Raw genomic sequence first — 137,226 nt, forward strand, 5'->3', positions numbered from 1 at the left:
GCCCAACCAGGTCTCCGTAATACCCGCCAGGTCCGCCTCCCCCTCCTGAATAAGGTCGTGAATGAGGGGGGCTTTATTAACAACGGACCTGGCGTTGCACAACATCAGCCGGAGGCTCTGGCCCTGAGAATCTGGACAACCTGGGGAACAAGAAAAGCATTGGGGACCGGAATGCGCAATCGCTCTAAGATAGCGAGTGCGCATTCCCCGCACATGATGTGGTCCCCAGCTTCCGCCATATCTGCCCCTCCCACTCACTGTGCTGATGGAACAGCCCTCTTCAAATCGAACTCCAACCCCCTCCCCGACCTCCGGTTCTACGTCCCTAATGTCGCAGCCCTTCGCTAAGGCTGGTCTTGAACCCGGTGGATTTCCCCCAGAACCCACCCTAATCCCCCCCGAACCCCTTAAAATTTTTGTTAAAAACTCACTAAAAAACCCACTTAAAAAACCCCTCAAACTCTTCTTAGCCGCATGCCATCTCTCGGGGCTCCAACGCCCGTCATCAAGATAGGCCCTCGATAACGAAGAGGGCCAGACCTGCGAGAGGGGGGAGTCTCGCAGGGCACGAAGGTCATTCACCGAGTACATCAAACATCAAAGGGAGGTGATAGTCCATGGCCAATAACCAGGGGCCAATTTGATGTTATCACAGTCAGAAGGAGTGAAATGCCAGGCTTCAATAGAGTTCCAATGGAGCATGTGAGACCTCAGTGCCCTCTCACGGCAATGGCGGGAGTAAAATGCTGTTTCGGTCCGGCAAAGGGTGACCCAGCCCTCCTCTCACGGGGGCTGGTCAACCACGATCGTCCAAAAAGCCGGAGAAGAGACAGCAGCTATAGACCCACTCCACCAAGACTTGAATCCCCAGATGTAAACCTCCATTCAACGGAGGGAAAGAATGGGGTCAGGTCAGTCCACATAATCCAGACAGGCTCAGACAGCGGAGATCATAATCGTCATTACCTCCGGGGAGGTCAAGATGGCATCTAGACCCGGAGATGATTGTTCAGCAGGCATACACGGCATGGCATCACCACATTCAGGGGGATGGGGGTGAAAAAGGAGAGCAAAGGCAACAAATGCCATAGGGGGGAAAACCCCTCAGTCATAGTCCAGCTCTCCCCAACCCCTCCCGGATCTTCCTTGGGACCATGCTGCTTGGGACCATGCTGCTTGCCTCGTCCAGCCTCGCCCAGCCTCCATAAATCCTCATGGAGGCCTCTGGGATGACCAAGGGGCCGGATAACGCCCCACGGTCGCCCAGGAGATCCAACAAAGCAAGCCAGCAACTGCCAACCTCTCCGACGCTCCCACGCTCCAAACTGTGGCAGCTTCTTCCTTGACCCGGCAGCCGCCATTTCCACGTCGCCAGCACATAAAGAAAACAATGTACTCAATTTCAATCATACATTCTGTGTCCATTCCATTTTGCAGGAAATCTTTTAAATCCATCTGTATAAATGAGATATGATTTTTAAAATGCAGAAATTCCCAATGTTTCAGTTAAAAGTACAGCTCCAGCCCTGTAGAAAATTCTACTACCAGAGCAGAGAACTGTTCCCACTCTTTTGGCTTTCCAGAAGGATATTAAAAACTAAGTTTTGTCAGTTCGCTTGGGGCCCCCAGTGGAGTGGTTGTTGTGGTAAGAAGACCAGATCCCTGCATTGTCCATTCCTTGGTTTCTGATTTTTGCATATTTAAAATTTTACCTTCTTTTCTATTTAACTTTTTATGATTTGTAAGTTATCCAGGGTCATTTTATCAGGGAAATGGATGACATATCAATTTCATAACTAACTAAATGGCTGACTGACTAACTAATTAACTAACTACCGGTAACTCACCAACTAAATACATACATACATACACACCAGGGGTGGGTTCCACTTACCTTTACTACTGGTTCGCAACGGGAACGGGAAAAAAAAGATTTTTGTATGACTTAGTAGATCTCTTCTTCATAATCTCATATTGGTTAATTATTATATAGCAATAATTATATTTACAGGGGTTTAGCATTTTTTTTTAAAAAAATAACATCATTAGATCATATTGCTTTCCCAAACTAACTGTCCTATGGGACATAAGCTACCTGACTGGAAGAGTTATATTGCCTTACAGAATATGCCAACACAGCATGGAATAAAAATAGCACATAAACCTGTGCTTTATAATGATATTGGCATAATCCATACCAGCTCTTCTTGGGAGTCAGCCAGAATTGCTATCAGAAGTAGGACAATAAAAGAATGGAAAAGTTTAGTCAATTAAAAAAAAAGATAAAAGCAATAAACATATTAGAAATTTATTCAGAGAGGTGAATATGTCAGGAAACAGGATGTATGCAATAGATTTCTTTCTCTAGAGAGAAATAAAATTACCTGGGAATTAATTTGGCACAACATAAAAAGATAACAACTCTCAGGGAACTGTTAAACAGAGAAGAAAAATTGCCAGGGTACCTTTATTAAGGGAGGACCCAAGTCACAAAGGATACATTATGCTGATATTCCATATTGAAAGCAGATCAAAACAAAATACCATGAACTTTTTAGATAAATTATAACACTTTCTTGCTTATTCCTAAATAATGGGTAGTACTTTACATAGTAAAAGATGAAAAGTGACCCACATTCCTGAAACTCAACTAAATACAAAGTTATATAGAACAGGACTTTTTTTTAAAAAAAAATAGCACCTCAGATATTTTTGCAGATATACTTCCCATTTTCCATGAACACAGCTATATTTGGAGCTGTTTGGAATTGAAGGCAATGTTTGGAGGCAGCAAAAAGTGACAAAGTTATTATGATGGTGGATAGAATGTTGGAATGCAAGCTCCGCCTCTTTTTTTGCCAAAATTTGAAGATTTGCCTGTCTCTATTACACACTGCTACCCGTGATCAGGATTTAGCTTTTGCCTCATTTATAAGTTTCTTGTTTTGTTTCGCTTAGGAAGTCACTTATTTTGAAAGAAGCTTTAGTGAGTTTAATGGACTTTATTCCTAGGGAAGTATGTTTAGAATCACAGTCTTTATAGTACAATATTGCACATTATTGACGGTTATGTTGTACATTGTGTTGTGCATTGTAAAATAGCTGCAGCGTTTCCCAGCATCTCATGGCAACATCACATAGTAGCAAGCCCACCATCCCAGGAAAACTGCAGTTGCTTTCAAGAGTTAAACATACAGTACGTGTGTTCTAAATTCACCTTTTGGCTGGTGAATCTGAAGCAATGCCCAGCCCTAATGATCAGCTGGTAGAATCAGTGGAACATATTTCTGAGTAAAATATATAGGATTGAAGGGTTCTTGGTGTTCTCTGACATTTCATTACCCAAACTAGGTAACATCATCAGTGCTAGCTAGCACTGATAATGTTACCTAGTTTGGGTAATGAAATATCTGCAAGAAAACAATCAAGCTCAGAGAACACCAAGGAGCCTTCATTTTCAACCCTGAACTACAAATATTCTACATTATTGGTACAACATATAGGATTTGTGTTGATGTCACAAATATCAAGTGAACATGCTTCATGGGTAACCAAGTTCATTAAATATTCTTTGACTCAGAAAAGTAACATTTGTTTAGATTTAAAGGAAGCAAGGTAAGCACTTTGCTACTGGTATCTGTAATTAATACAAATGTGACATTAATTTAATGATAAAGTTAGTATGTTGACTAGAGAGACAGAATCAAATGTAAATTCATTTAATGAAATTCACACATATTAGCATATCTATACTAGCACATACAAAATGCCTACAAGACATTTCTTGCAATTAATTTGACATTAAATAGCTTGCTGAAATATGACAATGGAATCCCTAATTCATTTGAAAGAGAAATTGGTGATAATACATCCTTTTTCCAAAACTGCCAAACATAATTTTTCAAGAGCTAGCAATGTTAAATGTACATAAATACATTATGTACTCCTTCGGGAGTAGGGCAGTATAGAAATCGAATAAAATAAAATAAATAAAATAAATAAATACAAAAGAGATGACAATACAGTATTTTCTGTTCAAAATAGCTTTTATAATGATTAACTATCTAGATGTAACTTGTCAGAAAATATGTCAATAATTCTCAACACTTTCAGTGCTTAGCACTGTGTTGCAGAGGTTCATATTATTTCCACATGTTGAACATCAATAGCCAATTTTTCTATGGTGGGGCCATCCTTCAGAATAAATTGCCATTGGAGTTAAGGCAGCCCTCCCCTTTCCTCGTTTTACAATTTAGAAGGCAGCTTAAAGCCCACCTTTTATTAAGGCTTTTTAGAAGTTTAACAAAGTTCTTAAATATTCACTCTGAATATGTGTATGTGTGTGTGTTGCTTAGAGCTACTGGAGTAGGCAACATAATTATAAACTGTATTATATAATATATACTAATTATAAATTATAAACAAAGAAACAAATACTGCCTCAGACACAGTAACATGTTTTTGTATATCAGTCTAGCTGGAAAAAAAGGATAAGGAGAAACACATTTTCCTGATATAATTTTCATGGTGGGCTTCTACTGCAAATTCACTATAAAGATCATGGAAGCTGTTACTTTGCAGACCTATGAATAAACCACAAAGGACATCTCAAATGGAAAACCCTTCAAATAAATAGTTGGGGGCAGTGAGAAATTCAATATGGAAAAATAGAACCATTATGAGAGCCAGTTTGGTGTAGTGGTTAAGTTGTTGGCATAGAAACCAGGAGACTGTGAGTTCTAGATTTCTAGATTTCATTAGATATGAAATCCAGTTGGGTATCCCAGAGTTGTTGTTGTGGGGAAATAGGAGGAGGAAGAAGTATTATGTACTTTTAGTGCCTTGGGATACTTATAAAGTAATAAAGACAGGATAGAAAAGTCTAATAAATAAATAAATTGAACCTACAATATAGAATATATTTTTGAGTAATTTAATTTTCAATTCTTGTCCTTTTCCCCAAACCTTACATTTTTAATTGTTCTTATGCATGTCTTTTTTTTATTATTATAACATCCAATAAAAGGTAGCTTAGGTAATGAGCAAATGGAGGTAATGGAAAAAAGTATGATAATTGAATACTATAACACAGATTTGACAAAAATACAAACTAAAGCATACATTTGGAAAAAAATAATAAGTTTTTCATTCATTCGGGTTTTTTTTTTCCAAACCCATCTTTCAATTATTAGTAATTCTACTTTGTTCCTCTAAAGAGCTGAAGGATATGTAAGACATTTTTCTTCCCTACATATAACAAATAACCTTGCACATTAATTATATTGATTCAATTAACATGGTGCTGAATGTGGCCTTTGTCTATAGACTAAATTCCTATTATTATCCAAGCATCTTTTCTCTTGTCTAGTGCACTCATTAAACAGATGTTCCTGAAAATAAATGGGGATTTGGTTTCTCTCTGGGAGATGAAAGGGAGATAAAGAAAATAATCAGAAATGATAGATGTCATCATCATCATCATCATCATCTCTTGTATAGTTTGGGCCACAAGAGAAATATAGGTTTCCTCAACTGAAAATCAATTTACGAATGAAGAGCAAATATACAGTATGTGTCCCAGGATAATGTTACAGGATCCAATCTGGGTCAGTCACCGAGACCAGATGTTTAGTCTTCCAAGCTTTCAGTTTTGTGCTGGAGCCTATCCTTCCTACACTTCTTGCACATCTGAAAGTAAAAATCAACTTCCTGAAAATCAACCCATTTTTTAAAAAAAATATTATTAAAGGTCAGAATCCCAGACTAAATAAAACTGGTCTTTTAATTTGGAGGGGGGGATTAGAAAGGGAGGAAATGCAATTTCAGGGTAAAGGGAATGAAGTGTGAAATATGTACTTATTAAAGCTAAACTGTATTTACTGACTTAATAACATGAAATACATAATGCATTACTCAGCAGGCAGCACATGAAATTACAAATGCTGTGCATTTTGCATTTATTCTAATCATCATTGCAACTATGGTCTGTAGTCTAAATAGAGCTGTAAGCATGTTGGGGAAGAAAAAACACATAAGGGCACCATAGAATAATTCTCGATTTTGGTTCTCATTTCTTTTCTTCCTTAGTCCAACTTGTTTTGTTTTTCATTTTTAAGCTCTCCCTGGAAGGGAAATAAGGTCTAGGTAAGCATGGCCTGATTAAGAAGACAGTGACCATTAGGACCTGGTGAGAGAAAACTCATCCCTGACTACTTTCCAGTTTTCCTATCACTGTCTGTTCTTTACAGTTTTAACTAAAGGATGCTTGTGTATTTCTGCTCAATTAATATGCATGTCTATGTCTACTCAAGCGGGATATGGAACTGGTCCTCCTTCACATCTAAATGTGTATATATTAGAAGGGACAGATTTGATCCCCTGGAATGGAACCATTGAATGGCACACCCCTGGCTTGAAGTTTGGCAAACTAATTATCTGATTTATAAAGATTAGTTGCAGGAACTGGGTATAGCTACTCTAGAGAAAGGAAGTACTAAGAGTGACATGATAGCAGTATTCCAGTATTTGAGGGGCTACCACAAAGAAGAGGGGTCAAGTTATTTTCTAAAGCACCAGCAAGCAAGAAGAAACAATGGATGGAAACTAATCCAGCTGGAGGCTCCAGCTGGTGCAGAATGCGGCTGCGCGGGGGATTATGGGAGCGAGAGGGCGCTCCCATGTGACACCTCTCCTGCATTGGAGCTGCATTGGCTCCCGGTGGACTTCCGGGTACGCTTCAAGGTACTGGTTACCAGCTTTAAAGCGCTCCATGGCATCGGACCTGGGTATTTGCAGGACCGCCTTCTGCCGCCAATAGCCCCCTACCGGCCAGTACGCTCCCACAGAGAGGGACCGCTCAGGGTGCCGTCAGCTAGGCAGTGTCGGCTGGCCTTCTCTGTGGCAGCACCTGCCCTCTGGAACGATTTGCCCCCGGAGATACGGAGGATATCAGATCTCCGGGCTTTTCGCCGCGCCCTAAAAACTTTTCTCTTCCATCAAGCAGGGCTGGCGTGACCCCCCCCCTGTTTTTGAGATATTAGATTTTTAATTGTTTAATGGGTTTTAGTTGTAAGGTTCTTAATTTTCGGCCAGAGGGTATAATTCTTTTAAATTTTTAAATTTTGTATTGAATGTTTTTTACTTGAAAGTGCACCACCCTGAGTCCACCAAGAGAAGGGCGGTATACAAATTTAAATAAAATAAAATAAAATAAAATAAAATAAAATAAAATAAAATAAAATAAAATAAAATAAAATAAAATAAAATAAAATAAAATAAAATAAAATAAAATAAAATAAAATAAAATAAAATAAAATAAAATAAAATAAATAAATAAATAATCAAGGGGAGAAGCAACCTGGAATTAAGAGAAATTTCCTAACAGTGAGAACATTTAACCAGCTTTGCCTTTGCCTTCAGAAGCTGTGGGTGCTTCATCACTGGAGGTTTTTAAAAAGAGACTGGACAGCTACTTGTCACAAATGGCATAGGGTCTATTGCTTGAGGAGGGCTTTGGACTAGAAGATCTCCAAGGTCCCTTCTAGATCTATTCTGATTGAATGATGTGTCAGGCTTTGTTCATATCAACTGTATGGGAGTGGGCGATTTGGTTGCCTTCCTTCCATATATGGATGTTATTATAGACTAGAATATTATTCAGATCTTTAACATTATTGCATCATTCTATAACTTGAACTGGGACTAAACTCATTGACCTTAAAACAAATTAAGTATTACATATATATTCTTTGTCACAAGTGTTTATAAACTTGTTTAAAACATGTAAGAATTGGATGAAATGTATTGTTACTGGTATGTTTGGTGGAGATATATGAAAAAAGAATATTCCTGAAACTATGAATCTTCTAGAACAACTGCAATAATTGATTTAGGAAAGCTAATCTGAACTGCAGTGCTTCTCAAGTGTGAAATAGAAAATGTGTTTGTATGTCAATGGTAGTGTCTACATTACTTTTGCTACAGGACTGGCATCTCTGGGACAAGCTACCCACATAATTTCAGTAGTATCTTGAAGCAGAACGGAACGTTGAGTTATAGTACATATTATAACCAACCACTACAAAATACTTGTGTGTTTTACTTTGGAACTCTTCATAAACTTTTTTCAGTTTTCCTCATTTAATTCATAGCACATCATTTAGACAAGGTCATTTATCATTCCTGTTACATTGTCTATTAATTTCTTGCATAAACAAACAGTATAATGCTTGTCATGTATTCGGCTCACACATTACATGTAGCAGAGAATAAAGTCATTATGAAGATTACTGAAATATCAAAGAGAAAGTCTATGGGGATTCTCAGTCATCCAGATTGTGGTTGTCTCAAAGGTGCTTTTCTTTTTCTTTTTCAAAAAGACAACTGCACTATGTTTTTTTTCTTTGAGGAAAAGATGTTTTGCTTCTCATCCAAAAAGCTTTATCAGTTGTGGCTAGATGAGGGGAGATAGAAGGATTAGTTCTGACAGAATGGTGTATGTGGGAAATGGAACGATTATATTCTTTTGCAGTCATCTGGTCATTAGCACTCTCTCTAAGAGCCTTTGAGGCCACTTGAAGGTTTATTGCAGATAAGTTACAGAAATCACAGAGGTCCCAAGTGGCCTCAATGGCTCTCAGACACAGTGTTAACATCAAGATAATTACAAAGAAATATAATCCTTCAATTCCCCCACCGCCATCACCACCATCTTGTCAGATATAATCTCTCCATCCCCTCCACCATCCAACCAGAACTGATGAAGCTTCTTGGATGAGAAACAAAACGTATTCTTCTTCCTCAAGGAAAAATCATAGTCCAGTTGCCTTTTTGTAAAAAGAAGAAAAAGCATCTTTGAGACAATCAAGGATATTTATTTACAGTTTTCCTATTAGGGGTGACACAACAGGCACTTACTGTTTGTATTAACAAGTTTAAAGATAATCTTTATAGACCTCAATAGGTTTACACTGTATATATTTTTAATTGAGCTAAATTGCATTTTTCAAAGCATGATATCTAAAAACCTGAAAAATACTAGACTTTTGTAACTGGTATAACACTAAGAAAATATTTCTTCATCCAAAAATGCTCCTGGATTTAGGTGCTCGTTGGATACATAATATTGTGTTTCACTTATATAATTATCCACCTCTCCACTTGCCCAATTTAGCCTCAAAGGAATAAGTATTATCAACAACTGTGCTGCAAATTTATCTGCTTTCAAGAAATATGAAAGTCTTTCATCAAAGGAACCTTATGTCAAGAAAATAAGAATGATGCTCCTTTGAAGTGATTCAAATCTTGGATGTAAAACTGATTTCCTGTCATCTGAAAGATATTCTACTAGCTGAAATATGATAAACAGTGATTTGACATTAAAGAGCTGAAATATGGGTTTGTGACAGACATATTAATCATATAATGCTTTGCTAATCTGGGTGCAATGTTTGCTGTGATCACCTGTCATGGAGATAAGTGTTTAGTTACCATGATATTGAGGTTGGTGCTAGTGCAGCATTCAAGCAATATGCAAAGAAAAGTGTACACAGAAGAATAATATAAAGTGACTATTTGTTTTATAATCAAGCCAAAGTTTACTAGTTGGACAATAACATATTATGTGCATTTTACAGTAGCATCATTAAATGGATTGTAGCCAAAATAAAATTGATTTAAAAGCTGTTGTTTTTTTTTAAAGAAAGTGACATGTTTCCAGGAAACTGGAGCAATATTAATCTAAATCTGTCCAAGTAAATTGGGGAAAGTATATTTTAAGTTTCAGTTAATAAATAGAATAGATGAACAAGCCTCTTAACAAGGCTTATGAAAAAACCTAGGTGGAATTGAAAACTAAAAGACCAATTTTCTCAGTAAGAACCAACACCAAGGACTCACTGGGAACTGAACTACAATTCAAATTGAGCTAGTGCTTGTAAAGATGTAAATGTTTATGATTACTATGATTGATTTGATTGATTCCATCAGTCCAGTGTCACCTTTTAGCAACCATGTAGTTTTTGCTCGTGATAATATTTCCATAATCTGGTCCTTCAAGTCTTTCAACAGTGCATCCATTGTGACTCCAACTGAATCCATCCACCTGCTGCTGATTGTCCTCTTCTCTTTCTTTCCATCTTTCCCATCATTAGAGCCTTCTCCATAGAGCTAGGTCTTTGTTATGTTCCCAAAGTAGAATAATTTAAACCTGGCTCTAATCTTCATTAGATGGTTCTAAGCATTATTTTGATAGCATATTAAATTAAGGATACTGCACAATAATTTTCACACTCTGTTAATTCTGCTTTTTAATATTAAAATCTACACTAGAAAATATAGATTGACCTCTTCCATTGTGTTAGCCACTGAGTCATTCCCCAATTTTTCTGGCATAGCTTGGTTAGAACATTTCCTAATTTTTCATCTGTTGCTTTCCATATTCTGTGATATTCTATCAGTTCCTATAATCTTCCAACTTGGTAACAATCAGGAATCCTCCATTCTTTTGGAACTGGTTTACTGATATAGTCTATTACTCTATTTGATAGAGCTGACACTGCCTGTCTTAAAGAAGACAGTGGCATACCATCTCTTGAAATAAACTATGATTCCAACCAGTGGTGGGATTCAAAATTTTTTACTACAGGTTCTGTGGCCGTGGCTTGGTGGGCGTGGCTTGGTGGGCATGGCAGGGGAAGGATACTGTAAAATCTCCATTCCCTCTCCACTCCAGGGGAAGGATACTGCAAAATCCCCATTTCCTCCCAATCAGCTGGGACTCAGGAGGCATAAAATAGATGGGGGTGGGGCCAGTCAGAGGTAGTATTTACCGGTTCTCCGAACTACTCAAAATTTCTGCTACCGGTTCTCCAGAACTGGTCAGAACCTGCTGAATACCACCTCTGATTCCAACCACTCTTTTCAACAGTTATGAGCCTGTGTCATGTTTCCCATTCTTATCCAAGGTGTTTGAAATAATGTTAAAATAAATCCAAACATTTTTGGATTTGGATCTGTTTTAATCTGATTTCAGACTAGGTGATATGTAAAGCATCTGTTAACACCCTTTAGCAGTAATCAGAACTGGAAACTGGAAATTAACAACCAAGTAAGAGTTCTTTCTGGTCTCTGATTAGTCAGATTTACTAGGAAAAAGTGTAAGAATTCCGACAAGTAATTTTGTTTTTAAATATAAATCTTACATACAGACAATTCAAAATAATGAATTACCTGCTTTTGTTTTTTTCTCCTGCACTTTCAGTCATGGGGAGAAAATCTGTTTCTTTTAGGAAGGGAAGCTAGCCTCCACCTGGCTATTTACACAATGGCTATTAGTCCCTTCATCAGTATGGAAATCCGTCTTCACATCATCTCCACCTTCAAGTATCCTTGTGTCTATAAGCCTACGTTCCAAATATAGATATGGTTTCATTGGATTTTATTAGTGACTTGCTTGTTTTTTTGAGAAAACAACATGGGAGGTGGGGGGGGAGAAAGCCTCCTGCCGTTGCTAGGGCACACTGATCTGGCCTTGGTTCTCAGAAGCCTTATCATTGTTATGTCTGGCACATTGGAGGAAAACATATTACATTCCACAAGTCATTCCCCATTCCCCACCATAAGTATGGCAACTAAGAAACAAAGAAAGAAAAATTATGCTTTCACCTAGAGTTGTCTCAAGAGTTGACACCTAAATTATCTGAAGACATTACGCTGGCTTCTGGAACGTGTGTCATCAGAATGCTATTATCAAGAACAGAGTTTCTTTACCATTGAATTTCAAAGAAGTAATTGGTACCATTGAAATTGGCCTATGTTTGACAACGAGCCAAACGACAGCGAATCTGAAATTAACTACACAGGTAACATTGAAAAACAGGAAACTGAACATTGGGACTGAGATATGTCCTTTTTGGAACTGACCTGAAAGAACATTTCATGAGAAGGTCCAGAAAGAGAAGGTTTATATTCTAGGAAATTCTCCTTAATTCTTTTGCTCCATTTTTGATACAAGGTACTTTATCTATTGCGCAAATTTTAATTATTTGATTTTAGTATTATTTTAGTAGAGAGTTTATGTCTTTATTTTATGATTAACTGATTTTTTTGAAAAAAATGTTATCAGGTCAAATATTCATATGAGTAACAAGTGTAAAAATAAATGAATAGACATATTTTATTATATAAATGGCACTTAAGTGCAGATTTATTGTTTTCAGGACCAAAAAAATGATAAGAAATAAAAAATGTGCTGTGAGAAGGCCTATTTTTTTTTTTGCCTCTTCCCTTATTCTTAATACAAGTGAAGATAAAATCTGTACAGTGGAAATCAAGCATGTTTACCCAGATTTTTTTATTTTTTTTTTGGCAGAAAAATGTAATTATTCCAAATTGTAAAACATAATCATTTGTGATGTTTTCCCTTTAGTCATTATTATTGTTAAATGACTGGGATTTACCAGACTTTAAATAGACTGTCTCATACAATAAAGCTCAGTTCTGTTATTTTATTCATGACCAGCCAATTTATGAGAGCCAATTTTAAAATTCTTGCAGTACGCCTGATATTTTGGCCACAGTAAATATTATTGTTAAGGTATTATGCAATGCATTTTCAGTTTAAATAAAAGTTTTACTGGCACCTGATCAAGTGTTGTAGCTCAGTTCCCATTCGTAGACAAATTCAAAGGAGAATACTATTTGATTAGTTTGATTTATTACAATATACTATTCTTTTTGTAATTGAATAAAAAAAATTGAAACTGAAAGAAGTCAGTGTGTTTCACTGACTTTGATCGTGTTTATTACTATGAGAACAAAAGAAAAGAGAAGTGTAGGAAATAATTTAGTTTTTTCACACTCACACACACATATGCATATACACACTCTTCTGAGTTTTGTTCTTGATGTGATATTTGACTTTTCAGATGACATAATGAAGATCAGGGGTGGGTTCTAAAAATTTTTTACTACCAGTTCTGTGGGTGTGGTTTATTTTGTGGGCGTGGTCAATTCTTGACCATTTTGATGGTCAATTCTTTAGGATTTAGCAGAGATACTGGTCTACCAGGCTTTTAACTGCTTGCAGAGCTGTACCAGTCTACCCATTTGTTCTTGGAGCATCCTGGTCTACCCATTTGTTTTTGGATCATCGCAGTTTACCCATTTGTTTTTGGAGCATCCCGGTCTACCCATTTGTTTTTGAAGGCACTGGTCTACCCATTTGTTTTTCGTGCACAGTGGTCTACCACCACACTGCCTTTTAACACTGATCAGCTGTAGGGCGGCCCTTTGAAGCCCCACAGCAAGAGTTTAAATAGGTTTTTCCCTTCTAGCCATCAGCTAGGACTCGGGAGGCAGCGAATAGATTGGAGGCGGGACCAAATAAAAGGTAAGAATAACATGGGTGGGGTGGGAGGTCCCAGCTCCCGAACAAAGAGAACCGGTTTGGTGATGTCATATCATCACCGCTACCGGCTTGGCCGAACTGGGCCAAACCGGGAGGAACCCACCACTGATGAAGATGTTGAAATGGGTAGAAATATTTTCAAGTAGAAACAAAAAAATACAAAGAATTAGTGAATGTGTGTCATTACATGACCAGTAGAAATTAATATAGGATGTTACACAGAGATTCTATTTTTTCCTGAAAATATGACTATACAACTGCAGATAATTCTCAACTCACAACCATTTCATTTAGCAACCATGCAAACATACAATGGGAGAGAAAAAAGTGACTTTACACCTTAGGACTCTAACAGCATCCTCAGTCATGTGATCAAAATTCAGGCCCTGTGCAACCAACATGTACTTATGACAGTTGTAGTATCCTGGGGTCACATGATTACCATCTGCAACCTTCCCAGCTGGCTTCCAATAAGCCAAGTCAAGCAGTGATGCTAGATTTGATTAATGGCCTCATGATTCAGCTTACTCCAGAGATGTGCTTAACAACCATTGCGAAAAATATTATAACATCAGGTGCGATTCACTTAACAACTGCTTTGCTTGGCAATGGGCATTCTGGTCCCAATTGTGATTGTAAATTGATAAGCTAGATTTATAAACAGATGCTGGCTATGTTGGCTCTTTAGAGTTCATGCTAAAGTTGGAGATCTTCCTGGATTCACAGCCCGTGCATGAGAAGCAGATGACAACTGTGGCCAGGAAAGCCTTTAGACAAATTCATTTAGTTTGCTAACTGTGCCCATCCTTAGGCCAAGAGGCCCTTAGAACAGTCATCCATGGTTTAGTTATCTCATGTGTGGACTGTTGCAATATATTCAATTTGGGGCTGCCCTTGAAGATCATTTGGATGTTACAGATGGTCCAGAATGCTCTAGCGTAGACAATAATGGGTATGCAATGGTATGCCCACATAAACCTCTGTTTTGTGAGCTGCACTAGGTTTCTGGGTTCAATTCAAGGGGCTTGTTATTAAGTTTCATGCTGCATATAGCCTGGTTATCTGAGGGACTGATGGTCTTCCACAGTTGCGGCATACCCTACACAACACAACCAGAGTCAGCATGAGTTAAATTCCATCAATTAAACCATATAATCTGATAGGACCAAAGAAGTGGGCTTTCTCTATTATAGTACCTGCTTTCTGGAATGATATCCTGACCTTATTTAAATAAGACCTCAAAATCTAGTTCTTCTTCAAGACCTTGGGCTAGAGTGAGTGGTAGATCCCTGTGTATGATCGTTCAGATAGAGTTTCTTTTTCTAGTCATTTTTTTTGTATAATTTGATATTGCATTGTTTTAGATTGTCTTCATTGTACACTGCCCAGAATTGTCATGTAATTGGGTGATCTATAAGTTAATTAAATGAATAAATAAAGAGAATGGTTCTACAGTCAATTCAGGAAGTACTGAACAGGAGAATCAACATTTGTGGAAAGAATTATGATGTTTTAATGTGGGACATTTCTCACATATAAAAGAAAAATGGGGGGAGGGACCTATTGCTATTTTTTATATTTTCAAAAATGAGGATTTTTTTTTTTCTGGGAAAGTATGAACACTAAATAGAGATTGACTTTCCACCTTCAACCTTCCATGGATCTGTGAGGAGTGAAATAACTAAACTCATTCCTAGAAAAATTATTTTATATCTGAAGAGGCAAACCTTTAAAACTTATATGAAATTATATGAAGTGCATAAAATCTGCAGACTAGAAGCGGCATGTGGCAAAAATATTTAAGTCTAATAAGCCTTCTTAAATATTCCACTAGGGATGTCTGATATTGCCAACATTTAAATGAATGTAATTGTTTTCAATTTGTGCTCTGAATTCTTAAGTATGATCATTAATTTGTTCCAGCTTTTTTCCTGCAAGCATCGAAACAAAGAACACTGCTTTAAGAGCAAACCAAAGTTGTGTTTTTCAGATAATTAAATTAATCAAAGACTTTATAGAAAAATGAGGGCCTACAACCAAGTGCTTAATTGCTCATAAAGGAACATTTTTGTTTATTTGACATGTGCAATTACAATGTGCATTTGCTGCATGCAGATATATTTTTGCTGATAGAAATTGGAAGCTGGGAACAAAATTGTTGCCAACCACAGGCTGCTTCCTTCTAATATTTTTTCAAGCCATTTTAAAAGATTCAAACATTTACCAAGCATGCTAAACAACTGTTAGATTCCTCAACTTTTACTATTAGCAGTGTGATAAAATATGCTAATGAAACAAAGATACAGGTATGAAATATCATTCATTATATCTTACTAGCAATAGTCAAATTTCCACGTTATAGAAAAATCCTGGATAAATTTGTTAAAGCCACTTAAATCCATGTTTAGTAGGCATGTACAAAGCTCAAAATAAAAATTACAGTTTTCTTTTGTAGAAAGTAAGTGGTATTTTTTCTAGAAAGCTCACATTAGAATGCTACTTTGTGATATTCCCTGTATGCAGACTAGATGAGTTGCGATCAAGAAAGTTGTAAACATATCAAATGGGTTCTTTAAAAATCTTGTTTGAAGTAACAAAGTTCTTTTTAACTTCATGCTCAAATATTTTTCTATATTTTTATTTATTTATTTGTCAAGCATATATAAAATAACAGGTAAAAGTATACGCATAATTTGAATACATGAAAAGAGTAAGAGTAAAAAGGAATATTAGGACAGCTGGTGCATTTATGCATGCCCTTTACAGATCTCTTAGGAATGGGGTGAGGTCAACAGTAGACAGTTTAAGGTTAAAGTTAACTTTAACTGTTACGGTTAAAGCTTTGGGAGTTTGGGGAAGAAACTACAGAGTCAGGTATTGCATTTCAGGCATTGACCACTCTGTTACTAAAGTCATATTTTCTGCAATTGAGTTTGTATCTATTATTTGCTCGTATATTGTTCTGGTTAAAGCTGAAGTAGCCATTGACAAGTAGGACAATGTGGCAGATAATTTTATGTACTACACTTAGGTCAGATCGAAGTCAGCATAGTTCTAAGTTGTCTAAGCCCAAAATTTGAAGTCTGGTTGTATAAAGTATTTTATTGTGGGTAGAGGAATGGAGGACTCTTTTCGAAAATATCTCTGGACTCTCTCAATTTTATTTATGTTTTATTTATGTTCGATATGCAGTGCGGGTTCCAGACAGATGAGCTGTATTCGAGAATTGATCTAGCAAATGTTTTGTATGCTCTAGCTAATAGTACAATATTACCAGAGAAGAAGCTATGCAAGATTAGGTTAACAACTCTTAATGCGTTTTTGGCAATGTTGTTACAGTGGGCTTTGGCACCTAGATCTTTAAAAATGAGTACTCCAATGTCTTTGACAGAGTGAAGGTCATCTACAAGGTCATGTCCATCTAATTTGTATTTTATGTTTTGATTTTTTTTTTGCCAATGTGCAAAACAGAACATTTGTTGGTTGAGATTTAAAGTTGCCACTTGTTAGATTAATATGTATTAACTCAATCATGTTCGTGTTTTTTTAAATGGTTTTAGGAAGTGTTCTAAGTTTTAAAGACTTTTTCCTCTAAGTTCAGTTGTATTTTAGCAAACTGTCTGACTATTGCATTGTTCCCTTCAATACTTAAGATTAGAAATAACATTTCAGAAGGATGATGGTTGCCTCTTTATTCTGACTCATGGTGATAAACAGTGGTGGTTTGCTACTGGTTCTTCTAGGTTCTTGTGAACCAGTAGTGGAAATTTTGAGTAGTTCGGAAAACCAGTAAATACCACCTCTGCCTGGCCCGTCCCTCAATCTATTCGCTGCCTCCCGAGTCCCAGCTGATCGGCTAGAAGGAAAAAATCAGGGCTCACTTGACAAAGAAGAGAGAGAGAAAAAAAAACAAGACACCGTAGCTTTAAATTGAGAAGCGAAGAAGCCTCCCAACTGATCGGCTAGAACTGATCCACTCTTTGTAAACCACTCAGTGGTGGTTAATTGTCAATTGAGGCCAAGCTGCCTGAAAGCGGTTTCCTATGCTCTTGGTAGACAGTGCACTCCAAAAACAAATAGGTAGACCGGAATGCTCCAAAAACAAATGGGTAGACCAATGTGCTCCAAAAACAAACGGGTAGACCGGTGCACTCCAAAAACAAATAAGTGGACTGGAATGCTCCAAAAACAAATGGGTAGACCGGTACGGCTCTGCCAGCAGTTAAAAGCCTGGTAGACCAGTATCTCTGCTAAATCCTAAAGAATTGTTTGTCACATGACCATCAAACCATGCCCACAAAACAAGCCATGCCCACAGAACCGGTAGTAAAAAATTTTAGAACCCACCCTTGGTGATAAAGCTCATCAAATATCTCAAGCAACTCTAAATTAAGTTTAATTTTGTATTACAATGTTCCCAGTAATATAAAATTGCAGGAAATAGTGCTAGTTTAAAAACAAGCAAATAAAACTGCAACAAACAGTGTTGGTTTAAAAACAAGCATTCCCTAAACTTATACAAGGTGGCATTCTTTGAACGTTTCAACATTCATTTATGCCAAATATACTTCCACCTTAAATCACTGAAACTAACAGAAAATAATGTTGATTACAGTGTGATTGATCACTCTTGATTACAGTATGACAGCCCACAGGTCTTTTATTATTGACTACATGAACTTTGCTGACAGAATTATTTATATGCAGCTCTGGCCCTACATGAATTCCCCCAAGCATTGAGCCAAGCTGTTGGGTGAACCTGCCTTGGTGTTCCTGGTTGTCATGTTATTAAATTGCTCCAAACACATTGTGTTGTTCTAAATCATTTTTTCCACTTTTGTTGATTTTATTTAATGGACTATTAGCTGCCCAGTGTCATATATCAAGTGGGAAGCTGAGTAAATTAAATAAATAAAGTCTGTATTTTATTGTTACACAGACAAAAAATTTTCCCCGGGGAAAATGAGAAAACCTTAAAACAAGCAAAAGTGAAACAAAGGGATGCTGAATTGTTTTCATACTTATTCTTTGGTTCAAAAATGCAACTTACTCAAGGTGGCAAGTCATGGGAAAATTTAATTTGGAACTAGACAATCCATGCCCAATGGGACCATCATTTCAGAAATATTTCCTTATCTAAACAGAGAAACGGAATGGCCATGAGTGGACAGAAAAGCAGTGGGAGCAGAAATGACTTCTGACTTTCTGCCAGCTTCTCCATTGAGTTGTCTTTGGGGAAGTTGTCAGGATCAGAAATCTTCCTTCCTCCCACCCTCCCTCAATTTCTTGCACTTTTCCATTTATTTTTCTTGTGGAAAGCTTGCAAGGAGTAGTCAATGGGAAAGCCAGTGTGAGCTTGCAAAGCTAAGGCCAGCAGGTAGGAAAGAGGCTGCTGCCAGGTGGGGAGGGTTACACAAGGTTGCAGATCAGGAATGATATGTGGGGGTTGCTGTGTAGGTTGGGAACTCCTAGGGTCTATGAGAAGGTCCTGTACAGCAGGGGTGGGTTTTACTTACCTTTACTACCGGTTTGCATCGGGAGTGCATGCGCGCTTCTGTGCATGTGTGCTTCTGTGCATACGCAGAAGTTTCTGCGCATCCGCAGATCGCCCATTATGATGTCCGAGTGGATGGGCGGAGCCTCCCGCTGCTTTTACTACCAGTTTGGAAGAACTGGACAGAACCAGGAGCAACCTACCACTGCTGTACAGGTCAGGTAGGGTGCATGGGGAATGGTATGGGTCAAAAGAGAGCTGGGGGTAAGAGCAGTGGTGGGAGCAGCCAGTTTGCACCACTTCGGGAGAACCGGTTGTCAACTTTCTGAGCAGTTTGGCAAAGTGGTTGTTGGAAGAAATCATTAGGGAAGAGAACTGGTTGTTAAATTACTTGAATCCCACCACTGGGTAAGAGGTACCATACAGATCAGAGATGATGCCTAAGGACGTGGTGCAAATTGGGAAGGGTATGCAAGGGCGCTGAGGAAGTGCTGCATAGATTGGGGATGGCAGACAGAAGCTGCACAGGTTGGGGACGATGTGTGGTGATGCAGAACAGGTGTCATGTAAGTCAGGTAAGACACATTGAGGGATAGTATAGGTTAGGAAGAGCGCATGGGGGCACATTAGAGGTATTGTGTGGATCAGAGAAGATACTGAAGGTGGGACAGATCAGGACGGATCTGTAGGGATGTGCAAGCGGTGCTCTGTGAGTTGATAGATGCATGCAGGGAGTGGCACAGTTCAGGGACGGCACACAAAAAGGCAACACCCAGACTCTTTGTTAAGATTATGGGTACTAGCTGCCATCTAAGAGAGGTACAATATAGATTCAATGTAATGGGTCTTAGAAATGAGGAATATATATGAAATATTGATTGTTAAAATGACAAAGATTTGGAATGATGTCTATTTGGAAATAATTGTTTAGAATTTAGGGCGACATAGTAGAATGATAAATGTTTAGAACAAGATTTTTTTTCTTTTCTTTTTTTAAGATGTAAATGGATAAAATTTGGAACAAAATTGGTTGAGGGAATGTGAGTAATTTACTCTATACTGGATCAAATCCTTGCTCTAAAAAGGTGTATTTTATGTTTTATGTTTAAAAAAAATTAAAAAAACTTTTCAAAAAAAAAAAAGAAGAAGAAGAAGGCAACACCCAGACAATTGTTTATCAGCCACTTCCCAAAATGAGCTATAAAAAGCTATGCAGCACAACAGGGATAGTAACTAATGAACTTTATGCTTTTGTAAGACATTCCTTTAGTCCAGTGGTTCTCAACCTTCCTAATGCCGCGACCCTTTAATACAGTTCCTCATGTTGTGGTGACCCCCAACCAGGGATGGGTTCTAAATTTTTTTTACTACCTGTTCTGTGGGCGTGGCTTATTTTGTGGGCGTGGCTTGGAGGTCATGTGATTGGGTGGGCATGGCTAGCGGGTCATTTGACCAGGTGGCCATGGCTATGTGTATAGGGTCTACTCAGAGGGCTGAAAAAAGTCATTTCTGACAGGTCCTCGCACTTTTGACTGGTCCTCACACTTATGACCATCCTCACATTTATGCCTGTGCAGCATTCTTAACAACCATGTCACTCATTTCACAACTGCTTCTCTTCAACATGGTATAAAATAGGGCAAAAAACGTAAAATGTGAGGAGAGTCGTAAATTCGAGGACTGGTCAAAAGTGCGAGGACCAGTCAAAAATAACTTTTTCAGGCCTCTGAGTAGTCCCTGTGCACAAAAGGACTACCCAGAGGGCTGAAAAATGTGATTTCTGACAGGTCCTCGCACTTTTGACCGGTCTTCGCACTTATGATTGGTCATCATTTATGCCCATTGTAGCATTCTTAACAACCATGTCACTCATTTCACAACTGCTTCTCTTCACCATGGTGACAAGATAGGGCAAAAACATAAATTGTGAGGACAGTCGTAAGTTCGAGGACTGGTCAAAAGTGCGAGGACCAGTCAAAAATAACTTTTTCAGCCCTCTGAGTAGTCCATATGCATAAAAGGATACAGCAATAGAGAGGGATGAAGGAAGGGAAGGGAAATAAGAGTAGGAGTGAGGGTAAGAAAGGGAGGAAGAGAGGAGGGGAAGGAGAAAGGAAGAGGAAGTAGGGAGAAGAAGAAGAGGGGGAGGAAGAGAAAGTAAGAAGAAAAGAAAAGACAGAGGTGGTAGGTTTGAGGAGAAAGATTGCTATACAATAAAAAAGATTAAAGGGAAGAAAGCCAACCCCAAACAAATATAAAGATATTAAGATAAAGAATGAATTGTTAAACTTTAAAGAATAAAAGAGAACAAATAGCAATAAATAGCAATAATTAGAAACACACATACAAACATTCAACGTATTTTCTTTGAACAGAGTATTTGGCCGGTCCACAAATTTAAACAGTTATAGGAGGTTAGCACCCACCCCTTTCCTAGAAGAATGAAATATTTTGGGAAATATTAAAAAGGCAGAATATTATATTTCCCTGGATGAGAAATGGAGAAGCATATTTTATAGACAAAGCAGTTCCCACCTTCCTGTCCCCCACCCGTTGTTAATGGGCCAGAGGCAGAAAGTCAATCCTTTGTCAAAGGACATTTGCAACACAATAGCAACTGAAACTAACACAATGGGCCCCATCAAGCCATGTGATCCTGTCCACCATTAAACCATCTTTCCAAGCAGTTTCCATGTTTCCAGTGTCTTTTTCCCCACTTGGAGCAGAACCCAGAAGGATACTTCTTCCAACACAGTATTTAGTCATTTCAATTAAATTTACAATTTCTATATTTCCTTTTTACCATATTTATTCCTCATCTATTTTTTAAAAAAACCAATATTACCCTTCATCCTCATCTCTAATCTTAATCAAATTCAATTTTTCCCTTCTATTCTATATTATACCCCTTCGCATTGTCATCTATTTCATATCCATCCTCACATTGGTTAATTATGTAATACAGTTGTTTAATACAAATTCAACATTTTAATATAAATCAATTAGTTATATAACTATCTTTTTTTGTATATTAATCAATATGAACATGAATATTCCAATTATTTCCATGCAATCCAATTTCTTACAAATCAATTAATTATATTTACCAATAATAATAAACCAAATAATTTCCCCCATATATTCCTCCAAACCACAACTTAACTGTTTCTGCTTTCAACACAATATACAATTAATAATATCTCAATTATTACAATTCCCTGTTAAATAGAGCTTTTTTTCTTTTGTGTTTTAAAATCTTGAACCTCTTCTTGCCCTAAATTTCCCATTGTTTGCAGTTTTGTACCTACCTTTTTTGGTGAGGAAAAAGAAAAAGAAATCTCTCTGCCTCATTTTGTCACGTTGCAGCTAAGACCCTGCTTTCGCTTTCTCTTTTCTGCATAGCTAGGAGGAAAAAAACTTGCTCCAGGAATTTACCTCTTTGCAGCTAGCTCTTTGAAGCCCCGTGGCAAGAATTTAAAGTTTTTTTTCCCTCTAGCCATCAGCTGGGACTCCGGAGGCAGCAATAGATTGGGAGTGGGCGGGGTAAGTGAACGGCGACCGGGCAATCCAACAGAGGCAGAGGGTGAGGGTGAGTGAAGGCGTGGGGGGGGCAAGAGAGGGCTTTGGCGACCCCTGTGAAATGGCCATTCGACCCCCAAAGGGGTCGCGACCCCCAGGTTGAGAACCACTGCTTTAGTCCAAAGGAAGGTTATGCTGAAATGGCAACGAATTAAAATGATACTGCAGTGAGGATTCATTTTAAAATGGGCTCATCCTGTGTCTAAAAGGCATGGGAAAGTATTTTCTTATGGGCGATGATCCATATGTGATAAAGCTAAATAACATGTCATATCTAAATCTGAATATAATTTGAAAAATAAATTTCAGATGATTTAGCTTTCAATTTATATTTGAAAGGGATTAGGGAGGGATTAAAATCATTTGCCTTTTGTTGTGAGACAATGAGAATAACAGAAGTTGAACTGAACTGTAGTTGTATAATAATTTACAGGATAATGTTATAAATTTATGTGGGTGTGCCTTCATGCGCACGTGCAGACACACTCACATTGAACTAAAACTATAACCTTGAGGTGCAAGACGAAAAGTGCACTTTCTCTAGGTTGAAAATATTCTGTGCTACTCCTTTGGCTGACAATCAGAACAGAATGTCCTAAAGATATCTTTTCAAGAAGCAACTGGACTTCCTTGTTCTTCTTTGAAGATGTTTCGCTTCTTGGATGAGAAGCAAAATATCTTCAAAGAAAAACAAGAAAGTCCAGTTGCCTCTTGAAAAAGCACCCTTGGGGAAACCATGATCTGGATCAGGGGTCACTAATCTTTTGGATCTCAGGGACCACTAAATTCATAATTTTAAATCTCGCAAACCACTAATATGATCTGCCTAATGACTGGCTGGGTGGGCGTGGCTAGGTGGTCATGTGACTGGGTGTCACTCACGTCAAGGGGTGTCTCGCTGGTCTCTACTCAGCCCTTCCTCCCAGCCACTCCTCGCCTCCCCGCCAGGGCTTCTTAGGGCCCCAAAAGGAAGCAGTTGTTGGAGCTAAGCAGCCATCACGAGAAAGAGTTGGCAAAACAGCTGGCTCAGTTCAAATTGGATCTGACTGAGAAGAAGGCTCAGCAGAAGCACCTCACTGAGGACTACGAGCATAGGCTTTCCAAGCAGAGGGAAGACCTGCGGGAGTGTAAGGCCAGGTACCGGCACCTGGAGGCTCAGCAGGCTGAGATGGTCAGGCAGTTCCAGGCCATGATGCAGTCCCACTGGAACAAGGTCCTGTGGCTCTTCACCACCAGCAGCACTTCCCTCCAGCCTTCACCAAAGCCCCACACCAGGAGGCTGAAGCAGACCCCAAGTTGCAATTTCTGCCCCTCTCCGACCCACAGAAAAAGACCCCAAAGGGAGAAACTCTCTGCAACAACACAACCGTTCATTGCACATTTCCGGCCCATGGGCCGGAAATGTGGACCCCTGATTTACTGCAATATAAAAAATGCAAATAATTTTTCTGCGGACCATCAAAATTTTCTCATGGACCACTAGTGGTCCATAGACCACCAGTTGGCCTGGATGACTGAGAATCTCAGTGGACACCAGGGACTGGTTCCTTGGAGAAAGGCTTTTCCACAGACCGGAGGGGGCGTCATTTTGCATGCTGTCTGCATCCCCTGGATGGGGCTTCACTTGTTTGCGTGGACCGGTTGCTGGCATGCTGCAGACCGGTGCCAGTCCATGGACATGGGTCACCTACCCCTGCCATAGACAATAATAATTTATTGTTCAAAAAGAGGATCTATACAATTGTAGATGAAGGAGTTTTTATCATGATTTAAAGTAATGTCTTGCTGCTTAATATATGAGTAGAACTTGAATATATACAAAGATTACTTTTCATTCTAAAACTTCATAGAAATGGAGAGAAGATTAATTATATGGTTTTGTTTCCCTATTCTAGAGTCAAGAATTTTCATGGTATTATTGTAATGACAGTTAAGAAGTTACAAATAAATTACAACTGCACACACAAACATACAATTAATCTTATTTTATTTATACATCATATTTAGAGACCATTCATCTCACTCACAATGTATATAAAAAGCTTCCAGATATATGAAGCTGCATACTCCATCACTTCCAGTTAAGCCTATTGGTTATGGTGTCTGGGGGAAACTGAGAGTTTCTGCACATTTGGAAGGTACTTATTTAAGGTCATTCTAAATCAATTCAATATGCAAAGTAGGTGATATATATTTAAATATAGTTGTGATACACATTTATCTGCAAATTTTATTGTATTCCTTTTCTAAGAGCAATGTAAAGGTCAAAATTTTCTTCTAAACAAAATGTATTCTAAGAATTTGTATATAGTTTCCTCTGCAGTCTCTAGGAGCCAGACAATCATTGCAACTTCGATTTCTTTCTGTTTCAAAGAAGAAATGCTAACATCCCGTTGCTTTAAAAAATAAATCAACAACATTGTCCATTGTTGTCTCTTTAAAATCTCCAAAAGCTTTAGCCATTTTGTGCAGAAATGTTCTAGGGACCTTATCTAGATTTTCCAGATGGCCACTTGTTAGAAATAAAGAGTTACTGTTTTCTGCATCTTTTTACTGCCATTTAATGGTGCCACAATTTTGGGGATTTGGAGAAATAACTTTGGGATTGATCAAATCTTGCTAATAATTGAATTTGGCGGGGGGGGGTAGAAATACAATAAAGTTTTATGAAGAAATGTTAGAAATAACGACAAAAAACTGTAAGAAGTTGATGGGAATATTTAAATATAAAGATGTGAAAGTAGAGGGCACTCAACAAATGGTGGAAAAAAATGAATATGATACACAGAAGACAGCTGAGAAATTAGAAGGAGTGTTGGAGGAAACAATGTAAAATAAACTACAAAAAGATAAAAAATAAGTTAAAAGCAGAGAAAAATACTGAAAAGACAGCAATGACAAATACTAAAAATCAATTGGGAAAATAGTAGCACATATATAGATATACAGTATAACAGAATTTATTATAAACACAGATATATTAAGATTAGGAAATGGAAGACTAGGACTAGGTATATTTAAAATTATTATAATGAATAATAGGATGGAAAAAATATATTGGAAAATATAGCCTATAAGGACTATGAATCCAGGAGACTACTGATAATTGGTTTTAATGATGTTTATAGAAAGCTGATATATTGAAAATGTGATAGAACACTGAGTGACATCTATAATATCAAAATGTTAGGAGTTAATAAGTATATAAAGGAATACAGTATATTACAATTATAATGAGCACATTAAGGTTAGAAGTTGGAAGATAAAAATTTTGTATATGTAATTGTATTATTACTGTGAACACTGTGTGAAAAATATGTTAACCCAGTTATTACAATGTCCACAAAAAATGTCAGTTGTTAAAGAAAAACTTATACAAATAAAACCTATACAAAAAAAAAAGAAAGAAAAGAAAAGGAAGAAGGGTAAGATAAACTGGAGAAGTACCAGGTCCTAAAAGAGTGTTGCAATATTTTCAGGATCAGACTCAATAATATTAGTAAGAGTTAAAGGTTTAAATATATTTCCTTTTATTTACAATAGGCATTCTATATTCACTGAATATTCACAGATAGAAGCGAGGAAAAGGGTGTAGGTGGCTCCTTATATATACAATGGGTGGAGCTATAAGTGGGAGTGGTGAATTATGAATACATTAAGAAGTGAAGAATAAGTTAACCCCTGATACCCCGTTCATATATTATTTACACATTAGAGAATAAGGCATTTACATCTGACAAATCCCCCTCTAAATGCCGATTCGTTATACAACACCAATTACATTCAGATTCAGGACAATACAATACATATAACTTAGAAGTTAAATATTTGTGTTGCTTAGAAGGTAAAGGCTTTGTCAATATGTCAGCTAATTGTTCTGAGGTATCACAATGCACTGCTTTAATAAATCCATCCTGAGATAATTGTCTCACATGTTTAAATTTTATATCTATATGTCTGGACCTTTGTCCAATGGCATCAGATCTAGATATTTCAATGGCTGCTTTATTATCTTCATGCATAACAAAAGGCAAAACAGGTTTCTTCCAAACATCTGAAATTAAATCATTAAACCATACAAGGTTATTTGCAGCTTTGGATAAACAAACATATTCCGCTTCTGTCGTTGAAGTGGCCACTAGTTCTTGTTTACCAGTGTACCAGTAAACTGGACAGTCATTTAAGAGAAATATATAACCAGATGTACTTTTTCTACATGAGGTGTCTCCAGCCCAGTCTGCATCTGCATAACATGTAAGCTTTGGTTCTTTATTGTCTTTAGGTTCTAATATTAAGCAAAAGTCTAGTGTACTTTTCAGATATCTTAAAATTCTTTTAACAGCTTCCCAGTGATACATTGTTGGTTTGCTGACATGTCTGGATAATAGATTGAGTGGTAAGGCGATATCTGGTCTAGTCCAATTAGATATATAAAGAAGTGAACCTATGATTGATCTATAAAATGTGTTATCCTTGAATTTGGGGGAAGATTCATCAGTATTTCTTAGAAAATCAGTTTGCATAGGAGTATCACAAGGTTTGGCATTGTTTAAATTGCATTTATTTAAAAGTTCTACAATCTTATCTCTCTGAGTAAGTTTGAATCCCCTTCTAGTCTTATTAATTTGGACACCAAGATATTTGTTTACTTTACCTAGAGATTTTAACGAGAAATTTTCATTTAGTTTGGTTACAAAGGTTTCTCTTCTCTCTTTATGTTTTCCTATGTATAAAATGTCATCCACATAAATTAATACAAATTCAATGTAATCATCATCCTTTTTGACAAAAAAGCAGTTATCAGCAGTAGTAGCGTTGAAGTCCATGGTTCTAAGTACTTTCACTAAACAATCATACCATCGTTTACCAGATTGTTTTAACCCGTATAAACTCTTGTTTAACAACCAAATTTCATTTTTGTTTGTGTATTGACTGTGAGGTGCTCTTACGTATATTTCTTTATCTAGTTTAGCGTGTAGATACGCAGTCTGTATGTCGTATTGAAATACATCAAGGTTGAGTGCTGATGCTACCACTAGAGCTGTTTTGACACTCTCTGTTCTTACTGTGGGGGAATACGTGTCAGTATAGTCCTCTGGATATTTCTGTGCATAACCTTGTGCAACTAGTCTAGCTTTGTATAGAGTATTGCCTCCCTCTAAGTTCTTAATTTTATATATCCACCTGGTACCAATAATTGTTTTATCCTTAGGTGCAATTGCAGGTGTAAATACATTTAATCCTTGTAAATTTTCCATCTCTTTTTTCATCGCTAATTCCCATTTTTCCTTTTCTTCATGAGGGAGTTTTAACACTTCCTCATATGTATTGGGTGTTGTTGGCTCACCATCCATATGCATTATGTAATCCTTGTATTTATTTGGCATTTGATTTCTGGTGTTTCTAATGGTTTTTTCAGGTTTACTATCGTTATCATGCAAATATCTTGCTTCCTTTTTTGTTAATGTGTCTGTCTTAATTTTGTGTTGGCTATTTGTCCAAATTTTGGTTTTGTTCTTATTTTTGTTGATATTTTGCTTTCCTATGATCCCTTCTTCATGAGATTTTGTACCTTTATATTTATTTGGAAATATTTCATTAAGATGTAATTTAGACCAGTTAGCCTGTTCATGGAACACAGCTGTTCTGGAGACTATAAATTTGTTATTGTTATCAATGAATCTGTACCCTTTAGTACCGGTTTCATATCCCATAAATCTGAGTCTTCTGGATATGTTTTCTCCCTTTCTTCTTAATTGTTTAGGTATGTGTACGTCTGCAGTGACTCCAAATATATGCATGTGTGCTAATTTTGGTTTTCTATTATACATCACTTCATATGGTGTCTTATTTACAATGCTGGACCATGTTCTATTTTGTGTGTAATTTGAATAATGTAAGGCTTCTGACCAGAATTGTTTGCTTAAGCCAGCATCTTCCAATGTGCATCTAATCATGGTTTGTAATGTGGAATTTTTCCTCTCTGCAATCCCGTTCTGGAACGCAGAAAATGGACTAGATGTGTAATGTAACATTCCTTTGTCTTTTAACCATTGGGAGAATTCTTTAGACATGAATTCGCATCCCCTATCTGTCATGATTTGTTTTATTTTGATGTTGTGTTGTGTTTCTATGCGTTTGTAAAATTCTTTAAATTTTTGAAATGTTTCATCTTTGTCTTTTAATGTATAAACAAACCCATAGCGGCTATAATCGTCCACTATTGTCAGGAAGTAACGTTTTCTATAAGTGATTGATGGAGTTAATGGACCAACTAAGTCCATGTGTACTAAATCAAAAATTTTGTTAGTTGATCTAGTAGATTTTCTTGGCCTGGGGCTAGTTTTTAGTTTTGTAGATTTACATACTGAGCATTCCAAATAGTTTTCACAATTTTTTATTCTAACACCTTCTGCGTGTTCAGTCATTTTTTGTACTACAGGAAAACTGGCATGTCCTAACTTCCTATGTAAGATGTGAGCACACTCATCATGAATTGGCTTACCTATTTTTGGTTTTTTTTCATTGTGTGCATCTTTGTGATCATGAGATGTTTTACACTCATCATTGTCACTATTGCTAATATTTTCATCATCTACTTCAATACAATCTTCCATATTTGAGTCAATGTTATGCAACCATTTTTCCTTAGTTATCAGATAAGGTAGGCCTCCTTTAATCATCACTGTGCCTATATTTATTTTATTCTTCTCCAAAATCGCTTTTCCTTTTGAAAAAACAATGTTAATGTCAGAATCTCTACTTAGTTTTATGGCACTTAGTATGTTATGAGGTATCTCAGGTATTAGCAATACCCCCTCTATTTTTCCTAGACCAGGCAAGGTTACATTCCCTCTACCTAATACTTGCACCTTTTCTTGGTTAGCTACCTTTATTACAAATTTATCTTCTGCAAATGAAGACAATATATTTTTGTTATTAGTGGTGTGATTAGTTGCTCCAGAATCAATAAGCCAATTATTGTTCTCATTTTGCTGTATGTTAGTGTTGTCTTGTTTATTTAGCCCGTTCAGTGAGCCAGATTTTCTATCCTTTGAATTATCTCTGCCCCCTCTATTTTCTTTGTAATTTGGTGGGCTCCTATATCTATGTCTATCTATGGAAGACTGTCTATAATTGTATTTGTTTCTATATTCTGACCTATGCCTTTCTCTTGAAATTTTGGGACAGTCTCTTCTATTGTGTTCCCTGGATCCACAATTGTGGCATTTAAATGTTTCATTATATTTTTCTTGGAAAGCTACTTTCCTATATGGTTTGTGTTCTGTGTGATTGCTAGAACGATTCCTTCTTGAATTGTCTTCTGCTATCAATTTATTGGATAGACTTTCTATGGATAAATATCCTAGATTGATAGTGTCTAAATGTGACATAAAATTGTCCCATGATGAATCAAGTGAGTTGATAATAACACTTTTCATTGTTTGGTCTGAAATCACCTCCCCCCTCAAATGCAGCTCAGCTCTTATTTTGTTTAAATATATTAAATGCTCACTTATGGAAACCCCTGGTTTTACCCTAGATGAAAAGAAATCTTTAGACATCCTTGTGGTGGTAGCTACACTGTCACTGTGAAACAAATTAAACATGCATTGAATGATTTCTGAAACAGTCAGATTTGGCTTAATGCTATGATACATTGCAGGAGACACACTAGATATTATTAAGAAAAATGCTCTATGGTGTAAACAATCTATTTTTAGAGTCCAAGGTTTTTTGGGGGGACTAGTGATAAAAAATAATAAGTTTTCCTTCATAAAGACAACCTGGAGCTGTTGATACCATTCTTGCAAATTAACGCCATCAACCCTTAGCTTTGGGAAGTCACTGGGTAAATTTCCGACATTATTGTGTCCATTACTTACAACCTGAGGTAGTCCGTGGTCTCGCAAGTGTAGAAAATTGCAAAACGGCATGGGGATGCTCGCAACGAGTCTGCATGGTCTCCTCGCCAGTTCATGTCTTCCCGGACCGTCTGCGTAGTTTTGCGCATGCGCGTTGTCCATTTCTTCTTTGGAGTCGTCGTGGAAGGTTCTCTCCATTGTGGCTCGCTCGTTCTGCTCCTCTTCAGATGAATCGGTCTCTGGTTCGATTTTGGGAGTCTTGACGACGGCGGCTGCTCTTCCTCTTCCCCTGAGGGCTTTGGTGCTTACTTCGGTCTGTGGCGTAGGGCGGTACCGGCAGGGCTCTCTGGGTTCGGGCGTCGGCGTTCTCGTAGTCAGGATGGGAGCGGGCAGGTCTTGAAGCATCGGCTTGCTCGCTCGCTTCTTCGGTAGCTGTTTGTTAATTTTTAGTTTTGGCCCAAATGCAGCAAAAAGCATTTTCATTGCTGATTTTATTTGGGAGTTTGTTGAATCATCTTCACTTTCTGATTCTGATTCTTCTGAGGAGTTTGAATCTTCTTTTTCATTTTCGTTGTTTGATAACGTTTTTCGCGCCAGAAATTTTGAATTGAGCATTTTGATTGGCTCTGCTTCGCTCACCCTGGAGGCCTGTTGAAACCAAGATGGCTGCCATTCAAAATTTCGCGCGGGATCACCGTTTTTCTTCTTCGTAATGACTTTCTCTGCAGTCATATCACTCACTATTTTTGGGTCTTTAGACTTTTCATTAGTGATGTTTTTCTCTCTCGCTGCTCCGCTGTTCTTCAGCATATCTTGGAGTTTCGCGATGAGGCTTTCATCATTCTTCTGGCTCTTTAATAGTTTTAATATCTCTGACCTGAGTTCGTTATTCTCTATTTCGATTTCCTTCTGGTCATCAATTTCATCTATTATTTCTTCGTCTTCAGTGGTGTATTCTTCGGATTCTCTCGAAATTGCGTTTGTGGATTCGTTGATTATTTCTTGTTCTGTTTCCATTTCTTTGCTGTAGGCCCTGGTGTTGAGCCTATCTTTCTTAGACATTTTTAAGTTTTTTATTGAGTCAATTAACCATCCTCTGCTACCAGCTTGTTGCAATATTTTCAGGATCAGACTCAATAATATTAGTAAGAGTTAAAGGTTTAAATATATTTCCTTTTATTTACAATAGGCATTCTATATTCACTGAATATTCACAGATAGAAGCGAGGAAAAGGGTGTAGGTGGCTCCTTATATATACAATGGGTGGAGCTATAAGTGGGAGTGGTGAATTATGAATACATTAAGAAGTGAAGAATAAGTTAACCCCTGATACCCCGTTCATATATTATTTACACATTAGAGAATAAGGCATTTACATCTGACAAAGAGGAACTAACATTTCTAAAAATGTTTTTCTCTGATGATTGATTTGCCAGCTTTTTCTTTTTATTCTGAGGAGAGAACAAGCCAATAATGTAGATAAGGAGACTATGATTAACAGAAAAGATTTAAGAAGAAGATGAAAAGGGTTTTTTCCTCAATTATCATTCTGTTGCTACCAAAAATGCTGCATAGTCATAAAATAAATTTCTTGTCACTAGATGGAGCAGATTGTTTTATTTCTCTTTTATTAGGTATTAATACTTTAATAGGCTTTAAAGCTATAACATTATTTTTTAATTTATTCAACAAATGTGACAGCTATAAGCTATTCATTGTTGTCTAAAATGACATTAAAGTGAGGGCCAAGGAAACTATTTTTCAGTATGATAATTACATATTCCCATCAAGTTGTTACTAAGACTTCTCTTATTCTGGTTCTTTCAGTTTAAGCAGTTTTTCTTGAGAATATTCACATTACAGAATTGTTGTATGTGGTATGCATGAGACATGACAGTATATTTTTTTCCAATTTTATATTTCCTTTTTTATCCTTTTGTATCTTGAGCCTGGAGTCTTGGCCAATCCTGCCAACTTGGTGTCATCTGCAAATTTGATAAGAACCTCTTCTATCCCCTAGTCTAAATCATTGATGAGTATATTAAACAGTACAAGGCCTAAGACAGAGCCTTTGGCTCTTCCACTTCATATTTCTCTCCATGAAGATGCAATTGCATTAAGGACTATATATTGAGTGCAGTTGGTCAGCCAGTTATGAATCCATCTGGTGGTAACGCTATCTAACCCACCTTTTCCTATTTTAGCAAGCAGTAAGTTGTGGTCTATTTTATTAAATGCCTTACTGAAGTCCAAATAAATTATATCCACAGTATTTTGCTAGTCCACTAATAAATAATTTGGTCTTTGAATCACTGCTTACCAGCTTTTGATTGTGAACCTTCATTAATATTGTTTTCCATATTCAGTACAAATAATGTATTGTACTCCTTTCAAGGAAAAAATTGCCAACAAGCAAACCATCCAGGCCTTAATTCTAATTCAAACAAGGCCATTTCCATCAGTTAAGGAACATGCTGCAGACTAATCATTCATTAAAAATGCTGAAAATACTCGAGTTAACGCTTTTTTCAGTCCGCATTACTGATTATTTTGGTCATGATGAAGAAACATGTAATTGTCCCTGTTTCCAGAAGGATGTTTCTGTGTGTGTCTGTGACTGTGTGTGTGAAAACCAAAAGCATAATGTGTTCAAAAGCAACAGAAAAGTGTAAGGGTGTTTGGGTGTTGACACCAGGTATAGTTCTAATGTTAAGTATTGCAGTCTTATTCTTATTTATTATGTTATTCGTCCGGTTTGTGAGCTGCAACTGTGTATTTATGATTGCAGTAGGCTGTAAATCTTTTTAATAAGTAAATTATAGATTAATTTTTACAATAATCTTTACAGTCAGGCTATTACTGCTAATATTCAGAGTGGATGCCCTGAGGTTCTTCTAAATTCTCATGTTTAAAGATGTATTTTTAAAATGTGGTATTTGAGAAGAAAACCATGCAGACTGAATACTGCCATATAAGAAAAAATTTCAGCATTTCAAAAGAATAATATGTCCATTTTGTTTTCAATTGGCAAGACTGCTGAGAGGTCACAAAGGACAAGGGAAGCAGAAAAAGATTGCAGAACTTCTGAAATTAAAAAAGAGAAACAGAGAGAGATGTAAGAAAGCTAAAATAATGCCTCATATCCCAGAAGCCAGCTATTTGAGTAATTGTCACCATCAAAGCTATATTACATACTATGCCTGGAGCATCTATTAACAACAAACTCTATTTGTATTCAGAAAAAAAATTAATGTCACTGAATACCTCTAAAGTCAAAAACTTCAAAAGCATAGGTGCCATGATTACCAGTTGCCTCTACCTATCTTAATGTCTCAGTCTTTTTCCATTCTTCTATAACAGTGTTTTTCATCCTTTGCAACTTTAAGACATGTGGATTTCAACTTCCGCAGTTCCACAGGCAGCATAAATTGTCCAGCTAAATTTGGATGAAGGTAGGTAGGTAGGTAGGTAGATAGATAGATGATAGACAGACAGATAGATGGATACAGTGGTGGGATTCAGCCGGTTTGTAGCGGTTCGGGTAAACCGATTGTTAAATTACACCATCTCCCCCTTCTATCAAAGTGGATCCTGGGTGCTGCACTGCACTGCAATGGAGAAATGGGCAATGGAGCGGCCGGCATGAGGGAAGGAGAAGGCTGCTTTCCTCTTTCTTCTCCCTGCTCCTCCTCTTTCCTTCATGCCGGCCATTCCATTTTCCATTTCTCCATTGTAGCGCAGCACCCAGGATCCACTTTGATAGTGGAGGGGGGGCGTAATTTAACAACCGGTTCACCCAGGGTCAGGTTAGTCATCCTGCATGTGCAGTGGAGATGAAGAACAAGGATGGGCCACGCCTCCCACAACTGCCAACCTGACCCTGGGTGAACCAGTTGTTAAACTATTTGAATCCCACCACTGGATGGATGGATGGATGGACGGACGGACGGACAGACAGACAGACAGTAGGAGAGAGAGAGAGATTTCATTCTCAATTCCTGAATTATGAATTGGTCACAGAATTCTATATTACACTGCATAACTGGAAGAAAAAATACTAATAAGATTTTCTGAATATTTTTGTCTGTCACAGTATATATATATATAAAAACCCGTCTCAAGCACACATAGATACATGCAAATTGGAGGGACTTTTTCTTTAGTTTCCTTTATGGTAGTCTTATTTAAAGGCTCTTCTCCATTCCTTTTAATCTTTTTTTCCCGGCTTTTCAAACTAGCTGTAGAACATGGCTGCAATAATGTAATGAAGCCAAAATAGTCTCAGAAGTTGCTACCTTTACTGGTGGTTCAAGATCTGGGACCTTTTATAGATCAGAAATTTTCTTAAAAGACTTTCATTGGTAAAACCACAAAAAACTGACCTGCTCTAGGATGAATCTGTATAGTTTCTTTTGTCTACAATCGCACAGCTTCCTGAAGAAATTATAGTCTTTTTGTCCTCTGTTAGAAATTATCCACTGTCTGTTCTCTAGGAAATTTCTGATCATATCTTCTGCCAATTGGGGACTATCAATTGCACATCCTCTACATTTTTCCTTTTAAATTTAGGGTGCTATTCTATATCATCTCATCTCTTGGTTAATTTTTCTCATTAGTTCCTTACCCCATTTCTCCATATTTGAAATCATCTTGCCTTTCCCATCTGTGTAAATATCTTGGATATGGGATAGACTATGAAAAAAACGATGGAAAAAAAAGTCGAAGAAATTGAGGTTCTTAATGATTTTTTTTAACCATTATATTAAGGCAAAATAAAAGTTCATGATTAATATAGCTTCTCTGGAAAAGCAAAGCTTGGCAGATCACTTTTGCCTTTTGACTAACTGAAGAATTAGTGAGATGGCTAAGCAATTCGTTCATGCCTTGGCTGGCCTGTTGGAGCAATTTGTTGGCAGGCAATATAGGTACTCCTAGACTTATGACCACAATTGATTTATGTTGCTAAGCAAGGCGTTTGCCTCGCTTAATGCCTCGTAAAATGCCTCATTTTACAATCTTTCTTGCCACATTGTTAAGTAAATCACTGCAGTTGTTTATAACATGGTTATTAAGTGTAGCTGCTTTATCCATTGACTTGGCTTTTCAGAAGATCACAAAATGTGATCATATGATCCCGGGACACTGCAAGTATCATAAATGTGAGACAGTTGCCAAGAGTCTGAATTTTGATCACATGACGATGGAGATGCTGCAACAGTCATAAGTATGAAAAATGGTAATTAGTCACTTTTTTCAGTAATGTTGTAACTTTGAATGTTCACTAAATGAACTGTTGCAAGTCGAGGACTACCTATACTCCAGTTAAGAGTCCAGAATTTTTTTCTTTCCACTTACACTTACTTGAACTTAAGGAGTATTGCAATTTCAAGCTGACAGGCTCATTTTCCAGGTTATATGAAGACGCACTCAGTTATTTTAATAAATTAATTACATTCATATTCCTGTATGCTCATCTTCATCCTACAATCCAAGTCAGTTTTCTTTTGCATCAGAATAGACATCTCACATTTTAGAGTCTTTTCTCATCTAGCAGTTATGTTTTGGAATTGACTGTCTCTGAACCACATTTGGGATCCATATTCTGAAACTAAAAATGCTTCTTTTTTTCCAGAAACTTTATGAAACTGGAAAAACTATTCAACTGAAATACTCAATAATTGTTAAATTAGGATATGACTGGAATTTGATAATGTCATCACAAATAAAAATGCTAAAATTCTACTACATGTTAACTTTACATTATATAGGCTAAGCTTGTAGGAATTATTTGCAAGACTAGTATTCCAGAAATTATAATCAAAAACTGAGAGTAAAAGTAAGAACAACAGAATTATATTCTTTGAATTATAAAGATGAAAGCAAGAGTCAGATCCAAAGGATACAAATACAAATCAAAGCTTAAGAAACCACTATCCCTGGACAAAATTTACCTGGAACAAGAACTCTTTCTATATTTATTCTTATCCAAGAACATTTAATGGTCTGCCTGGGTTGATGGAGTTAGACTAAGGTCAAAGACTTAATCATTGTCTAAATAAATAGTGCAATCTCAGGATATTTAGGGCAGCTGCACAAAGATCTCACTATGGAGGTGTTGCAATTCTGACACTACTTGAGCGATATCAGAATCCCATGTAATGCTGAGACGCCAAAAGTTGCTATATGGGTGTGTACCCAATATAAGTATATTGAATAGTTTAAAAGTTAGATTATTAGTTTGAAAATGGAAGTGATTTTCACATCACACAATGCAAGCTCTGCCTCTTTTGTACATGCATTATATGAAAGGCATGGGGCTTGTGTCATGGTGGTACAATGCTACTACTTATATAATCTATATTAAATTCTTGAACCATTTGTTAATACATATCAGATATTTAAAACTATACAGTTTATGAAAAATATTAATTCTTTAATTACCTAGCATTCCACTGGTAGATTGGAAAAGTCATTAAAAAAAATATCCTAGACAGAACACAAATAAGGCAGAAGTAGCATGCTCTCCAGATATTTTAAAGTTCACCTCCTGAAATCTCATCCTGCCTGGCCAATGGATTGTGAGAATGGCAGGCCACAGAATTTTAATGTCATTTGGGTGTTTCCTTCCATGGTGTATATTGTTGTTGATGTTGTTGTACTTACTTTTCTATTTAGTACATACAATAGAATGGCTTTGGCGATCAATTTATCCTTTGAAGTATATACTTAAAGGATACTGGATATCCTTTAAAATTAGTGTACCAATATTTAGATTTCTATCTGATCAAATACTCAGTTCATTTAATTCTGCTTTTGTTTTTATCTCTGAAAAAAAAAAGAAAACAAATCTTGGCATTCATGTGTTAAATGTTATTACAATAACATATGAATCAAGATCCTACTTTAGATCAGAAGAAAATTGACTAAGTGACAGGAAAAGACAGAGCAAGCAAATACAGCAATAAAAAAACAGCTGCTCTAAATTCACAGATTTTCAGACACTATTTCTGAAATTCATTGCTGTATATTTAGCATAGTGACTGCACTGGAATCTTGCAAGCATATTTGTTCACTAAATCACGTCAGTCGGGAAGCAATGAAAATAATGACACATGGTTGCCCCCTTCCCTCCCCTGCTCTTTAGCCAAAGTAATCCATGGCACTATAATTAGTTTTACACAATTATCTACTGTAATTTGAAAGGCAACATTCACAAAATTGTGTGCTTTCTGGATGTGCTAGAGACTTCACCTTTCATAGTTTCAGGAGGCAACATAGCTAAAGACTGAGGCTTCTTTGAGAGACCTTCTTGTGCCTAAGCTCACATAAATAATTCTTTAAGACATACTTCCCTCAAAAAGTGAGGAATGTCATATCAATATCACCACATTAAATTATTTGGAACTTTGGCTTTAATGATGAGGTATGAACCATGCATGTAATCCTGTTAGATTGCATCCTGTTTAAAGCATAATTTCTCCAAAGTCACTTGTAAACTTGGCCAAAATACCACACTTAATTGATAAATTATGTATAATCCTGGTTATTTTGTTTTATTATTTTTGCAGAATTATGAAGTTTAACAGCCTCATGCTAAAAAGAGAGACTTATAAAAACTATAATAAATGATGCCATGCTCCAGAACAATATTTTAGAGGTGGAAATGTAGGTATGAATAATCAATCCCAAACTGTCATTACTGCATACAAAATAATATGAGTGGAAGAAGAGAGAGATTGCAACAAATATTAAAAAATACAAATATATAAAATTAGTAAAATTGCTGGGGTATTAAATAAGAACTTTGATATATTCATGGGAGGACTGAAAAGAAATATGCCTTAAGTATTAAATTATGCATTTGGCTTCCCAGCTGATTGCTCCAGTGGTGGGCTTTTATTATAGAAATGAAATTTTGATTAACTTGGCACCAACACCAGAAGGATATCACTTAGAGTTTTCAATGATAAAGAACTGAAGAAAGTAAATTTAGGGAACCATTTGCAATAAAGATGGCTTTTCGTTCATTTAACTTGTTAACACCCTTAGAGGCCAGTGAGCATATAAATGGAAAGGCAGCTAATTTAAAGAAGAAATGCTATTCCTACATACTTATCAGTCTCTCCCAAAGTATCTCTTTAGCTCATTCAGAATTTCATGATAGACAAACTTTCCCCCACCCCAAGAAACAGTACAATTCTTGGAAAGCATAAGACAGTTGGAATGCCAATTTTTCATTACTGGTACACAATAATTTTTACAGATGTTCCTGTGTATCATTTTGGCAACCATATTACATCATTGTTTATAATCAATTTGTGTGATCTTCTTGCACAAGCTGAGTATATGAGCTGTTTCTTCACTTCTTTGCAAAATCTGTACTTTTGAATCATTTGATGTTCTCTCAATTCTGACCTTGATTGCACTAATTTGAATAACTTGTTCTTGAGCAGTCAAAATCAAGCCTTCAGTTTCTTTTTTTAATGTTCCAGTTGTTCCTTCCATTTTCCCTTCAATCATTCATAGCAATTGTAATGCTTTTTCTTGACTGCATTCTCTTTGCATTTTTATTATACTATTGCAATATTTACATTTATGTTTCCTGTACATTCAATAAGTTTCAACTGCATTCAACTGTAACTTGAATCAATGCTTATTCTTGAATATCATTTCAATCCTTAGCTAATGCTAAGGATTTTCTTCTTTGACAATATGTTTAATTTAAATTATAATTATTATTGATATTGTTATAGTCATCTTAAAAAAGTCCCCAGAATACAAGCAGATGGAACAATTCAAATGTGGAGTGATGGAAATCACCTAGAATGATCACTCTTAGGTTTTCAGTTTCTACAACCAAGATAGCATTGTCTGCATATCTCAGATTCCTTCCACTGATTTTGACACCAGCCTTTTATTTGTTCCAGACCTATGAGACGTATGATGTATCCAGTGTTTAAACTGAAAAGATATAGTAATAGAATGCAGTCCTGACTGATTTTTTTCCTGATAGTGACCATTCACTGTTACCAAATTCTTTTCTCATTGCCATTTGCTCAATTGCTTTGTAGATATTTATTATCAGAAGAATCAGTATGCTCACTCCTTAAGAAATACTTCCAAAATTTTGAATGGTCAACATACTGAGGGCTTTGGAACTGTCTATAAAGCATCTTTTTAATATATATTTTATTGATTTTCTATCACCCACGTAATATTATATTGTTTTATATTTTCGTGTTCTTTCTGGAGTCTGTTTGTTTCATTGCCACATTTTAGGCTGTTGGTTTGTTTGTAGGCTGATGATTTGTGATTTCCGTGCCAGTTGCCTTTAAGAGTAATATATGGATTCCAGTTTGCCAATTGTTTTATAATTCCTCTAACTTCTTCCTTAAACATTACTGGTTCTCTTAAATGCCATCTGACCACATCTTCTTGTATAGATTTCCTGTGCATTCCTTTCCTCTTTTTTCACATTATGTTTCATCATTAATTTATTTCCATGTTTGTCCCTTATGATATTCACATGAGATTGAAAAATTTCTGTGATTCCTGTGATTTTTTTTTAAAAAAATAGTTACTTATTTTGTCCTGTTTATTTGTACTCTGAGTTCAGAGAGATCTATTTAATCTATTCTTTCTTCTTTTGAACAATATATGTTGTTTTCTAATTTTTCCTAAATGTCTTCTAGCTTTTGTCAGCCTTCTTTTCTTAGTTATTTCTATGGAGTTATTTGACACCCAGTGTGATCTTTATTTCCTTCTGATTCTGATTCTTGTTACTATATGTGCTTTCTATCTTTGTCTTTTACAATCATTTATCTTCTTTCTTCTCTGGTCCAGGTGTATGAATGTGTTTCCAACCTCAATATTATATTCTTTTGGAAAGGATTCCAGGTGGATGGGTTTGTATTTTTTCTAGTCTTTTTCAGACTGATGTGTATTTCTGTGATTAGTAGGTGAAGGTCTGATCTGCAGTCAGCACCTGGCAGCATTTTGCAATTCAACATAGAGCTTTCCCATCTGTTCCTACATAATATGTAATCTTTTGAATACAATGTTTTTCATTTCCAGCTATGGAACTGAGTTTTGTTGTGAAACATTAGCCGTGCACAGTCCATTTCCTATGCTGTAGTCTATCTATCATTGCCCTGTTTCACTGTGAGTTCCTAATCCAAATTTTGCGTTTCCAATACAGACTCATGTCCAATGTTTTCATTTATGTCCCCAACAATTATTATAATATACTTCTTTGGTTTTTGATTTATTGCTTGTTGTAATCCTTCATAGAATCTCTCAATTACTTCTTTAGCTTTTATTCACTTGCTGTTAGAATTTTATTCTTGCCTGTATCATTTCTGCTTTAAAATATCCTGCTTTCCTTCATTCCTCCTGCAGATATTCCATATTTCCACTGTGTTTTCAATGAACTCAAAATGTTTATTTTGGTTCTGGATATTTCAGCAACTGAATTTGCTGAAGATTTCAATTCAGTTATGTCATAATGCCTATACATATTTGATAAAGCTCTTGCTGTATTTGGCAGTAGCCAAATAGTTACTTCCTGATATAGTGGTCTTGTTGTTCAATAAAACAATTTTTCTTGAGTTTTTTTCAATGAATTTTCTTGGCAGATGTGAAGAAGTAGATTGCCATTCCTTTCTGGTGCCTCAATAAACAGAATTGCAGCAACTTTACCTGTAACAGTCTGGCCATAGGTTCATACAGAATATCCCCTGTTGTTGCTATGACTGCACCATTGGCAACAGTCATGGGCTGGATTTTAAGGTAGTCTTTGCTCATCCTGTCACCATGCCATGTAGAATTGATTTCTGACCCAACAGTTCACCACATCCTGCTAACAATGCTGCTCAAAGTTTGCGATTGCTTTTCATCCTTGTTTATCTCACTTTTATCACAGCCAACCCTCATAGCTGCAGTCCATCTCACTATCAACCACCTGAGGACACAATCCATTTCTTCACATTGAAGTATCTACTTGGTATTAGTTTGCTTCAGTTGCACTAATTCTTTATACTCTTTGACTTGAAAGTATTGGCATTTACTTGGCATTGAACATGTATTAAAACATCTGCAGTTAATTATATCAGTGCATTGTTTATATAATGAAACAAATTTTTCATCGTAAATATAAGCAACATGCCTGGAGACTCTTATTTCTATACTGTAGTAATTGTGACGCTAAACCTAACAGAAAGGACAAATGTATGCTGTATTAACAGAGGAACATTTATGCACACACACAGTAGTTAAAAGTAGTCCCAAAGATGCTTTTTCAAGAGGCAACTGGATTTTCTTTGTTTTTTCTTGAAGATATTTTGCCTCTCATCCAAGAAACTTCTTCAGAACTTTTCAAGGAAAAACAAAGGAAGTTCAGTTGCCTCTTGAATAAGAACATTTGGGACAACCATGACCTAGGTGACTGAGAATCTCCATAGACGAAAGGTGGAATGATAAGAACAGATCAGGATCAGTCATAAAAATTATCTTGGAGGTGCAAGATAGAATTAAATTGATAATGCTATAAATAAGCAGTTTTTTGTGTTTCTGGTGAGTAGCCATGGGGACTTATTGCAATTTTAAAAAGCTACAAGTTCTGTGGCATGTCTAAAACCAATGAATTAATTACACATTCTGAGAAAGTAGATTAGTGTTGGGAGAGAGAGGAGATAGAAAGGAAGTGGGAAAAGGTTAATGAAAAGCTGAGAGACAGTACTGCATAAAGTGTCAATGAGGTGTAACACACAAATATTCTTGTACTGAATAGGGAATAGCCATGTGTAATTTCATAAGCAGCTTGAGGTCTATATTTAATCTGTGTGAAATGATGTTGACTTTTCTAATGGATATTATCTCATGTTTTTCACAGTCTAATCAGTCTTCATAATTCCTTTTCTCAAATATTTTCACTTTCAGATCAAAGACAGAACGTCTTGGGATTTTGATGTTCCCCCAAAAGCTGTTGGGTTTTGCTATTTCTGATCTCAGATTTTTGTCCATTTCTTCTGTACATACAAATTGACTGATTGGCTAATATAAATTACAGTGACAGACTGCTGATAAATGATGGCACATACCACCTTGGGGGCTCGAGCGACCCTCATGTTTTCTTGAATCTGAGAGATCATATTATTAGGTTTTTAAGTAATGTTGCCAAAGAAACTTGTACAGGATTTTGGTCATGTACCTGTCACATTGCGGCATAGTCTGTTGCCGATTAGTACATTTTTGAGATTAGAAAGTTGCTGGTAAACAATAAAAATCTACCACTTAAGTCACATTTATCTTTTATTTTTAGTTCACAAAACAACACCATCCATCACCTTCATTTTTTTTCTGTAAACTGCAAATGTACATGGTCAGCATTGCCTTTTTTTTAAAAATTTGATTTATATACCGCCCTTCTCCGGAGATTCAGGGCGGCTTACAATGCGTTAAGCAATAGCCTTCATACTTTTGTATATTTTATACAAAGTCAGCTTATTGCCCCCACAATCTGGGTCCTCATTTTACCTACCTTAGAAAGGATGGAAGGCTGAGTCAACCTTGAGCCTTGGAGAGATTTGAACTTGCAGTAATTGCAGGCAGCTGATGTTAATAACAGTGCTTTAGTCTGCTGCGCCACCAGGCATTACTATTTAATGTTATCCTAGAGCAGTGATGGTGAACTTTTTACTTATTGAGTGCTGAACAGGAACGTGCTTTGAGTGCGCTCATGTGCCATCTGTGGTAATGCGCAGCTCCTCCCCATGTGTTGCATGTGCAACTGCACCATCTGTGCATGCGCACAGCTTTCACGCATGCACATTAGCGCATGTTGCATGTGCAATCTTACCATATGTGCATGTGCAAGCTTTCACACACACAATGCACACGTGTGAACGCTGTCTGCGCATGCATGCACAATCTCATGCACATGCACAAACACACACACATGCGCAGGAGAGCTCTGAAGACCAGCTGGGTTTCCTGAATTGCGCGCATGTGCATCAGAGGCCTAAACACAAAATGGGGCATGCGTGCATGCACAGTTTCAGGTGAGCTTGGTGACGGCTCTGCGTGCCACTTCCGGCACGCGTGCCATAAGTTCGCCAACACGGTCCTAGAGATTCTTCACTATTTTCATGATGAGCACTTTTATTTTATTTTTTTATTTTCAGCTAACAAAGCAGTGCTGTCTTCCTATCTCAAACCAACAGTATCTTAGTTTTTTATTTTAATTCAGTTGTCATCTCTACTGGTCCTGAAATTCTTTTATTTACTATACAATTAGACTTGACTCATACCTTTTGATTTATTGAACCATCTGTTTCTTCAGTTTTAGTTCATTGAAAAGATTCTTCAGAGGAATAATCATGAGTTCTGATATACACAATAAATTTAATAGATTCGGTCTATTGGCATGATAGACGCAAGCAGGAATTTTGCTACGGTCAATAGAAGAAAAATATACCTTATTGCTATATACTCTTCTTTTCTCCATAGTCCATTTCATGTTAGCTATTAGTATCCTTCCTCTTTCCCTCTTCTGAAACCTTTTGATTCAGTTAGCATTTTCCTTCTGCTTATGATTGTATTCTTTGCAAGGGCATTTGATCTACTGGGCCTCACTTTTTATTGGCAAATATTCTTGATCATATCTTCTACATGAAAATATTTTTGTCCCTCTATAATCTCATTTGTAAGAGGTTTTAATGTAAACTTTTCACTTTTCCTAAACCTTATTTCCTCTGTTAAACCTCTTCTGTGGATATGCTTAAGTATTCCTGCTTTAGTTATGAATTTTCCTGTGATTACTTTCATTTTCTTTGGCACTCCAAATTTTCTTTTCTCGTTATTTTCCTCTATTTGTTCATATTGATTCTTTTCCTGGTCCTTTACTGTTTGAAGCTGAAAGTTTGTGTACTTTCACTAAAAGTTCTCCAATCTGAAATTCCTCACACTGCAATCTGTTTTTTGCATATAATAACTTTTCTCAGGACTCACCAAGAATACCTTACAATTACCCCACAACAAAGATGTCATATGGGCATCTTCTAGTGCTTAACTAGAGCAAAAGAAAACAGTAAGTACCTTGAATATCCATTAAATCTGATTAATGCTTCCAATGCTTTTGATACTTAAAATGAACTAAGATGTTTCAAGAATAAAACCAAGTCTGGATTTCAAGCCAATAAAACTGCAAAATAGGGTGGCATGAGGCCAAAGGGACATAGATGCTGGGGGAGCTAAAGCAACAATGTGGTTGTAATTGGGAGTGGACTCACATGTGTCCAAATTTTGATCACATGACTGCAGGGTTGTTGAAACAATTATAATTTCAGACACAGGTTGTAATTCCATTTTATCAGCACCAATGTAACTTGGAACCTCTAGGAACTGAGCAGGCTGAGCTGGAAGGTAGGGTTAAATGTGTCATCAGTTTGGAGTAATTGTGCAGCCACAAGCGATCCAAGTCTAACCTCCCATGAATTCCGTTGACTCTTATCTAGCACCAATTTAGCTTGTACCATAAGTTGCTCAGATTCTTGTAATTTCTAGGGCAATAATAAACTTAGTGCTTTGAACTCAACTTCTGTTCCTGGTTATCTGCACCTGATGAAACCCTAACCCTAATGCTGAATACATGGTCAAAAGTCAAGAATTACTTGCAATATTTTGTCTCAAACCATCATCTGTAGTCCTGAGAAAGTAGTTTTGAATAACAATGTTTTTATATAAATTTGATTTATTACTTGTTCTAAAGAGCCAAAATATTTTAGTTTCTATCCCATCCCCAAACCATTCTAGAACAAATATTTGTTGGTAGGCTTTATTATTGTATACATTCTCTCATTTCATAGAGTAAAAGGATACTATTCATATACACTGATTGTATTATTTTTTATGTTGCATTATTCTCTTTCTAATTTCAGCATGTTTTATGTACTGATAATGTTGCCTATCAACTCAGGATGCTTTTCACAATGTGTAGCATATACATTAAGTAGAGCAAAATTAATCTTCTTAAAAGTTAACCACCAAAAGTTAACCATAAAAATATCATCACGACTCTGTGCAAGGTTCTTATTCTCATATGATGAAAAAGCACAAACTCAATAATTGACGTTTTCTGGGCAGACTTTAAGACTTGGCAATCTTTTGTTAAAACAAACCATGTTGCTTATGGCAACTATAGAACATTCAAGCCTTAATTATGTCCTAGAACAAACAAGAGAGAAATCAGGTTTAAGTTCCCTAAGAATTAGATATGAATAAATCAGCCTATATATATGATCTATAAGTGATCATAGTTGTTCTTGTATTGTTCACACCACATCTATCCATCCAATTTTTGCATTAACCTACAAATCCCGAAGTTCTGGATTAAATATATATATATATATGGATGAATGGTGGAGTGGTTAAGACAGCAGAAACAGGGGGACTGAGAATTTTGGTTCTCATGTGGGAGCTATTACTATCTACAAGACTCTTGTGGCTTTCCAATGGACTGTCCTATAAAAACCAGATAACTGAAATAATGCACATTTTGCAAACGATATCAGCACTACTTTCAGAGTCTTCCATTTCCAAGACTGAGAAACAAGTGGCAAGAAGTCCATTATCATGTAATAGCATCTAGGAGTTATTAAAAATAGTTTGCTTGCTTGCTCATCTCCTTTGCTTCTTATATGTGCTTATTCCTAACCATTAGTTCCTGGGTATTATTTCAGTTTCTAGAAACTTATTGCCATACCCTAAAGAATGTCTGCCACTTTCTCTCTTCATTGCCCTGAAAATGATGCCATATTTCAAAACTTTGGTCAAGGAAACATAAATAAGTTGCTTTTTCTTTTAAATTTAATTCAGAAGTTAGCAGTTAGGTGATGATCTTGTACCCACTTTATTGAAAGAAAGACACGATGAATTTTGCTGGATGTCCATGTAAATTGCATACAAATAGGAAGTAAGATGATCATATATTACAATATTATACACTTATGACACATTATGAACTTATTAATCACAATCCATATATCTGATTTTAATTTTGCAAATAATAACAAAGGTTATTCTTTACCAGATAAGTGGGATGGCTAAATATGATCTAGCATAAAAAACAATCACTGGAACTTCTATTAACATTTGAAGGTAGTATATAAATCACCCTGGATTTCAGACCCTCAGTGTATTTTCTTTATGAAATTTTCCACAGAGTTTTGTGACAGCAGATCTGCTAACCTAATTATGTTGTGACAATGATCCAGTATAATTATGCCTTTTGTTGGTTTTTTAAAAATGCATGAAAAAATAGATTAAAAAGTTTTGATCAGGATTAACAAAAATAACAACAAACATCAGAAAGATTTGAATTATTTGAGGAATTTACACTAACAACATATGTAAGGAAAGGCTTAGAGTACATTGGTGTATATTTTCATCTTTATCTTGAGCTTATCTTAATTAACATTATGTGCTATAATATTGCACTACTATAGAAACAGTAAAATGCATTTTACAGATAACTTTTTTCCTACTCTAGCCATACCCTTAACTAAGGGTTAAGAAAATAAGAAAACAATACCATCAACATTGCTTTCACAATATCTTTTAAGCTCTATATGTTTGCAAAGAAACTATGATCACTGCTAAAAAAGCAAAAAATGGGATGCTGCAATTGTGGCTTATATCTATATATATATAAAAGGGAAAATCACTCATGCATTAGTCATGAAATCTCCAGAATCGTAAAGCCTACAAACTTGAAATTTGCCACCTATGTTCTTGTTGGCTTCTAGGTGCTCACTAAGAAAAGATTTTTCGAAATGACCATCAAAGCTTTAGTATTTCCTTTATTATTATTAACAAGCTCTGATGCTAAGGAATCCTACTCCCCCTCCCAACCTCAAAAGAAATCTGTTTCAAATGCAAAACACAAGCAGAGAGGACTTTCAGTTTCAGTTTACTTTCACAGCAGCAAGCAGCTTTACTACAGAACAGTTGACCTAAGCCACACCCAGCCTCCTTCCTGTCTCCTTCTTGTTCACACAGCAAATACTGTTTGAGTTTCCAAACACCCCTCAACTCTCTCACATCCTCTCTGACAGGATGCTAGCCAGATGAATACCGATAGATGCTGTGGGCTGGGACATTCTACTTCCCCAACCCCTGTTCCAACTGCCACTTGCATTATATTAACACATTCTGATGCTACGGAGTTACACATTCTACATTAAGTTTCAGGTAAGTGTCAATTTATCAAGCCAAGCACATAGTTTTGTAGCGAAGCATGAGCGTCGAGCTAGTCTATATCTATCTATCTATATCTCTATCTATATCATCTCTATCTATATCTCTATCTATCTATCTATCTATCTATCTATCTATCTATCTTTATTTATTTGGCATATATATATGCCAGTATTTGGCATATATATATATTTGGCATATATATATGCCAAATACCACTCACTCATCACGAAATCTCCAGAACGGTAAAGCCTACAAACTTGAAATTTGCCACGTATGTTCTTCTTGGCTTCTAGGTGCTTGCTAAGAAAGGATTTTTCGAAATCACCATCAGATCATTATTATTTCATATACAGTATTATATTCACATACTCTGATGCTAAGGAGTTAGACTTCTACTCCCCCACCCCACCTGAAAAGAACTCTGTCCCAACTGCCAGTTGCCTTATATTAACATGCTCTGATGCTACCCCTTTGCTAAACTGGGCGTGGGTATGGCCAGTGCATGACTCATCTGACCTGTGGGCTGGTACATTCTACTTCCCCTCCCCCTCTGTTCCAACTGCCAGTTGCCTTATATTAACATGCTCTGATGTTGTGGAGTTACACATTGTACATTTCAGGCTTTAAGTGTCAATTTATCATGCCCGATCACATAGTTTCGTAGCAAAGCACGGGCGTCCAGCTAGTACATGAATATTCACCACTATAGGTGAAACATGGAAGGTAAATATACCAATGCAGAACTGTAAACCTAACAGCAACATTTTGTTTGTTAGACAGTATGTTTCTTAATGCCAGAGACTAGAAATTTACCAATAAGAGATGGTAATTATCATAATTTTCTACAGTGAATCTGTCTGAGACATCCATCTATCAATACACAGGATTTTATGTTAAATAGACAATTGTTATGACGTGGCAAGTCACTCAAGCCTTGTTTCCCAAAAAAGATACACATTCAAGTGTTAAACATAAATTCTAAAAAGAGAAAAGCAAGATGTATAACTCAAAATAATGCAATTCCTAAACAACAGTGCCACCCAAAGGTTTGTAAATCATTAACACAGAAATATTTGACTAATTATCCTAAAGCATGCCACCTAGGGACCACTACTGATTAGTACACAGATGGTCATGAGATAACTTGATTATTTTAAAAAGTAAATTGTAGGGATTATAAATTCACTAATGTACCATGGTTACACAATCCACATTGTATCATAGTTCTGTTGATACCAAAGTCTTTACAATTGAAACATTCATGCATACATTTTCAGAATTGATGCATAAAATATTGCTTTAAAATGTAAAGGATAGCATACGATGCAGTGGTGAAATCCAATTTTTTTTACTACTGGTTCTGTGGACGTGGCTTGGTGGGTGTGGTGTGGCTTGGTGGGCATGGCAGGGGAGGGATACTGCAAAATCTTCAATCCCAGCCCACTCCAGGGGAAGGATATTGCAAAATCTCCATTCCCACCCCACTCCAGGGGAACGATACTGCAAAATCCCCATTCCCACCCCATTCTGGGGCCAGCCAGAGGTGACATTTGCTGATTCTTTGAACTACTCAAAATTTCTGCTACCGGTTCTCCAGAACCTGTCGGAACCTGCTAGATTTCACCCCTGATATGATGTCACCAAATGCTGTAAAAGCGAAGAATTTAAATTGATAAAAATGATTATGGATCAGATCCAAAGCCAGTTTCTGAAGATAGCATCATACGTGAATGTGATTTTAAAAGAGAGAAATCAGAATAATGTGTGAATGGATCCTAGTGACTCCTAGGATTATTTTTTTAAAAAAACGTTGTAGTCATAGCAGCACTGCAAGAGTGGGAAACCAAGACCTCTTAATTTTATCAATTTGCCTGTCTTAGTAAGGTAGTCTGAACACAATAGTTCCTCAATATCTTGCAGAGATATTGCAACCTCTTGCAGAGGTTCGACTGGAGCGTAAGTGGGCAACGTTGCGTTCAATGGTAAAACCAGTGTAAAGTATAGCACAAGTTGCATTCCCATAACACACTAACATGGGATAGGATACTGCTATCTCGGATACCTAAGTAAATCGTAGTTCAACTGATCATAGTCTGATTCTAATTCCTCCCTTAAATCACGATTTTTCATATAAAAATGATTTCAAACGCGCCCTCTGTACAACATCCCAGGCTAATCCCCATACTACAGGCACGTGACTTTCTTATGTAACCATAAAGATAAAGATAAAGCTAGAGCGTCGCCCGGAAGCCGAGCGGGCGAAAAACAGCGCAGGCGCGCTGTTTCGTTTGCGGTGCTGGGAGGAAGCATGCAGTATAGATAAAGAAGCCGCCCCTCTGGGACCTCGCTGCGTTCTTTCCGGTGGAGAAGACCCTGAAACGGTTATCATGTCAGAGGTTATGAACCTCAACAATGAGGTGAGCCCGTCTGATTGGGATCGTTGCCAGGGAGGTAGCCTCCGTCCGGGATTAGCGTGGCCCTTCGAGTTGGCAGAGAAGGAAATTTCGGATACGAAACGTGGGGGGGGGGGGTGAAGGGGGGAAGAAGGTAAAAGGCGTCTGCTTCTCGGTGGGTCGTTAGGCGGTGGGTGACTTCTCTCCATTGTATGCCCTTCAACTATGGCGCAGGTCTTCCGTCTAAGAATAATGGACACGCTGGCTTGGGGTGGTGGTGAAGTCCCAGAAGGGTGGAAAGGGTCGGAAAGAAGAGCTGGTTTTACAGCAGGGGTCTCCAATCTTGGCCACTTTTAAGCCTGAAGGACTTCAACTCCCAGAATTCCCCAGCCAGCTGGCTGGCTGGGGAATTCTGGGAGTTGAAGTCCTTCAGGCTTAAAAGTGGCCAAGGTTGGAGTTGAAGTCCTCCAGGCTTAAAAGTGGCCAAGGTTGGAGTTGAAGTCCTCCAGGCTTAAAAAGTGGCCAAGGTTGGAGTTGAAGTCCTCCAGGCTTAAAAGTGGCCAAGGTTGGAGTTGAAGTCCTCCAGGCTTAAAAGTGGCCAAGGTTGGAGTTGAAGTCCTCCAGGCTTAAAAGTGGCCAAGGTTGGAGTTGAAGTCCTCCAGGCTTAAAAGTGGCCAAGGTTGGAGTTGAAGTCCTCCAGGCTTAAAAGTGGCCAAGGTTGGAGTTGAAGTCCTCCAGGCTTAAAAGTGGCCAAGGTTGGAGTTGAAGTCCTCCAGGCTTAAAAGTGGCCAAGGTTGGAGTTGAAGTCCTCCAGGCTTAAAAGTGGCCAAGGTTGGAGTTGAAGTCCTGCAGGCTTAAAAAGTGGCCAAGGTTGGAGTTGAAGTCCTCCAGGCTTAAAAGTGGCCAAGGTTGGAGTTGAAGTCCTCCAGGCTTAAAAGTGGCCAAGGTTGGAGTTGAAGTCCTCCAGGCTTAAAAGTGGCCAAGGTTGGAGTTGAAGTCCTCCAGGCTTAAAAAGTGGCCAAGGTTGGAGTTAAAGTCCTCCAGGCTTAAAAGTGGCCAAGGTTGGAGACCCCTGGAAAAAAGGTAGCAGTGGCTGGAAAGGGAAATCCTAAGCGTAGCCCTTCCAAGTGTTTTTAGGTAGGGTCAGTGAGGATGTCTATGAAGATTCTCAGTCATCCAGGTCATGGTTGCCCCAAAGGTGCTTTTTTTCAAGAGGCAACTGGACTTTCTGGTTTTTCTTCGAAGACGTTTCACTTCTCATCCAAGAAGCTTCTTGGATGAAAAGCGAAACGTTTTCGAAGAAAAACCAGAAAGCCCACAGTTGCCTCTTGAAAAAAAAAAGCAGTTTTGGGTTAGTGAGGATGCTGACTCCTGCTGGTCCTGTGTGATAATTAGCCTTCAATGGCTGGAACTGGATTCTGGCCTTGGTTTTGATGAATGCACTATAACAGCATCAGCCCCAGAATGCTCATTTAAAGAAGAATAATGAAGGGTGGGTGGGAAATCTGGAGATTACTGGAGTAGCCAGTACTAAAGTAGAGTAAATAATCACTGTACTGTGCAGGTGGCCACATGTGGGCAATGATACACATTTTACATTTCTATGCTTTTCAGAGAATTGGTTCGCATATGAGTTTATTGGAGTCTACTTTATTAGACTGCAGATAACAGGTGCTTTTTACTGTATTGTTTAATATTTTGTGTTGACGCCTGTCTTTTTTTGTCAGAGTCTGCACAGTGTGACTGCTAGTTTGAGACAACCCAGGAGCAAAATACAGTACAGAGAGGTTTTGTCTTTCAAACGGTTGTTTATCTACAAGTCATAAATATACACATACATGTGCTAAGCAAAACCAGGCAATCAATCAATCTTCAACTGTAATAGGAAGCACACACACACACTGAGAGAAATACACAGAGTGAGAAACTGCCCTCACAGGGCCTCTCTTATACAGACAGCTTCTTAAATCTGATTCATTCTCATTGAATCATCTCCGTTTACAGCTTTACAGCAGCTGGTCAGCTATTAAATCATCATTACCTTAACATTTTTTTCTGAAAAAGATGATTTGCAGGGTGGGAGGGAGGAGGAGTTTCTCCTTATTTTATCTTTCTCTAGCGACAATACTGAGAAATAGCATGAGCTACAGAGATTGCTCCCAAATCATCCAAGGAATTTTGTGGTAAAATGTGGCCTTCAACCTAGTAAAATCTTGCAGAAAATTATGCTTCCATTGTAAAACTGATGCTTTATATGTGAAATGGTCTGTTTAATGCATTCTAGAAGAGTGTAATACATTCTAGAAGAGAGCTGTGGTTGTGCAATGGTTAGAATGCACTACTGCAGGCTACTTCTGCCTGCTGCCTGCCTGCCTGCAATTTGGCAGTTCGAATCTCACCAGGCTCAATGTTGACTCAGCTTGCTGACTCTGTAAACCACTTAAGAGAGGGCTGTAAAGCACTGTGAAGTGGTATATGAGTCTTAAGTGCTATTGCTATTGCTAGAAGCATCTCAAACTTAAAACAGCAGTTCTAAACGCAAGACATTCTTTGAATTTCATAGCATCTCTATAGTGATTAGAACAGCAGTCTCATGAACATCGGTCCCAAAGGTTAAGTTTCTAGACCTTTGGTGAAGAATTACTAGGCTAGCACATATAACATAAGAGGTGAAAAAGAAAATTATTCTCATAAAGTTGGTTCACATAAGGCAAAGGAAGCCTTTATTTGTTTTCCAGTTGGTTCTTCATTCATTCACATTAAATGTACGGACTACCTGGATAGACTAATTATGTATTGATCATTCACTTTTGTATTGATACATTTTTATTCAGCAGAAATTGATTCCTCTAGGAGGAGGGAGAATCTGGGGCCTGAGTGAAAGGGAGGCTCAACCTAGAATCCCTGTGTAGCTGGAAGAGAACTACACTGTGTGCATAATTATTAGGCAAGTGACTATTTTGACCATATCATTATTTTGCATATTTTCCACCTCCAAGCTTTATAAACTTGAATGCTTAGTGTACATAAGTATATCAGGTGATGTGTATTTGTGTAATGAGGGAGGGTGTGTCCTAAGGAGATGAACACCCTATATCAAGGTGTGCATAATTATTCGGCAGCTGCTTTTTCTCAGACAAAATAGGTCAAAAAAGACATTTGACTTTGAAAAGTCAAAAATTTTAAAAAGTCTTTCAGAGGGATGTAGCAATCTTGAAATTTCTAAGATATTGGGGTGTGATCACAGAACCATCAAACGTTTTCTTGCAAATAGTCAACAGGGTAGCAAGAAACATGTTGAGAAAAAAAGACACACATTAATTGCCAAAGATTTGAGAAGAATCAAACATGAATCTATCAGGAACCCATTATCCTCCAGTGCTGTCATATTCTAGAATTGCAATTTACCTGGAGTGCCCAGAAGTACAAGGTGTTCAGTGCTCAGAGACAAGGCCAAGGTAAGGAAGGCTGAAATCCAACCACCACTGAACAAGACATATAAATTGAAATGGCAAGACTGGGCCAAGAAATATCTGAAGACAGATTTTTCAAAGGTTTTATGGACTGATGAGAGTGACTCTTGACAGACCAGTTGGATGGGCCCATGGCTGGATCAGTAACGGGCACAGAGCTTCACTTTGACTCAAGATGCCAGCAAAGTGGAGGTTAGGTACTGGTATGGGCTGGTATTATAAAAGATGAGCTAGTTGGACTTTTCGGGTTGAAGATAGACTCAAAATCAACTCCCAAACCTACTTCCAGTTTTTAGAAGACCGTTTCTTCAAGCAGTGGTACAGGAAAATGTCTGCATCTTTTAAGAAAACCATGATTTTTATGCAGGACAATGCTCCATCGCATGCATCAAAGTACTCCAGTGCGTGGCTAGCCAATAAAGGCCTTAAAGATGAAAGAATAATGACATGGCCCCCTTCCTCACGTGACCTACACCATATTGAGAACTTGTGGGCTCTTCTTAAACAGGAGATTTACAGTGAAGGAAAACAGTGCACCTCTTTGAACTGTGGTTGCTGCTGCACAAAAAGATGATCATCAACAGCAAGAAACTGACAGACTCCATGAATGGAAGGCAAGACTGTTATTGAAAAGAAGGGTGGCTATATTGGTCACTGATATTTTTTTTAAAATGTCAGACATGTTTATTTATACATTTTGAGTTGTTTGTTTGTTCTCATTTTAACAGATGCAAATAAATGAGTGAGTTGGGCAAATTTTCATTTTTCATTTAGTTGCATAATAATTCTGCAGACTAATAGTTGCCTAATAATTGTGTACACATTCTCCTAAGAAAGCTAAAACCTCAGTTTTACTTTCTCAAATATTCACGTTTGAGGTTTATTAACATTTTGGATTGACTGAGAGCACTGTAGTTGTTCAATAATAAAATTTATCCTCCAAAATACTACTTGCCTAATAATTGTGCAGTGTAAGTCTAACCCTCCTTGAGTGCGGTTGACCCTTATCGAAGTCTAAGCAGGTGCCCACCATGAGTTGAGAAGATTCCATAGACTTTTAGCAATAAATAACTTAATAATTGAAACTTCATGTGTGGATCTGGTCTTTCACGCCTTAACAATTCCTCATTCTATCTCTATTTTCCCCTGAGTAAATTTGGAAGTTTGGAAAATTCTTTGGCTACAAAATAAAAGGAATAACAATGAGCTTTGAATTATTTGCAATTAAGAATAGGGTAACTCAAATCTGGCTGCAATTTCTATTTTCTGTATGGCTATGTTTTCAATATTGAATTTAATGATTTTTTTAAAAAAATACACTATAAACTTTAAATAAAGTGTTATTCTGCAGGTATTCTTGCTTCAGTTTTAAAGTTAAAATTAATAACAAGATTTTTTTTTACTTAAGATATCCTTTTGAATATATATGTAAGATTGAACCAAGTGGATACAAATGGACACATTTTAAGAAGCTTTGCCTGTATGAACTCATGTGCAAATATTTCTTGAAAACATTGCTAGGTGGCAGCACAAAATAAGTAATGGATTTCTCCTCTTCTGTTAGTACTTGTATAAGATTTCTTACAAATAAGTTTAACTTTCTAAGGGATTAATATCATTTTTTACAGTTTTCTAAGCAAAATTATGGAGCCTGTTTTAATATGTAGCTTTGTTTACATGAAGTACATATTTGACTTCATTAAGTTTATAGGTTTGTTTGAAATAAAGTAACTTAATTCTTTCCTGTAAATGACAGAATATCATTAAATATCTTAAATATAGAGAAATTATTAGGAACGGAATAAATACTTCAGTTTTGTTTCTTTTATGGATGTTTTCTATAATTTTATCAGAATTGTAAATTGGTATGTGTTGTTCAGTTGGTCTAAACTCTGTATCAACGTATATAACATTCTGTGGACTCAAAGGTTGAGTTTTGATTTAGAATTGCATGTAGAAACCCTCTTCCTAAAAGGTGTATTACTACGATGACAAACTCGACTTGATTTCATTTATGGTGAAGATTCTATCTACTCCATAATGATTACTCTTAAGCACTCTATTTCAGTTTTTTTCTTTCTGACATGTTAAAAATTACTTTGTTGTAATTTCTAGAGATCTTTGAGAATTATACCAAAAGTCTTCAGAAGCCCTGGGCCACATGCAAAATTTTTTAGAATGACAACCTTTGAAAATTTATTTAGTAAATCAGTTTCTAGCCTTTGTAAGTTACATACTTGAATAAGTTAGGCACTTATAGCAAAACCCCCATAAAATCTCACCTTATGATGATTTCATAAATATGTCCATTTGGCAACAGTAAAAAAGTATTTTGTCATTTTTTTCCAGAGCCAAAATTTAAATTAAAAAGACATGGTTAAGAAGTTGATTGAAGGACAAAGTATTTATCAATTTTTTAAAATTAGTATAAATTTAATAATGTTGAATATAAAGCATTTTCCGTGTTGAGTATTGCATCTGAATAGTTAGAAAGCCACATTTTGTATTTTTACAAATGTAGACTTTTGTGTCAGAGTTTAGTCATTATTTGATTATCTGATATCTCATTTTCCTCCAAGGGTTTAAGTCATATTCCATGGAGATTTCTTGTCAATTTATTATTGACAAATATATATATGTGTGTGTGTGTGTGTGTGTGTGTGTGTGTTTGTGTATATATGGAATTTGTTACTAAGTGATGCAGTTATAAAGTGCGAGGTCACATGACTGCATTGTAAAGCAATGACAATTCCAGCATTCCGTTACCACTGTCACTGAATTCCACCAGTTGTTGAACCAATCTCAAGTCTAGCCAAGCCATTTCCTGGCTTGGTTCCTCTCAACCCTCAGCCTCAGTAAGGTAAAGGATTACCTCAAACTCCCCCTCTCCAGACCTATGCCCTGCATTTCTGCTCTTTTGGCTGTACCGCATTTTGCCTTCTTAGATAGAAAGCAGGCCCAAAACTGAGGCTTTAGGGTTGCTTGCCATTCTATGGTTCAGGCTTCTTGATGTTTTGTGATTCTGGTGTTTCAAGAAGCCCTGGAGCCATAGTATGAGACCACAGCCACAGCAGTGTGATGCAAAAAACCTGGAAAGCCTGAGCTCCTAGCCCAGTCCCAGTCAATCATCATCATCTGCATTCTGGGCCCCTGCTGTCCAGCATTTCTCCCAAGGGACTTTCATCCCACTGCTGGTATTAAATATAAATATAAAATATAAGCCAGTTGTTGGCCATGTGAGGCTATCTTCCTCAGGTCTCGTGAGGAAATTGCCATGTGCAACCTTGGAAAGAAAGTTTTGTGCAGCCAGCAGCTGCCTTGCAAAGGCCTTGGTCAGCAGTGGGAGCAACAAAATAGAAAAGGTCAACTAGAACAACAGCGACCACAGACTGCAGGGACCAAAAGAGCATAGATTGAAGGAGGGGGGAGATAAGTGGATGGGTTGGATTTAAAGTTCCTCTCCAGTCAAAAGTGTGAGCCGGCTGCTAAGCACCAGAATTTTTATCATGCGAGGGTGGGGGCACTGCAATGCTTTGATTTTGCAGATGAGTGATAAGTCCCTTTGCTCAATGCCACTGTAATTTCAAATGGTCTCAATGGATAGTTATAACTTGAGAGATATATGTAGGCCATTTCTGGGGTTTAAATCACAAGGCTTTTCCTCACAGTTCATTGAGGTTAACAGACTCTTTGTTTTTCATTCCGCAGCCGTAAGATTGGAGCGTACTTAGTGGTTATAGAACAGCATATTGCATTTTGAGTAGTCCTGATTCCTATCTCACTAGCTTCAGTATGAACTGAATTCTGAAACTTCATAGCTCATGTTATTTGTTTTTACTTCTTGTTATTTCCAAGTCCCGATACGATTTAATTTCCTTGTTCCTCTCTTTGGTACACCACCACTTCCTTACCCGTCTAATCACAGGATCTTTATTCAGAAGCAATATCTTATTTCTTTAACTTGTTAAGTAAATATATTTTTAAAAACACGTCTAAATTATATCCATCTGATGTCACTGTATTTTCATAGTCTATTTTCCTATTGCCAAGAGTACATCAAAATCTACAGAAGAAAAAGATAGAACAAACAATTATAACAAAGTCCAATATTTTGAGGTGTATATTTTTAGGGTTCTGCTGTAGTTCCTAAGGTTATTTGCAACTACAAAGAGACAGTTTGAAGGTTCTTACATGACTTGAAGTTTAAAAAAATACAATCCTGAGTACACAGGTTCTCTAGCCAATACTCATAATTCTTCCTTTTATCCATCAGGATGAAGGCATTCAGCTCAATGGTTTGAGTCTAGGCATCTGTGTACCCCTGTGGTTAAATTTATTTGTAAGGATGTCTTATTCCTTATTATTGCTGCTGTTTTTATGCCTTCACCATATGTACAAGACAAAATAAATGTTGCTAATCAATAAGGGAGTGAAATTAACTGCATTTAACTGTGTTCTGTAACCCTACAATTTTAGTAATTTTATAAAAAGGGCTTTATAATATGGAAGTTGCTCATTTGTGGTCTACATGGTTTGTCTATACTTTTTACAATTGAAGTAAATAGAAACTAAAAGCAAAAACCTAACAACTGTAGATATTATCCATAATTTATGGCTATCACAGCATTTGCTTTTCAGTTCTTGCTGATTGCTACTGATTTGTTGGCTCTCTATAGTTACATTGCCCTCTTATCCTGGCTTTAAATCTGGCAGAAGAAACTTTTGAAAAATTGGAATGTTACTTACCTAATAACTCTGTTCCTTGTATTAATGTCAGGGTAGGCAAGGTCAAGAAACAAGCCTGGCAGGGATTTCAAGAATATTTTTTATACCATGTTTCCCCCAAAATAAGACCCTGACTTATATTTTTTGAACTCCGAAATAAGGGCTTGGCCTTATTATCGGGGTGTATGTGTCTTATTATTTTGGGGGTGCAGGCGGTGGCGAGCGTGGCCACCTCATGGCTGCTGCTTGTCAGCCCCTCAAGCTGCATTTCGTTCAGCTGTTCACTGGGGCAACCAAAGGTGGGAATCTCCCCAGTGTTTTTGGCATTTGCCCGCCTCCCATCCATCCATCCCTCTCGCCTGCAAACTCCTGCCCCGCTCCCGCCTCTTCACCGGGCGACCCCCAGCAGCTCCAGATGCCCAAAACCTGCGCCTGCCCAGCTCTCTTTTCCACAGCACCTGGCTCTTTATGGAGGGGGATAGCATGTGGGGCGGGGGAGAAGCAAGATGCGTGGAGCGTGACGGGGCTCGCTCCTCTTTTTCTCTCCCCCCCCTTGCCAGGGGCCCGGGAGACGTGAAAGGTGCGTCTTACCTGCCTTGCAGCTCTGTCACGTGTCTTGCCGTTGTCTGCAGGCAAACACGTTGTAGGGTAAAATCAAACTTCTCGCGAGTTCAAGAAGTTTGATTGAACTCGCAAGTTTTTTTTTTACCCTACGTGTTTGCCTGAAGACAACGACGAGACACATGGCGGAGCTGCAAAGCAGATAAGTCAGCTCCACACGCCCAATTGTACCGTGTGCTGGAGGCAGCAGCCTGAGCAGCACCCACGAATCAGCTGTGAATGGCGGTCTGAGCGGTTCAGCTGGTCCGATTAAGGGGTCGAGAAGCCCTGAGGTGACCGGGGAACGGAAGGGCTGCCTTCTATGCTGGCCACGCCCACCCCATCACTAGGGCTTATTTTGGGGGGAGGGCGTATATTTCCGCCCACCCCAAAAATCAGGCTTGGCCTTATTTTCGGGACATGTCCTATTTTTGGGGAAACTCGGTATATATAGTTGTAGGGCTTGAACAGCAGAATCTTGGAAGATTTTCTGTCTGCCCCATCTTATACCAAGAAAATTCAAGGTTATTTTGAGTTTCTTTCCTTACATTTTTTTTCTTTCTCACAACCAAGTTATTTTTTCTGAAAGTCTCCCCCCCCCCTTTTTTTTTTTTAATTTTTTAAATGGCTCATTCATTCTTTCACCATTTCCAAGGACAGGTCTACATTATTAATTTAAATACATTAAAGAACTTGAAAGCCAAATGAATTTATAGATTTATAAATAAACAACCTTCGTTCTCTTCCTCCCTGGTTTTAATGGGATTAGCAAACTTTGACATTTCAATAGATTGCCAGATAATCCTGTGAAAATCAATAGGTGTTGTTATCAATAAAGTTAATGTAAACTATATTCCTAGTATGTTGAAATATTTGGAATAATCCTAAATATTGGTTGCCATGCTCCATCTTATCTGAATAAACTCTGAATGGAGACTTGCTAAATGGAATCAGTACAGATCCTTCGTATACTCCAGAGTCAGCTCACACAGCCATCTAAGTCACTCAGTCTTTGGGAAGCAATGGAAAGTTAAAGAGACCTGGAATTCAGTGGATCTTCTGCCTAATCATTATTATGCTTCCTTTAGTATTATCAAAGATTGGGAGTTGGCTGAAATGGCAAAATGGACTATATTGATTAAAGAAAAGAGTATAAGTACTTTTGTTTCCATATGGAGACCGCTTCTGAACTTTGTGCTTCAAGTGGAAAAGAATGAAACTTTGGTTTTGGGTTTTACTGATTAGATTGATAGATCTTTATAGAAATGGCTTGTTTATATTATTATGAAAAAACAAAGTTGTGATTTGACGTTAATGCCTTATTTTACTGTAACAGAGACAGAAGTCAATGTTTCTTTTTTTCCTACCCTTCCTTACTACTCTTCCCCCTCTTCCTCCCCACTGTTCTCCTATTTACTTTTGTATTTTGTATCTTATTTTATCTTATAACTCAATAAATGTTAAACCAAAAAAAAATAAGTAATATCAAAAGATTGGGAGAAGGGAAGGCCTTCAGGCACTATAAGATTGCACCATCTTTAAAAAAATCAGAAATCTTTGCATGAACAATATCTTGAACATGGTAGCTTGCAGTTTTCTGATTACTGAGAGTACAGCAGAGAAACTATTTTTTTTAATTTTAAGAGAAACAAACATTTATACCTTTTTGCTATGTTCTTGTCATCCCAAATCAATTCATTGCAGAATGAAGTTGTTCTCATATTGTGAAGGTAAATGAGTGTAATGTAGGCTGATAGACAGATGTTTTTCAATTTCCAAATCTAGGCAGAGAGTGAATGATTGGCCCAGAAACATTCAGATAGTTTCTCTTCTGGAGTGGGAATTAGAACTTGGATCTCCACTCCTAACCATTACAATACAGTGGCTCTTATGCATAGCTTAAAAGTGTGAACTATTGGAAAGAAACTATTCTGTTGTCTCAGTCCTTTTTTGATTCTTTGGTAATACAAGTAATAAGTTCATAATTATGAATGTAAGTTCATTAGTAAGAATTTTCTGTAATGAACTGAACCATGCTTATTTTTTTTTTTCATTGTCTGTCAAATAATGTCAGTGTTGTAAACAATCTTTCTTTAAAAGATTATGAAATTTCCAAGCTCAGAATCTCAGAAGGAATTCAGGCAAACAGCATTTTGTCCTAGGAATCTTTCCAGCAGCTCTCCTTCAAGTTCAGATTGCCACATCATCAGCATCAGAACACTAAAGTCAAATTGTGATCAACATTTCAGGCATATTTGCTTTCAACAAAAGCAAATTAATTTAAAGTTAAAAATGCAAGCACAGTAGGCATATTTGCTATATGTTAAAATTGTTAAATGAGTATGTATCGCAGAATATTATCCCTCTCCAACTCTTCTGTTCTGAGCAGCTTGTATAAAATGTGTGTGGCTGGGCCACGTAGGCTAGCTAGAAGTTGACAAAAATAAAACATGTGGCTTCTTACTTGGCCGGTGCAGAATCAAACTATGCAAGCTAGGTCATGGGAACTTGCTGTAGACTATATTTAAAATGTTTTTAGCATAGCTGTGATGAAAATGATGCTTATTCTGTACTGATTTATCTACAGGTGTCTGAAGTATGAATTTAAAAGGCATCTGGCACAGTTGATCTGTAATTATTATTCAGATCTGTCACCACAGATATCCCTCTAATTCAGTGTAACCAATCCTGACTCTTCTGTGTAATTATTCCTTCTACTATAACCTCCCTCTCCCTTTACATTTGGCTCTTTGCCACCAAAAGATTGTTCTGATTTGCTTTAATTTTGGGCTCTGGACTAATAATTAGTTTAGTATTCAAAATACACTTAATTCATGGTTTTCTAATTGGAATAAATAAACTTTTATATTTCAGCCCCAAATCTTCTCCTAAATGTAAACAATATTATTGGGATTCATGTAATCTTCTCACTTAACTTTCTTCCAGTGCCTGAGCATTTAGTTCAGTGTATGGAAACGGCCATTTGATTTTGAAATTTAAACAGGATTAAGCCCAAGTTGGTACTTGATTAAAAAAAACACAAGGTACATAAAATTGGGATGGAAGGCAGGCAGAGGGCAAAGAAGGAAATTGCAAACATCTTCCATACTGTGGCTGAGGAATGTAGCCATTAGATGTCAAAATCAACTCAAAAGGCATCTTTATTTATATAAATATTTGGATGATTCTAATTGTGTATATTGGAATAAGAGTTTACAATTCAGTTGTGTGACCTCAATTTGATATTTCAAAGATATGTCCTATACCACCATCAGTCCCTAACCCTAATACTTTGGTGACCAGAATCATTTTTACTTAAGAATTTGACAAGCTGCTCATGCAAATATTTGATTGTATTTGGGGGACAGTGGGATTCTATTTTTTGAACAAATTTTTGAATTGTTTTGAAAATTACAAATAAGCCTATTTTAAACTTACACTAAAGTGGAATGTGTATTACTGTGTACCAGATGGATGAATCTGGTGCTGTAGGGATAATTCCATTTCAGGTAAGAATACAGGTCAAGATAAATTTCACTGCTGATCTCCAGGAGGTGGATGGGGGACATTTCACTTTCAATCTTGGCTCTACTTTGGCACAGAAAAGTTACGGCCTAGACCAGTGATGGCGAACCTTTTAGGGACCGAGTCCCCAAACTGCAACCCAAAACCCACTTATTTATCACAAAGTGTCAACATTTTACCTGGATAATGAGGTTTTGTGAGGAATTTCAATCACTGTTTCACAACTTGACTTCTCCCTGGTGGCACTGGATTTCTTTAACAGCACAACTCAGGAATGATGGGAGTGTAGTGCAGTAGCCTCTGGAGGGCCATCACATCCTTATTCCTTCCTTCCTTCTTTCTTTCCTTTCCCTTTCCCCTTCCTCTGATTTCCCCTTCCTTACTTTAATTCTGTATATTATGGTTCGTTATTGTTAGTATTCATTAAAGAATGCTGTGTAGCTTAGAAGCTCCTAGCAAAAATAACAGCAGCAGTTGTTTGTGGCTGAAGCTATCCCAGGCTGTTATTTACACACATACACCCACACCTATTTTTATTCCAGTTTCCCTGGGCCTTTTGGGAAAGGAATGGCATCTTTTCCCCATCCACGTCTTTAATAATCAGGACTTTTCACCAACATGAGATTTAAGCACACATTTTGTGGAGTGTTTCTCCTCTCCCCACCCAGAAAAAAAACAGGATTCAGAAACATGAACCAGGAAACCCAGTGGGGGAATTGCTTCTGGACTTGGGGGAGCAGAGAGAGAGGGTCAGAGGGCTACCACTCTGAGAACGTGGTGCAGTCTGGAGTTGCTGCTGCCCATTTTTATGCCTGTTGCCTCCAACCAAGGACCTTCACTTCCCCACAGAAAATGTTCTGAAGCAGGTGGAGAGGCAATACCATGGAGAGGGTTCTCTATCCGCTCCTCCATTGTAGCCTTTTAGCTACTATTGTCCCACCTTGCTTCCCCCTCCCCTTAAAACGAGGCTTAAAAAGGAAGCCGGGAGGGGGGAGGGAAAAAGACCCAGGCAGATCCCTCTCTGAATAGCTTCCTGCCCAGATTTCAACTGATTTCCTCTCCAATCCTCCGATGAACAGATCCCGCCCCCCTTTTTGGACTCTGGACCACCGGGCCTTTACTTTCCCCATTTATTGGGGGAAATTGGATTTTTATTGCGTCTTCCAGCTGCCCCATGCCAAAAGGGAAGCCAGACGGGCTTCTCCTAGAACCCCCCTACCCTTCCCCCTGCTCCCTACTCCCACTCAATCCCACTTCAGAACAGAGGAGCGCACTCTGGAAACGTGTGTTGGGATGACATGGGAGCACACCTTCTGACCCTCTGGCGCTCAGCCCGCAACACTCTGCGCTCCTCCAGCCCCGGTTTGCTGAGGAGAGGGAGAGCAGCCCTGATGCCTCCGCTGCCCCCCCCCACGGTCCCAGCCATCGCTGCCTGCTTCCTCAAAGGCATGGCACATTTCAAAGGTGGCACCTCGTGTCCGTAGGTACTGAACTTGCTGCGAGAGCCGGACCACCATCCAATTCGCCAAAGGGGGCACTTCTGCTGGGCCATCCCTCCCATTGGGCTTTTGTGCTCAGCGCTCGGCCGAGGGCGAGGAGCACTTCCCCATGCTGCCCCTTCTTTCTCTTGGCCTTGCCTATGGGAGGGAGGATGAAGGCCAGGCTTGGGGTATGGCCCCCACCCTGCAAGTTCCACCCCGCCATTCTCTCCCAGCCCTCTTTGCTGGTGGCAACACCAAATGTACCTTGATGAAGGCGGAATGCTATTGCCTCACAAAGGCAAGTGCAGGGATGCTTCGCTCCCACACTAAGGCTCTGGCTATCGTCACTGCTGTGACAGGGCAACAGCTGTTTCATTCCTCTGCTGTGACAGGACAACAGGGAGCCGCAGCAATGGGGTGAAAGAACTGCATGAGTTGCATTGTGGTTCCGCATCGTAATGGGCTTCAGGAGGAGGACGGGACCCCACCTCCCCCATTGTGAAGTGTGCGAGTGAAAAAGTTCAATCAATTCCAACTTAGTGAGATCTTTTTCTTTCACGAGAAGTTGGAATTGGTTGAGTGAAACTCATGGAGAAACGTGATTGGAGCTGGGCTGGGGCGACAGCGTGCATGTGTGCCCACAGAGAAGGCTCTGTGTGCCACATCTGGCACGCGTGGCATAGGTTTGCCATCACAGGGTTAGACTGATTCCAAGATCTGGAATAACTCTTGTTTATTAAAAAGTAGTGATATGGTGAGCAGGAAGACAATGAAGAGGATATGAAGTTTCCCCAAACTTTCTCAAGGTCATTTTGTAAAATTGGGATTCCCTTTCCCGTGCTGTATGGTCTACCAAGTGAAAGATTAAGGGCAGTGCCCACACTGGTTTTGTTCCAGTTATCACAAAGTGATTCCAATGAAGCAAAAATAGTTGCACATCTCAATCCTAGACTGACCAACATCCCATGCCTGAAAGTTATTGAGACCTGGTTAGGGAGGAACAAGCTTAAATTCAACTGAAGAATGAGTGGCTCTATGTTTTTGGCTATGAAATTCAGTGCTGTGGAGTCGGAGGAGTCGGAGTCGGAGGAAATTTTGGGTACCTGGAGTCGGAGTCGGAAGTACAAAAACTGAGGAGTCGGAGTCGGAACATTTATCTCCCGACTCCACAGCCCTGAGAAATTTCTATCTTTAGTTTTGAATGAGATATAATTTTCCCAGAAAGAATTGTTGTGCAATTTTAGGATCCTCTTAGATTCACAGCTCCTGCTTGAGGAGTCCATTGGTTCTTTTCCCCTTATATGTCTAGTGCATGAATTCCACCCCTTCCTAGACTAGGAATCCTTTTTCAGAATTATTCATGCCTTAATCACCTCACATTTGGACTATTGCAATGTGCTCTTTATGGAATTATAATAAAAGATCACTTAGAGCTGGACCAAAGTGTAGTGAAATGGACAGGTACTGACACAGTTCAATATCCCATGTAACATTCATTCCACTACTTGAGAGCCTTTGGTTATCAGTAAACTTCTGGGTACAATTCAAAGTGCTGGTTGTGACACATAAAGCCCTTGATGAAATAAGATTTCTTCTAATGTTTCAATTCCTGTCCAGTAAGATTTGACAGAGTAGGCATGCTCCAAGTTCCATATTTAAAATGGTGTCCATTGATAGGAGTTAGACAGCATGACTTCTCAGGCCAGGATGCCTGCCACCTGGAGTAACTTCCCCATGGAATTTTGTATTGCCACAATAGTGTCATTCTTTGAACAGGCTCAGAAGACCTGGCTTTTTCCCAAGGGTTAGGAAAGTCTTCTTTGGAATATTATTAATATCCTAGGTGTATTGGTCCCCAGATTATCACATCTCTTTGTTTTTATTGTATTGGATGTGTTTTTAACATGTATACCAACATTTTAATATTAGAAAAAAAATTAAAGCAATCTGTGTGAACAACAGAATTGTGTCATTTATATCATAGTAATTTTTGTTACTTTATACCTGTGCTGTTTTTTTGACTGCAAGTAGTTAATAATATGTAGGTGCTGCCATGTGTTAAATTTTTGTGCATGATGTTGCATAATGTTGATAAGTGATCTTGGAAGTGTAATTTGGACAATTTAAAGCAGCACCTGAAAGGCCACATGCAAAATATCAGCAGCTAGGGATTTTGAACTTTCTGCCTATTTATTCTCAGGATTATAATAAGATTGACATACTGACTTCCAAATGTATATTGGATGCTTAGGATCACACTTAAGGCTGTCACTTTGTTTTATAGACACACTAACATTCAGTGTTATTATATAGCTATTAGATTGATATTACTGTGAAATTTTCTTAGATTTTGGGAATTTTAGCTGGGTATTCAAGACAAAAATTCTGATCTGGGAAAGATGGCATAACTTGATAACACTTGTAATATTTTTATTCCACGGTGGCTTACTCTATTTATACCTTTAAGATCTTTTCCCCCATTTGGTCAAACTTTCCAATAGTATCTTAAATTTTTGGCTGTGGGTTAGCTTAAATTGGATGTCTTTTCTCTGTTCAACTTAAAAACAAGCCCCTAATGCAGCCAAACATAACATTTTATTCTAATGCAATATTTCTTTCCAATATTTGCCACCCCATACAAGGTCTTTACAATGTATAAAATTTGGATGTGATTCAGAGAGGCTTTTTTTAATATAATTTTTTATATATATTTTATAATTTCACAACTTTTTAAATATTTTTAATATATTCTGTTAATATTCCACTGTCCTTTTTATTTTGCCTTAAATTTTCTTGCAGGTTATTAGATTGAGTTGAATGTCCTAGGGACATTCAACTCAATCTAATTCCTACATATTTGAAAAAATGTAGTAGGGTTGCTCTGAATGTAATTATTAAATACTTGTCGTTCTAGTGTGTGTGCAAGAGGAAACTGGAAAATATATTTGATTCTCAAGAAACTAAATTTTTTAAGTTTTATAGAATGTATTTTTGTCTGAGTAAGAAAATTTTATAAGAGGAATTTGAATTTGAAATATAGTGGTTATATGTAATACGTGGAAATCACCAGACTGAATTAGAAAAAGAATTTGAAAAATAGACAGAGTAAAAGGTGATTTATGGCTATGTCATAGTGACAATTCCTATGCTGCTATACCTATAATTGATTGATTATGTGTCATCAAGTCAATGTAAAACTTGCAAATCACAAAGGTGTGTGGTCTGTCTCCAACCTGGTCTTGAGATCTTCTAGTTTTGTATCCTTTGTCACTGTAATTGAATCTATCCAACATGCTGGTGATTGTTCTCTTCTTCTCTTTGTAATCAGAGACAGAATGTCTGTGAATATTAGATGGTGTAGAACATGACCAAGAAGGTGCTGTTGCTTTAGTGACTTGCTTGATCAAAGCAGGAAGAGAGTGTGAGACTAAATAGCCCTTTGGATTCCTCTAGGCTGGCATTTTTAAGCTCGTGATCAACAGTCAGAATTTACTCTTGGTTGAATTAGTTACTAAAAATATACTCTTCCTCTACATAGTGCTCTAGAAAGGAGTAAATATTGGATAGAAAGTTAAATATATATGTTTTAGTGCATAATGATCTGCTGTTGTTCTTTAAATTGTAGGTTTTTGTATATGCCAGGTTGTTGTTACTTTTACTTATATAGTTTGTGAGCTTTTCACTCATATCAGCTAAAACATCTGTGCAATATAGTTGATGTACTTCTTTCCTCTAGATGTAAGTTTTTGAAATTTTATTCACGGTGACTTTGAGTCTTTAAAAAGCTACATGCTAGGCAGAAATTCAGTTGGTACAGCTATTCATGCCATGGACATTCTGTGAGCATAAGAGCTGTACTTGTTTAACTGTTGATTACATGCCAAAATTCAATGTCAGGAGACATTTGGCTAAGTCTGGCTTTAAAAAAGTTGAAGCACCAGGTTGTTTTAATGCATGATGAGAAACATGGGTGAGTGGGCAAAATATGATAGAAAACTTGGTAGGAGGTGAACCTTGTTGACCGGAATACTTGATGGAAGGCTTTTAAAGCCTAGCCAAAAACTTGTAATGAGAACCCCAATTTAATTTATCATAGATACTTTTTATAAATAAACTCCACTTTTCATATCCATACCTAAAATAGCCAAGTAAGCTTCTAAATAAAATATTTTTCCTTTTTACATGATTATTTATTGAAGTTATGTGGGTTTGAACGTATTTCCTTAAACATAATCATGAATAATATTTAAAGGCAAGTATTTACTATTGCAGGGATAATTTATTTAAATGTGCACTCTGTAAGAGGATTTCTTTAAAAAGAGTGCTTTCTGTTTATATTAAGAAAGTATTGGTTAATGTGAAATAGTCACCTTGGACTAATTTCCTATTTATGGCTTATGGTTTTGAAGATGTAAGCTACCTTTCTACCAGGCAGTTAACTTCTTAAGAATTTTTATAATTTTTATTTCCTCTTTAAAATCAAATTTTACTTGAAGTGCCATTTCCCTATATTTAATTCAACTTTTGAAAACTGAACAGCATGAGGAATACAATTCATGCCCCTAAAATACAGCATTTCCAGGCTGGTACCTGAAATATAGGAGTCCTCTCAATTTAGTGCTTTTTCAATTGCTGCAATTGTATAATTGTGAATTTTCTCGAGCGTGGCTAAGAATGCTTATTTTTGGAGTGGCATTTCACAGATGTTTGGCATAGAGCCTTTACTGGCTTGCTCAAGATGGCTGGCTCAATAGACTCATACATCTTCAAATTAAAAAAGTTTACCTTCTCTTTTCTAAAAGTATACTTAACAGATATCAGCTATGCATTCCCTTGCTAATGATAGTTCAATTTTTTTTATATCCATTATATATGGGGGACTCCTTCAAAAGTTTGGTTATCAAGGATAGAAGTTAAAGTAATGCCGCTTAGTTTTGATGAAAAAGATAGATGATTTAGCAAAATAGCAGGATAGTCTCTTAGTTGGTCCAAATCAAAATTGATACCAATAGGTAAAAATTGGGTTACCCATTCATTTAAGGAATATTAATTTGTATTTGTACTGGATCTATTACATACAGTTGCAAGAAAAAGTATGTGAACCCCTTGGGATTACGTGGAGTTTTGCATGAATTGGTCATAAAATGTGCTCTGAACTTCATCTAAGTCACAACAATAGAAAAACACAGTCTGCTTAAAATAATACTACACAAACATTAGATGTTGCCATGGTTTAATGGAACATAACATGTAAACATTCACAGTGCAGGGAGGAAAAAGCATATGAGCCCCTAGTCTAATGACTTCTCCAAGAGCTAATTGGAGCCAGGAGTGAGCCAATCTTGACTCCAATCAGTGTGATGATATTGGATGTGTTGCTAACAGCTGTCCTGCCCTTTAAAAACACACACCTGTTTTGGGTTTATTGGTTTCAAGAAGCACTGTCTGATGTGAACCATGCCTCGCAGAAAAGAGCTCTCAGAAGACCTACGATCAAGAATTGTTGACTTGCATGAAGCTGGAAAGGGTTACAAAAGTATCTCCAAAAGCCTTGATGTTCATGTGTCCACGGTAAGACAGACTGTCTACAAATGGAGAAAGTTTAGCACTGTTGCTACTCTCCCTAGGCGTGGTCGTCCTGTAAAAATTCAAGAGCACAGAGCAGAATGCTTCATGAGGTAAAGAAGAATTCTAGAGTGTCAGCTAAAGACCTACAGAAATCTCTGGCACGTGTTAACATTTTTGTTGACACATCTACAGTAAGGAAAACATTAAACAAGAATGGAGTACATGGGAGGACACCACGGAGGAAGCCATTGCTGTCCAAAAAAAACATTGCAGCATGTTTGAAGTTTGCAAAAGAGCACCTGGATGTTCCACAGCACTACTGGCAAAATATACTGTGGACAGATGAAACCAAAATTGAGTTGTTTGGGAAGAACACACAACACTATGTGTGGAGAAAAAAAGGCACAGCACACCAACATCAAAACCTCATCCCCACTGTAAAACATGGCGGAGGGAGCATCATGGTTTGGGGCTGCTTTGCTGCCTCAGGGCCTGGACGGATTGTTGTCATTGATGGGAAAATGAATTCCAGAGTTTATCAAGACATTTTGCAGGAAAACGTACGACCATTTGTCCGCCAACTGAAGCTCCGCAGAGGATGGGTGATGCAACAGGACAATGACCCAAAGCATACAAGTAATTCAACAAACAAATGGCTTCAACAGCACAGAATACGTCTTCTGGAGTGGCCCAGTCAGAGTCCTGACCTCAACCCGATTGAAATGCTGTGGCATGACCTTAAGAGAGCGATTCACACCAGACATCCCAAGAATATTGCTACACTGAAACAGTTTTGTGAAGAGGAGTGGTCCAAAATTACTACAGATCGTTGTGCAGGTCTGATCTGCAACTACAGGAAACGTTTGGTTGAGGTTATTGCTGCCAAAGGAGGGTCAACCAGTTATTAAATCCAAAGGTTTACATACTTTTTCCTCCCTGCACTGTGAATGTTTACATGTTATGTTCCATTAAACCATGGCAACATCTAATGTTTGTGTAGTATTATTTTAAGCAGACTGTGTTTTTCTATTGTTGTGACTTAGATGAAGTTCAGAGCACATTTTATGACCAATTCATGCAAAACTCCACATAATCCCAAGGGGTTCACATACTTTTTCTTGCAACTGTATCTAGGTATGTATTTAGGTATATGTGTACCAAATGATATAATTCAGTAACAGTTAATAAAAAAATTTCTTCAGATATTGATAGATGGGAGTCATTAAACTCCTCATTAAAATTTGGGGAAAGATGAATGCTCTCAAAATAAGAGATTAATCTATATTCTGAGGAAATTCAAATTTATATACATGGAAAATATTTTCAGAAAACATATCCTTTGTTTAGAAAATTTCTGTGGTACCCTTTGATTCCAAGAATATCTTTATAGAAAATATAATTACCAATTAATGCGGGATGATTTTGGTTTTTCATATCTGGACTTATATTATCATGCTTACCTATTATCTTACTTGATAATACTATTATCAAGTATTAAATACTGATTCAGGCAACTTTGTAATATACATATATAGTAACTTGTTGGATGGACAAGATCTAACTACTGAAACTCTAATACTTTTGGAAACAATTACATCCATTAGAAAATTATGAAATGTAATGTGTAAAAAAAATGTTAAAAAATGACCCATTTTTCCATGCCAAATTCTGCTGGGATTGCCATTGTTAAGCGATGCAGTCATGTAACATTGCTTTACAACTGCATTACTTAGTAATGAAAATTTCGCTACCAATTATCGTCGTTAAGTTAGGTCTACCTGTATTCCTTAATTGTCTGACAATTTTGGAGAAACTTTTTGACTTCAATGAGAACATTATCTGAAAATTTTGGTAAGTTAAGGAGGGATAAACTAGTATTTTAGAATAAAGTATATTGATGAGAATACATCTCTTCCTCCCCTTCTCATTCATAGGTTGTCAAGATGAGAAAAGAAGTGAAGAAAATCAGAGTTTTAACAATTCGGAAACTAACTAGGCATATTGCTAAACTGAAGGCAAAAAAGTAAGTTTAACTCTTTTTTATACTTTGACTTTTGTGTAGAATAAATGGGCCAAATATAATTGTGTCTGATTTCTGATCATGTAAGCTGCTGTATTTGGTGGAAGAAGGCTAATTCAAGGCAAACATGTCCTCATATTTTGAATGCTTTTAAAATATAAATTATAATACCTGAAACCCTATTTTGTGATACTTTGATAGTCATATCTTTTTCCTTCCTATGTGGATGGGTTTATCTTTAATGAAATTTAGATTAAATGTAGCAGTTGTCAAATATTGTGGTATTTTGATTTTTTGTTGTTGAAAAGAATTGGCTATCAGTCAGTCTCAATATGCTGGAAACAGGGTGGATAAAAATTGATGATTTTTTTTTTTTTAAAAAACATTTTTAAAATTTAAAACGGATTTTTTTAAATTGGTTTTTTTATTTTTATCAAATTTATTTTAATAAAATGCATTTGGAGTAAAAATCTATCTAAAGATAGTTTTCTATTTAAGATACATTAACAATTTAGTTTATTCAGCATGCAATGGACCTTAGTTATGTAGCATGAGACTATATATTCTGCAATATTGGGACTGTCGGTGAGTCAACAGCAGGTCAGAGGAGGAGCCACTGTGGGACAGAGATGACAGTTGCTCTTTAAAACTTAGCTTGTCGATCAGAAAAGTTGGCAGTTTGGTGGTTCAAATACCTAGTATAGATCTCCTGCGTGAGCAGGGGGTTGGACTAGACCTCCAAGGTACCTTCCAACTATGTTACTGTTATTATTATTATTAAATCAAGCCTTTTTACTAATGATTTAGATCATGATTTAAATCAAATCCACCCTGGCTGGAAGTAAGAAATGAACAGAGGCACTAATGATATGGACATATCTCACATTTGCTCTGTACTGGTTAAATATCTATAAATTGATACAGCATTTCAAAGAGCAGAATTATTTTTAAAAAATGAGTGTAATTTTGAACTACATACCAAAGAATTTCATTGTATGAAGAATTATTGATTTACCAAATATGGAGAACAGCAAAGAAAAGATTGCTATATTTAGGATTTTAATCTTGGATTGGTGAAATTTGTTCACTTTCAGTCTCTGATCTGTCTTCAGTCTTGTGGTATAACGGAAGGATACAACATTACTTTATGTGGTCAAAGATTAATGATGTGTTTTAAAATTGGACTGCATGACTTTTTGTATATGTAATACAGTGTTTCTGTGAATTACTTGGTTTTACTCTTTTGGAGGGAATTGGTTTTATGGATTTTGTTCTAACAAAGAGTGGGTGGGTGGTCTATATGAAAGCATAACATGTAAAAAAATTATAATGGCCATAAGTGACATTACATAAAATCATGTATTTTTTAAAATTTATTTAAAAAAAGACTTCATATCTCTGATTTTAAACATTGTACAATGTGAAAATCTTTAAGAAATAGTAGGCTATTACTTTAGTAGAACTCATAGTTTCCAAACACTTGGAATGTAATTCAAAAGAACATGCCGAGCAAGAACCACAATAAATTTAATACATGAAATAACTTCTGCTTCAAAGGGAGACATTATTGTAGAACACCACATCATATGAATATGGTTGTCTTTTGAGAAGCACATCTCTAGCAGTTAATTGATCTCATCAAGGTTAAAAAGATTCATAGGTTTCCAGAAAAAATAACATTCTATTCAAGCAGGTGAGTTCTAAATTAGGACCAGGAATATAAAAAATTGCAATTAAATTTGGAGATATTTTTGATAACATTGTAAATAAAACTATTGACTGGTCCTTAAAGTCATAGAAGCATCTAAAACTTAGCAAAGCAAGTACATGTAAACAATTACATAACTTTAAAAAGAACCCAAACATAATCATTAAATGTACTGTTATAGACATCTTTTCACGGTAAAAAGGTATGTATCAACATTAGGCCTGCATAAAATAACATCTTTTGGAATAATATACACACACACATGCTAGGCCTGAACATATTGCCCATGAGACACATGCCACACAGCAACCAGCCTTGTGCAGCCCACCAGTGTTCTTTGAAGTAACCAATTCATTACAGCCCGACATACCATCACCTTAGCTTTTGTACCACTTCTACTCTGTAGAGCACCTCCAGGCCTCACAGACATTGCCAGCTCTATTTCTGCTGCTGCGAAACAGCTGATTGGCATGCCAGTTATTCTTTGTGACACGTAATTATTTTTTAAGGTATCAATCTGGCCATTTCCCCTCTATGAGTTGGGCAGACCTGACAAACACTGTCATTTGCATGCTAGTAAAATAAACACTGAGGAAAATCCAACTCAGATTAAAGTCCTGAATGGAAAAAGAAATACTAGGTTTTCAAAACAGCTTTGGAGAAGACAAGAAACACAGGATGTTATAACCAATGTATAATGAATAATTGAAAAGGCCAAAGAATAGCAATAAAGTAACCTGACAGGGCATTGATTATGTTGATGATGTTAGGCTGTTGTTGATGTTAGGCTGTCAGGCCTTAGCAAAATGGGAATTCCAGAACATCTCATTGTCCACAAGTGAAACCTATCTATAGGCCAGAAAGTCCTAGTATGAATAGAACATAGTGAAACAGACTGACTCCAGGTTGGTAAAGAAATAAGAACAGGCTGCATATTATCCTCTTATTTATCCAACCTATATGCTGAATATATATTAAGTAAAGCAAGATTGGGAAAAAGCGAGCATGATTTTAAAATTAGAGAAAGAAATACCAATAATCTGCACTATTCTGATGACACTACTGCGATAGCCAATAATACAAAACCTCTGCAAGTTCTATTGATAAAAGTTGAAAAACAGGGTGGAAAAATGGGACTAAACTTAAATATAAAAATATAAATATAATAGTAGAACAGCCAACCTTAGAATTGACTTTAAAGCTGCTAAAGTGATACATATCTTCTGAGTTTTAGGATCAATCATCAGTAACATAAACGAGCAGTCAAGAAGTAAACCACAGACTAGCACTTGGTAGAGTAGCCATGAAGACCTTGGAAAAAATATTGAGATGCAAGATGTGTCTTTACTTACAGAGATCAGAATTTGGTGATATTCTATGGAAGTGACACTCTATAAAAGCATATATTAGATTGCAAAGAAACAGATAGAAAGAGTATTGATGCCTTTGAAGTTTGGTATTGGAGAAGATTCCTGAGAATGCCATAGTCAGCCAAGAATACAATCAAATGGATTGTTCAACAAATCACCCAGAGTTCTTACTCAAAACACAAATGATCAAGTGTAAAGTATTTTACTTCAAAAAGCTAGGTCTTTTTGAAGTTAGTCAGTCACCACAAGAAGACCTGAAGGTTAGAGACAGATCACTATGGAGGAAAATCTATGTATCTGTTAACAGTAGAGAACAATTTGATCGGATATAATCAGTGAATCATATACAGATGATCCTTGTTTTATGATCAGTTGCTTAATGACCATTTCAACTTACAATACATTTAAAGGTACTTACAAACCATCCTTAAAGTTAACACTACTGTGCCCTCCTGTGCAGTTATGTGATTACATTTCAGGCTCCTGGCAACCAGCTCACATTTATGATCAGTTGAAGCATCCTGAAAATAGTTGAAAATGCCCATTGAATATTCTGGATTTGCTTAATGCCTGCAATGGCTTGATTTACAACCATGTAAAAATGTAAAATCGAGCCATATCACATGGTGACCGGTTTAACAATCTCAGTGACTTTTAATGACCCAAATTCTGGACTCATTTGTCCTAGTAAGTCAAGAATTATCTGTAATGTTATGCACAGTATATAACATCAAGCATTCTTACAGTTTTAAACATAACTTATTTTATTGCCTGTAAAATAATATGTTAATTGATAAATGATAGAGTTTTGGAAACCAATTAGATGGCTTTTCAGAGCACTACTCCACATGACAAAGGTTGCAGCTTTCTCAGATCTTCAAAGGTAATGCTGTGAGCAAAGCATTTCCCTAAATGATTTAAGAAAGGTGGGGGTCATAGAGGATAAATGTTTGTGATCACATATGTAGGTACACACATTAATACAGTATGAAGTACATGCCTTTCTTTTTCAGGGGTACTAAAGATGCAGTGCTGAAAAACCAGAGACGTGCGCAAAGATTACTAGAAGAAATTCATGCCATGAAGGTAGTGCCATGCCTATTGTAAACAGCTCAAATTGCATGCAATTTAAATTCTACATATAGTTTTGAAACTTTTGGTTTTCAAAGCTTTTTCATTTAAGTGAGTTTGTGGCTTTAGCTCTTGTATATGCCAGGTTTGTCTATTTATGTCTGAGAAAGGACCAGACTGTAAATTTGATGAGACACTACTGTAAATTTGTATTTATTGTTTATTGGTATAATTGTCAAGGTGATAGTCACGTTTGATTTTAAGTGTTCCAAAATTACATTTTTCCAACTTTACTATGAATCTCAGACTCCATTCTTGAGGTTAACAGTTTCGTTAAGCGCGGCTGCTGCTTAAAAGCATGGATGGCCATTACAGTGGCTGACATCATAGTTCTTAGTCTGTTTCTTGCCAACTCCTTAAATTTTTGTGTGGTGGTGTCACTGCTCTAACGCACAAAGCAGCAACTGACAAAGTGGATTGAAACCATAGCATTTTTTTTCCTCCTAAGCTAAGGCATTCATTAGTTTCTGCAAGTCTTTTATTTCTCTTACACAGACATGATGGGCCATTAAGAGTCTGGCAAGCTCTCAGCAAATATTTTTATAGCAGTGAACTGTTAATTATACAATGTATTTGTATCATACATCAAAATATAAGAATAATCTTTGAGGTTTACCCTTATGATTAAACTGCAGGAATGTTCTTTTTCCCTATTAATGAATGCTTAACTTTGTGTTATAATTAGATCAGCAATGTTAATTTAGTTTTTCATAATAATCCTTGCAAATATTTCAAACTGAGAAATTTTAACCGGATTAATTAATAATAGATTAAAACAGTCTCTTCAAGTTTGTAGCCTATAGAATTAGTTAAAATGGTGTGGAACAGCTTTCAAAACAATACATATTGAGGATTTTGTATACTTATCGTGCTTGAAATCTCCTTTTGCCTGTTCCCCCCCCATCTAATTCGCCCTGTCTCTGCCCTTTTAGCCACCCTATGTTCCACCACTCCTGCTGTCCTGCGCGTCACTGCACGTCACCTTGCACTCCACCTTTCATCCATGCCACTGTTGCTGCACCATCTGATCTTTGGTCTCTTTTTCTTCCCACTATTGAGGTTCACCCAGCTCTTTGCAAAGCATCTGCTAGCCACATGTGGCATCTCAAAGTGCCATGCAGCATTCCTCATATAGCTAGCAGCAGTCTTGTGGAAGGCTAAGCTAGGCATACCTGATCAGCAACAGGAGGAAGAAGATGGCAGAGATCAGCTGGTGGAAGCAAAGGAATAGGGCAGGGGGGGAGGTAGGCTGTAGGATGAGAGGGGCAGAGGAGTGAAGGATAGTGGTGGTGCAGGCCATCAGGGCAGTAGAGCACGGGTCTAGGGCAGAGTGCAAGGCGATGAGGACAGCAGAAGTGGCAGAATGTAGGGCACACAAAGGGTCAAAAATGGGAAGAAGATAGGTGGATGGGAAGAGTTAAAGCATACCCAGTGACTGTAAATTTGGGCATGCTGCCAAGTGCCTAGATTTTGATTATATGACCACAGGGGCACTGCAACAGTCATAACTTTGAGGATCAGGTGTGTTATTACTTCAGCAATGTCGTAATTTCAAACAGTCATTGAATGAATACTCATTAACCAAAGACTGCTGGTAAAATGCTTTGTTATCTGGAGAATTTTAAGATATATCTCTACTATTGTTACTCATTGGGCAAGTATTTATGGCCTGCGTTTATTATTTTTATAAATAACTCAAGGCAGAAAACTGTTCTTCCTACTATTTTCTCAATAAGAACCTTGTGAGATGGGTTGTGCTGAAAGAAAATGACTACCCTAAAATATTGTCAAATTTTTAATCCTGCCTTTATTTTATGTATATTTTATTTTGTATGAGATACTGTGAAACTATCAGAGCAAGAATTGCAAATTATATTAAATTTATTTGGCTCAAATTGGTTCTGAAAAAAAAGTTTAGTGTGATAAATTGCAGATCAGCTGACAGTCATTTGGGAGTGTTTCCACTTCTTAAAAAAGCCAGCTGGACTGTTAGAGCACTCACCAGCATTCTATTCATTGCTACAAGATGAAATTTTGATGTATTCTAACTTTCTGATATGTGCAAATACAATTCTTTATAAAGAGGAAGTCCTTGATCATCTTAGACCATTGGACACAAGTGAAATTTGAAGTAGAAACACTAAAAGGAGAATATAGAGAGAATACCCATTTACAAATGGATGTAACAATTCCTGAAATATTAGAATGCTGCTAGCTATTAATTTTATTAACGCTTGTCCAGAATTCTAATGGAGTCCAAATAATTTTTTTAAAATTAAAAAGTACCTACATTTATCTGTCTGTTGCTATTATTCCATGCTGCTCATTTCAGATTGGCTCCGAGCAACTGATGTTTTGCAGCATGCCAGTTTTTAATATTGTTTAAATTAGTGTCATTTAAAAGCATGGATACACACCAAAAGATGATGTCAGTTGCAAGTAGCATGGAATATGAAGAACTATTGAATAGTCACTACTGTATTTAAAGCACATCGATAAATACTAGCCTCTTGAATATTTGTGTTACCCTCAGTTTGCTATCCAAAAGATATAGTTTATATTTAACTATATCAGATTTACTCTTTAAAATGCATTGCAACAAAGTATGAGAGATCTCTTCCCCTTTATGTTTTTATTAAGGAAGAATAACTACTATTAGTAAGATTTTTTAAATAAAATATTCAGCATTACTTATTTAAAACCTAGAAATGCCTGTTTGTGAGGAAACAACATGGTATAATATGAGCTAAGTGGATGAGAAAAATTGGGTTTAATTGTTTGCAGGAGTTCTTGAAGCTATTGGAACAGAAAAGTGTTTATAGTTTCTTCAGACTATTTCATCAGAACTGTATGAGGCATTTATATTAAAATACCAGGAACAAAGAACATTATGAACCTTGCTAGAAAATGGTTTTAATAGAATTTGCTGTTAAATGTTCTCAGTTAGTCTTCATGGATAATCATTTAAACTATGGTATTTCACACTATATTCATACAATAAAATGTAACATTAAACACTAGAGTATGATACTCCTAAAAAAACAAAACTTTTTTGTTTGTCTCTTAAACACTATTAAGAAAATGAAAACTAATTATTTTTTCTATGAACTCATCCCCCCTGGAAATAAATATTCTCTCATTATTTTTGACTGAGGTTAAGGAATTTTCCACTATTGATATTAATAGTACTTAAAAGTTAAAAAGTGACATTTATAATCACTGTCTTCAGTTAAAATTTGAAATAGATTAAGTAAATACTACAGACTTGCAGATTCATTATTTTTTAAAATAAAATCTATTAATCAAGTTCAACCTCTAGTAACTACATGATGAAATCTATAAAGATCTTTGGATAAGAGATACATATGTGTATATGTATATGTCTGTCTGTGTGTGTGTACACACACACACACACACACACACACACACACCAACACCAACACCAACACCAACAATAACAACCAACCAGTATTTGACTTTACCTTCTTCTGGTTATTTACAGTATTTAGATTGGAATTGTCAAGCTAAGCAAAAGCCCTGCAAACAGTTCAGTTCCACTACCAACCCACCCCAAATAATGAATATTCTAGTAATTTGGGAGGGTGGATAACTCTGAGCAAATTAATTTCTAATTTTGGAAACAATGATTTATATTTAAGATGGATGATCTTCTGTGATATGCAAATACAGACTTGCACTGATAAAAAATATTTGTGATCTACAAATATTTGTGATCGGAAGCACTAGGCCCCCCATGGCCTTCCCCACCCTGAGATACCTCATGCATCAGCAAGGAGTGATCACATTCAAGTTACGTGATTCATTATCTTCCAATTTTTTTTGTCTTCAACTTTTTTCAGCTCAGTAAAGTACAAAATAGAATTACAGCTTCAACTTTACCAACTTAATAATTACTTGCCTTTTCTATAACAGCAAACTAATCAGCAAAATCCAAAGTCAAGATATCATCTTTTTCTGTCTCAAATCAAAAACTGCAGAAAAAGTTTCCAGGTAGAAATAAAGCTGGATATATTCTTTCACTAATTAAAATAGTCAATTTTGCCATCTCTGCTAGTTCCATCACTTTTTCCATCCATTCTTCTGTTGTGGGGATTGACGTATCTTTCCATTTCTGCACTTAACATATACAATAACAAAGCTCCAAATCTTTTTTCCAGTTCCTCACCCAATAATACCAAAAGAAAAAGGTTTCAGTTTTATATTCATTTTAAGTCTCTTCTGCATTATAACATGGATCTGGCCCCAGGTAAGGCATATTTATTTGCCTTATCAAGGCTTCATATTTATTTTAAAGTTATCTACTAATTTTAGCTTTACCTCACACAGGTTTCAGATTTTTTTTTTCCTTTTATCCAGTGGTGAAATTCAGCCAGATCTATCCAGATCGCACGATCTGGTAGCGCTGGTGGCGGGAGGCTCTGCACACCCGCCTGGATGTCATCATGTCCCGTTTTTGATCCTCTGCGCATGCATAGAAGGCTGTGCATGCGTGGAGGTGTGCGCGAGCATAGCACGCGCACGCTCACATTTGCAAACCAGTAGCAAAGGTAAGTAAATTTCACCCCTGCTTTTATCCCTGAACCTATTTAGCTGTAGCAACCACTTCTTTCTCCGTACTTGTTTTTATAAGATTTTGTCTCCTGAACATTGGTTAGGTTAAGTCAACCAGATTTAGGCTGTCAGGTGTGGAAATTAAAGGAATAAATTAAAGGTAGTAAATACACTTTGTCAAATCTTCCTGTCTTTTGAAGGAGGATACTCCAACTCATGCCTGCCTTTAGAGATCTGAGGATTTTTTTCTTCAAGTACTGAGTATAGGAGTGGCTGACCTGCTGGTTGAACTTTTTGTTTCTTTTTTTTCTTCGAGCACTTGTATGTATTTATGTATATATTATACGTCTATAATATTGCATTTTTGTTTTTTTACATTCTGTTCTATTATAAGGTTCCTATAATTTTCACTTTATTGAATCAATATTTAAATCCATCAATAAGTAGATCAGCCAAGGTTATTAAGGGGGGGGTGTGTACACACACACACTTACACACACAGATACAGACACTACTATATTCACTTCAGTGGGTATATATGATTGGTCTCCGTCATAAATTATTTTTTGGTTAATGAATTAGTTAGGATAAAGTAAGTGAAGAGATGACACCATTGATGGATTGAAAAAAAGTCTATTTGGGTGAAAGAGTTTATGATGAAAATGATCCTTATACTCCCCCCCAAAGAAAAAAATTGAAAAAGAAATTAAGTCCTGTGAAGAATGCCAAAATGCAAAAATAGCAATTGGGGAAAAGCTTCCCCAGGACTGGGTATAAATGAATCCTAACTGCGATTTTGAAGGAGATAATAAGGACAGTACTTCAAATGCAAAAGAGAAGATACCATCCCAAGTAAATGCTGACTTTCAAAATGGGAGTATTTTAGGAAATAGAACATTTAAACATTATAATTTTGGCTTCTTTGGTTGCCCTACTGGATAATGTTATGACCTAGCTTTTTCCTTTTGCATAATTTAGTTTTTCTAAAGTTGATAGCCAAATTACTTTCCTGCAGTAGCTAGCAAAGAGCATTTTGAAGAACAGTAGTTTTTAACATTACCACAAAATTACTATCTTGTTCATTGATGGTTGCATCTTAAAGGGAAGACATTAAATTATAATTCTTCTATTTGAAATAGTTCCTTTAGTGATTTTGTCTAAAAAGCTCAGATCATAATTTCCAGTTTAGAGTTTAGTCTGAAGTCATTACATCATTTTCTCCTGGTGACTTCTTAAATGCTAAGTATTCAACATAAAATCCTTAATGCACGTTTGCAGTATTTATGAAGTATGATCCTATGTGTAGCTCAGGGGTGAAATGCTCCCGGTTCAGACCGGCTCGGGCGAGTAGGTAGCGATGGCGGCGGGCAGTTCGGAGAACCGGTAGCAAAAATCCCTGCCCGCTTCCCCCATGCCCAGCTGAGCCGCGCTATCATCAGAGCCTTTTTTTCCTTTTAAATGGCTCTGACCAGCCAAGCTCTGATATCCCAGCTGAGTTGCCTGCTAATCAGGCAACTCAGTTTGGACAAAAGTTTTTTTTCTCCCCTCCCCTCCCAGCCTCCAGCTTTCTTACCTTAGTTGCTGATCGCATGACGATAGCAATCCATGCATCAGCAAGCAACTGAATCATCCTGCCTGCAATCAAGCTCATTAGTGAGCAGCTCTTTCTGCCTACCTGCCTTCCTGCCTAGATTTGTGAACTTCAACTCCCAGCAAAGCTGGCTGAGGAATTCTGGAAGTTGAAGTCCACAAGTCTTATAGTTGCCAAGGTTGGAGACCCCTGTTCTATTGGGTAAGTTTTTTTCCCCTTTGGGAGCTTTAAAAAAAATAGTTAATTGGGTTTTTTTTTAGTTGTTCTTTTTTTAGACCTAGCCATTTAAAATTTAGGAAGTTTTAAATTTAGCTGCTTTTATATAAAAATAAAAATAAATTAAAATAAAATAATATTTGTGCAGCTTTCTGAGATTAGTGTGGTTCTGTAGTGTTTCACTCTACACAAACACACAAAATCTCACAAAGCTGTATGTGGAATTTTGTGTGTGTAAAGTGTGAAAGTTGTTGTTTTTTTGGGCTTTTTGTGGCTGTGTGAGGTTCCTGCTTGTTGCAGGGGCCATTTTTGGTCTAGCACAGCTGCTTTTACATTGTGGGTGAGCCTGTTGTGTTGTGTTTTGTAGGTTAAAAAAGGGCAAAGAAGTGACATTGACTTGGCCACGCCCACCCAGTCACCTTATCACCAAGCCCCGCCCGCTAATTAACCCACACCCACAGAACCGGTAGCAAAAAATTTTAGATTTCACCCCTGGTGTAGCTCCCACTGAGTTTGGTGGAATTTATTCTTAAGATTAAATTGAAAGTTCAATATATAGTTTAGTTTTCATTTATTGTAGTGTCAGATATTTAAACCTTACAGCAGAGACTCTCTTATGTTTTTAAAGAAAGGTAAAGGTTTCTCCTGACCAGTCATGTCCGCTTGTAGGGGTCGGTACTCATTTCTGTTTCTTAGCTGAAAGAGCCAGTGTTGTCTAAAGAGATTTTTATTGTCTATGGCCAGCATGAATATATGTGGAGGTGCATGGAACGCTGTTACCTTCCCACCAAAGTGGTACCTATTTAGTCACATTTGCATGCTTTCAAACTGCTAGGTGATCAGTAGCTGGAGTAATGGAATTCACCCCATTGCGCAGCACTTGGATCTTGAACCTGGGCTGTCAGCTTTCCATCTGACAAGTTCAGCATCTTTAACTGCTGAGCCATTGTGCTCCCAAGTTGCTGAGCCATCGCATCTTTAAGCTTCTGTTTTTAGATAGATGATTTCTATTCAAGGAACAGGTGGCAGTCACGGCTAGGAGAGCCTTTGCACAACTTTGTGTTGTGTGTCAGTTGCAGCCTTTCCTGGATCAGGATCCCCTGCACTTAGTCTTTCAATCCCTAGTCATCTCATGACTGGACTATTGTAATGCGCTCTATGTGGGGCTACCCTTGAAGAATATTCAAAAGCTACAGTTGGTGCAGAATGTGGAAGTGTGGGTAGTTCCCATACCACTCATGCCAGCAGAGGAGGTATGCTGCGGGTCCCATCAGTCTGAATATTCCATCTGGCGGGATTGAGGAAAGGATGGCCACCTTTGCTGTTGCTCCTGCCCTCTGGAACATCTTGCCCCTGATGTGAAGTTGGCCCATCCCTCCTATCTTTTCATAAGAGCCTAAAGAAGTGGCTGTGCCAGTCAGCTTGGGGCCCTAGTGAGAGATCAGCACAATGGAGATGGTTGATTGTGTAATAACAGATCCCACTTCCCACTTACTCCGCCCCCACCCTCTCATGTATCTTTGATTTTAAGGTTTCATTTTAACATTTTTTGTTGTAACTAAGATGTAACTGTAAGCCACCCAGAGTTACCCTATGGTAAAATAGGCAGCAAATAAATAAATAAATAAAATAAAATAATAAAATAAAATAAAATCTATTATTATTACACTAACACTATACCTGGATGTTTCTGATACTTTAAGAATGAGAAAACTTATATAGGTTTCTGACCCTGTTGGTGCCACAGTAACTTACAATGCATCTCATGATCTTCAAAGCAGGGAGGAGTTGCATCCAGAGTCGCTTGAAAAAACAGGTTTGCAGCCCTTAGAGCTCTTCCAAAATCAAACTGCAATTTTTGCGTGATTATGAATTTCATTTAATCAGTGCAACTTTTAATGAACTTTAAAGATACATTAAATTATCAAGTTAAAATTTGCACTGGTATACTACTTTTGGAGTGGAGCCTCCATCATGCCACTCGGGGGCTAACTGTAGTCATTGACCTGAACAAAGTTGCAAAGCTCTACCAACACCACTTCCTATTAAGAGATTGTTAATTAGGAGATGTAGAGGGACACAAGAATATTCATGAAACCATCTCCTTTTTCAATTTGTGTTGGCAAAGAGCTCTGAATAAAAGTTGTAAAATGTGGTCAGATGAACATGATTCCTGTTCTCAGTTAGATTTCTTAGATGGATAATAATAACTGCATTTAGTATAGGCATTGCATACAAACTTATCTCAAAGTAGTTTGATTTTGAAACAACCATTTCAGACCATTTCAACCATATTTCAAGATCAGGACATGATTTGAAAACTTTTCAAGGTTGGAAACATTTTACAGCTGTATGCTGTAATTTTATGGAGTTGCCAGAGAATTCTGAGATTCAGTGAATGTTGGACACTATTTCCAAGTGGGTTATTGGTTTATTTTTAAATTTTCTAGCCTGCTGATATAGCACTAGAGATGGATCGTGTCTCTGGTATTACTGGCTGCAGAATGGCATGCTGGGCAGAATGGCAGGTATTCAAGCAGCACATGATTCAGTAAAAAAAACCATTCAGGATCTAGTCTTTGCTGCTTTTGGAAAAGATTTGGAAAACTGCTGTGATTCACCGGCTGCAACTAGATTCTTATTGCTGTTGGATTTTAATAAGTATTTCTTATAGCAGTAAGTATTGTTTTTTTAAAAAAAGCTAGTTTTTTATTGCAATGCATTAAAATTAAAAGTATAGCAGAGTTTCAAAAACTGAAAATGGTGTGTTGATATAGCTGATTTTCCCTATTTATCAATTCATTACCTTATAAAGAAGTGACATTTTAACCTAAGTAGTATGCGAATGACTTGAAATATATTTAATATTGAGCATATTGAGAAATATTATTGCAATGTATCATAACAAGTTTGCCAAAGTAGAATATATTGTCTCATCCTTTATTATTATTTACCTTTGATTAGTGGGAAATGCTGCCTTTTCCAGGCCAGATAAGAAATTATTTCCCAAAGCTATTCTTCAGTGTCTGGAATAATGCCACTTCTAATTTTTCAACATTACTCTTTTAACCACTCCTCCTGCATGATAGAGTCATAATTCTTGATAAACAAGTTCCAAATATTTGGTACATAATTTAATACTACATTGACATCTTTAACATTTAAAGGTGATTGCATAAATTAAAAAAAAGAAAACAGATAAAGGGTTCCCCTGTCTAAGTGTGGCCGACTCTAGGGGTGATGCTCCTTTTCCTAGCTAAGGGAGTTAGCATTGCCTGAAGCTGCTTCCGTAGTCATGTGCCAACGTAACTGTACACCAAGGCACAGGGAGTGTGTTTTCTTCCTACTAAAGTGGTAGCTATTTAACTAGTTGCTTTTCCACACTTTCAAACTGCTAGCTTGGCAGAAGCTAAAACAAGGACAGGAGCTCACCCCATCACATGGTGCTTGGGTCTTGAATTGCTAACCTTCTGGTTGATAAGCTAACATCTAACTGCTAGGTTACCATGCCTCTCCCATATGTCTGCTTACATGCATTAAAATAACATTCCAAAAAAGTTGACAAATGATCAAAGAACCATATTGTATGGGTCAATATCACATGTTTACACCTCCAACAGGAAACATTGATGTCCTTCCTTTTGAATTCATTATTTAGGGAGTCCAATAAACTCATATTAAAACTGTTAATGAATCAACTTTAATCGCAAATCTGTTCATTCCATTTTAATATTTTTAAGAGTTGGAGCCATTGATACAGCATTATTGGAGATTCCAATTCTTTAGATCATATTTAAATCACTCCAAAATATTCACTTAAAAAAAAACTCCTGCCCTTTTGATGGAAATATGTTATGGAGTTTATTTTGTCGTAGATACACTTCAATATGAAAGCTTCCTGGGCCTTTGAAGTGGTCAAAGTGTCTGACTCATATTGAGCCATTCAAAATGCTTGTTGAAAGTGCTACCCTGTTGTGAACTAAAAGCTCAAATTTAACTTGAAATCAGGAAAAATCCTTAAAATAATCATTACATAATAATTGGTTTAAAGGCATAATCCCAGCTTCCACCCTTTCTAGTCAATAAAAGATTTTACCCCCTATAAAATAAAACTATATTTTTTTTTCTGAAGAATTAAATATTCATGAGTATTATCATCAAAACTGTTCTGTGCACAATATGATCCAAAGATTTCTGACAGCTGGCACTCCTGGAAATAAAACGCCTTTTACTGGTATATATTGTTCCAAACACTTGCTCTGATCCCAAGGCAAATAGGTAATAGCTTTACAATATAGCCTTTAGAATATGTTTTAGATTCTCCTATTCACCTTCTTGTTATATCTGACCATGCTCCTATTACAATAACTCTTTGATTTAAAAAGTTTATGCCAGTTATGGAAGGTATTTTAAACTGCCTTGTTACCAAAGGAGGGGAGAGCTCTACTAACAATAGCAGCTAGGCCGAACTGTAAGGAAGAAAGTATTTTCATAGACATTCAAGTCTCAAAAGTGCTTAAACCCAAGCTGTTTAGAAACTTTAATATCAAAATCATTAAGTTTGGCCATAGCAAACCAATAGTCAGTAGACCTCTTTCAGCACTTATCTAATTTGGCATCACACAATCATTTATTCTCATCCTGTCTACAGTTCTACATTTTGAAAGTCTCCTAAGCTCTTAAGAATCAAGTCAATATTTTTTTGCAAATGTCTTTAAAATACAACGTCTCCAAACTTGTTATATGTTGCCTATAATTCTTGGAATGTACCCTGTTTGCATATTTTTACATATTTTCCAACTGTTGGCAAAATGGGACATAGCCAAATGCAGGTCAAAGCATCTGAGAAAGTTTAATATAGCAGGGAAAAAGCACTGCTAATTGTGAAAACCATTAAGCTGAAAGTGATGTCTGCTTTAATAGTAGAAGTCTGTGTTAATATTTAGCAACACAATTTAATGCAGTTTTAGAAAAAGTACAAAAAGAAACCTTAGTCAGATTGACAGGAAGATGTTATGGATGATCCTAGTGCCGTGATGGTGAACCTATGGCATGCATGCCACAGGTGGCACGTGGAACCATATTGGTGGGCACACAAGCATTGCCCTAGTTCAGCTCTGGCACACATGTGCCTGCCAGCCAGCTGATTTTCGGGCCATCCAGACCCACTGGAAGTTGGGAAACAGACTGTTTCTGGCCTCCAGAGGGCCTCGGGGGGGGAGGCCCATTTTACGCTCTCCCCAGACTCCAGAGGCTTTCTAGGAGCATGAGGAGGGGGAAAAAGGCCTTCCTCACTCTCTCAGAGGACCTCCGGTGGCCAGAAATGGCCCATTTGCGTGGGGGTGGTGCTCATTGAATTATGGGTGTGGGCACACACACGCATGACCCCCCTCCCATGCTCCACCCACTTTTGGCATGTGACGGCAAAAAGGTTCGCCATCACTGTCCTAGTGGGTGTCCTCCATATTGATTTAATAATTCTACTGCCTCAAAAATTCCATGGAAGAGAAAGCTGACATTGCAAGTCAAATGGCATGCTGCTAGAATATTTAAGAGCAGCTGTAGACGGAGCACTGTAACACAGAAGACAACCTAGGAGATTATTTTTTACTAAGTAACCTTAATGCCTACTTCTAGTTATGTACCACAAGATATGTTAAATACTTTATGGAAAACTGTTTGCCTGGGGAAGAATTTGTTGTTCACAAAGCTGTAAAGGCAACTATTATAGTTTTGTAAAACCTTTTTGGATACAATTCATAATTATCACAGAATTAGTTTTCCCATTAAAAAAAATGCTATTGAGAGCCGAATGTAAAAGTATAAATGGAGATATTATAGAAAGGTAGTCAAAAGCAGCGGTCCTCAACCTTTGCAGTTTGGCGGCCTAGCTGGGGGTTAAGAAGGGAACCTGGCTGTTTGAGGTAGACTAGTGCACATGTGTGTGTACACATAGTTCCACTCACACAAGAGAGAAGCCTTTGGAGCATGGTTTCGCATTCCTTCAGGCTTCTCCGCACCAAAAGCTGAGGCCTGAAGCAGTGCAAAATTGCTCCCCCAAAGCCTTTTGTCCATTTGCAAAACCTTTTGGTGTGGAGAAGAAAAGCTTTTCGGGGCACAGTCTCATGTGCCTTCAGACCAGGGTTGGGTTCCACTTAACTTTACTACTGGTTTGTAATGGGGCCACCCATGCGCTCTTCTGTGCATGCGCAGAAGTGTTTTGATGACATCAGGGTCAGTGGGCGGAGCCTTCTGCCGGTTTTACTACCGGTTCTATAGAACTGGCGTGAACCGGGTGCAACCCACCACTGCTTCAGACTCACTGAGGCTGCCCAATGCTCCAAATCAGGTGTCGGATCAGGTGTCCTGCGCAGGCAGCCTCGGTGAATCAGCAAAGCTGAGCAGGGTGAACTTGTCACAATCAGCCTCTGCTCTCACCGTTCCACTTTTGGAGCATCAGGAGCAGGCCACATGCGCAATTCCACTCAAGCAAGAGAAAAGACTTTGGTGCGCCGCTCATGCAAGGGAGCTATGTGAGTAGAGCTGCGTGTATGCGCTGGCCCTCAGGCAGCCCAATTCTGAGTAGACCATAGCCTGGGGGCTAGGGACCCCTGGTCAAAAGAACTAGCAGAAGACACTGTCTATTTTGTGTGTGTGGTTCTATTGTTTAGAATTATTGTTCCTAACCTTGCATCTGTGGTCTCATGCCTTTGCGTCAGCATGCCTAACTCCTACCTGGCATTTCTGCTATCCACCACCCCAGTAACTGTTACAGGTCATCAGGAGTAGATAAAGGTGATGGAGCAAAGCTGCACTGGTTAGCATTTCAGCACCTGGTCTAGAATGTAAGCTTTACTTTGTAAGCAAGCACAATTATGTGTTTACTTTAACTAGTTGCACTAAACTAGGCAGGATCTATTCTTGAATCCTGTTTCTATTTACTTCTCTGGCCATTATCATTCCACAAGAAAGGGCCTCAGACTTTTTGAGTGTAATATCTATTTTATTTGCAATAAATTGCATTGCTTGAATTTCTGAGGGTTGTTAGTTTGAAATGTAGGATATAAATAATTTTAACAAATAATTATATTTTTGCTTTTTTGTGGGTTTTCTTTTGTTTAATCATTTTTACTTCATTTTTTTGTGTCTGTACTTACGTTTAACTAATTACTCTATTGACTGCTGCCCCTGAACAGAACACAGAAAAAACCCTAACATCTGTGTTGCTTGTTTCTTGCACTGAAACTGCTCACTGAAATACACAGAGGAAATAACCAGTTCTGTTATATTTTCTAGGAAATAAAACTTGATCAGGTTACCAAATCAGCACTTGGGAGAGAAATTGACTTTGGGATTATCTGTAAAAAGGTATGATGCTTTCAATTTTTCTTAAAAGTTGTATTTTTGTTTGGAAAGTCTCTTTCTACCATCAATATATTAACACAAGCAGAAATGTTTACATCCCTCTTAAGTAATAGATGAAGCTTCCCGGTGTAATGCATCATATGGAACATCTCCAGAGGCATATAGCAGTGTCAAAATGGTAGGCGTTGGTAGGCATTGTCAGGTGATCAAAATCTTGGCACCTTTTTATTTTATGTGTGTGTTCATGCACGCAATCATGCAATGCAAGGTTTTGATCATCTAAGTTGCTTTTGTTGTCATTGACCATCCCTGCATATGTCATTGGCAACATGTCATATCGTGTGTGTAGATGTCAATACAGAGTCTTCTTAGTACTGTTGTTCTTGAATGTTCTGGCTTTCTAGTTCCAAATGCAAGTTTTGGCATGATAGAATCTGTGACACGGTTTCTAATAATAATTAAAAGTCTCTTACATTTTTTCAGCACTCTGCAAAATATAAAAAAAGGGATAATTAGGTGTTTCAAAGAGTAGTTCTTTATATAACAGTTGACAAAGTGGTTGTCAATGCTTCTAGCTTTTGATGATCATGGGGAAAACTAGGCCATATAGAATTGGGAATAATCATGCACTTTTGCTTCAAAAATCAGTATCAATGTTTTTTTAAACTTTTCTCCAGCCTTACTTTTATTTTAGATGTTGTATGCTGATAAATGGGAAAAAAATAATTAATTGTCTTTAACTTAATTTAAAAGCACAGAAACATTTGAATACAAGTACAGCAACCAAAGTTGGGATTGGTAACTCTGTTGGTAAATCCTGTGGTCATTAAGCAGAAAATCATATGGTTGCAACAGGTTTATGTCACTTCCCATTTACTCGTTAAACAAAACTGCAACTTTTGATTATACTTCTGTGTTCTTCATTAACTTTGTTTGTTCCAAGCTAGTTGGGAAGTATCAAATGGGGATCACCTGACCTCAAGATGCTTATGACAAGATGTCACAAATGTGAGGATTGGTCACAATGTTTTTGTTTTCACTGTCATAATTTTGAATGGTTGGCAAATGAGGCAATTAGTAAGCGAGGACTATAAGTTTTTTATTGTTCTGAAATAACTGTTTTGAAAAATCCACCTATTCTCAAGAGTGGTAACGATTATGTTGTTTCATTATGTTTCGTGTCATCAGCACACAACTCAGTCTTTGATCAGAGATCCTGAGATTTCCAAATTTCTGCTTATTCCATGTTTCTGTTATTCCTCCTTTTTGTTTCTTTATTCAAACAAAAACAAAGCCAGTTCAATGTAGTGAGTGAGTCTAAAAGAAAGGTAAGGATGACCGTAGCACTATGTATCAGCCAATGGTATAATCCCTAGTTCCAGCAAAGCAACAGTATATATTCCATTGAACAATATGGGAGCTTGGATATATTGAATAATTGTCATGTATAATAACAAATAACATTCATAATAACAAACAAATTTTGTTATTAATATAAAATTGAAGAAGTTGCATGATTGTTTTTGAACATATTTGTAAGGTCGTGATTAGATCAATAACTCCAGATTTGGTCAATACATTTATACTCTGGTTTCTCTTCATATGTAAATATTTCACCTTTTAATTATTGAAGCATAAACAATTAAAAGAAAAGTATAATTTTTTTTAGCTCTTGAGAGTGAGTGGTTTGGGAATACATTTAATATAAAAAGAGAAAATTAGTTGTGCGGATTAGCAGGAAGGTACATTTTTTATATTGAACAGCTACCAAGACTGTCTTTGGTTACTTTTCCACCATCGAGATTACAATTGGATTGCTGTAAAATTAAGAATTTTCCTTTTTCCTAAAAGGTAATCTTGTATTTAGAGATTGATTGATTGTTGCAGTTATTTAGGACTCAGGCTCAGTCATATTAAAGATCTTGCTTTAATACTTGTATGTAGGTAAATAGATATTTATATTAAATTATGAGATTCAACTATATCAGGACATTTGTTTAAAAACAGAGCAATGTGTCACAGTGCATTCAATCTTAATGCACTTTTTCAGTGAGCATTACAGCTAACTGTTTGTCAAGTGATTTCAGAAATGTAGGAATGCAGTCTCACAAACCTGTATTGTTTTGATGGATTAAGACTCTTAACTTTGAAAATGTTATTTTGTTATTTTTCAAATGCTTTGAAAAATGTTGGCATTTCTTAATGCATTAATAACCAAACACATGATTACTTAAATAAACTCTTTACATTCTTTTCTTTAAAAGAAATGCATGTGTAGTCCTGAAGCCACCAAATAAATAAATAAATAAATAGTCAAGTCTTTTGACTAAGAGCTGGCTTAGCAGCTTTTACAGAATTGATGTAATCTTTAATATTGTACATACACTTTATATTGTATGAACATGGAATTCTATCACAGGTGTGGGTTTTGCTCTTTACTTGTATTTTTGCATCTAAAATGCTTGCAGTATGAAGGTGGAGCTTTCACTAGGGGACTTGGTTTTGTTTTGGTTTTTTGCTTGTGCTTTTAATTCTGCACACCTTTAGGGCAATATCATTGCTGGTTATCTTAGTGTTTTTCAAACTTGTCAACTTTAAGATGTGTGGACTTTGACTCCCAGTACGCTCCCAATGCTACTCAGAGTTCCTTGGATGCCAAAGTAATAATATCTAAATATTCTTATTTCCACAAATACAACAAAATTAGTATTTTAGAGATAAGTTTTACAGATTTAAAAGAGCTCTTTGATCTTGGCTGAAATGGAAACGACTGTGGATGTATAAAACCACAGTTTCCTGATAAATTTCCATGGCAAACAGATGTGAACTTTAAACAGAAATAGCTATGATTACTTTGGGAACATTGGTGATGAGAGAATGTTACATGGAAGTGTAAAATTTGCCTGCTATGACTAATTCTGTTCCAGTAAGGTACATGAATAAATCTTCTGATCCTCAGAAAATGTGTATATTTGAACTGTGCTCTTAAATATTTTCAGAGCAGTAGAATTTTTTTGCCTAATTAATATCTCCTCTCATGCCAAAGAATATATCTTTTAGCAAAACTAGTTCAAGAAAAAGTTAGTTATAAATATTCCTGTCTTGGATTACTATTTAAATGGAAGAATGCTTAACTTGAATATTTTGTTTATTTATAGTCTTAAGTTTCATTATGATCATAAGCTCAGATTCCCCAAGTGTGTCAATTCTGTTGATGATCATCTCATCTGCACCTTTTGATGAAGCTGCATGAATATTTCCCTTGCCATAACTTGCAGGTTGTCCACATCAACTTGCCCAAGTAGGAGAAATTTCCCCATTTTATATATCCTGCTCAGACACTATGGACATCAAGGCTGATGGCCTTAAAGAAACTCTGCAGTGACAGTTACAAGAATACATTTTAAGCCAAGAAAATGAAGGCATTAGAAAGAAAATCAAATTGATTGCACCTTAATTCCCTGGGGTATAAGAGGGAGAGTGAAGAGAAAACATAATTAACCTTTAAAGATTCTGTTACTATAGCCTATAAGAATAATCTTGAGACCCAAGAGCTTATTAGACAATGCTTGGATTGTGAGCAATTATTATTCTTTGATGCATGCATAGGGTTAGAAAATACTTATTTAATACCAGACATGGACAAAATCCATGCAGGACAAGAATAACTAATACAAAGAAATTATTTCATGGAGCTTTTTTGTCTGTTGTGGTAATGTTCTTGAGTAAATGTCAGGATTCTTTTCAGTTGAGTTTCAGGGAGGGACATAGAACCAAAACACTTCACATTTGTAGTTGACATCCGGACAGAGCCAGGATAAAGATGGTGGCTCAGTGGCTTAATGATGCTGGAGATGGTGTTTGCTCCAGTGGTTTGAGTCCTAGCACTGCATGGCGGTGTGAGCTCCTGTCACTCTTCTCAGCTTCTACCTTCCTAGCAGTTAGAAAGCATGTTATATGTGAGTAGATAAATAGGTACCATGTCAGTGGGGAGACGAACTGGTGCTTCATGTGAATGGTTAGAATCCAGCTAGTGCTGGATCTTCCTGGTTGCGAAGCCCATTTGCGAGGTGGTTTCAGTGGAGGGAAAGGGCCTCGGATGATACTTCAGGAAATGGTGCAGGGCTAGCTCACCCCCTATAGTGCACCTTGGAAAGCATGTAAGTATGAGCCAAATATGGCTAGCAGTTTTAGGCAGCCAAACTACTACTCTGCATTGTCATTGTCATCACCTGGCTGATACAACACCGCCATACTTTAAATAAATAAAATCAGTGGTTTTTGACACCATAGATAATGTTTTCTTTCTGAATTGATTCTGGAGATTAAGAGTGGGAGGCACGGTGTTCTAACAATTCTCCTTCCTCCATAACTAGTTGTATTCAGTGTTGATTGGGATGTAGGCTGCCAGTGCTTTTGTCACTCATGTTTAACATGAAGACACTGGAAGAGGTCATCGGCCAAGGTGAGGTCAGAAGGGAGCGGACCTGGCGGGTATTACGGAGACCTGGTTGGGCCCGGAGGGAGGGGTCCCTCTGGTAGAAATGTGCCCACCAGGCTTCCACGCAATCCATCAGCCGAGGTCACAGGGGAGGGGCGGGGGAGTAGCGGTTATTATTAGAGAAGGCCTTAGGCCCAGGGAGACCACTGTACCTCAGACAGCTGGTTGTGAGTCCCTCCTTGTGAAGTGGGGCCATGGGGTTCAGATGGGCTTGCTGATCACGTACCTGGCTCCCTGCCACGTGGCAGCAACCCTGCCTGAGCTACTCAACGTTATCGCCGCGGTGGCGGTTGATACCCCCAGAATTATGGTCATGGGGGATTTCAACCTGCCGTCCGTGGGTGAGACATCTGAGGTGGCTCGGGAGTTCATGGCTTCCATGACGGCCATGGATCTGACCCAGCTAATTCATGACCCTACGCACATGGGGGGGAAACACACTGGACTTGGTTTTTGTCTCTGGACAGTGGTTGAGTGATCTTGAGATAGGGGATATAGTCATCGAGCCCTTGTCATGGTCGGATCACTCTCTCCTTCGCCTTGACCTTCGTACCGCGGCACCCCGCTGCAGGGAGGCGGAACCGATAAGATGGTACCGCCCCAGGCGCCTGATGGAACCCGATAGGTTCCAGATGGAGCTTGGGCCAATTCCTGAGGTTCTGGCTCACGCCTCGACTGGAGACCTAGTGGCCGCCTGGGATAGGGCGGCCGCTGGGGCCCTGGATCAAGTCGTGCCTTTGCGGCCTCTGACCCGGCGCGGATCTCGCCTGGCTCCTTGGTTTACCGAGGAGCTGAGGGAGATGAAGCGCCAGAAAAGACGCCTAGAGAGTAGTTGGAGAGCTAGTCTTTCTGAATCGGACCGGACACTGGTAAGATCCCATATTAGGACTTACCTAGTGGCGATAAAAGCAGCAAAATGTATGCATTTTGCTGCTCTTATTGTGTCATCAGATAATCGCCCGGCTGCCCTGTTTAGAGTGACCTGCTCCCTGCTCCACCAGGAAGCGCGGGAGGACCCCTTGGAGGGAAGAGCCGAGGACTTTGTTCAGTATCTGTATGACAAAATCACTCAGATTCGGGAAGGTCTGGACTCTGACTGGGTAGATCCAGCGAGAGTGACGGAGGCAGGTCTTGAGACTGTTATCTGGGATGAGTTTGATCCTGTGACCCCAGATGACGTGGACAGGATTCTGGGTAGATTGAACGCGACCACATGTTTGTTGGACCCGTGTCCCTCCTGGTTAGTGCTGGCTTCCCAGGAGGTGACGCGAGGCTGGCTCCAGGGGATTATAAATGCTTCATTGGGTGAGGGTGTCTTCCCCGCCGCCCTTAAGGAGGCGGTGGTGAGGCCCCTCCTCAAGAAGCCTTCCCTGGACCCGGCAATATTGGCTAATTATCGTCCAGTCTCCAACTTTCGTTTTGTGGCGAAGGTTGTTGAGAGTGTGGTTGCGGGACAGCTTCCCCAGTACCTGGATGAAGTGTCGTATCTGGATCCGTTCCAGTCGGGTTTCAGGCCTGGGTACAGCACGGAAACGGCATTGGTCACGTTGGTTGATGATCTCTGGAGGGCTCGGGACAGGGGCTGCTCCTCTGTCCTGGTCCTGTTAGATCTCTCAGCGGCTTTTGATACCATCGACCATGGTATCATGCTGCACCGGTTGGAAGAGTTGGGGGTGGGAGACACCGTACTAAGGTGGTTCTCCTCCTTTCTCTCCGACCGGTCGCAGTCTGTGTTGACAGGGGGGCAGAGGTCGACCCCGAGGCCCCTCATATGTGGGGTGCCGCAGGGATCGGTCCTCTCGCCCCTTTTGTTCAACATTTATGTAAAGCCGCTGGGCGAGATCATCCGTGGTTTTGGAATGAAGTACCATCAGTACGTGGATGACACCCAGCTGTACATCTCCACCCCGGACCACCCCAACAATGCCCTTGAAGTGATGTCCCAGTGCCTGGAGGCCGTACGGATCTGGATGGGGAGGAACAGGCTCAGGCTCAACCCATCCAAGACCGAGTGGCTGTGGTTTCCGACGTCCCGATATAGTCAGCTAGTGCCATCGCTGACTATTGGGGGAGAATCATTGGCCCCCACGGATAGGGCTCGCAACCTGGGTGTCCTCCTGGATTCACGGCTGTCGTTAGAAGAGCATGTGACGGCCGTGTCCGGGAGGATTTTTCATCAGGTTCGCCTGATCCGCCAGTTGCTTCCCTATCTAGATCGGGACTCCCTACACACAGTCACTCATGCCCTCGTTACTTCTCGTTTGGACTACTGCAACGCTCTCTACATGGGGCTCCCCTTGAGGTGCACTCGGAGGCTCCAACTGGCGCAGAGTGCGGCCGCGCGGGTGGTGATGGCAGCAACATGGAGTTCCCATGTAACACCTCTCCTGCGCGAGCTGCACTGGCTCCCGGTGGTCTTCCGAGTGCGCTTCAAGGTTCTGGTTATCACCTTTAAAGCGCTCCATGGCTTAGGACCTGGTTATTTACGGGACCGCCTGCTACCACTAATAGCCTCCCACCGGCCAGTACGCTCCCATAGAGAGGGGCTCCTCCGGGTGCCGTCGGCCAAACAATGTCGGCTGTCGGCCCCTAGGGGGAGAGCCTTCTCTGTGGGGGCACCTACGATTTGGAACAAGCTCCCCCCGGAGATACGTAGGATCCCGGATCTGCACACCTTCCGCCGCGCGCTTAAGACTTTTCTTTTTTATCAAGCTGGCCTGGCCTAAATCTTCCCCCTTTTTAAATGTGGAAATTTTAAATTTTTAAATTTTAAATTCGTCTTATTTATAGGGGTATGGGTAAGGCGTTTTAAATTGGGGAGCCATTTTGGATTTAATTCTGTTTTAAACGCATTTTAATTGTTTATATTGTATGTTTTTTAATTTTGGCTGTTCACAGCCCCGAGTCCTTCGGGAGAGGGGGCGGTATAAAAATCTAATAAATAAATAAAAATAAAAATAAAATCTGTATACTAATAATACCCAGCTGTATATCTTGCATTTGGGTCAGCCAACAATCCCATTGAGGTCTAGTCCAAATACATAAGAGTTGTTCAGATCTGGATGGAGAGGATCAGGCTGTCTGCTCCTGATTGTTCTGGTACTAAGAACTTTGTGTTTAGTTCTGATGCAAATGCACTTTTCTGGATAGAACTGATGCTCAGTTTGTGATTATTCTGGACTTAGAACTCATGCTCAATGAAGGAATGGTGGAAATTTAATTCCCAGATTAAGATTTTGTGGAATTTTCTTCTATCTTTGGTTGAGATCCTAAATAATAGCTGGGTTCTCCAATGATGCAACATTGGTTTCATATATCAAATATGGAGCATAATCCATATAAGATCAATTACTGTAATTCGATTTGGAAAAACTACAGCATCCTTTTAAAGAATTGAAATTTAGATTGTCTAAATTCTAAGATGTGGAAAAGATAAAGCATATAAAAACAAGGTCTATTGAATTCACTTCAATTTATTTAGTCAATAAAATGTCAAGCAGTAGGTTCTTAGGTGTTTAAATTTACATGTGTTAAGAGACTATGTAGCTTGAATGCTTTGGGGAAAATTATTTAAGGTGCTTTAACAGAGGCAAAATGCACATCATTTTCCTCTATTGAAACTAGACATTCCACCACAAAAATCTCTAGGAGAAACTGGGACTTTAGGGAGCAAATATCAGCTTTTGGTTGAAGTGGTATTCTATCACCTTGAATAGCATATAGGCAGTTCTTAAGCAAGGTGACAGCTCTAATTTGGGATTGAAAGGTTCATGGACATAATGTTGAGCTTCGCAATACACCCTTGTTTCAAGGAACATTCTTGCAGAATCAAATACCTCTTTGTGTACTTTTCCCTTTTGTTACTATGTTCTCATTCAACATAATTTTTCATTTTCCTAATATAGCCCAGTTCTACAGCAAGAGACAGAGCAATTGCTAGATTGATATCTCATCCATTACTGAAGACCAAAATTGCTAATATTGAAGGTAAGCAGAATTCACTCCATCTCGTCTGTGTACAAGATTGTTTTCTAAATTTGCAGTCTCTTACTTTAATATCTCTTAAACCATACAACAATATGTCTATATGTTGTTAGCCTCCGAAGAAGAACATTTATGGTTGCCATACAATTTAAACATATTTTCATTCTGTTCACCTGTAGGAAAGGGTGAAGAACTCCAGAATCATCAAGAAAATTAGTTGATGCCCCAACTTCACATTATCCAAATAGTTGCAGTGTTTTTTGTGTAGAAATAAAGCTGTTATAAGTCATGCATAATGTTGCATGTATATCTTCTAGTAGAAGATTGATAAGCTACCAAACTTTTAATTAATATTTTTACTCTTCCTTGTGAAACTAAAAACTAATGAAAAGAACCAAGTAATCCCTAGTAATACTGTGAAAGTAACACAAATAGTACAAAAGACATATAGTTCATTAAATAAAGATTTTGTAGAGCTGTAAACTACTTAAACTTGTAGCTAGCAGGGTTGTTTTATAACTTCTTTACCATTGCTGTGCTTATATAGAAGTTGTTGCAATTTTTTTTATCAAACCTGAGTTTCTTTTTCCTAGCTGCGGTGAAAGACTTTAAAAATGCAAGACAGAAGCCAGCTAGAGCTATTTCTTCAATGGAACAACAACTGGAAGAGCAGCTTAATAAGCATCCTGAGGAGATCCAGCATTCTGTTAGTAGTGAAACAGTTAAACAAGCTGAATCTCAAGATAAAACAAAGGCAATCAAAAAAGCACAAACTGATAGGGGGAAAAAACATATTTTTGAGTGTGGAATACAGAAAATGGCAGATAATATGAAAAAATGTCCCTCATACACTTCTGCTATGCCTGACACAGAAAATGACAAATTAATTCATCAGGATCAAATTGGAAACTCCGAATATTCACAAGAAAAAATATATTTGAATGACAAGACGGTAGGTGACTCTGATGAAGATGTGGATAAAAGTGAGGGCAATAGAAAGGAGGAATGTTTTGATGACAGTACAGAAGAGAGGTTCTATAATCAGTCTTCCGGCACTGATGAAAGTAACAATAATGATGATTTCTTCATTGGCAAAGTAAAGAGAATGAAAAAAAGGAGAGCAGCTAATGCTTCACAACCTACAGAACAAAAAATTAAAACTATGCCACTAAAAAAAACAAAGGATCCACAACGTGACAGAGTATTAGACCCAGATTCAAAAGACAGCAACCAGAGTTCCAAAGCAGGGAAGCCAGGAACTGTGTTTTATCACGTATTGTCCGACGCTCAAGAACCTATAATTCTGAAAAGGTAGGAATATTTTTTTTGCACTGAAAATCTGGTCAGTTATTTATTAAAAGAGTGTTTTAAAATGTTCAAACAATAGTGTAAAAACAACTTTTTCTGATAATGAAATAGAAGAGAATAGTATCCTCCTCAATCTTGAGAATATCTTCAAAGTAGCATGTAGCAAAAACGAATTATGCCCTTGGGACTAAAGTAAAATTCCTTTATTTTCAGTGGGACTGCGTTTGTGTACTGAGTCTCCAGAGAGGAAACAGAAGGAGCATTATAGTGGGGAAGACAGATTCTAGTTAGGCCCAATAAACATAGCATTAAGGAACTACTATCAAAGAAACATGTCATTAAATGCATGCCTGTAATTTATGTGCTGCATATTTTAAGGTAAAATAGCTCTGCCTGGAGTTTTATTTTGGTGTTCTATGTTTTTCCCCGATAACAAAGTAAAACTGCATCTGCTCTCTAGGCCAGGGTATTTGTTTCCCCTACTGTCTGCCTTACATTATCCCTTCCAAGTTATTGAGTCAGTTTTTATACTGAAGGTTATTCAGAGAAACTGGATCTTATTAGCACCCATTAACAGATTAAGATCTAGATTAATTGTAGGAAACATTATAGAAATTAAGTCATATTTGACTTAGCTTGCCATGTAAGCACACTTATGTAAATAATTTATGCATTTATGTATGTACATTAGATTCAAAAAAAATTTAATTCACTAGCAGTGTTGTTCTTTGCTTGAAACTATTGTCTTTTTTCACTGTTAATTTTTTGTATTTTTTATTCTAGGAATATTAGAGGCCATTATATTAGAAACAGGGCAAGTAAGTGAGAATACTAAAGTAATATTCTTGGCATTTGTTTGGACTCACGGAAAATGAAATCTAGCTTTGCATTAATTATACAGTATAGTTAATGTTTTTATTCATCATAGGTTTTGAATTTTTTAGTATTGGTATGTTTAATAGTCTAAAAATTGGGATGTGCTTAACAATATTAAAGTTGTTTCTGCTTAATAAATATGAATGTATGTGGTTTACCATCAGTTTATAATACAGTATAATCTCTAATATGTGAAAAGTTATTTATACTTTCAGTCAATCCATTTTTATTTGATCATAGACAGCAAATGAAACAAGAATATCATAATTAGGGTAAAAACAAAAAAGTTCTGAAATATCTAAGAAGACTCAGGAAAAAAATATGGCATACTGTACAAACTATATAACAGTACTTAGCCATAATCAAGGAAATAAAATTTGATTTGTCTGACAATAGCAACTTAAGATAAAAGAAATCTGAACAGCCAGGGTATTAAGTAAAGGATGGAGATGATAATACTTGATGAGTGTCTGTGTAGGGAGGAGAGTATAAAATAATGTGTTTCATTGTCTCGATTATTTCTCTACCACATTGACAGTCTCTATTCAAAGGGAATCTTTCAGAATCTCCCTTCAATAAAGCCTGTTGGAAATGACATTGAATCTCTCCAAGGATAAAACCCTTCTAAATTTTGGAATTGTTATGCAACTAAGTTGAGTGCATAACTGATTGAGTAAATAACTGATTGAGTTACTTACACTTTATTCTTTGTTAATTTTTGGACAGTTTTTGAAAAAAATCACCCACAGAAACAGATGTCTAAAAGTTCGGCAGTAAAACATACAATTGGGAGGAACCCTCCACAGCAACCCCTTCATCCATCATGGGAAGCAAGAAGAAAAATGCGAGAGCAAATATCTCAAATTACAGCATTCCAAGGGAAGAAAATTAAATTTGAAGATTAGAATTTGATTTTTAAAGATGGCATCGCTGATTTTTTTTTTGTTTTGTTTTTGTTTTTTTGCAGTGTTACATATTGACAATTCTGCAGTATGTGTGTGAAGCCGTATAAGCTAAAAAAAAATTACTTTGAGGAAAAATAATTTTTCACTGCACAACGTTACTGTTTTGATGTTGGCACTTTTGTCAAAAATATTTTTAAAAAATATTTTTTATTGATTTTTACAACAACACAACATACAAAACATCAACACATCATATGTGTGTCTTTTTACATATCAGTTTCGTTCCTCTTTCTACTTTCTACATTCCCCATTTTTTCATTCTTTATTGCTTTATCTTTATGATTGGCTAAAGACTAGGGAAGGTAAAAGGGAATAAATGATGTGATAAATGTCAAAAATATTTTTAGCAAACATATTTTTTGTTTACTTATAGAGATCTTGCATAAAAAGATCAGTGGATTGATCACTGTCGACATATGTAGAGTTCCTTCACGGAGAATATTTTGAATCTTCTAAGATCCATTGCTGAGGATCTGCAAGACACTTATTAACCAAGCGAGGAAGAAGGAAGCTCCAACTAGCTAAATTAAAACTAAGAAGTAAATGGGTTTTTATTTATTCAACCTAAATTATAGCATTTAAAAGCTAATGTCAGCTTTGGAAGCCATATTAGGCCGGAAGCGCCAATGCTGCCATCTTCTCATGTGTGGGAAAGTAGGAGAGGGGGTTAGTAGACATAATAGTATTCTTCCTGTCGGTCAAGGTCAGGGCGATCCCGCATCTGGAGGAGGGGTCAAAGGGCTGGATCGGGATGGAACGGACGTTGATTGGAGCATGTGACCGACTGGGTGGAAAAGGGGATGGTTTTGGGAGCTTTGACTTACTGAAGGAAAACCCAGGCTTTTCAGATTCGGGTTTTCCCAGATGTGCTAGTTTGCCTATTTTAGTAAAGAGGACTTTGGAAAATGCTTGCTTCCGTGTCTTGTCTTGGAATGGGGGTTTTTCTGGAACGCTGACAGCTAATTCAGCTGCAAGGTTGATTTTGATTGCAAGGTAGATTTTATGGCTTCTTTGTTTGTTTTTGCCATTTAGCCCCTACTCAGCTGCTTCTTTCTGTGGTCATGGATATGAAACAAACATGTCTGTAGTCTGCAGAACAACTCTGATGAATCTTATGAAAGTAGACTGGTGCCTTTGAAAGATTATACCATAATAAATCTATAATTTAAAATACCACATTGCTTTATTTATGGCATGGCATATAGCCTTTTTGTTTAGTTACTATTTCCTGAACAAGCTGAGTGAATGGATGTGATGGCCTGATTAAGCACCATAAACTTTAAAACTAGAGTGTGCTTGACAGAATATTTGTGGAATATTCAGAAAAGGATTCTTCTAAACAGATATAGTTGATATAAAATCATGATAGTGGTAGAATTCCAAATGAAAATTGAAATGGAACATGACAACGGCTAAGTGCTTTTATTTGGCCTTTCAATATTTTGAGAATATAAAAGTATTTGCATTTAAAAATATTACCTCTACTTATCTAGAGTTGATTAAGGAACTGTAGGCTGCAGTTGTTGCTTACATTTTTTGCAGCTACCTATATTTTCCCGAAAATAAGACTGAGTCATATTTTCTTTTGGACCTCAAAATAAGCACTAGGGCTTATTTTTTGGGGGGGGTCTTATTTTTTTTCATATACGAAAGACCCACTTCTACTTGCTTGTGGAGGGGTAGGAGGCCGCGTGGCACACCAGTACCACCATTGCAAGGCAGAGAGAGTGGAGCTGCCCTACACATCCCACAGCAGCTTATTTTAGGGCCTCCGCAGCCAGGCCACCCCTGCTCCGATACCTGCCTTGTCTCGCAGCAGTGGCTCCTTCAGCCCCATATGGCAGGATCCCACGTGGCTCTCAAGGGTCTGGACCGACACCAGTAGGAAAAATGCCACATGCTTGAATACAAACTGGGTTTATTCAGCTGTACTCTGGCACACAGTGAGTTCATTCAGCAGCAAAACAGCAGTTCGTAAAATCTGTTTGAAGCAAGTCTGTTAGATGCAAAGTCAGCACTGGGAGCATCTGCCTCCCAGTGTCCTTAAATAAACGAGCCATGCTTCTTCTCTGCGCTGGTCTCGCCCTGGTGGTTGTCATGGGCTGAAGCTCCAGCCCAGCTGATTGTTGGGCCGGAACAGTTGTTTGGCCACGTTTGTTCCTTGTTTGGCCACATCTCCGCGCCTTGCAGTTGAGCTCCGCTGCAGCCTCTGCCTCTGCTGCACCCGCCAAAGCCATGAGTTCACTCACCATCAGTTCCCCATTATCATCGCTGTCATAGGGTTTTTGTATTCATCCGCCGGTATGTCATCTCCTGCCCGGGTTGCGGATGACGGTACCGCTGCCAGGGTTACCACTCTGGACTTTTCGGGAGTCTTCAGTGGCGTCTTCTTCACCTAGCTTAACCGGGGAGGACCGGCCTGGGGGGGTAGAAGCCGGACATTCAGCCACACGACGGCCTGGCTGGTCGCACTGGAAACATTTCACTGGAGGCCGGGTGATCCCCTCCCGGGTATCAGCCACCTGCCTGGGAGCTGTTCTACTGGCAATGGGTGGTCACTCCCCGATCCTCTGTGGACCCACACCAGCGTCCCCCATGGGCCAGCACTGAACTCTCCTCTGAAACAGCACTCCCACAATTCAGCGTCCAGCTCCTTGCTTGTATCTGAGCTGTAGCTATTTTACCACCATTATGAAGAGTTCTTTTGGGGAACATGGTCTTGTTTTCTATTCCGCATTCTGGAGTCCTGTGTTCTACCCCAAATTCCCAGAATTTAATAATTCCTTATTAAAGATTTAGACTGCATTTTGGTTGAATCTAGAGGAGACCTTGAGCATTTGAAACATTTTTATTTGTCATTTTCACATAAATTTGCAAACAGTACAAGAATATGGAAGTTCTGTGAAGAATACAATGTTAGTGTATGATTAATTATAAATTACTTCATAGAAAGATGTTTAGATTTTAAAGTTTTTGGGAAAATAAGATTTACTTTTTTCAGTTCAAGTTAAATACATAAGCACCTTTGTAATTTGTAGAGTGTGAAAATGTGTTGAAAATCACAGGATAGACCACTTTTAATGAAATGAGTATAAAACCTCAGTTATATCCAGCTTGAAATGATAGGAATGTATAGAAATTTCCATTATTAGTTTGTCATTAAAAAAAAATATTTTAATGTAGTGCATTATGAAGTATTTGGCACAGCAAAGATTTTGTTTTTAGTGAGTCACATAGATGGGTCAACCTCACAATGTGGAACACTCCTGTGACCTTTGCCACATTCAACGTTTCTTCCAGTTGAGTGGCCAAGTTGATAAGAAAAATGATTTAGGGTCAACAAAAATTCTTAAATGACAGCATCCCATCCTTCACAAAATAGCATCCTTTTCTATTCAGGCCTTTTTCTGGATTCTACACAGACCTTCTGTTCACATAATAAATAACAGATACTCTATGTTTAGACATGAAAATATGGTTTTATCATAAGAAAAATGCATCTTATACATTGTGATCCTATATGGCAAAGTTACTCAATTGTCAGGCCAACTATCTTTTACTTTACTAGAGAGAAGATCAGCAACTTTCCTGAGGGAGTGTCCTCTAAGTAGTTACTAGTGTCACAATACCAGTTACAGTTCCTTGCTACAAAAGTCTGGGTTTTTTTAAAAAACGAGTTTAGGTATTCAAGTGGTTGACATAATAGTGCAACATATGTTTATGTATGGTTGAGAATATGATCAGGACTGGCAGTTCAACATCTATCAAAAAGATGAGGCGGCCTTGACAAGTGGATAGGAAGCAGAGGTGGGTTTCAGCAGGTTCTGACCAGTTCTGGAGAACCGATAGTGGAAATTTTGAGTAGTTCAGAGAACGGTACTAAAAATTCTGACTGGTCCCACCCCCATCTATTCTCTGTCTCCGAAGTCCCAGCTGATTGGGAGGAAATGGGGATTTTGCAGTAACCTTCCCCTGGATTGGGGTGGGAATTTATATTTTATTTATTTTTATTATTCATATTTCTATGCCGCCCACTCTCCGAGGATTCTTGGCGGCTTACACCAAAGACACTAAATAGCATATTGCCCCCAACAATCTGGGTCCTCATTTTACCCACCTCGGAAGGATGGAAGGCTGAGTCAACCTTGAGCCGATGAGATTTGATCCGCTGATCTGCTGAACTAGCAGTCAGCTGAAGTAGCTGCAGTACTGCACTCTAACCACTGTGCCAGCTCAGCTCATGGAGCCGAATGGAGATTTTACAGTATCCTTCCCCTGGAGGGGGGTGGGAATGGAGATTTTACAGTATCTTTCCCCTGCCATGCCCACCAAGCCATGCCACACCCACAGAACCAGTAGTAAAAAAAATTTGAAACCCACTACTGATAGGAAGGATCCAGTCCTGTGATTTTGTCCAGACTTGTGGGCATGTTGCTTGAATGATAGAATAAATGCTTAATCTAAATGGATGGAACAAATTATAGTGCTCATTGGATGACGGTAAATTGCTAATTTTTTACAATGCAGTCATAGGTGTTCCAGAGCAGATTTAGGGAAATTTGCTCTAGAATGGAATCTCGTCACAGAAACTGGACAATGAGTTAAAAAACACCCAAATGTTTGGGATTCAAACTATAAAATCTTTCCACAAAAAATTATTTCATATATTCCAAATGTTACATGTCATATAATAGCATGTATATCGCAATTTAAGAATTCTATGTCAAGATGATTCAGTGAACGAGGATTTATACACCCATTTTGAGGAAAAATTTCAATCTCTTTCAATAGTAGTTGAACTACTATTCCTTAGTACAATTAACCGTGGTTCAAATTTGGTTTGCTCTATGTAATATCCTAAGTAGAAATTTGAACTACAACTTTATTTCCAAGATTGTATAATACCTGACTGATGCAGGTACTTACAGGCTTGAGTATATGTTCATATGAGCACATCCGTGCTTTCACGTATATATAAAATAATTCATTTTGATTTTCTAAACAAATATTTTAGAAGAACATTTTCTTATATGTTCATGAGGTACAGAGACAAATCTGGGTAAGGCTCATTTTATGACTTCACCTGAATGGGTTTTTTTTGTTTGTTTGTTTTTTTATGTAGCTAGAAACTGTAGATTTTATAATGGAACACAACATAAAGCATAACATAAAGCTTATGAGCTCAGTCTTTTTTTTTTCTGGTAAAAATATATCATTTTCAATCTGTTATCCAAGTCCAATTCATGGGAAGTGGTTTCTAAACATCTGTAATTCAAAATCTTTCCAACATCTGTAATTGAAACTCTTTCCAGTTGAGGGAAGGTGGGGGGAGAGAAAATGCAAAGCAGACTGCAAGAAGCACTGGAAATAGGCAAATCTGGTGTTTTAATATTCTAAGTAATGTATTAAAATACTGATATACTTTTTGGTTTAAGATTATTTGCCTGCTAATGCTTTAAAAATAGAATCATTTTATATGTAATCGGATTTTAAGCATAAATCTTTCCTTTAAAATGAAGCCTACTTTTGTATCTATTAGACAAAAAAACAAAGCTTTGGTATTTGTGGAAGCTTCATCTTCCCTACCAATTTGTTCCACAACTAGAGTTCCTTCCTATACTTTTCACAATCAGTATTATACGACTGCATATCAAAGAATTATGAAATTACTCTATAATCCCAGAGGATTTGGACACTAGTACCATTGGCTGTTGGTAACAAAAAATATTGCAAAAAGATTTTAGAAGATTTTCATGATACTATGTAGCAATGGGCCTACTGTTATTTAAACATAAATGTTTAAACTCCCATTAGACATGCCTCAACCATCCAATGAAATTGAAAGCAGCTCTTTGGATATCTGCTTATGCTAGCACCCTTTATATTTCTAAGAAGCACTTTCAAATATACTGATTTCCAGTAGTCAATGGAAAAGATATTTATATAAGTAGGTTAACTTCCTTTAGAATTCATTATTCTTTCTATAGAGTACCATTGTCTCACTGGCTTCAAAAGCTGAATAGCTGAATCAAACAAGCATTTCATTTTGAAGAAGTTCTTAATGCTTCAGAGTCAGATTAAAATTCTTTGAATATATTTTCTGGTCCTTCTTCTCATTTTTCAAAAGTGTTTACATCCTATTCAGTTTATAAAATAAATGCATCTCCAAACCTTGGGTATCAGTAAACCAATTTTCTTTCATCCTAATATCTACAGGAAAAAAGACAAGTTTATTATTAGGAACAGAATGCTGCACAGAAAATTACAAATAACAATTTTAAACATGCAATAAATATTTTTATTAGGAATTTTTATTAAATATTAGAATATGGTAAATTTCAATTTAGAAATTCAGTTTGGATGAGATTTGATTGAGTCATCAATTTTTTTTTAATCAAGACAATTCAATTTGAGGATTCAGATGATTCTGATTATATACACATTATTCCAATTAAAACTGATGAGTCAACTCAAAAATTCAAACTGGATTATTAATCTGAACTGGATTTCAGTTAATTTGCCTACCATTGTTAGGTAATTGTCTTTTGCTTAAATTATTTTTATGAACACTGCAGACAGAAGCACTAGACAGATGGTTCACTATCTGCATTGTCACGAATGAAACATCGTTCCTAAAAGCAAGGAGTAGTAATGTAGTAGCATCTTTTAGGAGCCTTTCAGAGCTGCTTTAAAAGCTATCCTTACTCATCTGTACATCTATATAGAGGTAGTCCTCGATTTACAACCACAATTGAGCCCAACATTTCTGTTGCTAAGTAAGACATTAAATGAGTTTTACCCCATTTTACAACCTTGCTTGCCATAGTTGTTAAGTGAATCACTGCAGTTGTTAAGTTAGTATCACAGTTGTTAAGTGAATCTGGCTATGAGTCAGTTGCCAAGCATCTGACATTTGATCGCTTGACCGTGAGGATGCTGCAATGGTTGTCATAAGTCATTTTTTTCAGACGTGTTGTAACTTTGAATGGTCAGTAAGTGAACTGTTGTAAATCGAGGACTACCTGTACATTCTACTAGGACCAACAGCACAGACAGGGACAGCCTTTGAAAGTGAAATGAACCTAAAGAATGCAGCTATTTAAACACTTCTAGGTTTGTGCTAATGTGCTTCACCAAGCATTTTTGAATGCTTTTCCCATACTTAATATCCATTCATGTAAATCTTTGGTAACTAATCTAAGTAGTCTGAGAAGACATTTATTCTTTCCATTTAAAAAAAAACCTGACTCTAAAAGAAGTTTAGAGTCTTTCAAAATAATTTCCAGTGTTTAAACTTTAATTCTGAGATTTCAAAAATGTCAAATTCTGCTAATAGAACTGGTGACATTTAAAGTCATTAACGAGCTGCAGCAAAAAAAGGATGGTCCCTCCATTGGTTCTGTAAACCAACCACTACTTCAAATGGATAGTGATTTTTTTCAATTTGTTATTTGATAAATAGCATGTAGCAGCAATAGTGATAGATGCCAAATGCTAAATTATTGAATGCAAATTAAAGATTAAAGGAAAACAATATGGAAATTGGCTGTAGAGAGATTAAGGCAAACGTTACATTATTATAAATAATTTTAGTTACTGAAAGATTAATACTAAATCTGATATGTACAAATGCCATGTTTAGGCAACTACTTAAATATTCACACAGAAACAATACAAAGTTTTCAGATATAGACATGTTGGAAAATGGAAAATACTCAACTTTCTAACATCTACATGGGTGTTCTCCTGTAAGATCATGTATAATTACATGATTTTGAGTGGAGAAGTCAAAGCGGGTCATAATTGTGACTATGGTCTATATTTTTAATAGATAGCTACTGTTAGGGATTTGTCAATGTGAGCTAGAAATAAAAGCAGCTGTTTGTAAAATTCATGTAGCAGTAGGGAAGTACCGATCCCTTTAAAGGTTCAAAACAGGATTTCTACATTTCACAAACAATCCAATCCAAGTATCATGCTTTGGCAAACAAAATTGAGTCTGGCATTATTCTAGGTTCATTCTAGGCGACTCAATTAAGACAGATTTGGGGGGGGGGAGGAAATGAAAGTTTGGCAATTTCATTTTTATAATGGAATGAATCTAACATGAAACCAAAACAAGTATAAAATACAGGCAGACATAGGCCCAGTTCCAGGTATGTGAAATCATAACAACACTGCCTGGCACTCCAAAGCATGTAGGGGCCCAGAATGCAACACCTATCTGCAACTCTAAAGCAGCCATGCCTTTTCCCAGGATTACATGTATTTCTGCACAGCAGTTGGATGGAAAACATCCAGCTGCTTTAAAAAGTTGCAGACAAGTCCCATGTGCTCTGGAGAACCTTTTTGGAACTGAATCTGAAGTACTACACAGCCCTACTTTGTAGGGATTTGGTTCCATAAATATGGCTTGCAAATGTAGTAACCTTTTAAAACAGCTTTATCTGTTTCCAGGTTCGATCCAAGTCATATCCCTGAAAGCAGATACGTCTCCTGTATAAGTTAACTCTCAATGCTGTACAGCCCCAATACGCCATGCCTTCAAACTCCTTCCTAAAACAACTTCCACCTTTTTGGGGACAATAAATGTTTTACTTTTAAAAATGAGTGTAATTTCCTATCATACCTGAACTTTTGGTGGGGGGTGGGGGGAGGCTTTGACTAGAAAGTTGTTATTCCCAACCTGGCATCCTCCAGATACTAGATGACAATTTCATTTACAAAGTATTTTATAAAGCAATTGGTTAAGGAAGGATAATTTGAACCATAGCTAGCTCAAAAAAAGTAGGCTCCCTGATTGTGTCAAAATTTATATTAAGATTAATGTAGAATTCTACTTAAGAGAATTCTACTAAGAGTAGCCATAGTATGGCAAAGAAAAAGAGTACATAAATCCCTTATAGCAGTATAGCACATAACTTTAATTAAACATTGTGTCTGACAATTTCATTTAAAAAAAGTACTTCATATACTTCCTGTCATTATAATGCACTTCTATCTTCATGCTACATTTTACTAGTACTACTGCAAAATACTAGAGAGAAACAAGAAAGAACTTACGGGGAGATTGTACATCCAGAGGCATATGCATGATGGCCTGTGTAACGGATATCACAACGTACAATGTTGTTGGAATAGTCTGATTCCGGTACCAAGTAACTAGGGTTGACACTAACCTACAAAAGAAATACATGCTATACTTTACAGGTTTCATATAATACTAAATAAGTTTGGGTTTTCTAATTAATGAAATGTGATTACCTTTAAAATGTAATTTCCAGGTTTAACATCTGTAATATCAATCCACTGGCAGTCTATATCAGCATTGTAGGTATCGTAACAACCAGGACTCAGCCCCTAGAAATGTAATGTTGATTTTTTTAAAAACTTGAGAGAATAACCATTTTAAAATACAGTATAAGCATATATTACTTGTAGAATAAAGAAATAGTCACTTTTCTTCTGTAAAGATTATTGGTTTATTTTTGCCATATCTGCAGCCTTCAACAGTCTTCAAATACCAGCAGATTTTTCTTCTTCAAGTATTTTATGTCTAATACTTGAGATACATGGCTGGTCTAAAAGCAAACAGTGACATCCATTGGAATAAGCTAGTAAAACAGATGCTTATGCTGCTATCCTCTAACTGCTATCATGCTTGAATACCCTGAATGGATAGCTCCATTTAAGCTACATATATAGTCTTCACAATTTCCGATATACAAGGTCCATCCCTTTCTCTACCATGAAATTATTCTAAGTGATATCTTGACTGTTTCTAGGGAAAGTATAATGTTTAGTCACAGACTTTGTGTCACTTGGCAAGAACAGTCTTGGCTACGGAAAGGAAGGTCATGGGTATATAGAATGCTGGCAGCTGAATATGTTTTTTAGATTTGGAATCAGACTGCAGTCTTCAGTAATTGCTGAGGAAAATGCTTCATAAAATGAAGCTATTAAAATGATCATGTTAAAATGAGATGGAGATAAATTCTTTAAAAAATTCAGAATATGATACTATAAGGCTTGATATAGTTGGTTACTTATTTGTAATTGTGAGATACATGCTGTAGAGACTAATTATTGCCGGCTGCATCAGACATAATATGCTTGTAAGTGGTGTCAATCAAAATATAGTCAAGAACATTGTTGAAATTTATTATGATGCAATACAGTTCTATCAGCTATGAGAAAACTGAAGTAATGCTGCTGAAAAATGTATAGAGGAACAGGAGGATATGTTTATAGCAAGTCAAAATAAAAGAGAGAATGTTAGTAATTTTCACCTGAACAGGACCCTAACACAAGAAATCTGAATCAAGATTTCATCTATGGTCTATTACCTTCACTATTAATGCTATTACTTTTAAATTTTAGGTAATATTGAAGCATAATTATTAGATTTTTGCAAACATAGATCTAGTTTGATGTAGATTATATAAAAATATGGTCTTTGCTGTTTCTTTCATTCAGCCCTTTACAGTTTTCTTGGCAAGATTTTGGAAGTGGTTTGCCATTGCTTACTTCTTAGGACTAAGATTAAGTGACTGGCCCAAGGTCAGTTTGTGACTGGCTTTGTGCCTAAGGTAAAACTAGAATTTATTGTCTCCTGGTTTCTACCTTAATACCTTCATCACTACACCAAACTGGTCCTGTAATACTTATTTGTAGTACATTATATATTATTATTTGATTATTTAAATTAATATTTAATAAAAATACTGTTCATGAAACACTGCTAGATAGTATTATATACTGTAAGTAAATAATTCATAATACTAAGGGCAGAAAGATCCAAGCCTAAGCTGATGATAATGTTGATATTTCCTTTAAGCCAATGCACCAAGAGAATTGAGCAAACTATTACAAACTCGAAGTTGATATTAGCAAATCTACTCATTAAAATTAAAGCAACTCTTAACAGCTGCAGGTTTTTTTTCAGGCTTATGTGGAAGTTTCAAAAAATGGAGCTGCTTAAACAAATCGCAAAAACAAAGAAAGCTGCTCTTGTGCAGAGTACAATGCACTTCTTTCACATCATTTTCAAAATATGAACAACCCATCATCAACTATCTCTGTCTACCAGCTAAGTCAGTATTTCTCAATTTCAGCAACTTTAATGCTGGCTGGGGAATTCTGGGAGTTGAAGTTCACCCATCTTAAGTTGCCGAGGTTGAAACACACTCAGCTAAGTAATTCTCTGTACCAAGCTTTAAAATGCAATAAATCTTTGAAAGGGATCTAGTTACTGATATATGTCAATATTAAATTGAAAATGAAAATTGTTTAAGGAAAGACAAATTGATAAACTTGAACATGATTATACTCAATTTAATCTGATGGTTAATCAATGAAAATTAATAGCATTCTGGAAATGAAATTTACTTAAAGAAAACTTCAAGAAACACTTACCTTGATTTGCATTACATATTTCAAGTGAGTAAAACAATTCATTTACAAACTCTTGCTATTTACTAAAGGACAGCTATATTCCAAAAGGCAATAGGATAATCAAGATTAGGTTCAAAATTATGCAGTCCTATGATTTTTATTTTCATTCTTTATTTGGAGGGAAGATTATCAGGAACTGTTGCCCATTTTTAAGAAAACTTAAACTTAAGATCCCCAGAGCAACTCTTCATAGATATAATTCTTTGTACTATTCTATTAAGGATACTGGTAGTCCTTGACTTACTGTATTACTGTAATTAAGCCTAGAATGATGGTTGTAAATTATTGTAGTCATAAATTGGGGCACTCATATGACTGGAAGTAATTTTCCAGCCTTTTTTGTGGACTTTGTTCAGCAAATACAGTGGTCATTAAGCAAATGTAGCTGGTAGCCAATTATTCATTCATCTTAATAGCAGATTTTTGCCGGAAACCGCAAATAATGTCAGAAACCAGCAAACAATGTTGCGAATCCCAGTCATGTGATTGCAGAATGTTGTGGCCAATCATAATGCTGACCCACCCAACATATACTCATGTGACCCTGGGGGCAGCAGCATTTATGACAGCCAGAGTGATTTACAGCCCATCAAGCACAAATTTCTTGGCTGTCATAATTTCAGTTATATAACAACTTGTCATAAAGTGAGGACTATCTTTATTTTACACTAATTCATTCTACCTGGCAATAGATTAGAAAGATGTTACTCACCATTCCTAAAGAAATTTAAACATCAGTTGTCATTCATTTTATTCCTAACTATTTTCTGGTAGATTAAGCACTTTAAAACTAAATCAAAAGATGTGAAACTGTTCATGATATACTTCTTTGTAATGCAAAGTTTCATAGTTTGTAGAAATTGATAGCTGATATTAATCTAAATTCTGTCTAAAGAATAGCAGTATTAATAATTATACATTACCTGTGTATGGGCTGTACATGCAAATCGCCTATAGTATCCATAGTCACAAGAAGTGTCTTCAAGACAAAAACTTGCTTTGTGTCCTTCAGCTACTCTACTGTGTGAGCTTGCTTCAAGTAAGTCATAATGACTGAATTCATCCATGCTATGGTAATGTCTGTTAATAAATTAACAAACAATATTACTTTAACTTATTGCACCAGGAATCAACATCTTAATAATAATTTGGGTCAACAAGGCAATAGTCAAAATAATATTTTCCCAAATTTTAAATATTGCAGTATTCAGTTCTATTAGGCAAATACTTTGAAGTCCAGTGATACTACTGTCTACATATTATAATTCCAATGATTATAATAAAATATAGCCTTTAAGAATGTTGTTATATGTTGTTTGTTTAAACAATAGGCAACTGCTATTTTCAAATTTCCTATTAGATTACGTAAGGAGCTAAATATGGAAAGTAGATTCATTTATTTTATTTATTTATTGGTTCGATTTATATGCCGCCCTTCTCCGGAGACTCAGGGCGACTTACAATGCGTTAAGCAATAGCCTTCATACTTTTGTATATACCTGCTTAGTAGGGCTTTCGGCGCTATTAGCCGAAAGCCCTACTAAGGCTTTCACTATTAGTCTATATGCACTATTAGTCTTGTTTTAACAATATTATCTGACTAAAATTATTTGTGTTACTCTCATAAATTTAAGATCCTTCTCTTTATGAAATGTTTCCTTTTTTTAAATGGATCTAGTAAAATATGCAAAATAAATTAAAATTAAGGTCTCAGGTCATCTTCTAGTTCTACATATATGCAGATAGGTTTGTTTGTTTGTTTGCATATTGCAGTTCTATTGTCATTTTATAGACTAGGGGAAGTGTGTCCACCATTTTCTATTAACAATATTATTGCTGTTTATGGCCATTGCATTAAGCTGCAAAAATCTGGTTAGCAATATATATTTTACTGGCCTCTAATTGTCACCTGGATTTTGGCAGCCCGGCTATGGTGGCCCAAATCTCAGACTTCCTTAACCAGATTATCTCCTAGGCATTTTGGAATTGCAGATCCTAGAAATCCGAGGCCACATATTTTCTCCTTACTCTGGCTGCAAATTCTTACTAGTTCTGATGTATCTAAAAAGCATCCAGTTTGAGAACCCTGAGATATTGAATAGAAAAAGAAATCACACACACTTCAAAATGAATTTCACCTTTATGATCTAAAATTATAAAGACAGCCAACAGGTAAGGATCAAAAGTTATATTCCGATTTTTGCTAGTGTTTTCATAATAAAAAATAACGTTAACCATTATCTTTGCAGTATTTTTACATGTAGATAATTCATATTTACACAGAAGGAAAAGGACTCCACATTAGATACCTTTACCCAGTAATGCCTCCATTACAATATTTAAATGTAATTTATCCTTTCTTGTCAATTAAATTTGATTGGTATTAATGTTTATACAAACAAATTAAGATGATTGGTGCCATGCACTTATTTTTAGTATTCTAGTATTACCGTGTTTACACTCAAATTAGACACTATTTTATATATTAAACTCAGCAATTCATTTTGATATCTAAAATACTCCTTTATTGAGCTATAAATCAAAGGAAAATGGTTATTCAGAGAAGATTCCAGCCTATTGACAATTTCTTCAGGAATTTCCTGAATTTACACAGTGCAACCCAGGAAAAGACAAAAGAAGCTGCCCAACAAATGTGATACACAGGCTCATGTTTGCTGCACGTTATCTTAATGTTTTCCACACAACAGCAACAAGAAGAGTGGAACAGACAAAAACAGTAAATAACAAAGGAACATAATTTAAAAGTGCCACATTGAACACTTCACTCACTGATGACAGCTGTGCCATTCCCATGAGTATCGTGGTCGGCTTGGTAAGAAATCTGATGTACCTTGATTTTTCACTCTCTGTGGAAATCTCAGAAGTACTCGGTTATCATAGTCTCTAACATCTGATCTGTAAGCTGAGCTGCAAGAATATGCATATGAAGAGAGTGAAATAGTTTAACAAGTAGATCTTAATTTAAAATGTCATATTTATATTGTGTAATTGAATAATTCCTCTTGGAATTTATCAGGCTTAATGCAGCTTTCATCAGTGAAAACAACGGGGAGTTAAGTTAATCAGGACTAACATAAATTGCAATGGTCCACCTTAAGCATGACTAACAAGGATTCAACCCAGTGAAAATCCACTCTTTTTAAGATTCTAAAGCTGCTAAACAATTTTTATGGAATGTCTACATTAGAAAAATATTGTGCAATATAATTGATGTTTCTCATTCTTTCTTGATAAGAGACATGGATATTTTTTTAGTTGAATCACTTTCATTTACAGGAAACGTGGAACTGCCCTCAGCAGTATAACAATCTCTTCGATATCAGTATTCATAACTTCAAAATAAAGTTAAGACCATAAAATATTTCCATTTTTATTTAAGTCTACATAAAATACAGCCAAACGCTATTGGTAGCCAGATTCTTTTGAACACTTTTTTCTAATTAATATTCTTCCTTTGAATAAAGTCACTGAGCAACTCAGGTTTCCTGTTTCTTTCAGAATTTATGGAATTAAGAACTAAGGAGAAATTTCCTGACAGTTAGAACAATTAATCAGTGGAACGACTTGTCTCCGATTGCTCCAGTACTGAAGGTTTTTAAGAGACTAGGCAACCAGTCCAATTTTTCTAGATTTGTTTCTTCCTATTATTTCTGTTGTTGACCGCCCCCTTGATTCTTCACTTTTTTCTTCCCCATCAATTTCAGCAGAATTCATTTGTTTTATCAATAATTTTTCTGATTAAAAGAAAAACTGAACAGAAAAATATAGCTGGAATCGTATGATATTCCTAGTTTCATCTGCAGTTTAATTCCATTTCCATTAAAAAGAAAATCCATATAGATTTACAACTATAACCAAGAAAAAGTACCTGCCTCAAGCATATTAATGAAATCTAGACTAACATTGCTTTGAATCAGTTTGAGTTATAAAAATCCATTTGAAACTTAGCTCTAAATGTTATTGGGCATTTTTTTACAATTGCTATGGTCAAACAAATCAAATATGTGTAGGTTGTCAGAGCTCTGTTCATAAATTAGATTGCAACATCTCTACTGGAACCAAGTCTCATTCAGTTCAATTGGGCTTAATTTCAAATATCTCATCTGTCTGTTTATTATTAAGCCAAGGATTTGCCAAGGATTCAAAAGCAGTGCTTCACAAATTAAAGCTTTTTAGCATTTAAGCAGTGACAACCTTTCAAACCTTGATGTCTCCTTTGGAAACTGTCCTTGGTGTTTCACATGTGTGCCTAGAAACTGTAGCTGTCTACAGACACATTACCTTTGCTATAGACGTCGTGTATCCATGCAGATTAATGGGCAAACAACTAGATACAGCTCTCAAACTAGCAGTACAAACCTTGTATAGGGCCCAGCTACTTTTAAGTTTCGGAGAGAGGTGCTTTGCAGGATTCAATCTACGTTGGCCACTGGGACCGAACACTTATTCTTCCAAGTTTTTGGGCTCCTGCTGGAGCCTGTCATCAAGGTGGTACTTTCTCTCCAGAATATGTGCACTGCGGTATCCTATGCATTGTATTTATATAGTTCCTGATTATGTGTAGCTTTTACCTAATTGGGGTGTTTATGTCTGGCTATTAAATCATTTTTGTTTCTTTGTGCCACTGCACTCTCGGCTCCTATGTACCTGATAGACTGGTGGTAGATCAGCACTTCTATTGACTGACAAGGGGCCCGTTTCTCAGGCTTCAATCATTTCTCTGGCTATTTTTGTCCCTGCTCACCCAATAATCATAGTACCTGCAAAATTGAATGTTCATTGTTCATTGCGATGTGAGGCTACCAACGAGACCTGAACTCATTGATAGCCTCACACTGCAGTGAGCAAGGACATGCATTTAATTTCCCAGCTAATATGAATATTGGGTGAACAGGGACAAAAATAGCCAGTGAAACGATTGAAGCCTGGGAAGTCAATAGTCCCTTGTCAACTTGGAAGAGTAAGTCGGTCCTGGTGACCGACTTAGATTGGATCCTGCAACATTATCCTGGGACACATATATTTACCTTCATTCCTAAGAGATGCTTTGGTTTGAAGGATTTCTGAGAGCTTTGCTGACTCCTACTATCATGTATTATCATAGCTTTATCCTAATGCATGTTTATGAAAGCCCCACTGCATTTAATGTAACTTACTTCCACATGTACGCATTCGATTACAGTTTCATTATGAAATGAACTGCACTGATTGTGATTTGATATCTGATTATCAATTAATCTAGATGCTGAAATGCAATGAGTTAAAAATAGAGTAGGGAGATAGCTGAGAAATAACTGCACATTACAATAATCAAACAGCAATTTAAAAATTACTTTCTTCTGTTGTGTACAAAGCAATGTGCTCAATAAAGGCTTTCTTTTCAAAAATTAATAAAGCTCTGGGTTAATGAAAAACAGATCCTGGTAAGAAAATAATTCCTAAACAATCAAAGCATGGAAACCTTATGTAGCTTGGTCATCAAGCTTTCAGCAGACATTAATAAAAACAGTATGTTTTATGAATTGGAATAGTAAAGGAATTTTCTCCACTGCTTAAATTCTACTGAAATCATGTCTATTTCCCTCTTGTTAAGTTACCAGTGCAATTCAAAATCTTTGATAATGTATCCTGGGCACAAAACAATAATGTTCAAACAATATGTGCCTCAAAAAGTTAATTCTTTTATAAACCTGTATTCTATAGTTTGGCCTTCTTCAATCTAGTGTTCTCCAAATATGTAAAGGTTACTAGAATTCCCAGTCAACATGGGGAAAGATTGAGATACTGGGAGTTGTACTCCCCCAAAATCTTTAGGGAAAGACTGAAACTTATTCAATAATCTTTCTATTCAACAGGTATTTTATGAGTATATGAAATCAAAGTCATCCCTGTACTTACCTAGCTAGACAATTCTCTTCAGCAGCACACCTCAGGTTGTACATAGACGTCTTTTGGACATAAGTGGCTGCTTGAATGTAATAAGGATCTGGCACTAAATCTGGCAACCCTGCAGTGCATCAAATCACACACAAATATACAGAAAATAGATCAGGCCCAGAAAACATCTACAAATTTTACTCTTGAAAAAAGCAGCCAAAGTTGCAGTTTCTAGTCATAGTGTGACAAATGGGAACCCTATACTGTACACAGTCATTTAGTAAGACCACAAATCACTTTTCAGAAGATCAAAAGAAACATTAAAATACAATGTGTCTTCCAGATTGGAACTATTTATACCACATGATCCTGTAAAATAGTTTTCTTATGTATCTTAAAGGCATTTTCCTCATAAGGCCACCAGCTGAGGAAAACAATAAGTTTGCCAGATACCAGAACTGTGTCTAGAACAATAAATTATGCTTGTTGTCTTAAGGCAACAATAGATATTCTCAAAAAGGCTGTGAACATCCATTAAGTAGGCTATATTAAATTACAACCAAACATGAGCCTCAAAATGAAGCCAACAACAGCCTATCTTGAATTTGAGTGTTATCTAGGAGACCTACATTTCTACTTTTCAAGTTTGGTTCAGTCCCAGTGCTGAACCTAACAGCACTTGAAATAATACAAGTAACCTTGACCAGCATACCTACAAAGCTTTCTCCTTGCCATGTTATAGTCACATCTAAAGTCAAGGGCAAGCTGATGAAGTTCTAATAAACTTATATGCAAAAGGGACTGGAATCCATCTAAGAAAATGAACCATTAACACTCCCCCCTCCTTATAAATTCCACTTCCTAATGGTTGCTGTTCTATTAGAATGAGGGTCCTCTCTCCTCGTAGCTCCCAGCATCGTGGTGTTTTGCATTACTTTAACTCTCAACATCTTATTTTTTAGCGCAAGATCCCGACCGACTACCGGGCGAGGGGGAGACTTGGGACCAGATGGTGATCAGCGGATGTGGGGCTGGCCGAGGTGAAATCCCGCAGGCTGCCGAGAAGGGAGGGACTTGCCACGCGGCTGGGTTGGATCTGGGGGTGGGGGGGGGGAGCTCGCTTTTTGGAGGGACACCGTTACAGACTCAAACGACTAATTCGGTATCTGCGGGCAGATATTTAAAAACTTCCTTAGAATAGACGTGCAATTCTTCACCTCGTTCCTTTTAAGCAAGCCTGCCCCGCCGCCTGGGTGTGACTGCTTGAAATGCGCGCCCTTACCGTATTGAAAATAGCCGGTGCCGTACCCCGGCCGGTAGCGGCCTCTCTGTCGGGGCTGCTCATAGGTATCATGGTAGTTATAATAAGGGTTGTCGTCCGTGTACTTGTACGGGTTGTACGGGTCGTCCCCCACCATGACGTCTCCGCGGGGCGGCTGCCGGAGATTGCTTAGAGTAAAGCCAGTCTCATTGCCCGTCCTGGCGGGGGCGCGCTCCGCGGGGCTCCCTTGTGCTCTGTCTCGGCCCCCGTCCGTGCCATTTCTGTCGGACGGTTGCTCGTAGCCGGCTTGGAACCAGTACTGCGCCTCCGGTTTTCGGGTGGCAGTGGCGCCTCTGCCTGCGGCGCTTCCCGGCGCCCTGCGAGGAGAAGTGTCGTTGCCCCTGAGGAGCAAAACGTGGCCGCCTTGCGCGGGCTCCTGGCTGACCCTACGGCGCGCGGGTTGATACTGGGAGCCGACGCTGAGGAGGCTGTACACCTGCCCGTTGTTCTCCCATTGAATCCGCTGCCTCCAGACGGCGGGAGGAGGGGGCGGCGGATTCCTCGGTGGCATCCCGTCCGCCGGCAGCCACAGCAGGCAACTCCAATAGAAACACGCTTGCAGCTGGGCAAGGCCCAGGAGAAGCGGAGTCCGGGAATGGAGGCGCATGGCGACGGCGTGGGTCTCTCACAAGCGAGCGGGAACTCCACTCGACGACACTGCAGGACTAGGGAAGGGGAGCGCGCTCCAAGGTCCCTCCCAACACTCTTATTCTGTTAGGTCAAAAGGAGCAGTTGGCGGCTTTCCTCTTCTCCTTTCCCAGCTGCAGACCTCCGACTTATTTTGCGCAAAGCGAGCGAGCCCACCTCGTTCTCTTTCTTTTCCTCCCAGTGCTTTCTTTTGCAGCGAGATGGGATTGGGGAGGAGGAGCAGCCTTCGCCTCGTCCTCGCTTTCGCTGAAGTCTGGAATGAAGCAGTGGGAGAGAGGGAGAGAATTGGAGGAAGGGCGGAAAGGGGGAGGAGATGAGGGATTTCAAAGTTTCTGGCACATTTGCAAAGTTACACAAGCCCATTCTGGCAGACGGATTCTCTTATTTGTTCACGTAATGCCATTGGAAACGTGCAAGCCCGGTCGTTCCTCTTCCTCTCTGGTTTTCCATCTTTTTTTCCAGCCTTATTTATCCCGGTCGGGAGAAACCCAAAGAAGACAAACAGCATCCGAGCGCCACTCTGGGTATTTAGGAGTCTCTTTCTGCAATCGGCACGCTTCTCGCCGTCTAGGGTTAACAATATGCAGGCATTTCACTTTCCTCAGACAATTTGGTCTGCCAGGAGGTGGGGCGCTGCCAAAATATGCAGAGAGAAAAATGCTATTAGATCACCACCACAACTTGAGAGGCCAGAAAGCAAAGTCAGAGAGTGAAGAAACATGTTTTCAGGGAAATATTTTCGCCGAAGTCATCTCCCACTGTTGGACCTCTGGTGAGAAAACTTGGTGGTGGCAGGATGAAAAAACAACTGCACATTCTCCTGCAATGCCCTTGCATTATGGCCCAAAATCCTCCTCAAATAAAATTGTGCATACCAACTTTTGTTTTTCCCTGGGTGAGTCACAAAAGAAGTTCGTGACAGATGTGAAGACATGAATTTTGCAAAGAGGTGTAAGTCAAAGTGTGTTTCCCATGGAACTGACCGTACAGCACATCAGAAATATTGCTGGGGTGGGTAGGAGAAATCATCAGTTTCAAACAGTTTCCACTTCTTTGGACCACCTCCAAGCAGAATCATGAACCTGTTTTTCTCAGAATAATTTATAGATGCTCTTTGAATCCAACTAACATATAACTTCTATTATTAACAGTTTTTATATCAAGAGTAACTCCATTTTGCTGGAATTCAGTCTGAGTTTGTTTAGACTGTCTAGACTCACACAACTTGCAGGTACTAGATCAAGATTTCCACCACATCATCTAGTCAACCTGAGATGGATATATATTACTGGCTTTCATCAATATAGAAAAAATAACTTATCCTAAGAGAGTGATGATCTCTTCCTGTGAATTTATAGATAAAGAAAAAGAATAGTGAAAAGGGCCAAATGATGAAGGCCTCAGCTTCCCTTCCTACACCAATGAAGAATAGAATCTCTCCAGAAGCAAGAAAGCTTCTGTAGAATAGTGACCAAGATGCCCAATCTTTGCAGATGGTCAAAAAGGACACCATGGTCAATGATTTTGAGTGCTGCTAAGAATCTCTAGTTTCTTGGGCGTTGAGGGGGACCACATGAGTCCTGCCACAGATCATCCACAAAAAAGAGTAAGGAGCTTTCCAATCCATTCCCAAGCCTGAACCCTGACTGGATCCAGGAATCTAGATAATTTACTTCATCCAGAATGCTCTTTAAATGCTGGGGTAACCTTGTCTACAATCTTGCCTATAAAGAAAGGTTGGAGATAGAAGAGTGATTATCTAGAACAGCTAGGTCGAGTAATTGCTTTTTGAGGTTGGGACATAACAAGTATTTCAAGATTGTAGCAGCATCACCTACTTTAAGGAAGCTTTCATCATTTCATTTATCCAACCTTGTATTACCAGTATTAAAATATCTGAAGACCGATCTTGGCAAAAATTAGATATATTTCACATAGAGTAATTTGTTCTCATTTACAGCTAAGTAAAGTATCACTGAATTTTTTTTTCTTTTTTCCCCTTCTCTACCTTGCTATATAGTTCACATGGGGATTTCTAGCTAAAGCTCAAGTCTAGCTGAACAGTTTATATGTGTATCTTTTTCCTGATTTCTTCAGGTCATTCATTTGAAACAGAATTGAGGAAAAAAATAATCTATATTAATACAAATAGCACACCCTTGTCTTTTCTATTAATACTAATCACCACACATAGAAAGCATCCCCTGGTTTTCTGTGCTACAGCTTCTGAGAAATAGTAATGGCAGGGATACACATGCCACATCTATTCCATATGTTCTCGTCATTGCATAGCATACAGTCAGTTAGTTTAACATGCTGTCTTCCACTGCATGAAGGAGAACCAAGTATGCTGACAAGAATTTCCTCCATCAACATAGCCGGTCTTTACTTTGCCTCATTAACAAGACTGGTATGTAACATGGTCCTAACAAATTACTGTAAAGCAAGTTAGGGTAGATTTACTTTGGAACAAGTTACTGGTGGATTTCCCTGCCAGAGAGGAAAGCGTCCACCAATCCCCCTCCTTAACAGAAGGTGAGGATATGGGTTTGGCCAAAGATGAGAGCAGGGATGCTGGATGGTTAAATCCTGTCTGCTTTGCTACGAAGGCCTTATCCGCCCCAGAGATCAACTATGGCACCTGATCCATGGCAATAAAATCATGAAGGGTGCAACTCTGTCAAATGGTTCCTGTGAGATACTGTGGGAGAGTGAAGAACCAGGTGTTTTAATATTTATCTTGGAAGAGGGAACTGCTGAAGATATACTGTACTACCAAAGAACCTTGGTAGTACAGTGGTCTAAGGCACCCTGTTATTAAGCTGGTTATTAAGACCAGCTGCCTGCAATTACTGCAGGTTCGAATCTCGCCAAGGCTCAAGGTTGACTCAGCCTTCCATCCTTTCTAAGGTAGGTAAATTGAGGACCCAGTTGTGGGGGCAATAAGCTGACTTTGTATAAATATTCAAAAGGATGAAGGCTATTGCTGAGCACATTGTAAACCGCCCTGAGTCTCCGGAGAAGGGTGGCATATAAATCAAATTAAAAATAATAATAATAAAAAAAAGATATGAAAAAAAAAAGTTTAAAAGAGACTCTGCCTTAGTTAACTCAGTGTAAATACGATAATAAATTATTACAGTTTTCAGGGTACAGCCAGTATTAAAGTTGCTTTCTTAAAATGCATGTCATTCTTAGTTTCTTGGTCTTATAGCTATGTAGCACTCTTTCATGGATCAGGCACTTGGAGGAGGCTTCAGTAAAGCAGAACATACTCTCTTTTCCTCTATATTGGAAAGCCCCTACCCACCTCCAATATTCTCATGTTTCCCCCTCAAGAACTCCAGTGCAGTATACTGCCAGATTGTATGCATAGAATATTTTTTTTAAAATTTGATTTATATGCCGCCCTTCTCTGGAGACTCAGGGTGGCTTACAATGCGTTAAGCAATAGCCTTCATACTTTTGTATATTTATACAAAGTCAGCTTATTGCCCCCACAATCTGGGTCCTCGTTTTACCTACCTTAGAAAGGATGGAAGGCTGAGTCAACCTTGAGCCTGGTGAGATTTGAAACTTGCAGTAATTGCAGGCAGCTGGTGTTAATAACACTGTTAATAACAGTGCTTTAGTATGCTGCGCCACCAGGAGTAGTAGCATTGGATAAAGCAAAAAGATTCAGCTAATTCAATGCCAACACCATTGATCTGCTGATACTGATACCATACATATGATCTCTCCTGGATGACATGTCAGCAGCCGTGTGGGAAAATCATAGGGAGGCAGCACTAATAGAAGTTGCAGGACTTTCCTGGTTTTAGCAGCCTAGCATCCAATAGGACCTGCCAATATACTGCATTTCAATCAACCTCTTTTCTCCCTATTGCCCTGTGCAACCTGCCAACCTACTCCAGGAATGTGGCACTAACTGGAGCAGGAGAATTATTTTCCTTCTATCTAAGTCATCGCTTTGTGGTGTCTTGAGACCAGTGGTGACATGTAAAATTTGTTACTACCGGTTCTGTGGGCGTGACTTGGGGGTAGTGGGGGTAATGTGACTGAGAGGGCATGGCCAACTTTTTTTTTTTTTTTACTTTTAGAACCATTTTTCGGTTCTAAATTTTTCAGCCGAAGAGGTTGTAAAAAAAATGCTTTTAAAAGCCTCTGACGATCAGGCAACCCAGCTGGGATTATCAGAGCCTTTTAAAAGTGTTTTTTCTACAACTTCAGCCAAAGAGGTTGTAAAAAAAATGCTTTTAAAAGCCTCTGACGATCAGGCAACCCAGCTGGGATTATCAGAGCCTTTTAAAAGTGTTTTTTCTACAACTTCAGCCAAAGAGGTTGTAAAAAAAATTGCTTTTAAAAGCCTCTGACGATCCCAGCTGAGTTGCCTGATCGTCAGAGGCTTTTTTTTCTTTTAAAAATTTTTTTCTACAACCTCTTTGGCCAAAGAGGTTGTAAAAAAAATGCTTTTAAAAGCCTCTGACAATCAGGCAACTCAGCTGGGATGGTCAGAGGCTTTTAAAAGCATTTTTTCTACAACTTTGGCCCAACAAGTTGTAGAAAAAATGCTTTTAAAAGCCTCTGATGATCCCAGCTGAGCCACGCAATCATCAGAGGCTGGTTTTTTTTACTTTTAAAAGCATTTTTTCAGCCGAAGAGGTTGCAGAAAAAATGCTTTAAATTTTTTTTTAAAAAAAAGCCTCTGATGATCGCACGGCTCAGCTGGGCACAGGGGGAGCAGGGATTTTTGCTACCGGTTCTCCGAACCACCCACCACCATTGCTACCAGATCGAGTGATCCAGTCCGAACCAACAGCATTTCACCCCTGGTTGAGACCCATATCAGCAGTTTACACATGGGTTGGAAGCACGTACATCAGTGCTACTACCATTCCACAACAGCTGCTATACCAGTGAGCATACCATGAAGGGGATCTGGAAGAGAAGAATATGACTTTGAAAAGTCATGTCTCCTGACATCACATAACCCACCTTTTAGCTCTTACTTTCAGTAGATTATCAAATGGAAAGATAACTTACACCAGCCCAAAGCAGCCAATAGTAGCTGGATATATCTCATCCCTGCCAATGTCAAAAGCTGTGATGGAATGTATAACAGACTCTGAGAAAGTGGAAGAGGAAAAAGGTTGCAGCACCTTTCCTTGTTAGGTATACATTGAAATTGCATTCCTATATAGGCGGTGAACCACTATTAATCACACCTGCTTCTGATGGTCTCCTCTAAATGGAATTTATCAAAGAGGAGTCCATCTTATCAAATGCTTGAAATGCTTTATCTAATGCAGTCAAGAATGAGGCCATCAAAATTAAGAAGCTTTTGTTTATACTAGGTGATGATGAGACCATGTCAATGTTAAAAGGTTTGCCAAAGTTTTTGATTGACAATGAGACAGATCATCCTATTTTACACAGGTGTCCCATCAAGGATAGGGAAAAACAAAATATACCCAAATATAACCCTCTGGTAACTAAAATAAATGCTTGCTTAATTCTGTATCATGCATATTACATAAGAATATAAAGTTGAACCGTGCACCATGGTAAATAAATATACACCACTATCCAATTCCTACTCACCGATATTTTGATAAAACTGAAAGCACTACAGTGCTTAATACCTTTAGTTTAATACACTATGTTCTTCCACCATTATTTTTTCACTTTCCAATTTTGCCCTCAGGTTCTCTAATGGTCTTCTCAGGGGGGTGAACTTTTTCAATAAGCCAAGGCCAGGTAACTGCTCCAACCAGCACAATACAGAAATCTTAAGCAACACATATCATTCCATCAGGATGCATCATATTGGCTGGGGAACATAAGAATTATAAACTAGATTGTTTTAAGACTCCAGTTCTAGGGGTGAGATAGACTTTCCAGATGAAGTTTCTCAAGATTCTCAACTTTTTTCATTTTGGTTACATAATTTTTTACTTCATGCTTTGTTCCTGCTTGCAACAAACAATGACTAAACCAAAGAAAAAGTGGGAAGTCTGATAATGCTGGAAAAGGCAACCATGAATAAAATAAGTGCTCTTTCTAATCTTTACATAAGTCTTAATAGTGTCATGTATAGCTCATTGTTTTTGAATGTGTAATGTTAGAAAATATTTCACTATGGAAATACTTTGCTATGGGATTTGAGCCTTAGCTGTCCCTTTTCTGATGACTTTACTGCTTATATGAAAATGAAGACAGCAATATCAAAAACTACCACTAGCACATTTTTACTATAGTGTATTAATTCCAATGTGTTCCATGTTTCTAATCAATATGGAATTTTCAAGTCATAGATCAAGAATAATTAATATATCAGCAATACTCAAACTGTATATTGCAAATTAAGTATATTCATTTATAGATGGTTTATCATTTCCAAATGAAGTGGGCGAAGTTCATGAGAATTTAGTACTCTCAATATACAGATTAAAGTGTTTACATCACAGGCTGCCAAACTTTAAAGGCAAATCACTGAACTCTTTTTGACCCACACTAACTCATTTCATACAATGTATGCTGCCTTGAGCTGCTAAGTGAAAGATAGGATATATTTAAGATAACCGAACAGACTGTGTTTTAATATTTCCATATAAAACACCACCATATTGGATGTAATATAGGATTATTATATTCAATTTAATATATGTGTGTATTGAATTTACAATTACTTGAGTTTAGCAAATATTAAATAGAATGATCCCAATGTCAAGTAATGCTTGCTAATGACATACCCTGTTTCCCTGAAAATAAGATCTTTCTGGATAATAAGCCCAATTGGGCTTTTGAGCGCATGCACTAAAATAAGCCCCCTCACCCGCAAATAAGCCCTTCCCAAAAATAAGCCCTCCCCAAAAATATTAACATGCATGCGCAGCCTGTCATTTCCTCTGGTTAGGGTTAGGGAGACAGAGCTGGAAATTAGGTAAGACAGCAAAAAGAGCCCCATCTTGCTCCATATGCCCCAAAATAATAAGACCTCCCCAAAAATAAGGCCAAGTGCTTATTTCGGGGTTCAAAAAAAAAATAAGACAGGATCTTATTTTCGGGGAAACACGGGTAGTTCGATATCATATATCAGTATTTGTATTGTATTTTCATAAGTTGGTATAATTGAGTGAAAAGTTATGCTTGTTAACACCCCAGTTTTTCTTCCTATTCATTCCATATTCATTTCCTCAAGCCTCTAAAGTACCTACTTACACATTCAAAGACTTAGGCATCCATAGGAGGAGGGGTCAAGCGATGAAATATCCATCACAATGCAAACTCAATTGTTTATGTATTTGCATATGATATCATAATACAAGAATAAAAGAGTAGAGCTCTTCTTTTCATGCACATTTCATCATTTCAGTGTTACCATAGTTGGGAATGGATGCTTTTGCCTCTAAAATGCTCCCAAACAACTTTCTTATGTGTCCTTCCACCCTAAAATATATTGGGATAAACCATGATTAATGCTTCATCCGCTCAGTAGAAAATCAGGCATATAATGGTAGCTTCAGAAGGGGAACACAAATAAGTTCTGGTGTGCTGGGTAGGTGAAATTTGAAAGAAATTTTGCACAACAGAAATAAGACAGTAAATAACTAAGGTAAACAACTAAATATGAAGGACAAATGAATACCTTTATCATTTTCTTAGATCCCAATCGGTGCTTTGCCAAAGGACAAGGAGAAAATCCAAGAAAATTAACTTTAGTTCTGGAAATTCAGGGATAAAGAGCTTTGGCCTGTGAACAAGAGAAATCTTCATCGGCTAAATTGCAAGGCTTAAAGCAAGTCTCCTTCCCCACCCCGCACCCCCAATCCCACTGCCTATCCTTTTTTTTCTGCTCCAAGCAAATCAAGGACATTCATATACAGCCAGAAATTTAAAATGGTAAAAACTAAAAACATAAAGAGTAATATTGGAAGAAGATTTGCAAGCCTAAAAGGACCCAAGTTCCAAGTTTCAAATTCATCTAATTTAATCAGAATTTTGGCATATGTTTAAAGCTCTCCAACTCTATCACATCATTCTTCTATAACCATTTTATTTGGGTCCCAACTTGAAAAGTGCAACTCTGGGTAGCTTGCAACAAAAAAAATTCCCCAAAATCAGCAATGTGGCCCATATTTCTACTCCATCCAATCCCTAGAACAATAGCAAAAATTGTAAAGCCTTTTTGAAGACCAAGTATGAAAAAGTTTGAGGGAAATCATTTCAAAGGTCAGGAGCCACTAAAGAAAAGGCACATTTCCCAGGTCCCATCAACTGGCATTCTTTCTAGAAAACAATTTTCTTATGTCAAATCATGCTTATGTACCTGTAGTTTTCCATATCATAATTACATGTTTAACATTTGAAAAAAATTAAGTGAGGGAACCAAAATAATTGTCTCTTATATTATGGTATTAAATATAAAAAAAAAAATTGAGAAGGAAATGAAGCTTTTTCTAGCTGCTATGTACCTACCATCTGGAAATAAGGCTCAAATATCTCTGCTAAGCTTCTGCTATTGCTGCTCTGGAATTTGCAAGCAAAATATGTTTTTCATTTTCTGAGCAGCACTTTATTTATTTTTTTATTTGAAAAATAGTACCAGGTGATTAAATCAATCATTTTATTTAAAATTTATTAAGGAAGAAAAAGGAATTTGGAACAAAATGATTGATTTGTTAAAATTTGCATTTCATATTGAATATGAACAGTCATTTTGATAGCTGATTCAGACTACAGTTAAGCATTTATCCAGATTCAACCCACTAAACACTATCCAGTATTTTAATTTCTCTATTTCTATGCTGGAAAGACTGAGCTTCTAGCAATTTGTATGTAGGTCAGCTGTGACAATTATCAGTGTCAGGAAGAAAATAGATGTGTTTGTGGTATCTCTTTGAATATTTTTGAGCTATATGAACTTAATTTATTCTATGATTGAACATGATCAAGGGGCTAATTGTGTTATTTTTCTACTCTTTAATAGAAAAATACTATAAAAAGGCAAGTAAGAGAAATCATTACATAGCAATAGCACTCATGCTTTCCAAGATTTCGTTCCTGAGCCAGGCTTTTGTAATGAAAATTTAGAATTATTTTACTTTAAATATTTATATCCCACTTTCCCTTTTTAATTGAAGATCAGTATCATCTTCTAGAATCACCTTGAATTGCGAGATGGGTGGCATATTCAATTGAATGATCAATCATAAAACTTCTGGTGAGGAAAATGGTGGTTTAGATACCACTGTCATTCTTGGTAATGTGATGGACGTTGACCCCTTGGATACAGAAGTATGGTAATTCTAGGAAATATACTTACTTTTCAGAAAGACCTAGATGCTTTTCAAGAATTGATATGATATTAATTTCTAAAAATCTTGCAAATAAGATTACTGTGATAGAGGTTTTATTTAAAACTTTTTGTGGCCACAGCCCCTGTCAGTTTGATATTTAAGAGAAAATCCACAACTTTTAGGAGACTAAATGAAATATTACAGAAATACTTGGTGGTCGATGGCTGCAGGAAATTCCATAAGAATTTTCCATTTGTTTATCCATTAAGCACAAAAGAAACCCTGGTTTAAATAGTACATTCATCTTTAAAATCCTCTGGATAAAAAATATTTGAACCCAATATTTTCTATCTTTGTCACACATCCACCCAAAATAATAATAAAAAAGTGTTCCTTCAGTTTGATTACATTTTCAACAAATATTTGAAGTTCCCATGTGCCAACAATACGTCATTTTATAAAAGTGCTCTTTAAAATTATAATGCAATGTATTTGTAAGACTCCCACCTTTGAGCATATAAAAGCTTGCTGCCATCATCAAATTTATATGCTCAAAGGTGGATGAATTTTTAAATATCTACAATGCAAGAATGGGTGGTGAAGCTGGTGGAATTGGCGGAAAGGGTGAAATCATTTTTCGATTTTTTGTGAGAAACCAAAAAGAAATAAAAAGTTGATTTGGGGATTTGATGGATAAAATTATATGTGACTATAGAAATAATGTAGACAAACATTAATATTAGAGTAAGGGTTTGATGTATTTTTTATCTACTGTATATTTCTACCAAAGAAAGTCAAAAGTCTTTTTCTATTTTTCTCCTTTTTTCTTTTCTCCTTCTTGCACTGTTATTTTTTTTCCTCTGACCTCTTTTTTCAAATTTTTTTTCTTTGCTTATATTTTAATTTTCTACTGTTTTTAAAATCAATAAATTTGTGTTAAAATAAATCAATCATGAACCATGAGTAAAAAGCTAATAAACTCAGACTTATTAAATTACTAAGTAAGGATGACTACAAAAAGAAAAAAAATGGCGGAAAAAATAGTTAAAACAATTAACACGCAGCATGGGGGAAAAATTTTGGTTATGGTATTGATTTAGAGAAATGGCAAAAATTGTGGTCACATAAATATAAAATGACAATGTCTACAGCATATAAGGACAATTTGTATAAGATGTTTTACAGGTGGCATCTACCTCTGACGAGGATAGCCAGAATGTTTAAGAATAAATCGGAGAAGTGTTGGAAGTGTAATCAGACCCCAGGAACTTATTACCATATGTGATGGACATGCGTAGAAGCAAGGAGATTTTGGACTAAGATACACACGTGGTTGCAAAAAATGACAAAGAAACATATTGACTTTAAACCAGAGACATTTTTATTAGGGATCATACCAGAGACATTTAATAAAGAATTGCAATATTTAATTGTGAATATCTTAACAGCGCTAGAATTGTATTTGCAAAAAATTGGAAAGGAGAGAAGATAATTACTGATGAAGAAATTATTAAGAAAATGTTGGATTGTGCTGAAATGAGTAGATTGACATTTGAAATAAGAGAACAGGAAGATAAACAATATTATTTGATATGGGAGCTATTTTATCAATAGATAGATAATAAAGCATGGAGATGAAATATTATATATGAAATGAAATTTGGATAAAACGTTTAAACACTTGTTTTTTGTTAGAGGAAAGAACATTTGTCATATAATGAGATTTTGAAAATTTTGAGAGCACGAAATGATGTTAACCGATCGAAACACTGTCTGTAATTGTTTGGAAGGATGATGTTTTTATGTTGTTTTTGTTTAAAAAATAAAAAAAAACTTTTTTGCAAAAAAAACCCCACAACAATTAACACGCAAATAGCAAAAAAATGAATTATGTAAAATATTTGTTCAAAAGCTTATAGATATGTTGCCCATCTTGGAATTTTGGAAGCCTGCTTTAAATGCTGTCACAAAATTACTCTTTTCCGAAATGGCTGTTAGGGAATATGTGGCCAGTTCAAAATGCCAACATATGCAAAACTAATGATTAAGATTGCTTTCTAACTCTCCCGCTTTGTGGGTTTTGGGGAGCTCGGCAAGCAGTTGGTGCAATCAATCACAGTTTCCGTCTCTCCGTGAATTTCATTTGGGACCTCTGTGAATCTCAATAGCTAGTGATATAATTAAGTTAATACATGAGTAAATGCAATATTACTTTGCTTTGACATATGCACATTTTCATTTTATTTTTAATTAAAGGAATCTAATAAAGAGGGTCATGTTCTTATTTAGCCAGAGCGAAATGAGAAATACATTCCTTCATTAGCTAGAAATAGTCCATGTTTTACTAGCAAACAAAAGAGTACTGAAAAAATGAGCCTAACAGAACAGTATCTTTATTGTGCTATTTAGTTTAACACTAACCCAACTACATATTATAAATCTGCAAAGAATAATTGTCTTTCTTGACAGGAATGTACAATTACCCTTTAAAGGACAACAAGTTATAGAACAGAAAAAGAGCACTGAAAGAGAACTTTGAGCATATCTAGTCCAGAGATTTCCGACCTATGTAAAAGAGCCCAGATTCGACCAAGATAGAAAGAAAACACATTTTCCCTCAAGAATCTTTACGTATTATTGTAATTTGTATCCAATATTATATTTATTGGTTATAGTAAGCTTATAAAATTTGCAATAATACTTCTGACAATAATTTTTATTTCACTAACATTAAAACACAAAGGAATAAATTGTATGGGAAATACCACAATTAGTCTTATTTCTCAGTGAGAAGTCTATGGTTCCATTTCCTGACTAGAATCTCAGGAACAAGTAAATTAAATTCTCCATTCTGTTGCAACATTGAATAAGCCTGACTGCCTCTGCATATACATCTAGAGATACCTCCAACTTTCTTCTTTGCTGTTCCCTTAACTTCCATAGACTTCAGGAGCTGGATCGCACAAAGGATCCTTCTTCATTTCACTCATGATACACTTGTCACTAGATGCAAATAATTGTCTTAGAGACCAACCACCTGTCAAAAACCGAATCTACAGTACAGAATGCAACAGCAGCAATCTTACAGATTCCCATGCTTCAGCACGTCCTATAACAGAATTTAATATTATTGAACAGCTTTTGAATTTTCTCTCAGTGTTTAACCTCCATTTAATTTTCTTGACTCTTTGTTCTCTGCTATATAGAATGAACTGTTCAGTTGCATTCATTGAAGGAGGCAGGAGGGATGAAAGCTGTATTACACTGCAGGTCCTGCCCACTGGTGGGTTGCCCCCAGTTCGCGCCGGTTCTATAGAACTGGTAGTAAAACCAGTAGTAGGCTCCGCCCACTGACCCTGATGTCATGAAAATGCTTCTGCGCATGCGCAGAAGAGCGCGAGCGAAGTGAGCACGTGCACTCGGCCCCGTTGCGAACCGGTAGTAAAGGTAAGTAGAACCCATCCCTGGTCCTGCCCCTTTCCTAGAGATACCCCCCAGAAGAAGCAGGTGCTGCAGGTGCCACAGAACAAGCTTCATCCCTGCATCCATCATGTCTTTTCTTAATCTTTTCTCTTCCCTTCACTCCTTAGAGATTCCTAGAACACGCACAATTTCTGGCTCTCCTCTTTTGTTCCAGTTTCTCTATTTACTTTTCTGGTTAAATAGGGGGCTTAAAACTGGATAAAAGCTCCACTTATAGCTTAACCAGTGCAGAATAAATTATACTGACACCATAAGCATTTACATCTCTATGTTTCTATTAAATTTCTACCATGTATTTGCACAAAAAATGTTGTTCAAAGAAGCTAACTATGAACAACAGATAAAAAGTTTTTTTTTAAAAAAAAAACATTAAATAAAGTTATAAGAAACGCAAGTAGGATGTATAATTTTTTTTATATTTTTTTTAAAAAGCAACATGTTGCAATATTTTCAGGATCAGACTCAATAAAGATAATAGGAGTTAGAGCTTTAAATATATTTCTTTTTAATTATGATAGGCATTCTATATTCACTGAATATTCAAGGTAGAAGCACAGAGAATGGTGAGGGTGGCTCCTTATATATACAAGGGGTGGAGTTAGGAATGGGAGTGGTAAGTTATGAATACATTAAAGTCCAAAGAATAAGTTAACCTCTGATGTTCCATATATACATTATTTACACATTGGAGAATAAGGCATTTACATCTGACAAATCCCCCTCTAAATGCCGGTTCGTTACACAACACCAATTACATTCTGATTCAGGACAATATAATACATATAATTTAGAAGTTAAATATTTGTGTTGTTTAGAAGGTAAGGGTTTTGTTAATATGTCAGCTAATTGTTCAGAAGTATCGCAATGTATTGCTTTAATGAATCCGTCTTGAGACAGTTGTCTCACATGCTTAAACTTTATATCAATATGCCTGGACCTTTGTCCAATTGCATCGGATCTGGATATTTCAATGGCCGCTTTATTGTCTTCATGCATAATAAATGGTAAGGTGGGTTTCTTCCAAACATCAGTGATCAGATCATTGAACCATACAAGGTTATTTGCAGCCTTGGACAAACAAACATATTCCGCTTCTGTAGTAGAAGTGGCTACTAGTTCTTGTTTACCAGTATACCAGTAAACTGGACAATCATTCAATAGAAAAACATAACCAGAAGTACTCTTTCTGCATGATGTATCACCAGCCCAATCTGCATCAGCATAACAAGTAATTTTTGGTTCTCTGTCATTATTGGGTTCCAACATTAAACAAAAATCTAATGTACCCTTCAGATATCTTAGAATTCTTTTGACAGCTTCCCAATGATACAAGGTTGGTTTACTAACATATCTTGACAATAGATTGAGAGGTAATGCAATATCTGGCCTAGTCCAATTAGATATATAAAGGAGTGAACCTATAACTGATCTGTAAAATGTGTTGTCTTTAAATTCAGGGGAAGATTCATCAGTGTTTCTAAGAAAATCAGTTTGCATAGGGGTGTCACAGGTTTTGGCATTATTTAAGTTACATTTGTTTAGGAGTTCGATGATTTTATCTTTCTGTGTAAGTTTGAATCCCCTTTTAGTTTTGTTAATTTGCACACCAAGGTATTTATTCACTTTACCCAGAGATTTCAGTGAGAAGTGTTCATTTAACTTATTTACAAAGATTTCCCTGCTCTCTTTATGCTTTCCAATGTATAAAATATCGTCCACGTAAATTAATACAAATTCAATATGATCATTACTCTTTTTTACAAAGAAACAGTTATCAGCAGTGGTGGCGTTGAAATCCATGGTCTTAAGTACTTTTACCAAGCAATCGTACCATCTTTTGCCGGATTGCTTTAATCCGTACAGACTCTTATTTAATAACCAAATTTCGTTCTTATTAGTGTATTGACTGTGTGGTGCTCTTACATATATTTCCTTATCTAATTTTGCATGTAAGTATGCGGTCTGTATGTCATATTGGAATACGTCCAGATTGAGTGCAGATGCTACTACAAGGGCTGTTTTGACACTCTCTGTTCTCACTGTGGGTGAATATGTATCAGTATAGTCTTCTGGATATTTTTGTGCATAGCCTTGTGCAACTAGTCTAGCCTTGTATAAGGTATTGCCTCCTTCTAAGTTCTTAATTTTATAAATCCACCTGGTACCTATAATTGTTTTATCCTTAGGTGCGATCGCAGGTGTGAATACATTTAATCCTTGTAAACTTTCCATCTCTTTTTCCATAGCTAGTTCCCATTTTTCTCTTTCTTCATGTGGAAGTTTCAATACTTCTTCATATGTATTAGGTGTTATTTGTTCTCCATTCATATGCATTACGTAATCTTTGTATTTATTTGGTATTTGGTTTCTATTGTTTCTAATAGTTCTTTCAGGCTTGCTATGGTTATCATGCAAATATCTAGCTTCCTTTTTTGTTAATGTGTCTGTCTTTATTTTATGCTGACTATTAGTCCAAGTTTTGGTTTTGTTCTTACTTTTGTTAATATTTTGATTTTCTGTTGTTCCTTCCTCGCAAGATATCGTATCTTTACATTTATTAGGAAATATTTCATTAAGGTGCAATTTTGACCAATTGGCCTGTTCATGGAACACAGCTGTTCTGGATACTATAAATTTGTTATTACTATCAATAAATCTGTACCCTTTGGTTCCAGTTTCGTATCCCATGAATCTTAATCTCCTGGATACGTTTTCTCCCTTTCTCCTCAATTGTTTAGGTATGTGTACGTCTGCAGTGACTCCAAATATGTGCATGTGTGATAATTTGGGTTTTCTATTGTACATCACCTCATATGGTGTCTTATTCACAATACTGGACCAGGTTCTATTTTGAGTGTAATTCGAATAATGTAATGCCTCTGACCAAAATTGTTTGCCTAAACCAGCATCCTCTAATGTGCACCTAATCATGGTTTGTAGTGTGGAGTTTTTCCTCTCTGCAACTCCATTTTGAAATGCAGAAAAAGGATTGGACGTGAAATGTAACATTCCTCTATCCTTTAACCATTGGGAGAATTCTTTAGACATGAATTCACATCCCCTATCTGTCATAATTTGCTTTATTCTGATATTATGTTGTGTTTCTATACGTTTGTAGAATTCCTTAAATTTCTGAAATGTTTCATCCTTGTGCTTTAATGTGTAAACAAAACCATATCGGCTGTAGTCATCCACTATTGTTAGGAAGTAACGTTTTCTATAGGTAATTGAGGGACTTAATGGGCCAACTAAGTCCATATGTACCAAATCAAAAATATTGTTAGTTGATCTGTTAGATTTTTTTGGTCTGGGACTGGTTTTTAGTTTGGTGGATTTACATACTGAGCATTCCAAATAATTTTCACAATTTTTTATTTTGACACCTTCTGCGTGTTCAGTCATTTTTTGTACTACAGGAAAGCTTGCATGTCCTAACTTCCTGTGTAAGATGTGAGCACACTCATCATGAATTGGTTTACCTATTTTTGGTTTCTTTTCCTTGTATGTATTTTTGTGATCATGGGTTATTCTACACTCATCATTGTCACTGTTACTGACATTTTCATCATCTGCTTCAATACAATCTTCCATATTTGAATCAATGTTATGTAAACATCTTTCTTTAGTTATCAGATAAGGTAGACCTCCTTTTATCATTACAGTACCTACATTTGTTTTGTTCTTTTCTATAGTTGCCTTTATCACAAACTTATCTTCTATAAATGAAGATAATATACTTTTGTTGTTGGTGGTGTGATTTGTTGCACCAGAATCAATAAGCCAATTGTTATTCTCATCCTGTTGTGTTCTGGTGCTGTCTTGTTTATTTAGCCCATTCAGTGACCCAGATTTCCTCTCTTTTGAATTTTCTCTACCCCCTCTACCTTCTTTGTAATTTGGTGGACTTCTATATTTGTGTCTATCTGTGGAAGATTGTCTGTAATTATATTTGCTCCTATATTCTGGTCTATGTCTCTCTCTTGAGACTTTGGGGCAGTCTCTTCTACTATGTTCCCTGGATCCACAATTGTAGCATCTAAAGGCCTCATTATGTTTATCTTGAAAGACTACTTTCCTAAAAGGTTTGTGGTCTGTTTGGTTACTGGATCGATTTTTTCTTGAATTGTCTTCTGCTATCAATTTGTTAG

General features: G+C 37.3%; 2 protein-coding genes across 3 annotated transcripts; one reads left to right on the plus strand and one right to left on the minus strand.

The window, feature by feature from the left end:
* Window positions 1-49,854: 49,854 nt before the first annotated feature.
* SRFBP1 (serum response factor binding protein 1) lies at window positions 49,855-101,881 on the plus strand. The gene is made up of 8 exons (XM_034432830.3): window positions 49,855-50,020; window positions 71,303-71,391; window positions 75,480-75,552; window positions 89,273-89,344; window positions 97,748-97,829; window positions 98,420-99,137; window positions 99,918-99,952; window positions 100,737-101,881. Exons 1-8 carry the CDS (start codon window positions 49,991-49,993, stop codon window positions 100,913-100,915), a joined length of 1,278 nt encoding a protein of 425 aa, XP_034288721.2. The 5' UTR covers window positions 49,855-49,990; the 3' UTR covers window positions 100,916-101,881.
* A 1,926-nt stretch (window positions 101,882-103,807) lies between these two features.
* Window positions 103,808-121,108, minus strand: LOX (lysyl oxidase). Of its 2 annotated transcripts, XM_034432831.3 has the most exons (7): window positions 119,610-121,108; window positions 118,349-118,457; window positions 115,220-115,357; window positions 113,353-113,509; window positions 110,240-110,335; window positions 110,039-110,154; window positions 103,808-107,185 (listed from the first exon to the last, which is right to left on the minus strand). In XM_034432831.3, the coding sequence occupies exons 1-7, from the start codon at window positions 120,253-120,255 to the stop codon at window positions 107,179-107,181; spliced, it is 1,269 nt and encodes a 422-aa protein (XP_034288722.2). In that variant the 5' UTR covers window positions 120,256-121,108; the 3' UTR covers window positions 103,808-107,178. The 2 variants fall into 2 exon arrangements, with proteins under 2 accessions (XP_034288722.2, XP_034288723.2); XM_034432832.3 differs by lacking the exon at window positions 103,808-107,185 and having other exon boundaries at window positions 110,035-110,154; window positions 119,610-120,929.
* Window positions 121,109-137,226: the final 16,118 nt, after the last annotated feature.

Source organism: Pantherophis guttatus, chromosome 2 (assembly GCF_059756535.1).
Source record: "Pantherophis guttatus breed Tessera chromosome 2, ASM5975653v1, whole genome shotgun sequence".
In the NCBI taxonomy this organism is placed as follows: domain Eukaryota; kingdom Metazoa; phylum Chordata; class Lepidosauria; order Squamata; family Colubridae; genus Pantherophis; species Pantherophis guttatus.

Bases quoted from the DNA above. Each gene is read 5' to 3' on its own strand.
- LOX (XM_034432831.3), bottom strand. From the start codon at position 120,255: ATGCGCCTCCATTCCCGGACTCCGCTTCTCCTGGGCCTTGCCCAGCTG. The intron at 115,358-118,348 runs GTAAGTACAGGG...ATATTCTTGCAG, and splicing joins GAAGAGAATTGTCTAGCTAG to CTCAGCTTACAGATCAGATG. The intron at 110,336-113,352 runs GTAATGTATAAT...TTACATTTCTAG, and splicing joins CATGTACAGCCCATACACAG to GGGCTGAGTCCTGGTTGTTA.
- SRFBP1 (XM_034432830.3), top strand. From the start codon at position 49,991: ATGTCAGAGGTTATGAACCTCAACAATGAG. The intron at 97,830-98,419 runs GTAAGCAGAATT...TCTTTTTCCTAG, and splicing joins CAAAATTGCTAATATTGAAG to CTGCGGTGAAAGACTTTAAA. The intron at 99,953-100,736 runs GTAAGTGAGAAT...ATTTTTGGACAG, and splicing joins TTATATTAGAAACAGGGCAA to TTTTTGAAAAAAATCACCCA.